The sequence below is a fragment of the Magallana gigas genome, chromosome 9 (genome assembly GCF_963853765.1).
Source record: "Magallana gigas chromosome 9, xbMagGiga1.1, whole genome shotgun sequence".
Lineage (NCBI taxonomy): Eukaryota > Metazoa > Mollusca > Bivalvia > Ostreida > Ostreidae > Magallana > Magallana gigas.
This window is the reverse complement of record NC_088861.1, coordinates 46,054,191-46,184,224: the sequence shown is the minus strand read 5'-3', so window position 1 is coordinate 46,184,224 and position 130,034 is coordinate 46,054,191. Positions and strand designations below refer to the sequence as shown.

Sequence of the window (130,034 nt, the reverse complement as noted above, 5' to 3'; positions counted from 1 at the left end):
ATCACAATATGCAGGTGACCTGCACCACCTTAAAGCTGTTATTTACCTAATAAAATAGTGCAAGTGGATTTGAAGAATAGGTCATAAAAATACATGCATGTTACAAATGAATGATCTTTGTCTGAAGTTACGTACACAACACAGGTATGCATGTCTCATTAGCGGGTACTAGTTTTACCCAGCTCTTCGATTAGATGGGTTCACGTGTATACATACATGGGTGTTGCTAAAACGCGGAACGGAAAACGGAACGGAAAGCGGAACGGAAGGGAAAACGGAAAATCTTATCTAATGTTATTTACCTCATAGATTTGTTAATCATGCTAAAACGATATACTTTATGTACCTTTTTATTTTTTTTTTTTAAAGATTAGCAATATTTGATTATTTATTCAAGAATATATATTTCCTCAAAATTAACAGTACATGCATTGACCACTATATTCTGTCCCAAAATATCCTCGATTCACTTTTTGCTGTATATTTATATATACCTCAGGGTTCAAGCGATTCTCTTTTAGAAGCATTACACATTCTTATTATTCTTTCTTTAAAACGTCCTCTCTAGCTTATCAGCTGGTATAAATACACGGCTAAAAACAAAGAAGTCTACGGGGTTTTGCATTTCAACAGACCCGGATTATAGTGTTGAAAAATTGTGCAAGGTCTTCTGAGTGACTTCCAAATGGAGAAAAGATGTCAACATTTTCCATTATAAATCGTCCAAATGTGCTGCATGAATATTTTGGGATCGACATACTATAGTCCCAATATATAATCGTAAAATCAAATTAGGCAACGTCTAGAGCTCTCTATTCGGATCATATGTATATAGCTGCTGGAATAAACAACTGCTTAGTAATGCAAACGTAAACAAAATTGCATTGCTAAAAATACTAGTTTCACAAATTGCTAGTTTCACAAATTACCGGGTATATTTTAATGTTTTCTGTATTTTAATTTTTAATGTCGTCAGTCCTACGGGTTTTTTTTCTTCCATCTCAATGATACTGTATCGTCTGTATGATAAAAGATCGTCTAGAACACCGGGTTTCAATTATGATGTAAGTATATACATGTACATCATCATATTTGAAATATAAAAATACTCAAAACACGCATAAAACGCTTTCACTAACTGCGTACGTTACGCTGATATGCCAGCAATACCAAATAAGAAAAATAAGTAAAAAGTTATAGCTAATTTACTCGTTTAATCATGTAAATGTTTCACAATTCGTATACATTTGATTTTTCCGTTTCGTACTCAACTAAAGCCGAATGAATACAATGCTATAATTGATAGACATTTATATGAATTTTAATAAGATAACAACATGTTGAATGATAATCATTTATTAGATATAAATAAAAGATACAAAGTTAATCGTTTCTGGCCAGTCTATACCTTTTTTAAGCGATAAACGTGATGCTATTTTCCATTCCGTTCCGCTTTCCGTTCCGTTTTTCGTTCCGCGTTTTAGCAACACCCATACATACATGTCTGTGTTTTCCGTATGCAGAAAAGGATTAGGCCCCTAGTTAAGATCAGCTAAAGGAATTCATTATTGTGTTTTAATTGGATTATCATTATGATGTTGACCAATTTAGGTAAGCATAATACATGTAGTAGCAGTAGCGCAATATAATGAGATGCCAGCATGCATATATAAGTTCTACTTTCACTTTCTAAATGTGATCTCCCTTTGACAGCATACTGTATCATCATCTTTTAATATTTAAATAAGCTTATCATCGTTACCTATCCTATCGCATTTGTAAAGTTTCTGTCATTTTAGTTGCAAAAGTTATTCTTTTATTTGTCAGACTGCATGATCATGCACTATTGAGTTGACCCCATTTTGACCATGTATAAACAATTTCTTATTAAATTTGTGTATTACATGTAAGTAGGTGTAGACACTTATCATTTTTATATGAGTTATAATAGGAAGGAAAGAGTATTTCTTTCCTAATGTATTATAATGCATCAAATACAATGTAGGTCATGACCTTATGGGACTGTTCTGACCCCACGAAACAGGAAAATACAAAATATCTTCTAATGTCATTATGCATGCATGATGCATCAAATGGTGTAAAGTACATTAATGACCCCCATGTGTTGTCTTTAACCCCCCAACCCCCATAATAATGTATTTTATCTTATTCATATGTTATACAGTAGTGTTTGATCCATATGGGTAATTCCTAGCCTAATGATATGTCACTGCTTTGTTTAGGAGACTTTACAATTGCCCCAAATAGGCGAATACACATGGAAGTGATGCATATAACATTTTGTTTATAAATCTTAAAAATTCCAAAATGTTAATCACAAGAGAAAAAGCAATCAAGAAATGATTTAAAATGTGCTACTGTACACATGTAAGAATGTATTAAGAAGACTGAATCTTTTTAACCAGATTAGATGGGGGGAGGGGGGGGGGGTGAATTTTGAATAATTTATTGTTATAAATTTTAACTGGTCAATGAATACTACTTATTGATCCCAAGGTAGAAATATGACCTCTGATCATATCTCAATAGATCATTTGTCAATTATGCAAGGTGTAATATAATTTTTTTAAGAATAACATTTTTTACCAGTTTATGTAAGTTTTTAGACACCCAAATTATATTTTGATTTTAATAGATCATTCGACAAGGGAGGGGGGGGGGGGGGGGGAGAACAGTTTATATTTGAGTTTGTTTGGGAGTGGGGGTTCCAAGTCATATATTTGACAATTTTTTAATGTAATTTAAAATAAGACTAAGCCATACTACAGTCATGAACATGAATAGTATAGAAAAAAACAATACTAACATATACATGTATATACACATAGGAAGTATTACAAAACAGATATGATTGATCTATATCTGTGTTCTTAAAATTGATCGATCATATATCATGTACATATTATATTATTGTTTCTTTGTTCAAGGCATTTAAGATGGTATGTAGGTCATGATCCCAGGTGCTCTTCCTGAAATTATTAAATATCATAAAAACCATCCCCACCTTAATCCAAAGATATTATTCCTCCTTAGGTCATGCAGGCGCATCAGATCATTATGGCATGTAAGTCATGACCCTAAGGGGTCATCCTGACCCCCTTAGAATCAGAAATTGTCAATTATCTTTAAATTATTGATGTTTGATGATCCTATCTCTATTTAATCTTTATTATTAAGTCTCCCGAATGAAATTTGAAGACTTTATATTGTTTTTGTACGGTTCTTAATACATGTATTATTATTCTTCATCTTCTTTTTCTTCTTTCTTGCTCTGAACTTGTTTCTTAGAGATGGCTGAACAGAATTGTACAAAACTCTAGGATATGATAGGCCTGCATATCTAGTTGTGCACCCTGGTTTGATTTTTCTCATTTTGGGTTAGACAACCACTTTTCGGGGGAGGGGGGTGTCAAAAGGGTGTGGGGTCTAACATTGAACCTTGTAGGAAGAATCGTAGACTCTATTGTAAATGGTAACTTGAAAACGGACAAAGATAATAATATAGGGTTTTCATAATCATATATTGGCTGTTACTGGCAATATATAGGGTTTATTAGATCTGACCCCTGGGGTCATCCCCACCCCCCAGGAATTTGAAATTACTATATATCTCAGAAACTGTTATAATCATGACCCCTAAACCATATATATTCATGTTTCTGATGTCAAGGGGCATCAAATGTTATGTAGGTCATGGGCCCTGTGGGTGGTCCTGACCCCCTCAAACAGCAAGTCCCTTAATATCTTCAAAACAGTTGAGATCCCCACCCTTAAACCATATATATTCTTGTTCCTTGTGTCAAGGGGCATCAAACGGTATGTAGGTCATGGGCCCTGGGGGTGGTCGTGACCCTCCTTGAACAGGAAGTGCACGAATATCTCGAAAACGGTTGAGATCCCCACCCCTTAACCATATATATTCTTGATCCTTAAAGGGCATCAAAAGGTATGTACTGGTAGGTAATGGGCCTCAGGGTTAAATTTAATTTTTCAAAACCGTAATGCACATCTATGGAACAGTTCCTATCATATCCCAAGATATGATGTGTCTATCCATTAAATCATGAAAGGATTTCTAGGATCTATGTTTTTTTGAAGTGATAAACGTCAATTTTCTGCTACTTTTTGACTCCCTGGATGAAATTTAAATTTTTAAAACCTTACTGCACATCTATATAACAGTCCCTATCATATCCCAAGATATGATTGTCTATCCATTAAATCATAAGAGGAGCTCTTGGATCAATGCTTTGTTTTTTAGTAATAAACGTCAATTTTCTGCTACTATTTGACTCCCTGGATGAAATTTAAATTTTTAAAACCTTATTGCACATCTATAGGACAGCCCCAATTATATCCCAAGAGATGACGTAGCTACTCCAAAAGTTGTAAGAAGAGTTCTGGGAACTATATTTTTTTGGCCAAAAAACGTCATTTTTTGTTGCCCACTGATCCCCTTAATAAAAAAAAAAATTCTGGAACCTGATCACGCCTCAATATGACACCCCCAATCATATTCTAGAAGATCATTTGGCTACTGCCAAAAAAAAGTGACGTTTTTGAAACCAGTTTTTTTGTAAAAAAAACGTCATTTTTCAGCCATTAAATGCCCCCCAGGACAAAATTGAAAATTCCGAAACCTTATTGCGCATCTATAGGATACCCTAAAACATATTCCAAAAGATGATTTGTCTACTGTTGAAAATGTAGGAGGAGTTCGAGGAAGAAGGTTTTTTGTGGAAAAACGTCATTTTTTACCAATTATTTGACCCCCAGGACTAACAGAGAATTTTTGAAACCTTTTTACAAAACAACATGATACCCCAAATCAAACTCCAAGAGTTCAGTTTGCTGGTTTATAAGATGTAAGAGCAGTTTGAGAAAGTAAAACGTGACAGACGGACGGACGGACGGACGGACGGACAGACGGACGGACGGAACAGGGTAACAACAATATACCCGAACTTTCTTTAGAAAGTGCGGGTATAAAAACCACAATAATACATGCATTATTACTTAAACATTTTTATTCTAAGATACAAAATACATATGCCAATATCTATAACTTTTCAGACAGCCATTCAATTAAATTGAAATACTTATTAACTTGGACTGTCATCACACGTTTAGGTATAAAGACCTTCTATAGCAGGAGTATCTAGGTTCAAGTTGAAACACATGCTTATATCAGTTAATAGTAAACTGGCAAAGCAAGTCTTAATTAAATATTTGGATTTCTAATCATGATATTGGAGCTGATTGTTGTAGAGATGAAAAATTAAAATGAAATTAGAAATAACTAGAAAATAACAAGTAAAACAAATAAGTATTAAGAATTAATAAATAACCAGTAAATAATAAGTAATAACAATTAAGAAATAAAATTTAACAATTAACAAACAAGTATTAAGTAATAGGTAGTAAGTATTAAGAATTAATAAATAACTAGTAAGTATTAAAAAACAATAAGTAAGTAATAAGTACAAGCAAGAAACAAGAAGTATATAGCTTGAGTCCTGATTGACTTTAAATAAATTTGATATAACATCCATTTAATTTATTTTGACAATTACTGTATTAGTTCTTTATTATTTTCAGAAAGAGGAATCTGATAACAATTTTTTCATAAATATCACAGAACAATGAATAAATCAAGATATATCGCTTGGTTAATTCAAATTTGCGCCATTATGAGAGCTATGACAAGATGTATAATTTTTGGCATGAAACAGCTCAATTTCATTTGATTTGTTTGCTCCGATTTGAATACAGCTTTTGCTATTCGTCATCAAAGTTTAGTACAATTATTTTTATTTTTAATATAATTTCCTGATATTTTAATTACTTCATTTCATTTTTTATTTTTTAGATTATTATCTTTTTTTATCATCTGAGATGTACTCTTGAGGTTAAACTTTAGAATGTGTAGATGATGTCTTGACCATGATAATTCCTGTGATTCGCTATTCTCTCCAAATCAGTTTGCAAGACGTCCATGACGTAAATTGCAGGCACTCTTTCACAACTGGATTGTCTAAGTCGAACATCTCAGTATCCACGATATCTTCAAATAAATTAATCCACCATTGAATCCCAAGCTTCTTAAGAACTCCACACCACGCCTCTATTCTTTGGTCGAACGTACTTTTTCCATGCATAAAACGTTTAACACCATGCAGCAATAGAATCATTTGAATGGAATTAAAACAGAGGTTGCAAGCAACTAACACTTCTATTTTTTGTTCCCCTATCAACCTGTAAAACTCTTGGAACAAATTTTACATGATGTATACAATAAATATAAAATTTGACAATAACAGCCGGACTGTTATTGGTAAATGCAGCTTAATTCTAACTACATAATTCGTCTACTGTATTACTGTATTATAATGTATATCCTCATATATTATTATAGCTCTGTAATTCACAAATAATATACGTAATATGTTATTATTTAAATACATGATTACAGTTATATAAGTATAGTGTCCTATATAATTCTAAAAATTTATGTAACATGACCTATTATACAAGAAGAGGGTATACATAGGCTATGCCTGTTGTCCAATCCTATTGAATTTATTAAATAAAATATGTTTAAATTTAAAATTTCGTCTACTGTACCTAAAAAGTAACAAATAAATAAAAATTAATACTGATTAGGAAGTAAGTCAAAATGTCCTTCCTGGGCTCATAACAATTAAGAAGTAAGTCGATGTCCTCCCAGGGCTTCCGTAGTTTATAGTCTCATCATCTGGTAGATATTGAATTTATACCTTAACCAGACAATATTTATGTGCATAGAATTAATGTAACGTCAAGCAATTGTTCTTTATGTCCTTATTTTAATGATATTTCTGAAGAAAAATGAACCACGCAGTGAACTTCGACACAACCCCTAAAAAAATTTAGGTCGATGACCTACATTTTTCTTACGTTCATTGGTCAGCTAATTGACTTCTTAATCACACAATTTGATTAGAGTTAAAAATTCTTTGCAGAATTTTTAAAATATCAGTTTTTACACCACACCCCAGAAATGTAATTTTTTTTTATTGATTTTCTTTTACCATTAATTGATTAACAGTATATAAAACTTTGGATAAAAAATCTATTGTAGAAATGAATTGGGTCCGCCGTCCTTAAATGCGTTTGTTTTGACAAAATGATGGATGGCAAGAAGAACTGATAATAGATATTAGTAGTAAAAGTAGAGAAAAGGCATGATAAGAAATTCCAGTCACTTCGACCTGCAAGCGTGCCAAGATAGAATCATATATTTTCGAAGTAAGGAGAGGAAAACTGAAAAATTATACGCGCAGAACGATATTCTTAACTAATATCATTCCAACTACACAAAATGTTCCAGTACATCCTTCTGGAGGAAGTTGTTGTTTTCGTGAGTATTGTAATTTTTGTTTGTAAACATATCAGAAAAGAATTGTATAAAGTGTAAATGATGTCACCCATTTAATAATAAAATTTGTAAAAGCAAAGTAATTCGATGTGGGTTTTTTTTTTGCTGTCAAAGTGTTTTTTCGAAGATATTATAAAGTTCATCCAATAGTTAACAAAATTGTAAAATCATTTAAAGTTATTAAAATGGCCAGAACAATTATCAGTTGATAATCAATTAGCTTAAATTAGATTTTAGCATAGACTGTCTTATAGATTTAAGAGGAGTTTGGTATTAGATACGAAAAATAAAATATGTTTGAAAAACATTTTTCAGTTATGTCAAACAGTTTAGTTAGTCTTATCCCCAAAACAGCAATTACAGACTACAATTACAGTCTTCTTTTTCCGCGAGTTCTTTTGACGTTTCAATGTTAACTTGCTTACAGAAGATATTTTTCAGTTCATGTCTAGAAAAAAAAATGTGTTTTAATTGTCCGTGCAGCTGTCGTGGGGCACAGAAAGACGTCTGGATGATTGGATTGCGGATGACCTACAACGCGTATGTTATTACTGCCGTTTGCAAGACAAAAGTACGTTACCGTACGGACATCGCACGTTGCAAGTGGCAACTCGTCTTTAAAGAAACCTGAAGGTGCCACCTACGACTGGCACTCAAACGTCCGTTTGTCTTACGTTGCATTCGCAATCACTCAATTCGATTTTTAACACTACGATGAGCCACGGGAGCCACGACTGGCAAAACCTGTACCACACGCACGCTCACCAAACACGTACGGTCAGTTATGACTGAGGATTTAGCGAAAAATTGTATGTGCTGACAAGGCTGTTTTATCGACCACAGATCCTCCGAAATTATGACTTCAATCGACACTATTGATAATCTTGTTTTATCAACTTGTTTTTATTTATAGAGATATTGAAACAGTTTTATTTATGTAAGGCCGCTCAAAATTAATTTTATGTTTTTAACGTCACTTCAAAATACAAAACCCATAAGGGAGGGCAAAAAAATTTAAACAAACAAAATTTTCAAACAAATGATCTTATTCATATACATTAATATAAAGACAATGAGTATTCAAACTACTTGTAGGTTATCCCTTTAATAGTGATCTTCCCTGTATTAGTATTAACAAATTAACTTTGGACAGCCTAATTGACGATTAAAAGTTATGGTACCAACTGACCCTTTGCTTATTGCCTTTGTGTATGAGAAGCTTGTTATAGCTACTCCCACTGTTAATAATGTGTTAAGTTCACTTAGAGGCTTCTTCAATCTATTCAGACCAAAAGGGTCAAGACCTCCTTCTAGCAGTTATTGCCCCTGCAAGTTTTTAACATTCAATAAAATTACTTTTTACCATACCTCGTAGAGATATCGAACCACCTGGAATTGAAGTGTCTACCTTGGCCGATCAGAATGACATACAAGTCAAAGGTCAAGGTCATTTGAAAACTGTGTATTGATGAGTTTTTATATATCTTTTGTTAATGAAAGTATAGAGAAACTTTATCTTTGATGTAGTAGAACTTCATAAGATATTTCAAAATATAACCCTTCAGCCCCTACACTGACACAATTATAGAGTTATTGCCCATTTTGTACATAATGCTTCTTATTGCTACTCCTAATAAACCGTTTGAGGTAGAGACTTGAAACTTTTACTAATGTATTCAGTACATTTAGAGGCTCCTTCAATCTATTCATTCCGAAAGGGTCCAAGGTCCCTTTCTAGCAGTTATTGCCCCTGAAAGTTTCGAACATTCAATAAAAAAATGAACAACTCTAACACTGTTGTAGGTATAAATGACAACTCTAACGTAGGGTTCTCAATAATATATCTATTACTTTATAAGCTCTGAAATTTTTAACATTAATGCATGTACCACAATAGGTAATTTATCAATATCACATCATCATAAAAATGAAATAGATCACACATAATACATCATTGCATGGTATAAGATTCAAAATAACCAGTTCATGACTTTGCCAAAGATAGTTTACAAACAAGAGTTACTCCCCTTATCGCAGTGCTAACTTAGATATCTAAAGAGTTAAACAATATTTATCCTGTGTAATTATGAGTTACATGTAATTTTTAGTTTAAACAATATTTATTGATATTTTTACAGATACAGGTACAGATAGTTGACATAATGTACAATAAGATTGGGAAACAAGCAAAAAGGCTTAAATACAAATCCCTCTCTTAGATAAGAAAAAATATGAGGTGCAAATTACATGTACGTATGATGGAAAAAAAAATCAAAAAACTTACAAAAGAGAAAGAAAGAAAACATCCAATATATATTAATCAAGAGTAGTGCGCATACCTATATGTATTTATCCACATCTGCATGATTCTTAGAACCATTTTAAGAAGACCTAGCTTGGACTTTTGGTTGGACTTAGCTAAAATGATTTATTTCTTATGTCAATTGTGGTATTGGGTTGTCCCAAAAATAAACAAGTCCACTAAGGGCCGAGTTCTTTATTTATTCGGATGATTAAGGAATTTAAGGATTAAACCCTGTAATATAATTAATAGATACATTGTATCATGCAGCATAACAATGATCAATGTTTACAATAAGTTTCAGCATACTCACTAATCAAACTATTTGTACAGAAGGATAACTCTGATTATAATGTATCATACTTTCAGGGTCAATTAGAGTTACTGCCCTTGAACACACTTTACCAAAATATAGAAATATGTTCTATATCATTATCAATATCAATATTTAATTAAATGAAAAAAATAAACTTTCAATGTAACTCCTTTGAAGATAACATTATTTCAAGATACATATAACAAACATAAAAATATAACTTTGCAACGATCACCTAGCTGTTTATGGAACAACTGGTTTCACATGCATGTGTAGTATAGCTGCTGATATTGGCAGCATATTGATATTATAATGGTACTCTCTAACTACAAGTATTAAATATGTAACAATAAATAACCTTTCACATATAATAGAAATAAAATATAGCTTAGATATCAAAACTATGAATTACTGGCCAGAGATACTTTATAAAATACATTCTTTCAGAAATAATAGAGAGGTTAAAAATAGCAAATCAACGTCTACGCGTACGTGTACACATGAACAAAACATGTGCATTACGTCATCAGTTTGTGTAATGACGAATTTCTACACTATGTACCCGAATAAACATACGTGTAAATTGCAAAGTACCCGTAAGTTAGAACTTGTGGCTTCTGTTTCCTTGTTGGCTATGTATTTTAACAAATATGCTTAATATTTATCTTAAGGCTGAATATCTAATGCGAATACTGATCTCAACAAACATAAATTTTTATTAAAATCTAACATGTTATTGGAAATTTAATTCCTCCAAAATGCAATATATGGCTCTGTTATTTTATTCATCTGTGATAAATAAAAATATACATAATATATAAACAATGATGTATAATAAAATTAACACATGCAGAATTCTCAATTTTCGATAGTGACTAAAATTCTAAGCTTAGTAGAAGAGGATATCCAGAATTACATTAAAACATTTACACGTACAGGTACACGTTACAATTAACTGCTAAACAAGAAAAGTAATGTGAACTGGAACTTGTAACCTACACGTACAAGTACGCGTACCCATTGGTCTGCTAAACCTCTCTATTGTAACCTCAAAAAGTAGAATTAGCCAAATGTAACAATTAACAGAAAATATCATTATTACTTGATCAAATCATTTATCAAAATTCAAGAATACCAAAAAAAGAACACTTACTATAAATGACCACTTCCAAAATGTTGATCAAATAAATAAATAGGTTAAATTATCTCTTGAAGAAAACAGGTCTTTCTCCTAAGAATACTTGGTCAGTTAGAGCGGGAAAATTATAAAAACAAGTAAACTAACTGATCATATCCACGTGTCCGTAAGTGACCATACAGGTGAAATGACTTAAGGCTATAAAATATCAGAAGCCACTAGAATAGGTAACAAGAGTTCCTCCGCTACATTGACAACTGTCATTTACAGTATCCATCGGGTTTATGTGTGGACACCAGAGACAACCTCTTTGTGGCTGAGTACGACACAGGTAAAGTGCAGAAAATACAATATCTGATGTAAACAAACTGTGTGTGTATTATATGTAAACATACTGTGTGTGTATTATATGTAAACAAACTGTGCATGTATTATATGTAAACAAACTGTGCATGTATTATATGTAAACAAACTGTGTGTGTGTGTATTATATGTAAACAAACTGTGTGTGTATTATATGTAAACATACTGTGTGTGTATTATATGTAAACAAACTGTGTGTGTGTATTATATGTAAACAAACTGTGTGTGTGTACTATATGTAAACAAACTGTGTTGATATTATATATTGCAAGTACAAGTATATTAAACCAATTAACATGTAATCAAACTGTGATTTCTGACTATAATTATATATTTGTTGCATGTAAACAAACAGACAGTTGATATGATGTTTTACATAAAAAGAATATATTCACTGCATGAGGAGCATAGTTACAATTACAATTAATTGTATATAATTAATTACCATGTACATGTAATAAATAATAAGTATCTGAATATGAAGTGGTTTTTCACCACACAGATCAAGGTTTTCATGAGTTTAAATATTGTCATAGCTATCTTGGTATATTGTTTGATTGGAATATAATGAGGCAGTGTACCGTTTTCTCCGGTAAAACATTGTTATTTCCAGTAGGTGAGGATAATTACATACTTTGTATATTTTGATCAATATGTAAATACATATAGTGTGTACATGCTGTTAGGTTTAACTGGTATATGTGACTTGTTTTTAATTAATATGTATAAATAAACACACTGATAGAATGAATAAAATTATTAAATTAAACATGTTTTATTCATTGCCAAATCATGACAAATTACTTGTGCGTAAAATTCGTTATAATTTGGATATATTAAATTACATAACAGAGTAACAATTTAAAAAAAATACCACATGTATCGACTATCAATCCTTGTTTAAAACATTTTCTCAACCAATCACATTTAAGTATTTTACTTGTATGGAAAGCAAAGTAAAATAGAACAAGAGATGTTTGTGAAACACTTATGCCCCCCTCCCTTGGAAACATCCACAAAGAAAATGAATGTAAACTTCCAATAACTGAAATTTTTCTAAGTCCAAGGGCCATAACTCTGTCGAAAATTGCTCTCTCATACCAAAAATCAAAATTGACATAGATATTATCATGATAAACCTGTATACCAAATTTCATTTCAATACGTTCATCCTCTGCGAAGAAAATGAGCGGAAACTGCAAAAAACTAGAATTTTTCTACATCCAAGGGCCATAACTCTGTCGAAAAATTGCTTGATCGTACCCAATATCGAACTTGACTAGATATTATCATGATAAACCTGTATACCAAATTTCCTTTCAATATGTTCATCCCTCTGCGAAGAAAATGAACAGAAACTGTTGGTGGACCGACCGACCGACAGACAGCAGCAAAGCAATATGCCCTCCCTTCTTCGAAAGGGGGGCATAAGTAAATAATGATTACTTGATAGGTGCATAAAAGGCAGGGATAGTAGTCTGTTTCTAAAGATGAACATGTAAAGTATAGATGAACTGTAGGATGATGATGCTGTTGATGATGCTATATAAATAATATCCATGAATGTTATGTCACATGCTGTTTGTCACAACTACCCAAAGTCCAAGCTCTTGTTAAAAATGTTCTACCAGGTATATTGAACTCATCTGGTATGGTATCTATAAACATACAACAATGCTCTTAAAACTACATTTAGGTGATCTGGCTAAAAGCTGGTAAAATAACTGTAATGAGTAGGGGTTGACAAGCAAAGTTAAAAAAAAAATGAATTCCAAAATCATGAAAATCCTAGTGGGGGGGGGGGGGGGGGGGGGACCGGTTTACCTTCAACTTCAATTTCACTCTTAATTTCCTTATCTTCAATTCAATTCTTTACATATTTCCCGAAAAGGGGGGGGGGGGGACTCCATTATAATTCAATTAATATGTAAATTTAAGAAAAATGTCTGCTCTGAGAAAAACTGAAAGGGGGGGGGGGGGGGCTGGCTCCCCCCTGATGCTACGTGCCTGTACATGTATCAATAATGAATGTTTATGCTGATGATGGGATTTGAACCCACTCTTCATTCTCAATAGAATGTGTGCACCATTACACCACACCAGCTTTTTTGTACAGATGAAATTACTACATGGTTATAAATTGATTTTTTAATGTTCAAGTTCTTCAAAAGATTCTTTTAATCCTTTACAGAACTCAAAGCCATTAATACAGTAGCAGGTATTTGAATCTTAAGACCTTAGATGGGTCTTCTTCAACAGAAATTTATAATGCATGCCCTTGACCTTTAAAAATTTGACCTTGGAAAACATTTTTAAAATCTTAACACATTATGATATAAAAAGTTACCTAGAGCAACTTTTAGCAATTAAATACAAAATGGTGTTTCTAAAAACAGATGGATCAGTCTGATGCCTATATTCCTATATACACCCCCCCCCCCCTCCCACCAACACACAAAGTTAAAGAATTTTTTTTAAAAGAGGGGTTATGTTCATATAAAAAAAATTCAAAACCTAAACCGAATGTTTTATACTGTTTTTCTGTAGAATTCTGTTTACATTTAAACCTTTAAAAAATGTGTGACCTAGATTCTAGAGTACTCAGATATCCAATTTATCTGTCCTTGTCATATTACAGGTTTCTACCTGACATTTACGTCTAAATCACGTGATCCTATACAGGTAGGTGGACCAGGAACAATAAACACCTGTGACCCGCCATGTTGGATTGAAGTTTTTCAATACTATAACATTATGGTTCTGAAGTTGTATGTAAAAGTAATCTCTGGAATCCTTTGAACATGCAGGTATGTCTTTTTTTTAGATCAACTGGAGTGATATAAATATATCTAACTCTCTTTCTATGACCGGTAATTATTGTCCAGGGGGAGGCTTGTGGCTAGTAAAAATATATATTGTATTAATGAATAAGGCCATACTCATATACATGTACATGTACCAGTAATTATTTTATTTTGGTTTTTATTTTCTTTGATTTTGAACAATATCTTAGAATTAACCACATTGTACTGACCAAGAACAACAATTTGTCATCTACATGTAGACTGTGGACAGAGAATGTTGCAACCTTTAAATCCCACGGGTAGCTGGGAGACCAGGGACAAAGATTAAACGCCCAGAACCCGCCATGTTGGATTGTGATGTTCTGTAGATGGATTAGAATTGAGTATGTTCTTCAAGTGACCTATTTATAATTAATTTGACAGTTTTATCAAATTTTAAAAAAACATTTACCGGTAAGTTAGTTAAAACTGTTGTTGATAGATAAGTTCCACCCACAAAAACAGAGCAATAGCATGTAATGGTATAAATTAATATATGAAATGTACTGCATAAAATATTGATTTGATGTATATTACATTTAATTTTATTCATGTAATTTTGATTATACATGTATTTCATGTTCCAAATTCTTTTCAGATAAATGCCTATCCCCCTAGATAGTAAAGAAAAGGATCCCTGACCATGGACCCCTGGAACAGTGCACAGGATGTTGTCCGCTGCACCCTGTGTCGGGACTCTGTGGCCCCCATGTATTGTGAAGTTTGTCATATACATCTGTGTAAAGACTGTGTAGAGGAACATTTCTCTGATTCCTCTAAAGTCCATAAAGTGGTGCCACTTAAACAATATTTAACCACCCTGAACTATCCCAAGTGTAGGAAACACCCCATCAAACAATGTGAACTCCACTGTGAACAATGTGACATTCCTATTTGTGTACAATGTATTTCTTCTAAAAAACATTTAGGACATATACAAGTTGACATTCTGAAAACCTTTGAAAGCAAAACCGAAAAGTTGCAAAAAGATTTGCAAGAATTGGAGAAATTCATTTATCCTAAATACAAAGAGATTGCCTCCAATATCCCAGTTCAGAAAGCTGATCTGAGTAAAAACTCCCAGAAATTGACAACAGCAATAGACAAACATGGAGAAGTCTGGCACAGAGAAATAGACACCATTATACAGAAACTGAAATCTGATCTTGATGAAATGGACACCAAACACCTGGCTGTCTTAGACAAACAGGAAGATGAAATCACACACACCATTTCTGAAATCACACAGAGCATTGCAGATCTGAAGAAGTTACTGGACTCCAATGATGTCAGCCGTGTCTCTGCCTACAAATCCAGGATTGCTGAATTCAGAAAATTGCCTCCTAAACTCACAGTTTCTCTACCAAACTTCACCCCTCAGAAAATTAACCCAGAACAACTTTATCAACAATTTGGTTCCCTGTCAGCATCCTCCATTACAACAGAGGAACATGGCTACACCATGGAAACCTCAGAAGCTGGATCCTCTCCTCTCACACCACTGCTTGATGAGCCACGGATCATCTCCACCATACAGACACAGTATGGAGGCCTTGTTAATTATCTAACCAGTGTTACTTGTCACAGTGATGAAGAAATCTGGACGCGTGGTAATAATAAGATGATGAGTCTCTACAACCTGCAGGGGGAACTAGTGAAGTCAGTCCAAACCAAGTCAGGATACGCTCCACAGGACATAGCAGTGACAAGGAGTGGGGATCTAGTTTATACTGATAACAGAGATAGAACTGTGAACATAGTGAAGAATACACAGATACAGACAGTGATCAGACTACGGGGGTGGAAACCTCTCGGTGTCTGTAGTACCTCCTCTGGTGACCTCCTGGTTGTCATGTACAGTGATGATAATAAACAAACAAAAGTTGTGTGTTACTCTGGCGCCACACAGAAACAAAGTATTCAGTACGACGACAAAGGACAACCTCTCTATTCCTCTGGTAGATACCTTAAATACATCAGTGAGAACAGGAACCTAGATATCTGTGTGTCAGACTATGACGCCCGTGCAGTAGTGGTGGTCAATCAGGCCGGGAAACTCCGGTTTACCTACACTGGTCCTCCCTCTACTACCAAGGAATCATTCTATCCACGCGGCATCACAACAGACAGCCAGGGTCGGATCCTGACAGCAGACTGGAGCAACCACCGTATCCACATCCTGGATCAGGACGGACAGTTCCTCCGCTACATTGACAACTGTAATTTACAGGAACCACAGGGTGTATGTGTGGACACCAGAGACAACCTCTTTGTGGCTGAACTACACACAGGTAAAGTGAAGAAAATACAATATTACATGTAAATCAATTAACTGCAATGAATAAAATGTAATGAGACAAACTAAGTATAATTATATACTGTGTAAATATTACCAGTAAAGAAACTGTTTTACATTGCGCCTGAACATACTGTGTATATAAGATGAGAATACATTGTGTGTTTGTATTGTATATAGGTATGTATCCTTACAGATAAAATATATATAATATGTGTTACGAGTCATGTCAGTTTTTTATACAACTATCACTATCTTCATATGTTGTATGTAACAATTGTATCACATGTAAACAACTTGACCATATCTATCAGAGGTAACCACACTGACTGTTGACTGTATTGTGTAAAACATGTAGGCTTTCATCACGAGTATAATCATTACATATGTCCTCAAACTATGTGTGTTTGAACGCCAATTTTTTTTATGAAACAAACAAATTGTGTATGTTATATTACCGGTACATGCATATTATGTTGTCAAACTATGTGCGTTTGAATGCCAAAACAATTTAAATTGTTTCTTTTATAAATATTACTAATACATGTAGCTGACTATTGTTGACAGTTTATCTATAACATGTGAAACAGTCTTTGTTTTTAACATAAAAAAAGGCAATGGTCTCTATATGTTTAATTTAAATGTGGTTATCATATCTGAGCAAACTTTTAGTTACATGTACATGTATTAATGGCGAAGGTTAATGGACGTATAGCACTCAATTCTTTACCAGCAATGGAGCGAGGCCACGAAGGGACTGAGGCCCATCACTTATAAAGAGGAGTGGTACAGGTATATTAACCCAATCAGAATTTACATTGTCAGACCATAATCATCATCTTTACTTACCTTTGATCTTAAGAATTAGAGTAGTCGTTAGTGATTTCTATCAACCTTGTTTTCTCTGCTGAATGTTCAAAACTTCAGAAAATCCACATCCAAAATGTTCAGGTCCTAATTTAATGTTCTGGTTTTTTCTTTGAGTGTTTTATTTCCTGTATGATCTAATCGGACTTTTTCCTGAAAATGTATTTAGACAATAAGAATATGTTTTTTATACATGATTATGCTATGTATGAAGTTTGTGGGCTTTAATCAATAAAACTTTTATCAGAGAAATAATGTTTTTTGAATCAAACAATATCATATATCTAAACGATTAAATTAATACATATTAATTATTAGTATCTAACAAGTTTTTCTCTCTTTCTAATTTCTCTCTCAGACATTTTTTCCATAAGACTATTATTATACAATTATATAAAGCTTAAGCAGTCAATAGACCCGAATGTTTTTCCCAAGGTGCAGGCAATAGATCATACTGAACTGTTCCCTGCACCAAGGGAAAAAAATCGGGTCTACTGACTGTTCAGGCATTAAATAAATGCTTTATTACCTAATTCCGTTTTTGAGTATTCTGTGTTTGCAAATTTTAATTACTGAAGGTTATACCATTGTGTATTCAGGTCATTGTTAATCAATACCAAGATGATCTAAAAGATAAATTTTCAGAACAGTAGTAAAATAACATAAAAAAGGCATTTTTTAATCTTGTAGCAATTAAACTTTTTTCCAAAATACGTTGTCGTTTCAATAGATCGCAGTCTATTGACCGGCGGTCCAATACATCATAATCTATTGAACGGCGGTCTAATAGATCATAGTCTATTGACCGGCGGTCCAATAGATCGCAGTCTATTGACCAACAGTTCAAAAGATCACTTTCAAATCTGAATACACATACAAAATAGACAAAAATATTTAATTTGTAATAAAACAACAAAATCCCTTTGATTAGGTAATAATTTCATTTATTATCTAATCAAAAGGATTTTGTTGTTTTATTAGATTAAATATGTTGGTCTATTTTGTTATTTTGTATGTGTATTCAGATTTAAAAGTGATCTTTTGAACTGCCAGTCAATAAACTGCGATCTATTAGACCAGCAGTCGATCAATAGACTTTGATCTATTGGACCGGCACTATATTTTGAAAAAAAGTTTAATTGCTACAAGATTATAAGATCACTTAATTATGTTTGTTTTACTGTTGTTCTTAAAATTTATCAAGTAGGTCATCTTGGTATTGATTAACAATGACCCGAATGCATAATGGTATGAAACCCTTCTGTAATTTATAACAGTGAACACAAAATACTAAAAATTAAATTAGGCAATGAAACAATTATTAATGCCTGAGCAGTCAATATACCAGAATTTCCCCCCTTGGTGCAGGAAACAGCTCAGTGTGTTCTATTGCCTTCGGCCGTTGGCCTCGGGCAATAGAACCCACTGAGCTGCCCCGAGCACCTCGGGGAAAATATTCTAGTCTATTGACTGCTCAGGCATTAAATAATTGTGTACTATTTTGCATGTGATTTTCTTAACCATTGAGACCAATCAATCAGACAACAGGTCAATAGACTGTAATCAATATTGGACCAGCAAGGTATTTGTTTCGGAAAAACCAATCAAGGATTCAAATTTATATGTAACGTCGCGCATCTATGTATTGATTTAGAACGCATAATGCAATGAAAACCTTCTGTAATATACATTTGTGAACACTAAATACTACAAATGTAATTAAGTAATAAAACACTTTTGTTTAATGCCTGACCAGTCAATAGACCAGAAAAATGTTCCCATGGTGCAGGAAAAGCTCACTTATATGTTTTATTGCCCTCTGCTGTTAAGCCGTTGGCCTCGGGCAATAGAACCCACTGAGCTGCCCCGTGCACCTCGGGGAAAATATTTTGGTCAATTGACTGATCAGGCAATAAATATTTGTATACTGATCTGATCCCCCCTGTGGGAGACTTGGGGGGGGGGGGGGTCCTAGCTCAGACTTTATACTTTCTAATTTAAAATTTGAACTTCTGAAATTCACATTGTAAAGTTACTTCCGCCTCGCACTCCCCATCCACTCTCCTCCCGGCAAACATATCTTTATCCCTCGGATCCCCTGGGAATTCTTTCTGGATCCGCGCATGCCATCAAACTGTTGATTCAAAGAAACTATTTATACATGTTGAGTTATCATCTTTTTCAAAACAAGTTTGCATGATTCAGTGAAAAAACTTATCTTTGAAGGACTGACATGTTTATTTTATATAGGCCTATATAGCTTCCTTCTTTATCAGAAAAATTCGGGGTTTTTTTACAAGGCATAACATGTTATTTATGTCTCTGAAGGCATGTAGACTTATTCTAACTGCTATGTCTAAGTACATGTATGACAACAACGGACGGTGGGATTTTTGTAAATGACATTATTGTTGAAATTAAAAATGAACCATAATCATATAAATATAGCCTAAAGTAGATCTACCAGTCTATAAATTGTCCATCTGCATCTTCCAGACGACTTTCTGTAATTGTACCCCGAACCCGATCTTGAAATATACGGTAGCCCCCCCCCCCCCCCCCCTGGTTTTTTTAATGTTCCTTTACAAAATTACCTAAAACTAACATTTATATATTAAAGTTGGTGTGGTTATCATATCTGATTTATAGGCAGTCAAATATAAGCTTTGAAAACATCAGAAATATATTTTAATTTGGAATGAATTAAAAATCACTGCTTGTGCAGATCTAGAGCCGGGAGGGTGGGTCAGACCATCTGGAACCAACACCCCCCCCCCCCCCTCCAACCAGGATAATGAAAACGATTTGTGTAAGATTCACAGTTAACTAAGATACCGTAAATACTGTAGGCATCGGAATCTCTGCCAAACAAATACATTTCTCGGACCACCAGTCCACTATACCTACACCTTTGGAAACACTGAGACATGCACGTAGCATGTTATATTACAAAAGCACATTAGGGCCGCAGCAGTATTTTTTATTATTTTTTTTATAACAAATTATAAATTTGTTTTAACAAATTATAAATTTGTTTTAACAAATTATTAATTTGTTATAACAAACTAATAATCTGTTAAAACGTGATGTAATATTCCATTACGCCAAGAGGCATAACTCGTATCTTCAAAATAGCTACAGATGGAGGATTACTCTTTTGAGTGGGGGGGGGGGGGGGTAAATATATTTAAATATATTAATATATCAAATCAAATATGTATACATATTTGATTTGATTTTCTACAAAAGTGTATTGGTGCCAGATTGTGATTTTCCCTTAAGGTGGCTCTATACACCCACAGTTTATTCCAATTTTCAATAGAAGACCACAAAACATATACTTTAACAAATATTAAAATGATGATAAGGATACTAATGGTATTTTTAAAGAAATTTTTAATGTTTTTTCGTGTTTTTGTAAAATAATTTTTAAAAAATTAACAATGAACAAATTTAGAGAATTTTTTTTGTCCTTCAGACACCTAAAAAAATATAACACTTCTTAACATTCAAAAGTGTTCTTATTGCAATTTCTTTAGCATTTCCTCAAAACATAATTTTTCATATTTTCTTACTCTGTTCACAAATCATCTAAAAAAGCTGCTTGATGTTATAAGAAAATGTGTTTTAATAAATGTGAAATAAAACAAATTGACTGAAAATCATTGCAAATAAACACAAAAAAATATTTTAAATTTTATTTGGTATGAAAGTTCCTCACGTGAGAGTTATTGTTCCTAAGTCGAAAGGCCCAAACACCTTGGGGACTGTTCATTTCTGATCATGATCGAGTTGAAGAAAATTTCCTAAATATCATGTTGGGATTATAAATACATACATATTTCATTATAAGTAAATATGTTCGCTTTAATGCCAAACTAAGTCAAATAAATAAAGGGTATAATTAACTAATAGGATTTATGTATCCCAACCTAAGAGAAATTCCATCCCCTTAAGGTGGTAAGGAACATCTGTTGATATTAATGTAGTTTAAAGTATATTATAATTGAAATACTTTCACTGGTTTCGAATTTTCTTTCACAGTATTCAACCAAAAAATACGTTTTAGAAAATTTGGAAAAGTTAAAAAAATGTTCGTCTTCAACGGGATTCGAAATCATGACCAATAGGTTTGTAGGGAATCAACTAAACCACTGCACTACGCTGTAATATGTCGATGATGGGAAAGAAACTATTTAAAAAAAATATACTTGATTTTATTATTTCGATAAATAATATGACACAATATGAAGGTGTTATATACCACATTACTTGTAAGTAAAGAATTTTCCAATTATGAAATTAAATCTATTCATTTAACAAATTTTTCAAAAAGCGGTCACCCACACAACTCGCCTCGGTTTAAATCAGCCAGTACCGGAATTGCATGCTTCCAGATTTACTTTTTTGCGTACTGCGTCATCAAAAAGTGGTGTATAGAGCCACCTTAAATCCCCAACTTTAATATTGGAGTTTCCAACTTTTTTGCTTGAACAAATTTCTTGTACTAAATATATAACGGTATACATTATTCAGGCTAACTGTGTATAAACTTATAGTTGTATCTGTCTGAACTATAGAAGTTTTCATATTAATATTATAATGTAATAATATATATTTAAACGTATACAGTATCAGATATCAATTTAAATATCGAAATGATTTTGAATCAAACAAATATGTTATCTAATATGTAAAGCAAGAGGAAACGCCCGAGAAATTACATTTGAATGTTGTTCGTTTGATTTTTGTGCAATTTAGCCTTGTATCATTTAAAATTGAGCAACTTGTGTTCCGTTCATAGTGATATTAAGACTTGAAAATTTGAACACAACCATCACCATGCAGTGTTCAGATTTTATGCCTATCAAATTTCAAGGTCATATCAAAAGTTTTAAGGTCAAATGTGATTACATTATTTAGGATTTTTATCATTTTTCACATTCGTCAAATAAACAAATAATCTCAAACCAACGGTCAAATTTTCATCATTATTTTTAAAATAATTTAATTATCGGTCGGTCATGACAATCAGTCAATCACACTGCTAAATTTGATTCAAATTTGAACTATACAATTTCTTTTTAGATACCTTTAGGTGTTTCAATTTTTCGACTAAAAAGATGATTTACAAGTGCTATTCTAACATTATGTTACATCAGAAATTATACCTTAGTTACCAGTTAGAATTTATTTAAGTGTCTGTAAGTAAAAAAAAGGTCTCATGTATAAATACCAGTACAAACATTTGTCATATCTTAAAAAGTGACCTATTATGTAAGTACAATATCAGCGCTTTTCCCTGTTACGTATATTGAGTTTTTTTTAATATTTATCAATACTGAAATAAAGTTAAAATGTTGAAACAAGTGAAAAGCTGTCAATGTGACAGCAATCCGGGTTTTCTTTTATGTGAACTGTATCCATAATCCATGTCAAACCCTGAATTGATAAACACTACCTACCGTATCCAGTGAAATGGAGTACCCTATATGCAATATTTTGCCAAAAAATGGCCAAGTCAAAAGCTGGTAATTTTTTCATAAATTATCGGAAATCAAAATCCTAGCAATATGCACACCTCTAATATATGTACAATTGATCTGCAAAAGAACAACTTCCCATCTTGAAAACTGTAGGAGTTATCCGTACAATGAGGGTACCCTTTTTGGCAGCCGCCCACCCACCCACCATTTTAATAACCGGATTTTTCCGTTGGAAAACCCGGCTAAAAATGGTTACATCTTTAATAAAACGTTGTTCTAATATATGTGTTTGATTTAGTAAAAGTGTAAGAATATGCAAAATTTAGAATTTAATATTCTAATTTTAATATTTAAGTAAACGTCTTCACATATTTTTGTTTCGAGGAAATTTCCAAAATCGGTATACACACACAACTTTACTTATGTCTATGCAATGTTAAATAAACAAAAAATTTAGCTTTCTTTTTTCAAATATTGTACCCGCGAGATCTCAGAAACTGTAAGTGATCAAAAGAAAAAACGTTTGTGGATGATAGATATTTGGTTGAAGATATGTTCGACGGGTTTCATTTTGTCAACCGTCACTTCCAGTTCTCACCGGAACCGTTAAAACAAATCAAGTTTTAAATTAATTTGGCTGTTTCTTTTTTGACTGTTTTAGTTAGACAATCAACAATGATATACATTAAGTAAATGTACAAGAATTAAATTTTAATTTTCATTGAGCACTTCCGTTTGTCCGTTTCCGGACCCGAGACAAAGCCTTGTCTCAACGAGATCTCAGATTTGGCAGAGACTTAAACAACCAAACTTTGAGGAAAGATAGACCTACGTATGTAGATATCTTTAAACTATTTCTTTGTTTTTGATGAAAGTAGTTTCTATAAAAAAAAATTGAGCTCAATAATACATGTATTATGTAATACAAGAACGGAAGACCTTTTTGTTGCTATCATACACGGTTTTTTTTCCAAAAATATACGACACCTTGATGATTCACTGGTACCTGAAATGTTGAGAGAGACTGACTGACGGATGGGCCAAAAATCGTATCCCCCCCCCCCCACAACTTGTTGCATGGGGTAGAATGTGTTCTTTATCTCTTCTGGGTTTTCAAACATTGGTGACAATAAAACAAACATATGGTTATCAGGTACATTACTGATTCCAATTTATTGTCAACAAAATAGTGTGAACTTGTACAAAATTATGTAGGAATATAGTGTCTGTAATATATGTACTAGACTTCATTGTAACGTTTTAGAGATAGTCTTGGCACAATGTTCATCGACTGTAACTCCTGGAACAACAGTTTACAGGCGTACGGCATTTTGAGAGTGGAGACATGACGTGAGGATTTACAGAACTCGCACCAGCCCGAGTATCCCAGGAGTCCACATTCTCCGCATACGTCCACCTCAAAGGCGTCGCTAGATATCATCAGTCTCTCCAGTAGCAGCATGCTGTAAAGGAATCAACACTCACTTCATGGTTACTTCAATATTCCATGATATTTGATGAATATAAATCATTATGATTTTTAATACCACAAGTTCTTTTTTCTAAAATTCAGGGATACTTTTTTTATTATCAGAAATCATTATAATATTCCCCAAATTCTTAAGACTGTGATCATACAATAATCCATATTTCGCAAACATCGTAAAATTATGTTTGATAAACTTGCCTTGCACCATAACCAATGAGACAATCTCGTTCCATCTCGCCCAATCTCAGACCTCCATCTCGAGATCGCCCCTCTGTAGGTTGTCGAGTCAGTACCGCTCTCGGTCCCTTGGCTCGAGCATGCATCTTATCTAGAACCATGTGCTTCAGTTTCTGATAGTATATGGGGCCAAAGAATATGTAGGCCTCCAGCGGCTCCCTAAAGTTCAAACAACAGTATTATATAAGATAAAATACAAGTACTTGTGATACTACTTTTACCTATTATTGTAAGTATTCATGGTGAGTATTGCAGAACATTTGTACATAAAAACCAGGCAGCTTACCCAGTTATTCCTGAGGTTACAAAGTCCTTGCCGAGATAATTAAATCCATGTTTTACGAGATCCTCTGATAAATCACAGACTTTGTCTCCCCCAAATGCTAAAAGAACACAAAACTTAAGAATGAAAAACACAGGAGTTCAGAGTTTCTAACAAATCTCACTATAGTTAAAGACATCTAAACAATCTCTCCTCATAAATGATATTTAACAAATGTTTGTCACTGATTACAGATAGATGATCATTATACAATAAGCTTGTCTTGTGGCTGGCTGAGGTGCATGTTTATGTTTGTACCAAACAGTTTTTGAAAATTCTTTAAGCATTAAAATTTTCAATAATTTCTAAGCTGCACCTTAGTTTTTATTTCAAGATTCAAGAAACGCTTTAACAATTTTTATCCTGCATTGGTACATATAGCAAAGTTTTGTTTATCAATGCACAGATTCAGAAAATGTTTCCAGGAGGGCTTCTAGGAATAATTTGTTTGTAATGAGTAATGAGTTTTGTAGTAAATTTTCCAGGGAATCAACAGATGTCAATCATTATATTTTCTGTTATTTCCATTTCACAGAGAAATAATACTGTGAATTACCTGTTCCGTAGTGAAATTTCCCTTCCAGGACCCCGGCCTTACTTCCCAACAGTTCCATCAGCTTACCGACCGTCATTCTGGACGGGTAACCATGGGGATTCATTATCTACAGAATAAAACCGAAGAATCACCCTCATTCTGGATGGGTAACCATGGGGATTCATTATTTACAGAATAGAACAGAAGAATGTCATTCTTGACAGGTAACCTTAATCTACACAATAATTTTTGTGTAAAGGTAACATACCAATACAAATTCAAGAGTTAAATCTTTTTGTTTTAATGTACGCAGAAGACATGGTAATTTTCTCCGAAACTGCACATGAGCTTCAAGAAATGTTAAATACATTGTATTCTTATACATCTGTCTGGGATCTTACTGTAAATGTACAAAAAACCAAAATTGTCATTTTTAGAAATGGTGGTAAAATTCACAATAATGAAAGGTGGTATTTAAATGGCGAGCCAATTGAGGTTGTCGATAGCTTTACATATCTGGGCCTTTTGTTACAATATAATGGAAAGTTTAACAATACACAGAAACAGTTGGTGAGCCAAGGGAGAAAAGCCATGTTTTCTTTAAAGTCAAAAACAAGTCAATTGTATCTGAACACAGAAACAATGCTGTCAATTTTTGATACTTATATTGCTAGTATATTAAATTATGGCTGTGAGATATGGGGCATGCATGCTGCAAATGATATAGAAAAAGTGCATTTAGAATATATTAAATTTGTGTTAAGTGTGAAGAAGAATACAAACACTGCACTTGTATATTTTGAAACTGGGAGGCTACCTATGAAAACTATACGAATGTTTAGAATTTTCAAATTTTGGTTCAAATTGTTACAAAGTCAGAATTGTATTTTGCAGTCCTGTTACAAAATGCTGTATAATGAGTGTGAATCGTCTTTAGCACCTGCTGAAAATTGGGTTACTGTAATTAAAAATAAACTTTTTGAAATAGGTCTAGGACATATATGGTATGAACAGGAGTATATACATTGTGCAACCTATTTTCCTTTGATTAAAGCTGCTTGGTCCGATTTTTTTGTAATTACAGTATCAAATTTTTTTTTCATACAAATCATTTATCTTAGAAAGTTATGGACTTTCTCCTATTTTCACCAGCAGAATCAGTCTCCTTTCAAAGCTAGAAATATTCAAAGTAAATAAAAATAATTTCTCTTTGGGCAAACGAAAAAACAAACCAAAATGCATCACGGGAATGTTTAGAAAAGGAAACCGCTTGGTTTCGTCCCCCGAAATATTGGGGTTATTCCATCTGCATGCTATGCATCGATTGTAAAGAAAGCAGACTTTAGAAATATTAGAAATATTAGCGAACAAAACATGCACATGTTTATTTGTAATTTGTCTGATTATTTCGACCTTTATTTAAAGCGATGTCAAATTCGTAATACAACTATACCCGTCTCGTCGTCAGGGGTGAAATTTAACATGAGGCGAAATAACGAGGTACCTTTTAATGTCGTTTGTTTTGTTAGCAAATTTTGTACGTATTTTTCTTCATTGAAATTTGGTATAATTGACGGGTAAAACTACTGCAATGTCTATTATTATACATATACTAAGCATAGCCATCGTTTAAAAGCGTGCATAAAATTTGATATAAAATCGGACCAAGCAGCTTTAAGCAAAGAATCATTGATCACTTTATTCAACAACTTGTAGAACAGATTAATTCCTCATCTCGATGTTATTTTTATAAGCATATTATTCACCAGTTTTCATTACAATATTATTTAACAAAATCAATACCTTCTACATATAAGAAACAAATTACAAGAATTAGATTGTCATCTCATAGACTTGCAATTGAAAGTGGACGACACACTAATGTACCAAAAGAAAGACGCTTATGTAAATTTTGTTCAGATATTGAAGATGAATTCCATTTTGTTTTGAAATGTCAGCAGTATAGAGAAATCCGAGTAAAATATATTAAGAAATATTATTGGAAAAAACCTTCTGTATACAAATTTATACAATTATTAAGTGTTCAAAATTTTAAAGAACTGTGTAATTTGGGGAAGTATCTCCATCTAGCTTTCAATATTCATGATAATTAAGAAAAATTCTCTGGGGTTTTTTCGTCTGTTAGTAAAATTTTATTTTATATACATTGTCAATGTACTTTACATGTACATGTACCATACCATTGTTTCAATATTTTTTATTTATATGTAATAACCTATGCCAAAAGATGTATGTCTTGTGCAAATAAAGAATGACTAAGATGTGTATCGGCCCCTAACCGTAAAAAAAAAACAACAAAAAAAACAAAAAAAAACAGAAAGGGGATTAAACATTGACATTATCACGTGCTAATGTGAAGAGATGGTCAACAAACTACCTTTTAGATTTATATGTACTTTAAAATATTGAATCTGATGTTTTTTGTTATACATGTAGTTATTTAATAAAAATACATGTAATATCTGATTTTTTAAGCTTTTATGTTTAAATATGTTCCTATATCTTAAATCAATATAATATAAAGTTTAAAATTAGCCACAACAATCCAACACTTTTATGTAACCTACTCATATAAAAATGATAAGTCTCTATACTTACTTATACATGTAATACACAAATTTAATACAAAATTGTTACGGGGTCAGGTTAACTCAATAGTGCAAGTCTGACAAATAAAAAAATAACTTTTGCAATTAAAATGACAGAAACTTTACAAATGCCATAGGATATGTAACAATGATAAGCTTATGTAAATATTAAAAGATGATGATACAATATGCTAGCAAAGGGATTGTACTTATTTATAAAGAGAAAGTAATACCGGTGTCTTATAATATTGTGCTACTATAATACACACTATACATGTATTATGCTTACCTATACTAGTATTTGAAACAACTCAATCTAATTCATACTTACAATGTCTGGACAAATACCCTAAAAGGAAAAGTGAAAAAATAATAATCATCTCAAAAGATACCTTTTGAATGCAAATAGAGATTAAAGAGAAAATAATTCTTCTTTGACACTGTTCTCAATTAATTTTACAAGTTATTTCTTTATGTTATATTAATCAGATCTATATAATTTTACAAGTCATTTCTACATGTTATATTTACCAGATCAGTGAATGGCATATCTTCTTGTGGGACAATTAATCCACAAACCCTGCAGAAAATTGATAGAACAGAAAATAAAGCTAACATCCCTAAAATGCAACAAAAAGTAAAACAGCTAATAAAAGAAGTTTGAGTATGAAGCTATTTCAAAAACTTGTTCAATAGAGAAATTCATATCAATAATATTAATCAACTAATTTACATTTTACACAATACCGTACATTACCTATGAATAACTTAGGTAAAATGAAGTAAAAAATTACAGAGTAAACCTTTGAAATATAAATCAAAAACACTGATATGTCTAGTGTCTAATGAATTGCATTTGTGCCTGTAACCTGTATAAGGTCTGTACTCAGTTTCTAGTCAGTAGATATTCTGTTGTGTTGGTAAGAATCCCACTCACCCTTTCTGACCATGTCTGCTACTGAATTTGTCTCCAATCTCTGGCCGACACGTCTGTCGCTGTAATATCTTGATTAAGAAAGCCTCCTCCGGATTGGACGAAATCGGCACCTTCTCTATGTAACAGGCCTCGGCTCCTTTATATCTACATGTTAAAACAACAACAATCTTTATAAAAGATCATTATTATATTCTGGTATTTAGTTTTATTTATTGAGAAGTTAAGAGCTCCAAACACTGTCATGATGAAAACTTCTCTAATTACAACTCCTGAGATCAGATATTGAAGAGATTTGATAACTAACTAAATAAAAATGTGATGTACTAGACCGCTCTATATGATGTCCTCTAGGGTTATACAATTTATAAATATATAGATGGGATTGATGTTAGTATGTTTCATGGTGTGACCGCTAGGGCGAAGGCAGAAGGAACTACCGGAACACATTTCTCATCATTGTGAAATACAACCTGTGGACTTGCTCCAACCTTAATCTTTGGCTTGCTCTCATATACTTTTACACCCGCCAGGAACCATAAAACATTTATTCCAATTGTCCCGCCCTAGACTAATATACATAGTTAACCCAACTACCACTGATCATTTATCAAATATAAAACAGAGTTACTAAAATATTTTTATAAATACGAAGTCGTTTGATTTTTTTTAAGCAAATACAATCATGTACTATCATTCCTTTACTTTTTAATAATACTTGGGGAAAAATTGATCAATTAAATCAGTAAACAATAAATTGCTTGTCAGTGTTATTTCTCTTTTGTTCCTTGTTGTTATCTGAATTTTAATTAATTCCCTCTGTTACATCAATCTTTTTTTAATGTTTTTATTTTTGTATGCTATATATGCAATGAGACATGTGCCCTCCCCCTTTTAAATGTGTGATACCCTGTTCAACAAAGCTTTTGTTTACATTTTGAATGTTGAAGTGAAAATTCCCATTTAAGACCTCAAATGAATGTGTTAATCATTAGGAACTGTTTATTTATGCTTAAAATGAATAATAAGATAGACAAATAATCTTGAAAAAGATTTTTTACTGGTGTATTGAACCTATGTGAACATTAGAAATGCATTCCTAAAGCATTGTAAATAATAAAAACAGAAAAATAAAATTTGACCAAAATCGTGACCATGCCCCTTTAATGCTAGACGTACAGAATTCATTCGTTTTAAAAACCAGGATCAAACAATCGGCAGTTTTAAAGCTTCGTTTTAAGTAAAAGACTATTTATAAAGTAGTGGTTTGGAGACTCTCCCTGCTACATGTAAACAACTGAATGAAGAAATTTTAATGCATGTAAAAACCAGCTTGGTGCAGGTGAAAGATCAACACAATTTTAGATTATTTTGCTTAAAATTGGTAGAGAATATAAGTACCAATGTGAATCATGCTTGGGAAACCTACAAGTTTACCCCAATTATTTGTAAATCGCTTTTGATTAGTAAAAGTGTGCATTATTTTGATGATTTTGTAGAATGATTCAACAATATTTTCCATAAACGAAATACATGTAATACTATCTATTTCAAGCCCAAGCAAGAACTTTAAAGTATATGACATAACAAAGTATTTTTCTTTAAAATATTTAAGATTTAATGTCATTAATCACCTGCGCAGATGCGATTTAAATAGAACATTTGCAATATTAGGATTCGCTCGTCACATGATTACAAAGTACATATGACGTCACAAAAATGCATCAAATATAATGTTTAACATCGTTGTCAATAAATGTAACATCCATTTTAAGAAATACTCCCGGTCAAAGTATTTTTGTGATGATTCAAATATTTAAGCATCGGGACGCCTTAACATTGCTGTGTTGTCAATATTATTTTAAGGTTTGACCAAATGCAGCTTACATATAGAAATTTAAACTGTTAATTGTTTTCCTTTTTTTCATTATGTGGTTGTATGTAGATCTAATAAAAATAAGACATTTTTTATGCATTGGATCAATATAACTGAATTATCCTCTTTACCTTGCCGAAAAAATCAATCAAAACAAAACTATAGTCTGTCCCAAGATATCCTGGATTTACATTTTGCTTAATTGCATGATATTTAGAAATACCTCAAGGTTCAAACGATATTCATTCCGAATGGAGAAAAGGTGTAAACACTCCCCATAATAAATCTCCGTAAATAATCTTTTTTCGTTCCTGTGAATTTTTCCGACTGAAAGATGATAATGTGTCAATGAAATTATCTTTTAAATTATCCCTTTCAACTATTTCAATTGCTCTTCTTTCACAGGTATATGTATTTATTATTACAAATCATCCAAATGTGCTGCATAAATATATTGAGACAGACTATATTCAGCGGAGGAGTCGCCGCTAACACTGAAATAGCAAGTACTTACACCACTCAACACCATTGCAATACTTGATCCACCTCTAAATTTATCACCAGAAAAATAGCCTGAGATCACTATGACGTCATACCTAACTTTCTTTTGCTTCCGACAGTTCTCGTAAATTATTAGATAAATTCATGGAAGGAAATGATGTCATGTGTCAGCAAAAGATAGGTACAGGGTTTTTTTTATGTCAGCATATTTTTTGCTTACTTTAGTGTTTTAAAGGATTTTTTTTTATTGCTAAATGAAAAAGATGTATGTGATTTACAGGCAAGAATATTCCTTAGAAACGCTTCCTGTTCCACCATGTTGCTATGCACCGCAAAGGATTTTTAGGATATGTTGAATTTCCTCTGTTTGTACACATTGTCTATGGAGCTTGCTATGCGAGCGGCGCTTCGCGCCTCCTTGCTGCGCTCGCTATTACTTATGTGATGTGGACCTCACTATAATCCAGCCACTGGGGTTCTATATAGAAGTGATGTCTTTACTTATGTTATGTGGACCTCCCTATACTCCGGCCCCTGGGGTTATACATGTAGGTGTGGACCTACAATTAGGCAACATAATTTAAGGTGACTCAACAATTAGACTACCTGAGGTGTGTGTGTGGCAGAGCAGTGCTTACGAGTGCTCACCAAATCCCTACACCTGCAACACAAATTTTGGCAAGCACTCGCTTGCACTCGCTTTGCTGAACAAGCCTCTGATTTAGGTGTGGCTCTTCCTTTAGACTACATGATTTAGGTGAGGCCCTACTATTTGACTACATGATTAAGGTGTGACCCTACCATTAGACTACATTATTAAAAAGATTTAATAAGACCCTATCTTACCCTACCATTGGGTTGATCCTCCGTGGGTTCCAGCAGGCCGTCAAAACTGACGTTTACATGAATCTCCACCCCAACAAGCAGGGCCACCTTCATCAGGATACACTGTAATTGTCGGATACCTACAGCAAAATAAAATCGCTGTTACAAGTAAAACAAGCCTGAACATTATATAAAGTCTTAACTATAAAGACCCTGTGTACATACATTCAAACATTAGGATACCACAAATACTTGCTACACTTTCTGCAGTATTGTACACTGATTTTTTATTAATATGTAACTGTATTATGATAGAATTCTTCTGTTTCTTTCACAATTATGTTTTTGTTGATGCTCTTGAAAAAAAGAAAGCATCAAATTTTTATAGAATGAAGTCATCACCCTTACTTATATGATCTATGGCACCTGCGCAGAATTTGCCGAAAAACTTTTTGGCCCCAAGGTTTTTGAGGTCCGTGATGAGGAATGGCCACAGGTGGAGGACGTTGTTACGTGAGAAGCTGTCTCGTTTCTCCAGTAGCACCACCTTACAGCCCAGTAAGGCGGCCTCTATAGCGGTCCTCAGTCCGCAGGGCCCAGCCCCAATCACCAGCACCTGTACATGTATAACAGAAATAACTTATAACACCTGTACACATTGAAATAACTTATAACACCTGTACACATTGAAATAACTTATAACACCTGTACACATAGATGTACCTTATAACACTGTTACACCTGTACACACACAATAGAAATACCTTCTTACACTAACTCTTGTATTGTCACATGCCTCCCTTTTCTTATACTTAACCTGGTGTTGGCACATACCTTCCTTTTCTTACACTTACCCTTGTATTGGCACACGCCTCCCTTTTCTTACACTTACCCTAGTGTTGGCACATGCCTCCCTTTTCTTACACTTACCCTGGTGTTGGCACACGCCTCCCTTTTCTTACACTTACCCTTGTATTGGCACACGCCTCCCTTTTCTTACACTTACCCTTGTATTGGCACATGCCTTCCTTTTCTTACACTTACCCTTGTATTGGCACACGCCTCCCTTTTCATACACTTACCCTTGTATTGGCACATGCCTTCCTTTTCTTACACTTACCCTTGTATTGGCACATACCTTCCTTTTCTTACACTTACCCTAGTGTTGGCACATGCCTCCCTTTTCTTACACTTACCCTGGTGTTGGCACTTACCCTCCTTTTCATACACTTACCCTTGTATTGGCACATGCCTCCCCTTTGCGGTACTCCCGCTGTGCCATCCTTTTGTTGAGTTTGACCCACACAGTCTGAGCCTTCCATGACGTGAGTTGACTACTGAGGCGGCGGTAGAACAGGCGGTGATTGGTGTGCTTGAGTTCGAGCGCCTCACACAGCTGATGGAAGGAACTCAGGACAGTCTTACAAGTCCCCGCCTTCAGGAAGGCATCGAAGATGTAGTCCGCGGGGATGTCTCCGTGGGTCCCCATCACTCACACATCCCCCCGCTGTCACCAAACCATAACAGTTCCGTGCTTTATCTGCAGTAAACAGTTCTAACATTGTAGGGTTGTAACACATGATGTGTATTAAAGTGATACTATTAGTATTTTAAATAATATGGAACATTTTACTTTGAAGTTTATAGGCAATGCTTCAAGCTTTGTACTATGTTGTTGTCCAAGACAAATCATTGATTGATTAACATACTGAGGAACTCTCCATTTAAGGAGGTACAAGGAGAGCATTACAGAGCATACAAAATGAAAACTTTGATTTAAGCACATTGAACTGTAAAAATAAATGATGTTATTACATGTATAACATAAAATAATTATCAACAAGAGAGATATAACACTTGATATGTTACTGTAATAATGTGTATGACAAAAAATGTTAGTTTTTAAAATGAATTTTATAACATTAAATACCCTAAAACTGAAGGACTATATATTGAAAGAAAAATTGTGACACAATGAGTTATTTTTAAATGGCTCTAACTGGTAGGCAAAAGTCTGATTTCGTTATCTAATTAGGTTGAATGTCTGTTATCATACCAAATGTAAACAAACAACTTACACTAATAAAAGATATATGCCAATGCAATAACTGAAATGTATGTAATTTTGTGTTATCTTTCTTTTGAATTGAAACAGATTCAAATGATCTAAGAGATTATTCATGATATTCAGAGTTGTAGAAATTGGAAAACTCTTTAATAAATAGGTAACCAAACATTCTCCTTGTTCTATTATCAAAAATAAGAGGTCATAAATGATTCTTACAGCAAGACCATATGCATTTTGACAAAATGGATAACTAGATTATGCAGATCCACTAAATATGATAGTCATGGTAATTATAATATGACTTAATAAAAAATCGTTCAATAGAGTTGTTCCAAATCATCAAATGTATAATTATTAATAAAGGTGATCATTCTCTCTCCAAGTCTCTCTCTCTCTCTCTCTCTCTCTCTCTCTCATAATATTGTTACAAAGAATGTTAGAAACTTCGGCCCAACAACATCTTAATTCACCTATTGACATTTTGGCCTATAGTCTGTCCCAAGATATTTATGCTGCACATTTGGACGATTTTTAATCAAAATACACTTACCTTTGAAAGAAGTGCAATTGAAATAGTTGAAAGGGATATTTTCCAAGATAATTTCATTGACACATTATCATCTTTCACTCGAACGAAAACAGATTCCTTACAGAGATTTATAATGGGGAATGTTTACATCTTTTCACCATTCGGAATACATCGCGCAATATTTCAACGTTATCATCCGGGCTTGCTGCAATACAAAATCTTCGTAGACATCACATTTTTTAGCATTGTATTGAAACCTGATAAGCTAACAGGGGCGTTTTGACTGAGAAATCTTGGAAATTTTTCATACTTTTGAATGAACATCGTTTGAATCCTGAGGTATTTATGAATATCAAACAATTAAGCCAAACGTTAATCCAAAATATCTTGGGACAGAGTATAATGACCCTCAGCCCAAAACTAAAGACACTTTATCCCATACCTAAGATACCTTGGTCCAATCAAAATGTGTGACCTAATTAAATACTAAAAAGTATTTAATGAAGAATATGTTGGCGGTAATCAAAAAGAGAAGCTAGGAACCTTGCATGGGGTACTGATTTACATTAGCTTTATAATTTATACTCTGGGCCTGTATGAATAATGATGAAATTATCATTATTTAATTTGTAACAAACAATTTTTTGTGACTGACTCACATGGTAGTACCTTATTTGATGCAATAAGCCTGGGCGGTTTATGAATGCACATATTGCCCATAGCTAAATATTGTATGATTCATCCCAAATATATCAGTCCCTACACAAACTAAATGTAAACAAAGGTCACTTGTTGATGTCTCGTTTACATTACAGATAACGTAAATAGCAAATATTAAGCGAAAACCAACAGCACTTGAATTTTTCCAATGGTAAATAATGAGGAAACTTTACAAATATACATTAGATAATTAAGAACTCTACAGATTCTTCCGTGAGTCATAGTTCGGTCCATCAAATTCACTCGCCATCTCACAGGGGCTCGTCACGAAGTTTTTTCAACCTTTTATATATACCACCTCTATACTATAAAATACATTTTATAGTATTTTATAGTATAGAGGTGGTATATATAAAAGGTTGAAAAAACTTCGTGACGAGCCCCTGTGGCCATCTTATTGTATTTATTCACCAATCAAGGGCCCTCAGGGGGCATATACATTAAAAAAAAAAAAATAATAATAATAATATCATGATAATAACAAATAATGAATGAAATACTGCCCACAATGTCCAGGCAACAATATGCAAAATGTTTCATTAATACAATGAAATATATGTATGGGATTTACACATCAGTGAATACAACAGCTATACAGAAACAAAGTGGCCTGAAAACAGAGAGTACCAAGGGACGGTGCCTGCACAGTCGATTAGACTGGTCTACTTGTACTCAAAGTGTTCAAACCAGTATGCTTATACATAACATAACCCCCCCCCCCCCCCCAACCAAAGTAAATACACTGCATAATATATCTGTATATATAACTATAACCATTATATTCCATCTTTAAGAATCATTTCACTGAGTTGTACAAGTACTTGTAGATCTTCAGTTGTCATAAGCCAGTAAAATTTTTGGTTATTGTCCATATATTGAAAATTTTTTACAAGAGTCATTAGCTAATTTGTACAGAGTATCTCTTAATGCCTTATTATGATCACATGAGAATAAAAAATGTTTTTCATCATCCACTGATTTGACATTACATCTATTACAGTATCTTACTTGTCGTGGAATGTCTTGATATCGTCCTCTTTCAATATTAAGTCTATGAGCGGAAATGCGAAAACGAGTTAAACTTCTCCTCTGCTCAAAATTTTTAAGTAATCTTAGGTAGTTCTCTTGGCCAAAATTTTGCTTAAAAGTGCTGTAGCAACTTAGTTTTTTGTCAGCGTGTATAGTGAATTTAGAATTCCATTCTTTAATAAAATATTTAAATAGATAGTCTCTAAGTGCTCTTTTGAATTTTTGTTTTGTTACTGACTGTAAATTGTTTGTGCCATCAATGCTGTTAGTTAAAAAATGAATTGAGCCATACCAGGAGGGAGTATTTTGTTGAAACAACTGTTTTGATTCACAATAAGCATTATACAAAAGTGGAAATGATTGACTTTGATTCTCAAGTCTGTACCAATAACTTAACATAGATCTAATGATATCAAAATGTAAGGGAAATCTTCCCAATTCAGATAGAACAGCAAAGTTTGTTGCAGATTTATGTACACCAAGTATCGATTTGCAAAACTTAAGATGCAATTTGTCACAAAGTGTGCTGGAATAAATTTTGTCCATTGTACAACCAGGGTAAATTTTTTTAGCAAAAGGATTAAAATACCCCCAAATTTCTGCTCCGTACATTAAAATAGGTTTAATAGTATGATCAAAAATATGAATTGTGGTTTTGATGTCTGGATTCATAGAAATAAAGTCCTTTTTGAGTTTGAAAAATGATTTTAAGGCTTTTTGATAAAGCTGCTTTTGAGCAAAGGAGAATGAGCCTGAGGAACAAAATGACACACCTAAGTATTTGTATTCAGAGACACATTCAAGTTCAACATCAGCAAAGTTAAATTTGGATTTAGAGAGCCTGCCTGCTTTATTGAAAACTATTATCTTGGTTTTGGATGTATTAATATTGAGACACCAATCATTGCAGTATTTTTGCAAGATATTAAGCTTTTGTTGCAAACCATCTGCTGATGAAGATAATAAAATAATATCGTCCGCATACATCAAGCAATTGATTGGATTTGAGTTTAAAAACACAGGATCAGCAGACAAGTGCAAGTATTTCGGGAGATCATTAATGAAAATTTTAAATAAGTTGGGACTAAGATTGTCACCCTGTTTTACACCCATTTTTATTGGGAAAAAGTCTGTGATGTTATGTTCTAGTTTGATACAAGATTTGCTTGATGAATACATACTTTTGATAGTGTTATAAAAGTTTGTTCCTACACCAATTTTGAGGAGTTTAATTTTAATTCCTGTATGAATGACTGTGTCAAAAGCTTTTTGAAAATCAACAAAACAGGCATACACTCTACCATCCTTAGTACTACAATACTTATCAATAATAGTCTTAAGAATATACATATGATCTGACGTTCTTGCTTTTCTTGTAAATCCAATCTGACAGTCGTCAATAATGTGATACTTTTCCAAAAATTTATCTAGCCGAATATCCAATATTTTATTAAAGAGCTTCCCAATTGCATTTGTAACAGTAATGCCTCTATAATTATTTGGGTCAGAAATATCATTACTTTTGTGGATAGGTGTAATGTAACCTGAAGACCAAAGTTTGGGATAATATCCGAAAGTAAGACAGCCATTAAATAACTTGTGTAGAGATGGTAATAAAACAGTTTGACCGCATTTAATCATGTAGTTAGAGATATTGTCTAAACCAGGAGCTTTCCCACTTTTTAGTTTTGAAATAGCATTTGATATTTCAGCTATCGATATGTGACTGTCAAGTTCAGTGAAACATTTTTCTTTTTCCAGTTCTGTAAGGATATTTTCTAGTTGTATTAAGCGTTGGGTGAACTTGGGTTTTGGTATGTTTAAATTTTGGAAGTGGGAGACCCAAGTTGGTGGGTCAACTGCTTCTGAGACATTATCTCTTTCAATACCTCGTAGCTTGTCAATTAATTTCCAATAAGATCTAGGATTTTCTTCATGTAGTGTTTCCAACTTTTTAAGAATGGATTGCTTGTACTGACGACATTTGTATTTTCTTGACTTTGTATATTCTCTGTATAGTTTATAAAAGTGATTTTTCACGGAGGGGTCTTTAGGATATTTTGAGTAAATCTTTCCATAGTTAAGTAAATTTCTCCTCATGGAAATCAAATCAGAATCAAACCATTTTTGACCTTTTTTCTTTGTCTTGCGAGTAATTTTGCATTTTTTTAAAGATTTGTCAGCTGTATGAATAATAATATTTGATAGTTCGGCTGAAGCGTTATCAATTGACTCATAAGAATGAAGATTTTCCCCTTTTGTAAGATTTTGTAATCTTTTCTGAATGTCCTCAGAATTGAGGGCAGCTGCGAAACGAGCAGACGATTCCTCAGACCATATATATCTAGAGGGTACATGAGATGACTTAACACATTTGTTTTCAGGTTTAAAACAGAACCTAGCTGATAGTGACCATTGTAACAGACAGTGACAGTCAGACAATGTGGGCAAAAAATCAGATACCCCAAAATACAGTATTTGATTCAGAATGTTTTCTGATATCAGAACATAGTCAACTGTGCTACATCCATTAGGTGTAAAACAGGTATAGCTACCAATTGTGTCTCCAAAAGTACGACCATTAAGTATTCTCAGTTGATTTGATACACAAAGATCTAATAAATCTCTGCCTCGGTTATCTAATTTAGAGTCCATATTACGGCGACTGAGAATTTGTTTGTCAACAATGTAATTTGAATGAAGAGGAATGTAGCCATTGTCATCATTTACAATAAAATCTGGTTCTGTAGAGACTCTGGCATTAAAATCGCCACATATTAAAATATTGCCTAAATTTTGGTAATGAGTTATATCTTTTTCAATACAGTCAAGAATGTTATGGTCGATACCTTTGGAGTAAGATGAATTTTCTGGAGGGTCATATACCATGCAAATAAATAAATCTTGATCAAAATTGAAAAATTCTTTTTCTAACTTAATCCACTGAAAGTCAGATTTTGTATTTTTCAAAATCTTAATATGTGGTTTGAATTCAATTCTGCATAGCATTGCTAGACCTCCAAATGTTCTATTGTTATGCTTGGATGCAGATCTACAAACAAAATGACAATAGTAGTTTCCAATCTTATGAATGCATTGGTCATGACCTACATGTGTTTCTGCCAGAAAGATGATATCAAATTTTTCAATTTGTTTGAGAAAAATTGCATCGTTTAACTTGTTATATGACTTGCTCATAAGGCCCCCTACATTCCAGAAGCCCATTTTGATTGATGAGTAAACAAAAGATGAACTCATTGTCAATAGAACAAGAATTTAAACTACAGTCCTATTTAAAGGATGAGGGCAAAAGAAATTAAAAATAATAAATGAAAAAAAATAAAGGTGGGCTTGTCTTCTTTTACACTATAGAAGACAATGTTTTTCAGAACCAAAAAGATCTGCAATAATAACACTGCAATAATAACACTATCCCAGCCGTTTACAATAATGTATGCACAAACAAAAAAAAAACAAAAAAATGTGTGTGTTCAATATATGTGTAAACATGTACATATATATACACACAAATGCATGTATGTGCAATGTGTATTACTAGTAATGGTTTCAAAAAAATAATGTACTGAAAATAAAGATATTTAAGCTACTCTTAATTGAGAGTGCCATTAGTAGTACTGGTTGGTCAATACACCAGTATAGTGAACACAAGAGTTTAGAATGAGATTTACATACGTAAAGCTGTACGTCAAGTTCCTCAAATAATGAGTTCTTAGCTTTACCTGTTCTTTTATTAAGTTTTTTTGGTAAGCTGGACCTTGGATACTCTGATATAATTCTTGTCCACGAAGGATCCAACTTCGGCACGTCTGTCATATCCACCATTTTGGCGGGAAATAGGCCTCTTAGGAGATTGGAAAAAGTCCAAAGTAGGCGGTTTAACAGAAAATCTTCTTGTTTGACAGCGTGTAGGTAAATGTTGGAATCACAATGAAGATTTGAAACCGTTATTTACATTAAAATAAGGCTAGGACAGTGTTAAAAACAGAATTTTTAGCGCACATCATTTCCAGGGTGAGCCATATTAGCATCCCGAGCCCGATCTATATGTATTACGCATTCGCTCAAATAAAATAAATTAAATATTCACTGTAGATTTGCAAAGTTTTAAGTAAATGTTTTTACTCACTGCAATGACTGAAGATCGGACATATGTTCCTTCAGATTTGTTGAGTTATTTTATAAACAAGTTTGTTCTTTTTTGTGATATAACCGCCATTTTGCCTTTTCTGTCATTGTAGAATTTCGATCCCGACTTAAATATATTCCCAACACAGATACAATATATATTGGGATTTTTTGGATTATGGGGAAAGAGGGAGGAGGGAGAAACTGTGTAGGTGTCCGCTAATTTGAAATAACAATTTTTAATTTTTATTCAAAAAGATTTATAATTATAAATTCATTAGTTCATTAGAATATTAACACAAATTATTAAAAGTATGTGGAATTCAAAACCTCTTTCTGTTTTTAACACTCCTTTATAAGGAACCCCAAAAAGTTCTTTCTCTCACAGAATGGACAGTATTCGGATTACATAATATCTAATCATGATACATATATTGATATTTGGCACAGTTTGAATTACCATCTATGTGTTAATGAAATATTTAAAAAGACTTTCTGGATTAACCCCACAGAAATGCGACTTTTGTTCAGAAGGTTTTTTAAAAATTAGGCTAATTTTAATACATTTATATTAGTTGCTAGTCTATATTATATGTCGCTATGTAGAGCAGGGAAATTCAGTCATGAAAGAAAACGAAATTCTATCGTCGTTTTTGTAATTCTTTAATTATTTTATTAATTCTTACGAACCAAGCAAGAAATAGTGTCCTTTATTTACATATATGAAATATTAATAAAATATTCATATAAATGTGTGTAAACAATAAAGTAAATGACAGAGCGTGTCATATAACGTTTTTAAAAAAAATGAGAATTAAAAAACCGGGGGGGGGGGGGGGTATAGTTAATGTTTAAACAATGTTAAATGTTTAATCATTGGTAAAAGGATCTTACCCAAAATTTCATAAATGACACATCCGCATAGGCAGACACGGAGCATCGGGGTGGGTGGGGGGGGTAGGGGTGGGGGGAGGGGGCTGCCACACCCTATAATTTTCATCACAGCATGCAGGCATTTTTCTTTTTCATTAAGTAAATGGGATTGTGAATGAGCTGCAACCACCACCACCACCCCACTTACACACTTCAGAGCATGTAAATATTACAAAAATTGAGAAAATTAAATAACATTAAAATTTTCGCACTACCCCCCCCCCCCCCCCCCCCACACACACACAGATTAGGATTTTGGTCTTTTGTTTTGGTTCCTGAATAGTGAGGAGAGTTAGACCATTGTACACATTTCAGGAATTGCATTAATATGGAACCTTTTATTTTACAGTAAATTCTACCACACGTATGTTTTTTAGATACTTAGTCAAAGATTTTCATTTTTATACTATATATACGTGTACTGTTCTATGGATCAAAGGATCCTTTCTATTACACGATGTTGTGTTCAAAGAAGGATATATGCTCTCTTAATTATTTAATACTAATTTTTATAAGACATTGGAAAATTGTTAACGTTTTAGTTGCAAATTACACACTGTAGAGTTTAAAATATATCATGAATATTGTCATAATATCATGTATTTATTCACACCAAATGTTGAGAGTGTGTTACTTGCAACCAAAACATATTTTCAATTGTCTTATAAAATACAACAACAAAATAATTAAGAGCATATATATCCTTCTTTGAACAATAAAATCATATGTTTCATAAATGATACGTTAACATTCCATAAAATAAAATTTGGGTGAAGTTTTCCACCTTAAATCGTTTGAAACATATCTACCTACAATAGTACATTATGAAACTATTCCCCGATGTATATTCTGTGTACAGGCATTAATGCACCTAGTCCTTTTAATAAAGACTTCTTTGATAGTGATTGATATAAACTGGATTTTACAGCCATTATTGTTTAAGAAGAATGATAAGAACTATGACTATTATTTTTTCAATGTCCACTGAGTAACTGTTTGCAATAACATGGATTCATTCATCTTTATTTCTAGAGAAACATGCTGCTTTTCTCATATATTAAACCGTTGATCAAACATTGCGGTTTCAAAATGAGTAGAAATAATATTTATTACGATCTGCCGCGATCAAAATAATAATTCATACACAGATATATAATGGGTTAACTTTTACAACTTCGAAATGATACTTTAAAGCATGGTGCGAGCTTCTTTTGTTTCGTTTTTCAGGGAGTTGAAAAACAATTCTTATAACTCATGCAGAAATATTGCAGCTGGTACTCCATCACAACCAAGATCCGCCCCAGACTGTCGCTTAAATCTCCCCTCCTTTTTTTTTGATGGCGGATCCAAGTCCCACCGGGGAATAATAATACACGTCTATACATTGTGTTCATGTCTCTACAAAACTTCTAATAAAAAAAACCCTCGGTTATATTTTTTCAGACACTCATTTTTAGAAAATAAAATTTGCTTTTATAGCGCTGTAAATGAATATTTATTAAGGTCTTCCGTTTCCAACGGAAGACCTTGTACTGATTCTGTTGGAAATTCTTCATTATTATTTTTCTTCTTCTTTTTCTTCTAGACGTTTCTTTAAACTGTAATATCTCGCTTGTTTGTCATTAGATTTTATTCAAATTTTCAGGGTTTATTGGAAATGATAATAGCTTACCACAGCACAAAAATTTGTGAAATCGCTACTTCCGGTTTTGAGTTATTCTCCTTTGAATATTTTTTTAGTGGGTCTCGTGTACCTGCAAAGGCTCCGAGTTGATCCGTAGCAAGTAGTTTTAATTTACAAATCTTTAATGTAGACATCTTGAACGTTGTCCTCCTTGTTTTATATGTTTGACTAACCCACGCATACTCCTTAAAAAATTACATCGAAATTAATGTTTAAAAAAATGTTAAATTTTGCTTATATCTTTGCTCAATAACTTTTTAGTTGTAAATTTTTTCTAGACACATATAGAACAAAAGTTGTGCAGAATATTAAGAGCTTTCATTTGATACCATAAAAAAGGGGCTAGCCCCTAAAATGAGGGGTCTAGAGCCCTTAAAAGTCTTTGCTTCATAACTCTAAAACGGTAAATTTTTTGATATGGGCGTCGCTGCAAAAAATGTTGTTTGTGACTTTATTGATCTCATTAAACTGTTTTTGTGTTTGGGTATTGCATAATGTGAGGGAAAAAGTACTACGTGTTGACCATTACTCGCGGCAATTTGGCCAAGTTAACAAAACTCTCCATCACCCGCGGCCGAGAAAATCGGTCAACATGGTCGCGGCTGGGCTACCTAGCGGTCAGCGGTTATCTAATACATGAGAGTTGAGTCTCTCATATACGAGTTAATTTAGCCGCGAACTCAAGAATTGTTTTAGTTTTGATTACACATAAAAGTTTATGGACGAAACGATTCGGTGTCAATTAAGAAATTGTTCAGTTAATTAATAAAAGCAATGTCATTCTCATCTAAAGCAATATCAGACATAGATCAATTGTTGGGTTTAAGTTTAAAATAAAGAACTTTTATTTGATAGAAAATGGTCATTATACTGCAAACTTTACAAATCGTCCTGGGTTCCGAACTGTGCGTGTCTGCGCGTTGTACCTTTACGTAATCTATCCTTCGTCCACGGCTAAGGAGATCAGCCACGGCTGCACTACCTAGCGGTAAGCGGTTATCTCATACACAAGATTCGCACTCCGTGACGCATACTTAGATGAATATGAACGTGTTTGAGTTTATATAGTCGTAAATACAAGAACTGTTTTAATTTTATGTTATAAAAGTTTGTCAATCTTGTATTTATTTAATTAAACATTTGATTGAAAATGAATATTAATGAACGATATTACTCCAAATCGGAAACATCGTCAGAAATAAATTAATGGTTGGTTTGTATATCTAAAATTTTTAACCCCCCCCCCCCCCCCCCGAAATATCAAATGATGATCATCCCTCGCACATGGCCGAGGATATATAGCGCGAGTGGACGAGTGATCCGCGGTCGGCTCGTGTTCTTCTACATGTACCTTATCACGAATTCATGTTTCATATTTTGCACGGACAGAACTATATTTATTTTGTTTTAACTATTATTTAGGTTTAAGATGAAAAGATAAATTTATTTTACTTGTACAGCTGATTAAGCATTGATTTAATTATACGATAGAGTACAAGGTACTCAAATTATAATCAAATGTTACATGTTTGCGATAGGTGCTAGCACGATAAAAGAATGTTCTGAATTGTCCTACATTGAGGCATTTGATGATTATTTAAAAGAATATTCAATTGAGTTTTAAACAACTTAAGATTAGATTCTATCGGTCACATATTAATCACTCTGTAGTTTTTCTAATACATGGTTGTTCGTTTGAGTGTAGAAGCGAACTCATTGCTGCGTCCCCCTCCCCTCCTCCCGCCCCGCTGACAAGTGCTCGCGCTGTATATTTTTTAAATTGGCGAAAAGATATCCAGATTTGTCGAAAACAATTTTGGCGACTTCTTCTTATGTGTAACATTTTTTCCTCAACGTGTTTCACTTTCCCACCCGTTTGTTTATTCGGTCAGTCTGTGTTAATTCAATCGCCACGTGCGACCGAAAATCTTGTGTCGCTTTAGCGCACACAACTCAGAACATATGTAATTGAGTAACAGTTGGACGGAGCTTTTATTAACAATAAGACTATTATTCGAAGTCAATCATCTTCACATTAAAGATGTGAAATTCTTACCTGAGAATGTGGCTAATAAATCAACCTGTTGACCACGCTAAACTTCTGTATGAACAGAATAATTCATAATATATTATAATTGAAAGTTGGAAGTCAAACTTTGACACATTGAGGATAAAATGTTGCAACCTTTTAATTAAAATTGTGTATTATGAGGTTGTAATGCAACTTAATTTACTTACAAGGTTAGCTACAGCCAGCTAGTGGAATACTAATTTTAGGTGAACAATGAATACCCAATATATTAAAATACAAGATAAATAGTTTCCAGAACTATAAGACTATGCATGTGTATATGAAGGTTGCACCCTCATTTGTATAGCTGTAGGTGAGGAGGTAAAGGTGTATCGATATACAATACAATGTATCACTGCACATACGGACCGTGGCTACAGACGATACACATGATAGTATTTTAATACATCAATGCGCAGTTTGATCTAGAAACTGACCAGTTTCATAACTTCTTCGAATTTCTCTAACACGGACTGTCTAATTCCTTCCCAGAATTCCAATTTACGCAAGCGCAATTGAAGTTTTTTTTTTCAATTTTATAAATCAACCCACTGACATAAAAATAAGGATTTTGCATATTATTACATCGTTTAGAGATGTGATATTCATTTCTGTAAATAAGGTTATTTAATTCACATTACATAGCGGTGTCTCCATGAAACAGCACCATCTGGTGTAAAATTTAGATGCTCGCTTTTGCATAAATTCTCCCGCTGATCTTTTTTTTATATTAGCTGATTATATATTATTTTGAATGTCTATGTCTACTCGTTTCATTAAATAATATCAGACGACACACATTTCTCTATAGAAAAGTTCAGAGATGCCATCAATTTTGACTAATTACTAAATTTTGTCAGCACGTAACAATTCTAAACTTGCAAATAGTCTTCAAAAATTTAGAAAGATTTAAATAAAGAAGTTATCTTAGAGAAAAGGTTACGTGTTTTGTAGGCGTGTTCGGTTAAAAAAAAATACAATTCCTGACATGAATCATGCGTACATACTGTTTATAACAATGCTTGCTACCCTTTTAAAATTTTAACTCGCCATTTAACATCTCATTTTTTAAAGAATTTTTGAAACGATTATACAAACTGTGTTCGACAAATAGTTTTCCTAAACTATTTTCTTCCTTTTTTTTCAAAACATGTTTTATATACAGGCTTTCAATCACAACATGTTTTTATAACAAAAGCAGAACTGAAAGTTTAGTCATTATGATCGTTTGACCCCATATCACATATATTTTCAACCCGCAGCAACAACGGAAGACCTACTCGTGGCTTTGCCACGAGCTCTGCTCTAGTTAATCATACATTTATTCTTACTGTATTAACTTAGTATCTGTTCAATGGAAGAAATCACGTGATCTTTTACAAGTAGATTCACGAGAAGCCCTCAAAAGATAAAACACTTGATAACACATGGAATCGGCATGTTGGATATCAGAAGTTGGTTGTTTATTGATTAATACAAACGTATGCTGCTTGCATATATCGTGTGATCTGAGTAAGTACTTGAATTCATTCATATTTTCTTATATTTTCAATTCAAGACCCGTCTGTGAATTTGAAATAATAGAACTGCTATGTGATGACCGTAATTAATACATATGTCACAATAAAAATTTAAAACCCATCTATTGAAAACTTATTAACTATAAAAGTTAAAATTTCAAAATTAAAATATTTAAAGATAAATTTTGAACCGAAAATACGGAGGCGGGTGGGGGGGGGGGGGGTCTAAGTTTATGAATCAATGTGGGGGTTAGGGGAGGAGATGTTACAAATATACAGTCTATAGGCTTTAAACACAAAGGATAGTGGGGACAGAACTTTAACAGAAATTCAACCGAAAGAATTATTTGATTTGTGTGTCCGCACTCTCACTGAAAGAACTGTTTCAAAATTTAAAGGTCTTTAAAAAAATTGAAACATTACTAGTGGGTAAGCGGATACTAAGAACAAAAAATTTCTGGGTTTTTTTTAAATTAAATTTGGGAGAGTTATCACAAACATTTGTCTCTTGTTTTATCAGAAAGACACTGGGATTCCATGCAGAGTTGATTGAATATTTTTGTTCTTTAAATAATCAGAAATACAGGTGATAAAATTCTATTTTTATTTCTTTATCTTGCATAATCTTCACGATTCGACACCAAGTGCATATGCATGATTTGCTAAAATGAAACAGGTAGCAGGGTAGAAACTCTAATGTAATGAAACCATGGAAACATGCCTCATTATATTTTTTATTCAGAAAAATAAGACCCCGGAAAATGCATCATAACAATTAATCTTTCAGACCAGAAATTCACAGGTAACATTATATAAATAGTGCCTGTTTGGGAGGGTAACTGTTGAAATTGACACCCCGAGACAACCATTGTCAACCTCCGCTTCGCGTCGGTTGACAATGGTTTTCGAGGGGTGTCAATTTCAACAGTTACCCTCCCAAACAGACACTATTTATTTCATTATACTGAATGTCTTAATTTTAAAGAGAATTTTACTGCTTTTATAGAAATGAATTCAACAGCGAACCGTACGCGCATAATTTACGCGCATGTAACAATTCGTTGTGTTACCTGTTGCTAGGTGTGTTCCTAACGCTGAGGGTAATATAACGGATTACCAACTGCGTCTACACCAATCAGATTTCAGTATTTAACATGAAAGTATAATAAATAATTTTGTTATACTTTCATGTTAAATACTGAAATCTGATTGGTTAAGACGCAGTTAATAATATTTACTATTACCCTCAGCGTTAGCAACGCACTTGGCAACGGGTAACATAAAAAAATGTTACATGCGCGAAAATTATGCGCGTACGGTTCGCTGTAGAATTCACGTTATTCCTATATAAAAGCAGTAAAATTTTCTTAAAATTTTTAAAAAAGACATTCAGTATAACAAAATAAATAGTGCCTGTTTGGGAGGATAACAGTTGAAATTGACACCCCTCGAAAACCATTGTCAACCTCCGCTTCGCGTCGGTTGACAATGGTTTTCGAGGGGTGTCAATTTCAACTGTTACCCTCCCAAACAGGCACTATTTATATAATGTAACTCAGTAATTAAGACACAGAGCGTAGGCGTGGGTCTAGATCCTGGCTCAGTTGACCGAAGTCTAAGTTTCTCTGTACGGTCTTTTATTATAGATAGGGGTACATTTTATTATGAGAAAAAATACATAATGCATATTTGCAAAAACACCTGACGTTAATTTTTTTTTTTTCAAAATGAAAAATATTACCCTTTCCAAATATTTTAAATAAGTACGGGTGTATTTTGTTTTATCATGAGAAAATATATATAACATCAGGTGCCTTTGCAAATATAATACTTTTGTATGTAAAATCAGTGAGTTAAATACATGTATCAGACAGGCTTTTTTTTAAAATAAAATTTACTGAATTAAGTTCAACATGAATATTTTTTAACACCTGCCTGCTGAACTATTTGTCATCATTTACGCGTTCTAATATAGCACTCCAAGTGATAAATAAGAAAACGTCTCTTGCAAACATGAACTGCAATGTACTTTCCCACATGTTCATTAAGACGTTACCCGTAAAACAACTAGATTTAAAATTACGTTATGTGCACCTCTCTTATTGTTATTGTAAACTGTACTAAAATATCCCTTAAAAATGATCTAAAAAAAAAAAACCATAGTCAAGACAATGATTTGTGGAATTTAATCGAGATAAAATTGTAAATGTTAATTTTACTCTTCCACTGGGTCGCATGTTGACTGACGTTTTTCATACAAAATTTTAGACCATAATTAATCACCAAAGTGTCTACGGACTTTTCCCTTTTTCCCAATTACAACAAAGAACAGACATGTTTTTGAGTAAACTATATAATTATGATATATACAACATGTTCATGAAATCAATTAATGTTTTAGGTTCTCTTTTATTTCATACAGAAGGCATTTGATTATGGACCCTCGAAGCACTGCCCAGGATGTGGTGCGTTGTGATGTGTGTGATACTCCTGTCCCCCCACAACACTGTGACTTCTGTCAGATCTATCTCTGCAAAGCTTGTGTTGGGGATCATTTGTTGGATGAATCTAGAAAACATCAGGTTGTTCCGTTCAAACATCGAGCTTTAAATCATACTACATGCTCAAATCATGCCACAGAACGATGCGAACTTCAGTGTTTACAATGTGATTCTTCATTTTGTACGATTTGCGTTTTCTGTCATGAACATGAAGAACAAAACGTAATTCCAGTTCAATGTTCTTCTAAGAAAACCAACACAGATCAAAATACAGAATGTAGATCACTACCAGTGCTCCCTAATACAACAGCAGATCACAGCAAAACAGCGAAGACCTCTGGTGCTGGGTCCCATCATCTCAGACCCTTGCTCAGTGAGCCACGGATCATCACCACAATACAAACACAGTTTGGTGGTACTCTAAACAAGTTATGTAGTGTTGGCTGTCACAAGGATGCAGAAATCTGGACGTGTGGCTCTAGAAAAAATACCATCGAACGTTACACGCTCCTCGGAAAAAAGGTGAAAAAGGAATCAATCCTAACCAAGTCAGGGAACGGTCCATGGGACATAGCTGTGTCAAGGAGTGGGGATCTAGTTTATACTGATGACAATGATAGAACTGTGAACATAGTGAATAATACGCAGATACAGACAGTGATCAGACTACAGGGGTGGAAACCTCTTAATGTCTGTAGTACCTCCTCTGGTGACCTTCTGGTTGTCATGAACAGCGACGATCATAAACAAACAAAAGTTGTGCGATACTCTGACTCAAATTTGCGTTACACTGGTCCCAAAGAGGAACAAAGCATTCAGTACAATGACAGAGGACGACCTCTCTATTCAACAAGCTATAGCAATAAATACATCAGTGAGAACACGAATTTCGATATATGTGTTGCTGACTATGGGGGCTGCGCCGTGGTGGTGGTCAATCAGGCCGGGAAACTCCGGTTTACCTACACTGGTCCTCCCTCTACTACCAAGGGATCATTCTATCCACGCGGCATCACAACAGACAGCCAGGGTCGGATCCTGACAGCAGACTGTTACAACCAGCGTATCCACATCCTGGATCAGGACGGACAGTTCCTCCGCTACATTGAGAACTGTGATTTACATGAACTGTACAGCTTATGTGTGGACACCAAAGACAACTTGTTTGTAGTTGAGTCGATCACAGGTAAAGTGAAGAAAATACAGTACTGCATGCAAGGACATTAATTTAACCTTGAGGAGTAGAGGTGTGGTGTTTAGTACACAAATATATTTATTTCAATTGGCGACACACTTCACCGAGAAATTCAAAATTGAAACGAGTAACAAATTAAATACAAAGTTTTGTTGTGAATGGTTTGCAATCAGAAATATGTCTGTATCTTTGAGTTTATATGTCAATTTCAACCTGTGTATACATACTTTTTGTCGTAATCTGGACAACGGAAACATCCTTAGAAAATTCGGTGATTAATAAAGTATGAAAGACGTCAGTCAGCATATGCTTTAAGCCTTATTCACAACTGGTTGCACGTGCTTCTACGGGCGGATTTTAATTAAAATCTTGAGAGACACGCAAGTGCATCTTACAGTTTTGTAAGGACGTACGCACGTAAACACGCACGGTGGATGTTGGACATGCACAACAATCACCACGGTGTCCTGCGAGATCTGAAAACGTACGCTACACTTGCGCTTCACTCAAGGAACCCTGAAGATGTTCGTACGATCGGATTTGCACGAATGACGTAATTAAGGAAATCTCATTTCTCGATCCTTTATACGCGCGTTGACTGTAAGTATAGCATGTGTTCACCATTAACATATAAATTGAACACACAATAAACGTACGTCACACTTACGTAATTCGTACACCGCTTGTGACTCTTGCGAATTGTCCATTACCAAGATTTTTATTAAAAACTATCATTTAAAAAACCTTATAAGGAAAAGAGAATCAACAGTTGAAAATCAAATCAAAGATTCTAGCATTCAACCCACTTCTACAAACCAAAATCAAACAAACGACAGACCCTTTCTTTCGCACCTTTGCGTAGAAATCCGCGCATATGCTATGAATCTGACTGTCGTTATAAAGTACATCAAAATAAGAGAAAAATAATATTTTTTTACATTCTACTAAACATAATTTGTGATGTCGAAATATTTTAAGTGGAGAAAAATAAAGAAAAAAAATTAGTCCGAATTTCCTCTGTTTGCGACAAGTCCGTTGTACATGTATTTCCACGGTTAATAAGTCCTAAAACGCCCAAAGTCAGTTTATAGTCTCATCATCTGGTAGATATTGAATTTATACCTTAACCAAACAATATTTATGTGCATAGAAGTTAATGTAACGTCAGGCAATTTTTCATTATGTCCTTATTTTAATGATATTTCTAAAGAAAAATGAACCACGCAGTGAACTTCGACACAACCCCTAAATTTTTTTAGGTCAATGACCTACATTTCTCTTACGTTCATTGGTCAGCTAATTGACTTCTTAATCACAAAATTTGATTAGAGTTAAAAATTCTTTGCAGAATTTTTAAAATATCAGTTTTTACACCACACCCCAGAAAATTTCCATTACTTTTAATTATAGCTGAGGATTTTCGTACCCAAATTTTCAAAAGCCACCATAAAATAAGGAAGTCGATGATCATGTAATTTTTTTTTATTGATTTTCACTTACCATTAATTGATTAACAGTATATAAAACTTTGGATAAAAAATCTATGGTAGAAATGAATTGGGTCCGCCGTCCTTAAATGCGTTCGTTTTGACAAAATGATGGATGGCAAGAAGAACTGATAATAGATATTAGAAGTAAAAGTAGAGAAAAGGCATGATAAGAAATTCCAGTCACTTCGACCTGCAAGCGTGCCAAGATAGAATCATATATTTTCGGAGTAAGGAGAGGAAAAATGAAAAATTATACGCGCAGAACGATATTCTTAACGAATATCATTCCAATTACACAAAATGTTCCAGAACATCCTTCTGGAGGAAGTTTTTGTTTTCGTAAGTATTGTAATTTTTGTTTGTAAACATATCAGAAAAGAATAAGTAGATTTTGAAAAAAATGTATGAAGTGTAAATGATGTCACCCATTTAACAATAAAATTTGTAAAAGCAAAGTAATTCGATGTGACTTTTTTTCCTTTCGATTGAAAGTTTCGTCAAAGTGTTTTTTTCGAAGATAAAGTTCATCCAATAGTTAACAAAATTATAAAATCATTCAAAGATATTACAATATCCAGAAAAATTATCTGTTGATAATCAATTGGCTGAAATTAGAATTAGCATAGACTGTCTTCTAGATTTAAGAGGAGTTTTAAATATTTTATGGTATTAGATACGAAAAATAAATTATGTTTCAAAAACATTTTTCAGTTATGTCAAACAGTTTAGTTGGTCTTATCCCCAAAACAGCAATTACAGACTACAATTACAGTCTTCGTTTTCCGCGAGTTCTTTTGACGTTTCAATGTTAACTTGCATACAGTAGATATTTTTCAGTTCATTTCTAGAAAAAAATGTTTTTTAATTGTCCGTGCAGCTGTCGTAGGGCACAGTAAGACGTCTGGATGATTGGATTGCGGATGACCTACAACGCGTATGCTATTACTGCCGTTCGCAAGACAAAAGTACGTTACCGTACGGACATCGCACGTTGCAAGTGGCAACTCGTCTTTAAAGAAACCTGAAGGTGCCACCTACGACTGGCACTCAAACGTCCGTTTGTCTTACGTTGCATTCGCAATCACTTCAACTCGATTTTTAACACTACGATCAGCCACGGGAGCCACGTCTGGCAAAACCCGTAACACAGGCACGATCACCGAACACGTACATGTATATACGGTCAGTTATGACTGAGGATTTAGCGAAAAATTGTATGTGCTGACAAGGATGTTTTATCGACCACAGATCCTCCGAAATAATGACTTCAATCGACACTATTGATAATCTTGTTTTATCAATTTGTTTTTATTTATAGAGATATTGAAACAGTTTTATTTATGTAAGGCCGTTAAAAATTAATTCTATGTTTAACGTCACTTCAAAATACAAAACCCATACGGGAGGGCAAAAAAATTTAAACAAACAAAATTTTCAAACAAATGATCTTATTCATATACATTAATATAAAGACAATGAGTATTCAAACTACTTGTAGGTTATCCCTTTAATAGTGATCTTCCCTGTATTAGTATTAACAAATTAATTTTGGACAGCCTAATTGGCGATTAAAAGTTATGGTACCAACTGACCCTTTGCTTATTGCCTTTGTGTATGAAAAGCTTGTTCTAGCTACTCCTACTGTTAATAATGTGTTAAGTTTACTTAGAGGCTTCTTCAATCTATTCAGACCAAAAGGGTCAAGACCCCTTTCTAGCAGTTATTGCCCCTGCAAGTTTTTAACATTCAATAAAATTACTTTTTTACCATACCTCGTAGAGATATCAAACCACCTGGAATTGAAGTGTCTACCTTGGCCGATCAGAATGACATAAAAGTCAAAGGTCAAGGTCATTTGAAAACTGTGTATTGATGAGTTTTTATATATCTTTTGTTAATGAAAGTATAGAGAAACTTTATCTTTGATGTAGTAGAACTTCATAAGATATTTCAAAATATAACCCTTCAGCCCCTACACTGACACAATTATAGAGTTATTGCCCATTTTGTACATAATGCTTCTTATTGCTACTCCTAATAAACCGTTTGAGGTAGAGACTTGAAACTTTTACTAATGTATTCAGTACATTTAGAGGCTTCTTCAATCTATTCATTCCGAAAGGGTCCAAGGTCCCTTTCTAGCAGTTATTGCCCCTGAAAGTTTCGAACATTCAATAAAAACATGAACAACACTTACACTGTTGTAGGTATAAATGACAACACTAACGTAGGGTTCTCAATAATTTATCTATTACTTTATAAGCTCTCAAATATTTAACATTAATGCATGTACCACAATAGGTAATTTATCAATATCACATCATCATAAAAATAAAATAGATCACACATAATACATCATTGCATGGTATAAGATTCAAAATAACCATTTCATGACTTTGCCAAAGATAGTTTACAAATAAGAGTTATTCCCCTTATCGCAGTGCTAACTTAGATATCTAAAGAGTTAAACAATATTTATCCTGTGTAATTATGAGTTACATATAATTTTTAGTTTAAACAATATTTATTGATATTTTTACAGATACAGGTACAGATAGTTGACATAATGTACAATAAGATTGGGAAGCAAGCAAAAAGGCTTAAATACAAATCCCTCTCTTAGATAAGAAAAAATATGAGGTGCAAATTACATATACGTATGATGGAAAAAAGAATCAGAAAATAACATAAGAGAAAGAAAGAAAACATCCAATATATATTAATCAAGAGTAGACATTTCGACATGAGCATCAAGAGTAGACATGAGCATAATGAGTTTGAGAGTGGGAATTACGAGTGCATTATTGACTACATTGAGCTAATCGACCCACGAGCGTATTTAAGAAATAAACAGCAATTTAAAAAATTCATCGGGTTATGAAGTTAATTGGTCATGTGATCAAATCCCGTGAAGCCCAAAGGGCTTTTCAGTAGGTTTGATCACTTACCAACCAACTTCATATTCCAGTGAACTTTTTAACATTGCTATTTTGCGACAAGCGATTAACGCGTGCTATAAACATTGTGACGTCACGAAAAGGTTTGTACAGAATTGAACCTTTTCGCTATTCTATAGGTTCATATAAGGAAATGTATTTGCAAATGTTAATATATGTCTATACAGGTAATACTATAAAGAAAACAATACAATAATGCTTAGAACAAAAATTTCAAAGTAATGCGTACTCTAAAGGACATACATATATGTAAAACATCTCTATATAAATATATCCTAGATGCTTTTTATATTTTTAGAAAATATCATTAAGTAGAAAAAGTGTCGAGGTTACACTAGGTACCCTGAAATCGTTTACTGCCGATGATAAATTTTTGAACCATATAACAAAATATATTTATTATCATTATCGCTAATATTGGGAGACCCAAATAGTAAAAGTAGGTTGACATTTGTTAGATCTGGAAGTTTGTTAATTGTAAGTTTTGAATAGTATCAATGTTTGATAAATTAGACATATATTACACTTAATTTGACTCGGGCAAAAAGTATATATTCTGATAGATGTGTGTGTGTGTGTGTGTGTGTGTGTGTGTGTGTGTGTGTGTGTGTGTGTGTGTGTGTGTATGCGTGCGCATACCTATATGTATTTATCCACATCTGCATGATTCTTAGAACCATTTTAAGAAGACCTATAGCTTGGACTTTTGGTTGGACTTAGCTAAAATGATATTTTTCTTATGTCAATGTGGTATTGGGTTGTCCCAAAAATAAACAAGTCCACTTCGGGCCGGGTTCTTTATTTATTCGGTTACTTGATTAAGGAATCTAAGGATTAAACCCTGTAATATAATTGATAGATACATTGTATCATGCAGCATAACAATGATCAATGTTTACAATAAGTTTCAGCATAATCACTATCAAACTATTTGTAAAGAAGGATAACTCTGATTATAATGTATCATACTTTCAGGGTCAATTAGAGTTACTGCCCTTGAACACACTTTACCAAAATATAGAAATATGATCTATATCCTTATCAATATCAATATTTAATTAAATGAAAAACATAAACTTTCAATGTAACTCCTTTGAAGATTACATTATTTCAAGATACATATAACAAACATAAAAATATAACTTTGCAATGATCACCTGTTTATGGAACAAGGTTTCACATGCATGTGCAGTATAGCTGCTGCAATTAATATTGGCAGCATATTGATATTATAATGGTACTCTCTAACTACAAGTATTAAATATGTAACAATAAATAACCTTTCACATATAATAGAAATAAAATATAGCTTAGATATCAAAACTATGAATTACTGGCCAGGGAAACTTTATAAAATACATTCTTTCAGAAATAATAGAGAGGTTAAAAATAGTAAATCAACGTCTACGCGTACGTGTACACATGAACAAAACATGTGCATTACGTCATCAGTTTGTGTAATGACGAATTTCTACACTATGTACCCGAATAAACATACGTGTAAATTGCAAAGTACCCGTAAGTTAGAACTTGTCGCTTCTGTTTCCTTGTTGGCTATGTATTTTAACAAATATGCTTAATATTTATCTTAAGGCTGAATATCTAATGCGAATACTGATATCAACAAACATAAATTTTTATTAAAATTTAACATGTTATTGGAAATTTAATTCCTCCAAAATGCAATATATGGCTCTGTTATTTTATTCATCTGTGATAAATAAAAATATACATAATATATAAACAATGATGTATAATAAAATTAACACATGCAGAATTCTCAATTTTCGATTGTGACTAAAATTCTAAGCTTAGTAGAAGAGGATATCCAGAATTACATTAAAACATTTACACGTACAGGTACACGTTACAATTAACTGCTAAACAAGAAAAGTAATGTGAACTGGAACTTGTAACCTACACGTACAAGTACGCGTACCCATTGGTCTGCTAAACCTCTCTATTGTAACCTCAAAAAGTAGAATTAGCCAAATGTAACAATTAACAGAAAATATCATTATTACTTGATCAAATCATTTATCAAAATTCAAGAATACCAAATATAGAATACTTACTATAAATGACCACTTCCAAAATGTTGATCAAATAAATAAATAGGTTAAATTATCTCTTGAAGAAAACAGGTCTATCTCCTAAGAATACTTGGTCAGTTAGAGCGGGAAAATTATAAAAACAAGTAAACCAACTGATCATATCCACGTGTCCGTAAGTGACCATACAGATGAAATGACATAAGGCTATAAAATATCAGAAGCCACTAGAATAGGTAACAAGAGATGTTTGTGAAACACGTATGCCCCCCTCCCTTGGAAACATCCACAAAGAAAATGAATGTAAACTTCCAATAACTGAAATTTTTCTAAGTCCAAGGGCCATAACTCTGTCGAAAATTGCTCTCTCATACCCAAAATCAAAATTGACATAGATAGTATCATGATAAACCTGTATACCAAATTTCATTTCAATATGTTCATCCTCTGCAAAAAATGAGCGAAAACTGCAAAAAACTAGAATTTTTCTACGTCCAAGGGCCATAACTCTGTCGAAAATTGCTTGATCGTACCCAATATCGAACTTGACTAGATATTATCATGATAAACCTGTATACCAAATTTCATTTCAATATGTTCATCCCTCTGCGAAGAAAATGAACAGAAACTGTTGGTGGACCGACCGACCGACAGACAGCAGCAAAGCAATATGCCCTCCCTTCTTCGAAAGGGGGGCATAATTAAATAATGATTACTTGATAGGTGCATAAAAGGCAGGGATAGTAGTCTGTTTCTAAAGATGAACATGTAAAGTATAGATGAACTGTAGGATGATGATGCTGTTGATGATGATATATAAATAATATCCATGAATGTTATGTCACATGCTGTTTGTCACAACTACCCAAAGTCCAAGCTCTTGTTAAAAATGTTCTACCAGGTATATTGAACTCATCTGGTATGGTATCTATAAACATACAACAATGCTCTTAAAACTACATTTACGTGATCTGGCGTAAATCAGGTAAAATAATTGTAATGAGTAGGGGTTGACAAGCAAAGTTGAAAAAAAAATGAATCCCAAAATCATGAAAATCCTAGTGGGGGGGGGGGGGGGGTGGCGGTTTACCTTCAACTTCAATTTCACTCTTAATTACCTTACCTTCAACTTCAATTTTACTCTTAATTTCCTTATCTTCAATTCAATTCTTCACATATTTCCCGAAAAGGGGGGACTCCATTATAATTCAATTAATATGTAAATTTAAGAAAAATATCTGCTCCGAGAAAAACTGAAAGGGGGGGGGCAGGATCAGTCTGATGCCTACATTCCTATATACACATCCCCCCCCCCCCAACACACAAAGTTAAAGAATTTTTTTTTTTAAAGAGGAGTTATGTTCATAAAAAAAAATACAAAACCTAAACTGAATGTTTTATACTGTTTTTCTGTAAAATACTGTTTACATTTAAACCTTTTAACAATGTGTGACCTAGATTCTAGAGTACTCGGATATCTAATTTATCTGTCCTTGTCATATTACAGGTGTCTACCTGACATTTACGTCTGAATCACGTGATCCTATACAGGTAGGTGGACCAGGAACAATAAACACCTGTGACCCGCCATGTTGGATTGAAGTTTTTCAATACTATAACATTGTGGTTCTGAAGTTGTTTGTAAAAGTAATCTCTGGAATCCTTCGAACATGCAGGTATGTCTTTTTTTTAGATCAACTGGAGTGATATAAATATATCTAACTCTCTTTCTATGACCGGTAATTATTTTTCCAGGGGGAGGCTTGTAGCTAGTATATATATACATTATATTAATAAATAAGGCCTTACTCATATACATGTACATGTAACAGTAATTATTTTCCAGGGGGAGGCTTGTGGCTAGTAAAAATATATATTGTATTAATGAATAAGGCCATACTCATATACATGTACATGTACCAGTAATTATAAATTAATTAATATATTAATTTATTTTGGTTGTTATTTTCTTTGATTTTGAACAATATCTTAGAATTAACCACATTGTACTGACCAAGAATTTGTCATCTACATGTAGATTGTGGACAGAGAATGTTGCAACCTTTAAATCCCACGGGTAGCTGGGAGACCAGGGACAAAGATTAAACGCCCAGAACCCGCCATGTTGGATTGTGATGTTTTGTAAATGGATTAGAATTGAGTAAGTTCTTCAAGTGACTTATTTATAATTAATTTGACAGTTTCATCAAATTTTAAAAAACATTTACCGGTAAGTTAGTTAAAACTGTTGTTGATAGATAAGTTCCACCAACAAAAACAGTGCAATAGCATGTAATGGTATAAATTAATATATGAAATGTACTGCATAAAATATTGATTTGATGTATATTACCTTTCATTTTATTCATGTAATTTTGATAATACATGTATTCATATGTCCAAAATTCCTTTCAGATAAATGCCTATCCCCCTAGATAGTAAAGAAAAGTATCCCTGACCATGGACCCCAGGAACAGCGCCCAGGATGTTGTACGCTGCATCCTGTGTCAGGACTCTGTGGCCCCCATGTACTGTGAAGTTTGTCATATAAATTTGTGTAAAGACTGTGTAGAGGAACATTTCTCTGATTCCTCTAAAGTCCATAAAGTGGTGCCACTTAAACAGTATCTAACCACCCTGAACTATCCCAAGTGTAGGAAACACCCCACCAAACAATGTGAACTCCACTGTGAACAATGTGACATTCCTATCTGTGTACAATGTATTTCTTCTAAAAAACATTTAGGACATATACAAGTTGACATTCTTAAAACCTTTGAAAGCAAAACAGAAAAGTTGCAAAAAGATTTGCAAGAATTGGAGAAATTGATTTATCCTAAATACAAGGAGATTGCATCCAATATCCCAGTTCAGAAAGCTGATCTGAGTAAAAACTCCCAGAAATTAACATCAGCAATAGACAAACATGGAGAAGTCTGGCACAGAGAAATAAACACCATTATACAGAAAATGAAATCTGATCTTGATGAAATGGACGCCAAACACCTGGCTGTCTTAAACAAAGAGGAAGATGAAATCACACGCACCATTTCTGAAATCACACAGAGCATTGCTGATCTTAAGAAGATACTGGATTCCAATGATGTCAGCCGTGTCTCTGCCTACAAATCCAGGATTGCTGAATTCAGAAGATTGCCTCCTAAACTCACAGTTTCTCTACCAAACTTCACCCCTCAGAAAATTAACCCAGAACAACTTTACCAACAATTTGGTTCCCTGTCAGCATTCTCCATTACAACAGAGGAACATGGCTACACCATGGAAACCTCAGAAGTTGGATCCTCTCCTCTCAGACCACTGCTTGATGAGCCACGGGTCATCTCCACCATACAGACACAGTATGGAAGTCCTAAGTATCTAACCAGTGTTACTTGTGACAGTGATGAAGAAATCTGGGCGTGTAGTTATAATAATAAGATGATGAGTCTCTACAACCTGCAGGGGGAACTAGTGAAGTCAGTCCAAACCAAGTCAGGGAACAGTGTATACGACATAGCAGTGACAAAGAGTGGGGATCTAGTTTATACTGATTACAAAGATAGAACTGTGAACATAGTGAAGAATACACAGATACAGACAGTGATCAGACTACAGGGGTGGGAACCTCGCAGTGTCTGTAGTACCTCCTCTGGTGACCTCCTGGTTGTCATGAACAGTGATGATTATAAACAAACAAAAGTTGTGTGTTACTCTGGCTCCACAGAGAAACAAAGTATTCAGTACGACGACAAAGGACAACCTCTCTATTCATCTGGTGGCATTAAATACATCAGTGAGAACAGGAACCTAGATATCTGTGTGTCAGACTATGACGCCCGTGCAGTAGTGGTGGTCAATCAGGCCGGGAAACTCCGGTTTACCTACACTGGTCCTCCCTCTACTACCAAGGGATCATTCTATCCATGCGGCATCACAACAGACAGCCAGGGTCGGATCCTGACAGCAGACGATAACAACCACCGTATCCACATCCTGGATCAGGACGGACAGTTCCTCCGCTACATTGACAACTGTCATTTACAGTATCCACATGGTTTATGTGTGGACACCAGAGACAACCTCTTTGTGACTGAGTACCACACAGGTAAAGTGAAGAAAATACAATATAACATGTAAATCAATTAACTGCAATGAATAAAATGTAATCAAACAAACTAAGCTAGTATAATTATATACTGTGTAAATATTACCAGTATTAAAGAACTGTTTTACATTGCGCCTGAACATACTGTGTACATTAGATGAGAATACATTGTGTGTTTGTATTGTATATAGGTATGTGTCCTTACAGATAAAATATATATAATATGTGTTACGAGTCATGTCAGTTTTTGATACAACGATCACTATCTTCATATGTTGTATGTAACAATTGTATCACATGTAAACAACTTGACCATATCTATCAGATGTAACCACACTGACTGTTGACTGTATTGTGTAAAACATGTAGGCTTTCATCATGAGTATAATCATTACATTTGTCCTCAAACTATGTGTGTTTAAACGCCATTTTTTTTATGAAACAAACAAATTTTGTATGTTATATTACCAGTACATGCATATTATGTTCTCAAACTATGTGCGTTTGAATGCCAAAACAATTTAAATTGTTCCTTTTATATTACTAATACATACATGTAGCTGACTATTGTTGACAGTTTATCTATAACATGTGAAACAGTCTTTGTTTTTAACATAAAAAAAGGCAATGGTCTCTATATGTTTAATTTAAATGTGGTTATCATATCTGAGCAAACTTTTAGTTACATGAACATGTATTAATGACGAAGGTTAATGGACGTATAGCACTCAATTCTTTACCAGCAATGGAGCGAGCTAGGCCACAAAGGGACTGAGGCCCATTACTTATAAAGAGGAGTGGTACAGGTATATTAACCCAATCAGAATTAATATTGTCAGACCTTAATTATCATCATTACTTACCTTTGATCTTAAGAAATAGAGTAGTCGTTCGTGATTTCTATCAACCTTGTTTTCTCTGCTGAATGTTCAAAACTTCAGAAAATCCACATCCAAAATTTTCAGGTCCTAATTTAATGTTCTGGTTTTTTCTTTGAGTGTTTTATTTCGTGCATGGATCTAATCGGACTTTTTCCTGAAAATGTATTTAGACAATAAGAATAAGTTTTTTATACATGATTATGCTATGTATGAATTTTGTGAGCTATAATCAATAAAACTTTTATCAGAGAAATAATGTTTTGTGAATCAAACAATATCATATATCTAAACGATTAAATTAATACATATAGTATCTAACAAGTTTCTCTCTCTTTCTAATTTCGAAGGTTATACAATTATGCAGTCGGGTCATTGTTAATCAATACCAAGATGATCTAAAAGATAAATTTTAAGAACAATAGTAAAAAAACATAAAAAAGATATTTTTTAATCTTGTAGCAATTAAACTTTTTTTCCAAAATACGTTGTCGTTTCAACAGATCGCAGTCTATTAATTGACCGGCGGTCCAATAGATCATAGTCTATTGACCGGCGGTCTAATAGATCGCAGTCTATTGACCGGCAGTTCAATATATCACCTTCAAACCTGAATACACATACAAAATAGACGAGAATATTTAATTTGTAATAAAACAACAAAATCCCTTTGATTAGGTAATAATTTCATTTATTACCTAATCAAAAGGATTTTGTTGTTTTATTACAGATTAAATATGTTCGTATATTTTGTTATTTTGTATGTGTATTTAGGTTTGAAAGTGATCTATTGAACTGCCGGTCAATAGACTGCAATCTATTGGACCGGCACTGTATTTTGAAAAAAAAAGTTTAATTGCTACAAGATTATAAGATCACTTAATTATGTTTAAGTTGACCTCGGGCAATAGAACACACTGAGCTGGCCCGTCCACCTCGGGGAAAATATTCTGGTCTATTGACGGCTCAGGCATTAAATAATTGTGTACTATTTTGCATGTGTATTAAGTTTTTCTTAACCATTTAAACTGATCAATCATACAACTGGTCAATAGACTGTAATCTACATTGGAGCAGCAAGGTATTTGCTTCGGAAAAACCAATCGAGGATTCAAATTTATATGTAACGTCGCACATCTATGTATTGATCTAGAAAGCATAATGCAATGAAAACCAATGAAAACCTTCTGTAATATACATTTGTGAACCCTAAATACTAAAAATGTAATTAGGTAATAAAACACTTTTGGTTATATGCCTGCATGACTAGTCAATAGACCAGAAAATTTTTCCCTTGGTGCAGGGAACAGCTCTCACTATATCCTATATAATTGCCCTCTGCTGTTAGGCCATTGGCCTTGGGCAATAGAACACAATGAGCTGTTCCCTGCACCAAGGGAAAATATTTTGGTCTATTGACTGATCAGGCAATAAATATTTGTATACTGATCTGATCCCCCCTGTGGGAGACTGGGGGGGGGGGGGGTCCTAGCTCAGACTTTATACTTTCTAATTTAAAATTTGAACTTCTGAAATTCACATTGTGAAGTTACTTCCACCTTGCACTCCCCATCCACTCTCCTCCCGGCAAACATATCGTTATCCCTCGGATCCCCTGGGAATTCTTTCTGGATCCGCGCATGCCATCAAACTGTTGATTCAAAGAAACTATTTATACATGTTGAGTTATCATCTTTTTCAAAACAAGTTTGCATGATTCAGTGAAGAAACTTTGGAGGACTGACATGTTTATTTTATATAGGCCTATATAGCTTTCATCTTTATCAGAAACATTCGGGGTTTTTTTATAAGGCATAACACGGGCCCTTGAAGTTATTGTAAATATATTGCATGTGCATGTGCATGTATAAAAAAGTACATGCACACGCAATATATTTACAATAACTTCCAGGGCCCGTGAAGCATAACATGTTATTTATGTCTCTGAAGGCATGTAGACTTATTCTGACTGCTATGTCTAAGTACAGGTATGACAACAACGGACGGTAATTTTTTGTAAATGACATTATTGTTGAAATTAAAAATGAACCATAATCATATAAATATAAAGTAGATCTACCAGTTTTTAAATTGTCCATCTGCAGCTGCATCTTCCAGACGACTTTTTGTAATTGTACCCCGAGCCCGATCTTGAAATATACGGTAGCCCCCCCCCCTCCCCCCATTGGTTTTTTAATGTTCCTTTACAAAATTGCCTAAAACTAACATTTATATTAAAGTTGGTGTGGTTATCATATCTGATTTATAGGCAGTCAACTATAATTAAGCTTTGAAAACATCAGAAACAGACCTAGAGCCGGGAGGGTGGGTCAGACCATCCGGACCCCACCCAATCAATCAGGATAATGAAAACGATTTGTGTAAGATTCACAGTTAATTAAGTTACCGTAAATACTGTATAAGCGTCGGAATCCCTGCCAAACAAATACATTTCTCAGACCACCAGTCGACCATACCCACCCGGCCTTTGGTAACACTGTGTTATATACATACGTATATTTTATTGATAAAGACAACATTTTTATATATTTCATTCATATTGAATTAATTTCCTTTTGTAGACCGAGTGGTATTTTATGTTTGAAATTTAATTTGTTTGATCATTTTAGAAATACATTGCCGCATCTGTTTGTGATCTCTCATGTTGACATCTCCCTCCTCTCCCTTATCCATTTCTCACAGTGATCCCCTGTTTATTGCCATTTGTTTATTTTCGTTTATCTGATTGATGGTCAGATCTTAAGACTTGCGTGTCTTTGAATTTATTATAGTAATTCCCTCCTGTATCCTGTTTTGAGAATTTATGTCTTTGAGCGTTCCCCAAATTTTGGTTCCATCTTGGAGTTATTTCATTGGTCCTTTATAGAAAAAGGGGAGGAGTTGTCAAAGATGAGACATGCGGGATTGATAATTATTTGTCACTCTCACTTTGGATTTCTTTTTAAAATGATGTTTCTTTAATTGTGATTTTGAACTTTAATAAATTCTAAATTTTAAAACTGGATATTTTTATTTACGTTACATTACGTAACCAATATTACGTAATCAAAACATGGTGGAGAATCTAAATTCGTATTGTGCTTCTTTTGGACTATTTTTGCGTTAATTTATTGAGTTAAAAAAAAAACAAAACAATGTTTACGCCTGTACGAGGACTAAACAGTGATTTTAGTACACCTCCAACTGTTATCAATATGGAAGCAGGGCTAGATGACACTCCTGTCTTCAATCCTCGAAGTTCACTAAATTATTCACGAGGAAACAATGTTTCATCAATTTCGGACAAAGTATCTTTGAAAAAATTCAGTGGATTTAGTTCCGAAAATGGCAAAAACTTTCTTATGGAATTCGAATCATTTTGTATATACCAAAATCTTACAACTGATGATAGACGTGTTGCAGCTTTCCATCTCCATCTATCTGGACCGGCATTGATTTGGTTTAATTCGTTAGGACTTGAGTTTTGTGTTTTTATATGGTGAGTAATGTTTATTTTTTTAATGTTTTTGCAGTATGATTTTATTGTCTTTATCAATTTTTTTTTATATCTAAAATTGAATGTCAATTTTTTTTTCGGGGCGGATGTTATATACATACGTATATTTTATTGATAAAGACAACATTTTTATATATTTCATTCATATTGAATTAATTTCCTTTTGTAGACCGAGTGGTATTTTATGTTTGAAATTTAATTTGTTTGATCATTTTAGAAATACATTGCCGCATCTGTTTGTGATCTCTCATGTTGACATCTCCCTCCTCTCCCTTATCCATTTCTCACAGTGATCCCCTGTTTATTTTACTTACTTACTTAGGCCTCTTCATGCCAGGTGGCACATAAGGCAGCCACACAGTCTCTCCACCCAGTCCGATTCTTTGCTTTTGCCACCACTGTTTTCCATGTTAGCTCTATCTTTTTCAGCTCACTCTCTGCTGTTCTTCGCCATGTTGTTTTAGGCCTACCCCTTTTCCTTTTCCCATCAGCTGTCCAGAAGATGCTTTCTCTGGTAATGTCGTGCTGGTCTTTTCTGAGCACATGGCCGATCCATCTCCACTTCCTTCTAGCGATTTCCACGGATATGTCTTCTTGACCTGCCATATCTCTGAGTTCGTTATTAGATACTACTTTTGGCCATCTGATCTTGAATATGGACCGTAAGCATCGGTTTACGAATACTCTCAGTTTCTTTGTGAGGTCTTTCCGGAGCTTCCAGCATTCTGAGCCATATAGCAATACTGATTTTACATTGCTGTTGAAAATCCTGAGTTTTGTTCTTGTGGTCATATAGGAGGATGTCCATACTGGTTTTAAGATGGCAAACACATGACGGGCTTTATTAATTCTTGATGTAATATCCTCGTCCGTACCTCCTGATGTTGTTATAATGCTGCCCAGGTATGTAAAGGTGTCTACATCTTCCAAAGGCTCTCCATTTACTTGTACGGAGTTCTTGTTCCGTGCATTTATTCTCATTATTTTGGTCTTCTTTAAATTGATGTTAAGTCCTAGGCTTGTAGATGTTGTGTGCAGTTTGGTTGTTTTTTCCTGAATATGCTGATGAGTGGAAGAGATAAGGCATAGGTCATCGGCATAATCTAGGTCATCCAGTTTGTTTCCCATATTCCATCTAATGCCGTTATTCTGGTCTCTGGTGGATTCTCTCATGACCCAGTCTATGGCCACTAAAAAGAGTAGAGGTGATAGCATACAGCCTTGTTTCAGCCCTGATGTTACTGGGAACCACTCGGTTTGGCCTTTGTCAACCATCACACTACACTGAAATCCTTCATGTAGTATTCTAATGATGTTAATGATCTTCAGTGGTAGTCCGTACAGTCTTAGGAGTTTCCATAAACTTTCCCGATGTACACTGTCGAAGGCCTTCTCGAAGTCAACAAAGTTGAGGTATAAAGAGGACTGCCACTCTATTGACTGTTCTATGATGTTTCGTAATACAAAGATTTGGTCACAGCATGATCTACCTGGTCTGAATCCTGCTTGCTCCTTTCTAAGTTGTGCATCAACTTGGTGTTTTACTCTGTCCAAGAGAACTCTGGTAAAAACTTTACTTATTGTTGGTAAAAGTGTGATTCCCCTCCAGTTGTTGCATTCTGTTTTATCTCCTTTTTTTGGAAGTTTTATAATAATTCCACTTTTCCAATCTGATGGTATCTTGGTGGTTCTCCAAATATCTTGGAAAAGGTTGTGCATAACAATAGATGTTGCTTCAATGTCTGCTTTTAGTAATTCTGCTGGGATGTCATCTACTCCTGCAGCCTTGTTGTCTTTCATTTTCCTGATTGCTTTCTGTATTTCCATTAGGCTTATTTCCTCCACACTAATGTCAAGTTCTGTTACATTTTCGTTGTCAATGTCTGGTGGTTGGCATGGGTCTCCTCTGTTCAAAACTGATCTAAAATGTTCTGCCCACCTTTTCATGATGTCGCTGTCCTTGGAAAGAATGTTGCCATGATGGTCTTTCACAACACTTGAATTGTTGGTAAATTTTCCAGACATCATTTTTGTAATTTTATAGAGTTCTTGGATATTTCCAGTCCTTGCTGCTTCCTCAGCTCTACAGGCACTGTCTTCTATGCGTTTTCGTTTGTCACGTCTTGCACTCCTCTTGACCTCTCTGTCCTTGTCTCTGTAAGACTTTGACAAGGATTCCATCTCTGTGTTGTCTTTACAGTCTAATATTTTAGATCTGATCTTCTTTCTCTCTGATATTAGAGTCCATGTATCTGATGTTATCCATTCTTCTTTCACACTTTTCCTATATCCCAATGTGTCAGTTGCAGCGGAAGTAAAACAGTCCTTGATATTATCCCACTTTCCGTCTATGTTGTTTTCATCATTCATGGTCTCTAGTGCAGAGAATCTGTTCCTCAGTTCCAGTTTAAAGGCTTCCTTTACCTCTAGCTGTTTAAGTTTATTCACTGCAAACTTCCTACGTCCTTGCACTTTCCTCGTTGCCTTTAACTTAAGTTGTATTTTGGCACGTAAGAGTATGTGATCGCTGTTAATATCTGCACCTCTGTACGTCCGAGCATCTATAACTGATCTCCTCCACCTCTTATTGATCATGATGTAGTCTATTTGGTTCTTTGTTCTCTTATCTGGCGAAACCCATGTGTACTTGTGAATGTCCTTGTGTGCAAAGATTGTGTTGCAGACCACTAGTCCATTTATCTCGCAGAAGTCTAGTAGACGTTCTCCATTTTCATTTAATTGTCCAATGCCATGTGCTCCCATACATGCCTCCTTGCCGGTGTTATCCTTTCCCACTTTAGCATTAAGGTCTCCCATAACTATCACCATATCGTGTTTCGGTGTTCGATGTAGCACGCTCTGAAGTTGATTGTAGAAAGTGTCCTTTTCATCATCATTAGCATCGTTGGTTGGCGAGTAACACTGAATCACACTGAGCTTGATGTGTTTGGAATCGAACCTAGCGTACAGTATTCTGTCGTTCACAGGGTACCATTCTATCAGTGTCTTTGATGTTTCTTTACTCATCATTATTGCTACGCCACTCTGGTGATCTTGATCCTTGCCTGAGTAGATGATGGTCTCACTATTACAAGTTATTTTTCCAGAGCCTGTCCAACGTGCTTCACTTATGCCAAGAATGCTGATATCATATTGCTTCATCTCTTTGGCGATCTGTGCTGATCTGCTAGTTTCAAACATAGTCCGCACGTTCCATGCTGCTATGTTGATGTTGCGGTTTGGTCTCAGAAGGTAGCTTCTCAGTCTAGTAGTTCTCTGATGATTTTCCTGACTAGACGTCATGCTTTCATTTCTGATGTTACCTACTGGTGAACCAGGTAATACTTTTCTCTGTGTGTCTGTTTCTGTAGTCAGTGTTCACCGCAGAAGGGGTGACTGGCCCCATGCTGCAGGCATAGCCCCGTTAGCCGGCATAACCCGTTTCCACCTCCTACGACAGGGACGTGGGGCATAGACTTTATTGCCATTTGTTTATTTTCGTTTATCTGATTGATGGTCAGATCTTAAGACTTGCGTGTCTTTGAATTTATTATAGTAATTCCCTCCTGTATCCTGTTTTGAGAATTTATGTCTTTGAGCGTTCCCCAAATTTTGGTTCCATCTTGGAGTTATTTCATTGGTCCTTTATAGAAAAAGGGGAGGAGTTGTCAAAGATGAGACATGCGGGATTGATAATTATTTGTCACTCTCACTTTGGATTTCTTTTTAAAATGATGTTTCTTTAATTGTGATTTTGAACTTTAATAAATTCTAAATTTTAAAACTGGATATTTTTATTTACGTTACATTACGTAACCAATATTACGTAATCACAACAACTGATACATGCACGTAGCATGTTATATTACAGGCCGCAGCAGTATTTTTTATTGATTTTTTTTATTACAAGTTATCAATTTGTTTTAACAAATTTTTAATTTGTTCTAACAAACTAATAATCTGTTATAAAGTAATGTAATATTCCATTACGCCAAGAGGCATAACTCGTATCTTCAAAATAGCTACTTTTTTTTGGGGGGGGGGGGGGGGGTAAATATATTTAAATATATTTATATTTCAAATCAAATATGTATACATATTTGATTTGATTTTCTACAAACGTGTATTGGTGCCAGGTTGTGATTTTCCCCTTAAATCCCCAACTTTAATATTGGAGTTTCTAACTTTTCTTGTACTAAATATATAACGGTATTCATTATTCAGGCTAACTGTGCATTAACTTATAGTTGTATCTGTCTGAACTATAGAGGTTTTCATATTAATATTATAATATATTTAAATGTATACAGTAACAGATATCAAATATCGAAATGATTTTGAATCAAATAAATGTTATCTTGTAAAACAAGAGGAAACGCCCATGAAACTACATTTGAATGGTGTTCGTTTGATTTTTGTGCAATTTAGCCTTGTATCATTTAAAATTGAGCAACTTGTGTTCCGTTCATATAGTGATAGTAAAGACTTACAAATTTGAACACAACCATCACCATGCAGTGTTCAGATTTTATGCCTATCAAATTTCAAGGTCATATCAAAAGGTTTAAGGTCAAATGTGATTACATTATTTAGGATTTTTATCAATTTTCACATCCGTCATATATACTAATAATCTCAAACCCACGGTCAAATTTTCATCATTATTTTAAAATAATTTAATTACTGGCCGGTCATGACAATCAGTCAATCATACTGCTAAATTTTTATTCAAATTTGAACAATGCAATTTCTTTTTAGAGACCGTTAAGTGTTGCAATTTTTCGTCTAAAAAGATGATTTACAAGTGCTATATTCTAACATTATGTTACATCAGAAATTATACCTAATTAGCTACCAGTTAGAATTTAATTAAGTGTCTGTAAGTAAAAAAAGGTGTCATGTACAACAAGAGGCCCATGGGCCACATCGCTCACCTGAGGAACAATAGGTATGATAAAGTCAGCTACAGGGAGTCATAAAACAAACAATCTGGACAATGTACAATAATACATGTAGATCCTGTATAAATAAAATCCATTTTTCCCCCTTGGAACTCGGATAGCCCTGATTGCTGCCAATATTTACAAGAGCAGACTTTAATCACCGCTCCTGCACATATATAGGGACTCAAAGTTACGCAGGCAGGGATGACCGCACACCTACGCAACTCAACAGGTACCAACGTTTACGCAAGCAGGGATGACCGCACACTTGCACCAACAGCTCAACTTAACGCAAGCAGGGAGTGCCGCAAGTGGCTAGAAAGGCCTGAACACCAGCATGGATGACCATACATTAGTGCTCCGCCACTACCACCACCAATACAAGCAGATATGACTGCACAATTGTATTAATGCGATACAGGGCAGGAATGACCGCACACTTTGTACCGAAGGTTAGAAAACACATAGATTAGATAGAGCAAGGATGTGTACACACTCAATCTATCCATACCTGTTCAAGTTTAACCCCAAACAGTCGCTCATCAAAATGCAATAGACACTGTCCCTATATATGTGCCAACCTAAAATAATTCCTAGTATCTAAAAATTGGAAATCAAAAATAAACAAAATAATCTGGCCTTACCCAAAACTTCTTATGCAGAACAACTTATATACATTGAATATTTATTATTGTATAAAAATAATCATCACAATAATTGGTTAACAGTGGATGCATTAATTAAAATAATCAAGAATCAATAAATCAAGGGCAATAACTCAATACAGTAATACAAAAAGATTCTAATGAAAAAATAGCTGCCTGCTTCAATTCTATAGTCATATCACATGTTGAGTATTGCAGTTCTCAAAAAGATCCTTTACAATTGTTTATATATGGGATATTTAGCTACATCAAACTCTGAACCTTCTTGTGAGGCCGAAGAATTGTCCTGGAGCCAAAGTTTTAACAATGATAAAGAATCATCTTGCTGATTAGTTTCTGAGAAGAAGATTTTTAAAGATTTACTCTATATATTCCTATGTAAAACTTCGACCCCCCATTGTGCCCCACCCTACCCCCAGGGATCATGATTTTCACAACTTTGAATCTACACTACCTGAGGATGCTTCCACACAAGTTTCAGCTTTCCTGGCAGTTTTTTCTGAGCAGATGATTTTTAAAGATTTACTCTATATATTCCTATGTAAAACTTCGACCCCCCCATTGTGGGCCCACCATACCCCGGGGGTCATGAATTTCACAACTTTGAATCTACACTACCTGAGGATGCTTCCACACAAGTTTCAGCTTTCCTGGCTGTTTAGTTTATGAGAAGAAGATTTTTAAAGATTTACTCTATATATTCCTATGTAAAACTTCGACCCCCCATTGTGGCCCCACCCTACCCCTGGGGGTCATGAATTTCACAACTTTGAATCTAGACTACCTGAGGATGCTTCCACACAAGTTTCAGCTTTCCTGGCTGTTTAGTTTCTGAGAAGAAGATTTACTCTATATATACCTATGTAAAACTTCGATCCCCCATTGTGGCCCCACCCTACCCCTGGGGGTCATGAATTTCACAACTTTGAATCTAGACTACCTGAGGATGCTTCCACACAAGTTTCAGCTTTCCTGGCAGTTTTTTCTGAGCAGATGATTTTTAAAGATTTACTCTATATATATACCTATGTAAAACTTCGACCCCCCATTGTGGCCCCACCCTACCCCTGGGGGTCATGAATTTCACAACTTTGAATCTACACTACCTGAGGATGCTTCCACACAAGTTTCAACTTTCCTGGCTGTTTAGTTTCTGAGAAGAAGATTTTTAAAGATTTACTCTATATATACCTATGTAAAACTTCGACCCCCCATTGTGGCCCCACCCTACCCCCGGGGGTCATGAATTTCACAACTTTGAATCTAGACTACCTGAGGATGCTTCCACACAAGTTTCAGCTTTCCTGGCTGTTTAGTTTCTGAGAAGAAGATTTTTAAAGATTTACTCTATATATTCCTATGTAAAACTTCGACCCCCCATTGTGGCCCCACCCTACCCCTGGGGGTCATGAATTTCACAACTTTGAATCTACACTACCTGAGGATGCTTCCACACAAGTTTCAGCTTTCCTGGCTGTTTAGTTTCTGAGAAGAAGATTTTTAAAGATTTACTCTATATATTCCTATGTAAAACTTCGACCCCCCATTGTGGCCCCACCCTACCCCTGGGGGTCATGAATTTCACAACTTTGAATCTAGACTACCTGAGGATGCTTCCACACAAGTTTCAGCTTTCCTGGCTTTCTGGTTCTTGAGAAGAAGATTTTTGAAAATTTCTCGAAATTTTTCATTAATTTCTAATTATCTCCCCTTGAAAGCGGGTATGGCCCTTAATTTTCACAACTTTGAATCCCCTTTGCCTAAGGATGATTTGTGCCAAGTTTGGTTGAAATTGGCCTAGTAGTTCTTGAGAAGATGTTGAAAATGTGAAAAGTTTACGGACGGACGGACAGACGGACAGACGGACAGACAGACGACAGACAAAATGTGATCAGAATAGCTCACTTGAGCTTTCAGCTCAGGTGAGCTAAAAACCAGTACAAACATTTGTCATATCTTAAAAGGTTACTTATTATGCAAGTACGATATCAGCGCTTTTCCCTGTTTCGTATATTGGGTTCTTTTAATATTTATCAATACTGAAATAAAGTTAAAATGTTGAAACAAGTGAAAAGCTGTCAATGTGACAGCAAACCGGGTTTTCTTTTATAAAAACTGTATCCATATGATAATCCATGTCAACCCGTATCCAGTGAAATGGAGTACCCTATATGCAATATTTTGCCAAAAAATGACTAAGTTCAAAAGCTGGTATTTTTTTCATAAATTATCGGAAATCAAAATCCTAGCAATATGCACACCTCTAATATAAGTACAATTGATCTGCAAAAGAACAACTTCATATCTTGAAAACTGTAGGAGGAGTTATCCGTACAATTAGGGTACCCTATATGCAATATTTTGCCAAAAAATGACCAAGTTCAAAAGCTGGTATTTTTTCATAAATTATCGGAAATCAAAATCTTAGCAATATGCACACCTCTGATATATGTACAATTGATCTGCAAAAGGACAACTTCCTATCTTGAAAACTGTAGGAGGAGTTATCCGTACAATTAGGGTACCCTATATGCAATATTTTGCCAAAAAATGACCAAGTTCAAAAGCTGGTATTTTTTCATAAATTATCGGAAATCAAAATCTTAGCAATATGCACACCTCTGATATATGTACAATTGATCTGCAAAAGGACAACTTCCTATCTTGAAAACTGTAGGAGGAGTTATCCGTACAATGAGGGTACCCTTTCGGCAGCCGCTCACCATTTTAATAACCGGATTTTTTCGTTGGAAAAAAAATGGTTTCATCTTTAATAAAACGTTGTTCTAATATATTTATGGGTTTGATTTAGTAAAAGTGTAATATGTGTAAAATTTATAATTCAGTATTCTAATTTTAATATATAGGTAAACGTCTTCTTCACATAATTTTGTTTCGGGGAAATTTCCAAAATCGGGATATATATATATATATATATATATAGAAGATAAACTAAACAAAAATATTTTTGGATTCTAAACTGTGAAGAATTAGATATATTAAACTCTGTTGATAAATTTTTACAAAAGGCATTGCCTTAATCTGTATTTCCTATTCAAATATTGGTTTTTTATTTTTTCAATCATATGATAAACTATTTCAAATTTGTATGTGCATTTGTATCTTGACATATTTATGTATGGTGTTTAACATAAATATATAGAAGACACTGTATTGAATGTATGGAAACATACATAATTATACATATATATATATATATATATATATATATATATATACATATATACTATTTAATTGTTCATGTCTGTCTTAGCTCTTTCAATCATCCAGCTCTTTCCCTCTTGTATATGTTTATTGAATGTTTTATGTTCATTGGATGTTGTATGTCAACAGTCTTCATGTTGCCCCTTGAGGGCCCTTAATTGGTTAATAAAGAAATTGAATTGAATTGAATTGAATTGAATACACACACACACACACACACACACAACTTTACTTAATATGTCTATGCAATGTTAAATAAACAACAAATTCTACTTCCGGTGAGATATCTCAAATATTTCAGGTAGCTTTCTTTTTTCAAATATTGTATCCGCAAGATCTCAAAAACTGTAAGTGATCAAAAGGAAAAACGTTTGTGGATGATAGATATTTGGTTGAAGATATGTTCGACGGTTTTCATTTTGTCAACCGTCACTTCCAGTTCTCACCGGAACCGTTAAAACAAATCAAGTTTTAAATTAATTTGGCTGTTTCTTTTTTGACTGTTTTAGTTAGACAATCAACAATGATATACATTAAGTAAATGTACAAGAATTAAATTTTAATTTTCATTGAGCACTTCCGTTTGTCCGTTTCCGGACCCGAGACAAAGCCTTGTCTCAACGAGATCTCAGATTTGGCAGAGACTTAAACAACCAAACTTTGAGGAAAGATAGACCTACGTATGTAGATATCTTTAAACCATTTCTTTGTATTTGATGAAAGTAGTTTCTATAAAAAAAAATTGAGATCAATAATACATGTATTATGTAATACAAGAACGGAAGACCTTTTTGTTGCTATCATACACGGGTTTTTTTTCAAAAATATATGACACCTTGATGATTCACTGGTACCTGAAATGTTGAGAGAGACTGACTGACGGATGGGCCAAAAATCTTATCCCCCCCCCCCACAACTTGTTGCATGGGGTAGAATGTGTTCTTTATCTCTTCTAGGTTTTCAAACATTGGTGACAATAAAACAAACATATGGTTATCAGGTACATTACTGATTCCAATTTATTGCCAACAAAATAGTGTGAACTTGTACAAAATTATGTAGGAATATAGGGTCTGTATTACATGTACTAGACTTCATTGTAACGTTTTAGAGATAGTCTTGGCACAATGTTCATCGACTGTAACTCCTGGAACAACAGTTTACAGGCGTACGGCATTTTGAGAGTGGAGACATGACGTGAGGATTTACAGAACTCGCACCAGCCTGAGTATCCCAGGAGACCACATTCTCCGCATACGTCCACCTCAAAGGCGTCGCTAGATATCATCAGTCTCTCCAGTAGGAGCATGCTGTAAAGGAATCAACACTCACTTCATATTTACTTCGATATTCCATGATCATGATTATTTGATGAATATTCATTATGATTTTCAATACCACAAGTTCTTTTTTTCTAAAACTCAGGGATAAATTTTTTATCATTAGAAATCATTATCATTTCCCCCAAAGTTCTTAAGACTGTGATCATACAATAATTTATATTTAGCAAACATCGTAAAATTATGTTTGATAAACTTGCCTTGCTCCATAACCAATGAGACAATCTCGTTCCATCTCTCCCAATCTCAGACCTCCATCTCGAGATCGCCCCTCTGTAGGTTGTCGAGTCAGTACCGCTCTCGGTCCCTTGGCTCGGGCATGCATCTTATCTAGAACCATGTGCTTCAGTTTCTGATAGTATATGGGGCCAAAGAATATGTAGGCCTCCAGCGGCTCCCTAAAGTTCAGACAACAGAATTATTAAAGATAAAATACAAGAACTTGTGATACTACTTTTACCTATTATTATAAGTATTCATGGTGAGTATTGCAGAATATTTGTACATAAAAACCAGGCAGCTTACCCAGTTATTCCTGAGGTTACAAAGTCCTTGCCGAGATAATTAAATCCATGTTTTACGAGATCCTCTGATAAATCACAGACTTTGTCTCCCCCAAATGCTAAAAAAACCACAAAACTTAAGAATGAAAAACACAGGAGTTCAGAGTTTCTAACAAATCTCACTATAGTTACAGACATCCAAATAATCTCTCCTTATAAATGATATTTAACTAATGTTTGTCACTGATTACAGATAGATGATTATCGTACAATAAGCCTGTCTTGTGGCTGGCTGAGGTGCATGTTTATGTTTGTACCAAACATTTTTTAAAAATTCTTTAAGCATTAAAATTTTCAATCATTTCTAAGCTGCACCTTAGTTTTTATTTCAAGATTCAAGAAACGCTTTAACAATTTTTATCCTGCATTGGTACATAATGCACAGTTTTGTTTATCATTGCACAGATTCAGAAAATGTTTCCAGGAGGGCTTCTAGGAATAATTTGTTTGTAATGAGTAATGAGTTTTGTAGTAAATTTTCCAGGGAATCCACAGATGTCAATCATTATATTTTCTGTTATTTCCATGTCACAGAGAAATAATACTGTCAGTTACCTGTTCCGTAGTGGAATTTCCCTTCCAGGACCCCGGCCTTACTTCCCAACAGTTCCATCAGCTTACCGACCGTCATTCTGGACGGGTAACCATGGGGATTCATTATCTACAGAATAAAACCAAAGAATCACCCTCATTTTGGATGGGTAACCATGGGGATTCATTATTTACAGAATAGAACAGAAGAATGTCATTCTTGACGGGTAACTTTAATCTACAGAATAAAACAGAAAGGGGATTAAACATTGACATTATCACTTGCTAATGTGAAGAGATGGTCAACAAACTACCTATTAGATTTATATGTACTTTAAAATATTGAATCTGATGTTTTTTGTTATACATGTAGTTAATTAATAAAAATACATGTAATATCTGATTATTTAAGCTTTTATGTTTGAATATGTTCCTATATCTTAAATCAATATAATATAAAGTTTAAAATTAGCAACAACAATCCAACACTTTTATGTAACCTACTCATATAAAAATGATAAGTCTCTACACTTACTTATAAATGTAATACACAAATTTAATACAAAATTGTTACAGGGTCAGGTTAACTCAATAGTGCAAGTCTGACAAATAAAAAAATAAATTTTGCAATTAAAATGACAGAAACTTTACAAATGCCATAGGATATGTAACAATGATAAGCTTATATAAATATTAAAAGATGATGATACAATATGCTAGCAAAGGGATTGTACTTATTTATAAAGAGAAAGTAATACCGGTGTCTCATAATATTGTGCTACTATAATACTCACTATACATGTATTATGCTTACCTATACTAGTATTTGAAACGACTCAATCTAATTCATACTTACAATGTCTGGACAAATACCCTAAAAGGAAAAGTAAAAAAATAATAATCATCTCAAAAGTTCACTTTTGAATGCAAATAGAGATTAAAGAGAAAACAATTCTTCTTTGACACTGTTCTCAATTAATTTTACAAGTTATTTCTTTATGTTATATTAATCAGATCTATATACCGTTAATTTTACAAGTCATTTCTACATGTTATATTTACCAGATCAGTGAATGGCATATCTTCTTGTGGGACAATTAATCCACAAACCCTGCAGAAAATTAATAGAATAGAAAATAAAGCTAACATCCCTAAAATGCAACAAAAAGTAAAACAGCTAATAAAAGAAGTTTGAGTATGTAGCTATTTCAAAAACTTGTTCAATAGAGAAATTCATATCAATAATTTTAATCAACTAAATTACATTTTACATAACACCGTACATTACCTATGAATAACTTAGGTAAAATGAAGTAAAAAAATTACAAAGTAAACCTTTAAAATATAAATCAAAAACACTGATATGTCTAGTGTCTAGTGAATTGCATTTGTGCCTGTAACCTGTATAAGGTCTGTACTCAGTTTCTAGTCAGTAGATATTCTGTTGTGTTGGTAAGAATCCCACTCACCCTTTCTGACCGTGTCTGCTGCTGAATTTGTCTCCAATCTCTGGCCGACGCGTCTGTCGCTGTAATATCTTGATTAAGAAAGCCTCCTCAGGATTGGACGAAATCAGCACCTTCTCAATGTAACAGGCCTCCGCTCCTTTATATCTACATGTGAAAACAACAACAATCTTTATACATGATCATTAGTATATTCTGGTATTTAGTTTTATCTATTGAGAAGTTAAGAGCTCCAAACACTGTCATGATGAAAACTTCTCTAATTACAACTCCTGAGATCATATATTGAAAAGATCTGATAATTAACTAAATAAATTATGTGATATACTAGACCGCTCAATATGATGTCCTCTAGGGTTATACAATGTATAAATATATAGATGGGATTGATGTTAATATGTTTCATGGTGTGACCGCTGGGGCAAAAGCAGAAGGAACTACACATCTCTCATCATTGTGAAATACAACCTGTGGACTTGCTCCAACCTTAATCTTTGGCTTGCTCTATAATACTTTTACACCCTCCAGGAACCATAAAACATTTATTCCAATTGTCCCGCCCTAGACTAAAATACATAGTTAACCCAACTACCACTGATCATTTATCAAATATAAAACAGACTTATTAAAATATTTTTAAAAATAAGTATTTGTTTGATTTTTTTTAAAAGCAAAACAATCATGTACTATCATTCCTTTATTTTTTAATGCTTGGGGAATAACTGATTAATAAAATCAGTAGACAATAAATTGCTTTTCAGTGTTATTTCTCTTTTGTTCCTTGTTGTTATCTGAATTTTAATTAATTCTCTGTTACATCAATTTTTTTTTTAATGTTTTTATTTTTGTATGCTATATATGCGTTTAGACATGTGCCCTCCCCTATCTGTGTGATATCCCATTGGCAATATTATTTTAAGGTTTGACCGAATGCAACCAACATATAGAAATTGTAAATGTTTACTGTTTTTTTTTTACTTACCAAATGACGTGGTTGTATGTAGGTCTAATAAAAATAAGACGTTTTTTTATGCAATTAATTTAACTTGGATCTTGGATGCGTATCATCCTTTTTACTAAGTCAAAAAATCTATCAAAACAAAACTAATCAGCCGAAGAGTCGCCGTTAACACTGAAATAGCGAGTACTTACACCACCTGACACCATTGCAATACTTGATCCACCTCTAAATTTATCACCAGAAAAATAGCCTGAGATCACTGTGACATCATACCTAACTTTCTTTTGCTCCCGACAGTTCTCGTAAATTATTGGATAAATTCAGGGAAGGAAATGACCTCATATGTCAGCAAAAGTTCAGATAGGTACAGGTTTTTTTTACGTCAGCATATGTGTTGCTCACTAAAGTGTTTTAAAAGATTTTTTTAATTGCTAAATGAAAAAGATGTATGTGATTTACAGGCAAGAATATTCCTTAGAAATGCTTCCTGTTCCACCATGTTGCTATATGGGCCACAAAGGATTATTGGGATATGTAAAACTTTTTCAAGTGGCCTCATAAAAATTTCTTTGAACAATGTGCAGATCTCAACTCAAATTTCCTCAGTTTGTACACACTGTCTATGGAGCTTGCTTCATGAGCGGCGCATTGCCCCTCATCGCTGCACTCGCTATTACTTACTTGATGGGGACCTCTGTAACTCCGGCCCCTGGGGTTATATATAGAAGTGATGTTATTACTTACGTTATGGGGACCTCCCTATACTCAGGCCCCTGTGGAGGTCCCTGAGTTGTAGGTGACTGTTGAATTGGATTCATTGTCACAGTGGGCATCCATTTGTTGACAAGCACCTGCCGGTTTTCCATTCTCTCCCCTGGTCAAACAATCCCATAACATTTTTTAGTGATCTATTTGCATTCCATACAATCAACAAGAGATGTTTGTAAAACACTTATGCCCCCCTCCCTTGGAAACATCCACAAAGAAAATGAATGTAAACTGCAAATAACTGGAATTTTTCTAAGTCCAAGGGGTATAACTCTGTCAAAAATTGCTCTATCATACCCAAAATCAAACTTGACCTAGATATTATTTTGATAAACCTGTATACCCAATTTCATATCTGCGAAGAAAATGAGCAGAAACTGCAAATAACTGGAATTTTTCTATGTCCAAGGGCCATAACTCTGTCGAAAATTGCTCGATCATACCTAATATCAAACTTGACCTAGATATTATCATCATGATAAATCTGTATATTAAATTTCATTTCAATACGTTCATCCTCTGCGAAGTAAATAAGCGGAAACTGCAAATAACAGGAAGTTTTCTACGTCCAAGGGCCATAATTCTGTCAAAAATTGCTTGATCGTACCAAATATCGAACTTGACCTAGATATTATCATCCTGATAAATCTGTATATCAAATTTCATTTCAATATGTTCATCCTCTGCGAAGTAAATAAGTGGAAACTGCAAATAACAGGAATTTTTCTACATCCAAGGGCTATAACTCTGTCAAAAATTGCTCAATCGTATCCAATATTGAACTTGACATAGACATTATCATGATAAACCTGTATACCGAATTTCATTTCAATAAGTTCATCCTTAGCGAAGAAAATGAACGGAAACTGTTGGTGGACCGACAGACTGACCAACCGACAGACAGCAGCAAAGCAATATGCCCTCCCTTCTTCGAAGGGGGGCATAAATATTATATTATCATATGTTATCTTATAAGGTATCAATTTACATTTGGTTCCTTTTCTTACAGTACTGTAAATCCAGACATAATTTCAGAATTTGATATTTAATAAAGATGTGGAAGTAACTGTGAAAAAAAACCCCCAAAAATCAGATCATCATAAAATTAACCGAATTTATACAATATAAATCCCAACCTGGCGAGCAGATACCATCGGAGTCGAGAGACTCGTGTTTCCAGATAGGTTTGTGGGTGCTGGCGTCCACCATCGGTCCCATCACCTTGTCAAAGCTCTGGTTGGTGTAGCGTTTTAGGGTGCAGGCTTGCTTCCTGTACACTAGACACCGCCCAAAACCTGAAACAGAAACCACATATATGCCTCAAGAAACTGCCGCATATCAAAACATCAATGCACTGGTACCCAGCCCCCACCCCCCCAAAAAAACAGACTGAAATGAGACCATTTTCTGTTCACCAGACACTGCCCAAACAGCAGACACAGAAGCCATATGTAAAGTAACCACTACATTTCTTCACATCAACAAAATGATACACCACAAGTAACCGCTACATTTCTTAACATCAAAACAAAGATACATATTTTACTATATTGCTAAGGTCTGAAAAAAATAACAAGAGACAAGATCACATTTCCTGCCAGTATCTGAGTTAGCACAGGAGTGATTGATAAACTGACCTCTATCAAGAGAAGCTTTGTTCAGGACAAGGGCGTCCTCAATGTCGTACCCACTGAAACTCATCACTGCGACAGTGGCATTTTGTCCGGCTGGTAACTTGTCAAAGTGGATAAGCTCAATCGTCTGAAAACCATGAGAAGGAGTGACAAACTGTGGTTTATAAGAATCAGTAAACTCAGTAATCAAAACAATAAGAAATAATCCTCTTTTAGGGCATAAAATGTTGTTTCATTTAGTACTGGTACTGTTCTGATGACCTCTGACCAAACATCAGTAAAGGTCAAACATGTTGAAGTCTGACCATTGTCAAGAAATTACATATATGGTGACTTGACTTTTCGACTTTCAAGATCATTTGTCATGACTAACCTACATTCTTTCACGAAATAAGTTTTCTACTTTTTTATTGGTTTGATATAATAAATTGTATTTTACTGAGATCTACACAACTACATTTGCAGAGCAATAGCATATCCTGTCCATTGAAGAGACACATGTAAATCAGCTGTTTTGGATAATTTGAAACTTACCTTAGATTTAACTAGAGGTGCCTGTGGGTAGCACAACAAGTACATCAAGGTGTCTATACGATTCCTCTGGTTATATCCAATGGTACCTGTATATATATATATATATACTAGATATATAAAACAACAAGTACATCATGTGTGTCTATACGATTCCTCTGGTTATATCCAATGGTACATGTACCTGTGTATCAATTTACATGTATGTACATACATGTACTTATTAGATAACATAAAACAACAAATACCTGTACGTCAAAGTGTCTATATCATTGCAACAGTACATGTGTACCTCTATGTCCATATACTTAACACAAGCTCATATTTGGAAGACTGAATCTCCTTGCACAATGGATTAAAGTTTAATTTAAACGATAAGTAATGTGTTTTTTTAAATTAATTTTCTTTCATGCAAATATTTCGAAAGAAATGAAGACATCCTTTTTGGAAAAATATTATAGATGAAACAAAAAGTTGAAGGGAAAACAAAGATCAAGGGTTGTACAGTATTAATAAGATATCATTATATAGAAAGGAAGGTGGGGGCTGCCATGAGTATTTCTAGAATTATTTTAATGATGAAAGACTTCATGGGGCCAATGAGAGTGTCTGGACGACTAGTATAAATAAAAGAAGGAGCTATAGACTCCTGTTTGACCCCTCACCCATCGCTTGCTTGCCCATGGCACACTGGTAGGTGTTCCTGGGGGACTGGTTGTGGTGGGGGTAGGGAATCAATCCTGCACAGACTCCCAGAATGGTGAACGGCTCGATCTCCAGATGAGTTGTTTCCCTTTATAAAAGAAAGACAGAATATATGTGAGCTTTCATAATCAATTAGAGGCTTACGTTGAAAAGATCTTTGGGATATTTTTTAACTTTCAATAAGGATTTCATGAGTTAGAGAATAGATGTCATGAGTTTGAAAATGTTTGATGATTTCGCTACCCACTAAATGTTTGATGATATATCATTAGTTGAAGGATGTCATGATTTTAATAATGTTTTAGGTTGTAGGATATCATAAAAATTTTAGGATGTCATGAGTTGTAGGGTTTTTAATAGTTGTAGGATGTAATGGGTTTGTGAATTTCATAAATTGTAAGATCTTATATTACTACTTGTAGGATGAACTGGGTTTGTAAATGTCATGAGATTTTGCTGTTATAAGTTTGTAAGATGTCAAGAGTTTGTAGGATGTTATGAGTTTTAGGACGTCATGAGTTGTATGATCTCATTAGTTGTATGATGTAATGGGTTTGTGGATGTCCTGAGTTGTAGGATGTCATGGGTTTGTGGATGTCCTAAGTTGTAGCATAAAAAGGTTTTGTAGGATGTCATGAGTTGTAGGATGTCCTGAGTGTGAGGATGTCATGAGTTGTAGGATGACTGTTTGAGGTTGTCCTGAGTTGTAGAATGACTGTTTGAGGATGTCATGAGTAGTAAGATGACTGTTTGAGGATGTCATGTGTTGTAGGATGACTGTTTGAGGATGTCATGAGTTGTAGGATGACTGTTTGAGGATGTCATGAGTTGTAGGATGACTGTTTGAGGATGTCATGAGTTGTAGGATGTCCTAAGTTTGAGGATGTCATGAGTTGTAGGATGACGGAGTTTGAGGATGTCATGAGTTGTAGGATGACTGTTTGAGGTTGTCCTGAGTTGTAGAATGACTGTTTGAGGATGTCATGAGTTGTAGGATGTCCAAAGTTTGAAGATGTCATGAGTTGTAGGATGACTGTTTGAGGTTGTCATGAGTTGTAGGATGTCCTAAGTTTGAGGATGTCATGAGTTGTAGGATGACTGTTTGAGGATGTCATGTGTTGTAGGATGACTGTTTGAGGATGTCATGAGTTGTAGGATGACTGTTTGAGGTTGTCATGAGTTGTAGGATGTCCTAAGTTTGAGGATGTCATGAGTTGTAGGATGACTGTTTGAGGTTGTCATGAGTTGTAGGATGTCCTGAGTGTGAGGATGTCATGAGTTGTAGGATGACTGTTTGAGGATGTCATGAGTTGTAGGATGACTGTTTGAAGTTGTCATGAGTTGTAGGATGTCCTGAGTTTGAGGATGTCATGATTTGTAGGATGTCCTGAGTTTGAGGATGTCATGAGTTGTAGGATGTCCTGAGTTTGAGGATGTCATGAGTTGTAGGATGTCCTGAGTTTGAGGATGTCATGAGTTGTAGGATGACGGAGTTTGAGGACTCCCTGTCTTACCTGGTGATTCCCGATTCGTACAGTGAGATCATACAGTCGTTCTCCTCATTCACGTCCAGGTATTCCACCAGTCCCTCCTTCAGGAAGTCATCAAAACTTCTGCAATCCAAGAAAAGAGAACATTATAAAGCAAGCCATCCTGTGAATCCTGAATTTAAAATTTACTGTTTGACAATATATAAATATGTGGACAAAGGTCATCTCAATAACATCAAAAGTCACGTCATGCACGTACCAGTACTTCAATACCCAAAAAATCATTGCTGAACCCATTTTTGATGAAATCAAAATAGTTCTTTATGCAAAGTATATCATTATGATGATAATCAAATCTAAATCCTTCCTAGTGTAATAGTGTGTATATACTGTGGTTTCATAAATATTCGTTGAATACCAATTTTCATGGATTTTGTTATTAAGTTGATCCACAAAATAAAGTGTTCATTGAAGTGCAATTTCTATTAACATTTTGTATTGATAGGGTCATTGGCCACGAATTTACGTATCCTTGAAACTGTGATTTTCACTTTATCCACGAAAATTGATACCCTTGAATATTAATGAAACCACAGTAAAGGCTCAGTACTGCCATGCTCCTACTAGCACTAGCTAGTGGGTTAACCCTTTAGCTCAGTCGGTAGTAGTGCTGAAACGAATACCATAAATCAATATTCGAATATTCGTTCGTGTTATTTGATTCGTATTCGAATATTCGTAGACGTCATCTACGAGGTATTAAGTATGTTTGATAGTTTATATTACTGTGTGATTGTATGTGTAAACTGCTTAAACAAGTCAGTTTGAAGTTGACATTATGAGTATCCATAGAATTATAGGTACATGCATTTACTTTGTATGCAAATAATGTTTATATTATATAATTTTTCATTATTCTCCATCAACTACAATCAAAAGTTTTTTTTACTTCAATCTTTTAATAAAATACTGCAGCCCTGACTCCTGTATGAGACCGATTGATAACTTCGTGAGTCAGTCCAAATATTTCCGCCATGTTCGATATCATAGTATTTAAAAAACCCAATAACAACCTTAATTCCGGAAAATGTCCTGAATATTTAAAATTAAAGAACAAATTATATCGTACATCTTTTTAAAAAATCTTACAATGTACCTTTCAATCTTAATTAACACTCGCACTTGTTCAAACATTTTAGCAAAATATTTCTTCATCACCTAATATGAATCGAAAAATCCAGAATGTTTGTCTCTGTACAATGTAAACCGTACGTGCTTTTACTTTCAATGTAAACAAGTATGGCAGTCATAGATCAGAGTTTGCAAATGGCTTTGTCTTTACTTTCATTTAGACTAAAATGCTCCCAAATCTAACTTCTTTTCCATCGTAACGAAATGACACGAATATTAGAAATTTACTATTCATTCGCGAATATTCAAAACATTCGTTTCAGCACTAGTCGGTAGAGCGTTGGTTTTTAAACTGAGGGGTCCCGAGTTGGAGCCTAGTTGTGGACTTCCTCCTCTTTTTTTACACTAGCAGTACATATAACTCAGTCCTACATTAGTCTATTACACTAGCAGTACATATAACTCAGTACTACATTAGTCTTGATAAACATGTACCTAATCAAGCACAAATTAAATGTCCTATGAAAATCCAGCCTCACCTGAACCCCTGAGTCAGCTCCTCTATGTGTCTCTGTTTAACAAGAGGCTGTCCCTTCTGTACAATGATATAAGGCCTACAAAATATTGTAAATTGTATTTTAATTGATCATGATTTCATTCTACTCTCAATAGATAGTGAATAAATAAATTCAATTAGTATTTAAAACATTTAATGATAACCACCATTCATTCTTCTTTAAAGAAAAGAAATTCAATGCAAACATATCTTGTGTTTGACATATTTAATAAAAATCACTTATTGTGAGCTAATATATTATGTCTGTCTCTTTCAAACAAATTTCAAAGAATGAATGAACATATTAATGTAAATATCCATAAAAAATTAGCAGCTTTAGAAAACTTGATCTGACTTGCTTTGACACTTGTTCACTAATTTGAAAGCTTTGTCTACATACTTCACACACCTGTGTAACTTACCTGCACAATCTTCCTCCATCATTGGAGATGTAGACACACCTGTGTAACTTACATGTGCCTACACAATCTTCCTTCATCATTTGAGATGTAGACACACCTGTGTAACTTACCTACACAATCTTCCTCTGTCTGTAGAGATGTAGACACACCTGTGTAACTTACCTACACAATCTTCCTTCATCAGTTGAGATGTATACACACCTGTGTAACTTACCTACACAATCTTCCTCCGTCTGTGGAGATGTAGACACACCTGTGTAACTTACCTACATTATCTTCCTCCATCAGTGGAGATATAGAAACACCTGTGTAACTTAGTTACCTACATAATCTTCCTGTCTGTAGAGATGTATACACACCTGGGTAACTTACCTACACAATCTTCCTCCGTCTGTAGAGATGTAGACACATTTGTGGGTGTGGTTGGTGCACACAGACACAAACTCACTGATGTACCCCGACCGTCGCATCAACCGGAAAGTCCGTACAAGTTTCTTGTGGTCACGGATCACCCCCAAAATGTTACCTGTCCAATTGTGAATAGGTGCAATTACAATACCAAACCCCAAACGGCAGAATAATTCCTTTACTGGTAATTATACTTTGTCTTAGTTTTAATCTTGGCCAGAATTTTAACTGAATAAACTTAAATTCATTTAGCTAACATGCATGTATTGTATCCTTAGAAAATTTTGAATAGTGTTAAAAAATAGCAACCTTTTGAAGCCCCCTTACTTACCATTAAGGAAGACCAGATAGACCCTGGAGCTGGTCATCTCCTCCCCACTGAGCAGCTGGATGTCTTCCACCCCCAGATTGAAGGCCAGGCGGATGATGGGGTCCTCCTCCATGTCTGTGGTGATGTGAGTCATCAGAGCCAGGTTTTTAACCAATCCACATGCCTAGAAAGTCAATCAATCAAATCAGCTCAGTCAACCAATCAAATCTCTTATTAGCTAAACAATGAACTGCCAAGCAACACACTATGATCACCAGTACACAATAAATTCAATTAATTTTATATGATGTTGAATATGAATTGTAAAAATAAAAATATTATCTGACTAACAGATAACCTATCATTCTCAGAGTACTACAGCGAATTACAGAATACCGGTAGAGTTTTCAATAGCTTGTTGGATTGCTCAATAGGGTATTCAATTTGGTCAGCAAGGTATCACATCAGGTTTAAATCTAGGTCCTGTGGTTACCCAAGTGTAGATTGTTATTTTGCACTCAACCAATTCATTTGGCACAAAGTAAACCTCTAGAACACTCTCTCCTATTGTTAGCTATTCTATTTATAGACCTTTAAAAAGGATGTTCACCTGAACAGCACTGGATTCTATAGAGCATCAATTCTGCTTGGAGTAATTTGAATTTTGTTTTTTCAAAAAATGTAATTCAAAAGACATTTCTGAAGAAACAAACAAAAGAGAAAAGCATAACTTTAAGAATTACGGAGATATTTTTTTCCTGCAAAAAATCATTAGACATTTTGGTTCCCCAATTCCTGGTGCAACATACAGCGCTAGCACTAAGAGTATTTTTGTGCTGTGACTGCTAATTAGTTCAGACTTTTATAGCAGTAATGTAGGACAACAGGGAGAAACAAAAAAGGCCCAATTGTGCAAATGCAGGGTTGTCTCTAAAAATTGAAGTAGAAGGAGGAAATGAAAAAGTAGCAGGGTGTCTGGGGGTCTTGCCTATAGCTACATTGTGTTTGAAATGCAATAATAGCCGGGTAATTAAGGCATTATTGGCGGGGAAATTCCCCGCCTCCCGGGTCTTAGAGACTACCCTGTTTAATGTTTACTAGATTAACTCACTTTATCGCTGTCATACCTGAATAATCACATGACCTAGATTTAAACCTAATGTGATACCTTGCTGACCAAATTGAATACCCTATTGAGCAATCCAACAAGCTATTGAAAACTCTACCGGTATTCTGTAATTCGCTGTAAAATATACATGTCAGAACTTTTTCCTGAAATATTTACAATATTGATTTAAGGCAATTTCAATTATGTTGCTCCGATTTCTTTAATGTTAGAAATTTCATATTTCATATATGAATCAGAATAAGACCAATTCAAAGATGCCTCAAAATATTTGCATTTACCTTATTTTTCATTAAAAATGTTTAATACTGTCTACTGTTAATGATCAGTTGATTTCTTACTGATTGAAATCCGAAAACAATACTAAAACGCAGTTACCTCCCCTTCTGGTGTATCTGAGGGACACAGCATCCCCCACTGTGACGGTTGTAGAGACCTGGGACCACTCACTTTCCTTGTCTTCTCAAACTGTCACATAAAAATAGATCAATATCAACAACTGCATCAAGATGGAACCAAGATAACATGGGATACTCTTACTATCTAATGCTGAGATGAGATGAGCCATACTAACCTGGCTGGATATGCGAGTCATCATCCCCAGGGCCGAGATAAAGGAGAGACGAGACAGCACCTGAGTCACTCCAGCTCTCTCCATCTTGAATCTCTTGATGGACCAGTTCCCCTACAACAGAATTAGCAAAGCAATGTACATAGCTTAAACATTGCATATACTGTAGTCATTTAGCACAGCATATGTACCTTTACATGGTGTATAACATTCAATACCGTAATATAATACTATGACTAGGTCATAAAACAAAGCAATGAGGTTAATCAATAATCGTTAATCAATTACAAGTGTTAGCAAGGTGTTATTACTTCCTAAAAGTAAAAGTAATAATAACTTTATGAAATCAACCACTTTACCATTCTTTTAGTGACTCACCACAACCACTTACTGTAGATTAAAGTTATAACATTACTGCCTCCCTGACTAAATTGATCACTGCAGAGATGGCATAAACATTCATTCAGTTTACTTTAAGTGAATTAGTGTAGAGATGTCACTGATCCTAAATAATCACTTACTGTCGAAATGGCATTGACATTACTAAGTATGTGACTTGATTCACACTTACTGTGGAGATGGCATTGATCTTATTAAGTTCCTGGCTTCACTGACACTGACAGTGGAGATGGTGGTGACATTAGTATTGACATTACTCTCATCGCAGCCAACTGTAGAGATTGGGTCAACAATACTTCTCCCAACAATGATTGACACTTACAGTAGAGATAGTGTTAACATTAATACATCTCTATCTTTATTAGTGACTCACTGTAGAAATGGCATTGACCAGGCCGTTAGTGATCTGGTCCTGTCGCATGTGTTTGATGATGTCAAACTGAGCCACTCGGGGTTTGGGGATCGTCATGTCTGCTATCCTCTTCAGCTGGTCATAACAGAACAACAAGATGAAATGTATGGAATAAAGTCTACTACACTGATAATTAACATCAAAACATAGAGGAGGAAAGAGTTAGAAACTAACATCATGACCTACAGAGATGTATTCAAAGCATTACCAAACTGACTAAGTAGGAGTACAATATTGTACAACGTTTCGATTCATTTCCATTAAATTCAATTTATTAACCAATTAATAGGGGCACTCACAGGGCATTAAGATAATTGTATATTTACATAAATAAACCAATATGTATTCAAACAAGATGGAAAGAGTTGGATGATTGTAAGGAGTCAGACAAAAACATCTATACAATTCATACATACCGGTACATGTACAATCTATGTATCATAAATTTGAAACAGAATATATTTTATTTGTCTTCACCTCTGAGTTAAATTTCTTGAAGAGATCTTCAAACAGCAGCGAGAGGAGCTGTCCGGCCAACTCCAGCCTCTTGTTGCCATAGTAATCTCTGTCGTCACCTTTGACCTGTTCACCTTTCGCCAGGATGACCCTTCGGACCATCAGTGCAAGGTATGCAGCCTTCAGCTTAAAGTTCCACTCTACAACCTGTTTACAAGGCAGAGAAATCTTTAAGTAACATGTTGTACCTCGTGATCAATATAAGCTGTGGAATAATGTTTATGAACTCCGACTTAATTTGACACTAATTTCTGGCTTATAATGGTGTACATGTGGGCATAATTGTGGAACTCTTTTTTGTTTTCTCACGAGAATGTGTGATGGGAACCAGTCTATGTTTCAGTTTACGCCAGCACATAAGCATAGTTTATAATGGAAGGCAAGTCATTGTTCTTATTTATATGCATGTACCGACATAGATTTAAAATCTCAACACACATATATAAAACTATGTACATGCTAGCTATAGGACATGTAGTCACTAAAGGAGTACATTTGCTATTGATTGAGGCCATACAGGACTCCTCTAGACTTATCTACTCACTGGTACATGTGCCAGGACAATGTCATGCAGAGCCTCTCTGGCTTCATCCACTTTGGTTTTCTTGGATCCTCCCCATACCCGTCTCTGCCTTACTCTCTGTCCAATGTACTTCAGAGCCTGAAAAACAGTGTGTCATTTAATCTATAAGTTTAAACTTTTTATAACTTTTACATGGATCTCATATATACTGTAGCTGTAACCTGGATCTCACTTGTAGCTGTTACCTGGATCTCACCTGTAGCTGTTACCTGGATCTCACCTGTAGCTGTTACCTGGATCTCACCTGTAGCTGTTACCTGGATCTCACTTGTCACTAGTACCTAAATCTCACCTTTCACTGTTACCTTGATCTCACCTTTCACTGTTACCTTGATCTCACCTGTAGCTGTTACCTAAATCTCACCTGTCACTGTTACCTAAATCTCACCTGTCATTGTTACCTAAATCTCACCTTTCACTGTTACCTAAATCTCACCTTTCACTGTTACCTAAATCTCACCTGTCACTGTTACCTAAATCTCACCTGTCATTGTTACCTAAATCTCACCTGTAGCTGTTACCTAAATCTCACCTGTAGCTGTTACCTAAATCTCACCTGTCACTGTTACCTAAATCTCACCTGTAGCTGTTACCTGGATCTCACCTGTCACTGTTACCTGGATCTTACCTGTAGCTGAGTGAACACCTGAGCGCGGTGACACTCCTCCAGACAGGGTGCCACGGATGTCAGGATCTCCTCCTCACTCCCAATCATCTGGACAATCTCCTGGTCACACTCCATCCCCATCGCCTTGAAGGCTATCGCTACAGGAATGTCCTAAAAATAAACAAATAAATCAAACTCCTGAAAAACATTCAATACAGGGGTGTTGTTACAAAAGACATTTACTGTAAAATATTTAATCTCTTTGAAAACCATCAACATAGAAATGTTTTTAATAAAGGGAATAAAGTTTTCAACCAAAAAAAACCCCAACACACCAAACATACAAAAAACAAGCATGCAGACTTCATAATCCTTGCAATATATACAATCATGTAAATGTACATGTAGCTTGGAAATTAGTGTCTTTACTAAAAAAAAATAGGATGCATTTTGACTTTTCAATCCCAGAAAGATAATCAATTGAAAGTAAATATAATTTCAATGATTAAAAAATAAAAAATTAAGTCAGTGTGTAAACTGGACACTATATGACTCTGAATCATATCAAATCTCAAACAAGCATCCAAATTAAGGACATCACCGACAGGATCGACAACCAGCTTAACTTCTTACCTCGGTGAACGTGTTGTGCCTTAGATAGAATTTCTCGTGTTTTGTAGAGACGTACGTTTTACTCTTGCGTTCATGAGTGGAACTGTAACACCAAAATTCATTCATAGACATGATACTTATAATGTATATTTTATACCAGATTAAAACATGTAGCGGTGAAGAAAACAAGAGGCCCATGGGCCACATTGCTCACCTGAGCAACAATAGACCTTAAAAATTCAACTTTACGAGTCATATACAAAAAAAAATATGAACAATGTGGTCTAACAGATCCTGTATTTTCCCTGGATATTCTGTTAATCATTGATCCCTTTTTGTCACAGTATAGTCATTTTACATATTGAGCATTACAGTTTTCAAGAAGATCTAAATCAGATGGGATATAACCCTACATCAAACTTGTAAAGCCCAAGAATTGTCCAGGGGCTAAAGTCTAAACAATTTTTCAGAATCAACAATATATATGCATGTCAAAATGCTCGCATATAAGTAAAACCATATATTAAAACATTTGAGTCTTGGTGAATTTAAAATGTTTTCCTTTGTAAAATTGGACCCCCCCCCCCCAATGTGGCTCCACCCTACTCCTGAAAATATGATTTTGATGAATTTGGAGCTACACTATCTAAGGTTGCTTTCACTAATGTTGCACCTTTTCTAAGTTCTGAAATGTGTTTTTTTAGAAAAAGATTTTTCTCAATATATTTCTTTAAAGAGATTTAACCCCTCCCCATTGTGCCCCTACCCTACACCCGAGGATCATAATTTGACCAAACTTGAATCTATACTACCTGATGATATTTCACATAAATTACAGCTTTTCTGACCAGTCATGTTCTGAGTAGAAGATTTAAAATAAAATTTCTCCTTATATTCCTATGTAAAACTTTGACCTCCTATTGTGGCCGACCTTACCCCCCGGGGACCATGATTTGAAAAAAATTGAATCTACACTATCTGAGGATGCTTCCACGTTAGTTTCAGTTTTTCTGGCAGAATGGTATTTGACTAGAAGATTTTTAAAGATTAACTCAATATATTTCTTTGTGACAATTCAACCCCCCCCCCCATTGTGGCCCCACTTTACCCCCAAGGACCCTGATTTTATCATGATATTTGAATCTACACTACCTGAGAATGCTTCCACACAAGTTTCAGCTTTTTTAACCGAATGGTTTTTGAGAAGAAGATTTTTGAAAAATAACTCCAAAATTTTCAATAAATCCTAATTATTTCCCCTTAAAATAGGGCGTGGCCCTTTGTTTTAATAAACTTGACTTCCCTGTACCAAATGATACTTTGTGCCAAGTTTGGTTGAAATTTGCCCAGTGGTTTAGGAGAAGAATTCGAAAATGTAAAAAGTTTACAGACAGAAAGATGGATGGACAGATAGACGCCGGACAAAAAGTGATCAGAAAAGCTCACTGGAGCTTTCAACTCAGGTGAGCTAAAAACATATTTTTATTGAAAAAGGATTTTTATCAGCATGATCAGTATTCCAATTTTTTTTAGGGGAGATTGTATACAAGATAAAAAGTTTTTATATTTGAAATTACTAAAATCAGACTACTTTTTCCCAAAAATTATTGACCTAGACTAGTCTGCTATGCAAATTGGACAGACATTGATCTATAAAGAGAAAATTCTACAAATAAGCTAGCTTCACTAACCCAGTTTTGGTTAATGCTATGGATCAAACACTGACCTAGTTACAGAGCACTCTATAGAGCGGTTCCGTCCGGTATCTGTGTCCACTATCATTCTATTTTTAGATAGCTGCTCCTGGATAAGGATGACTTTTTCTGTCCCCCGGGTGATGAAGTAACCCCCTGGGTCCATGGGACATTCATTTAGTTTCGCCATTTCCGCTGGACTTTTCCCATTCAGGACACAGTTTGAGCTGCGTAACATGATGGGCATCCTAAAAAAAGATTCTCCGACGCTGTTTCTTTGAGCACATTATACAAGTAATATAGTTATATATAGTTATACATGTGTACAAATTCATTTCAGCGTGACGATATCTTTGTTTTGTTTTTAATTGTTTCGGAGGGGGAAGGGGTGTCACTGTGTTTGTAAAATTTCAAGAAAGTAGTACGGTATTTGACAAAACTAAACCTTAGAACAACAAGATAATTCTTATCATTGTGATACACATATCATTTCATTTGTTTTAGTTAGTTTATTCATTTCAGTGAACAATAATTGTACTTTGAAAAGAATTTCCTTGTATTATATTTTTCAATTTGTATTTTAGAGTATGTTAATTTCATTTGATTAAAATTACCCCTTATATGTTTAAATGTAAAGACAGAGCATATGCAAAATAAAAATTCTTAAACTTCTGTTCATCATATATTACACTGGATATTTCTGTTTGATTTATACAACCTTCCAATTGGCAGATTATTGCGGACGATTCTCTGGTTTCCGCGAGTGTACTCAATATCCACGGTAATAGGTGCTGAGTAGGTCATGTCTCGTAAACGACACTGAAATATACAGAACGCTGGGCTCTTGATACTGAACATCAACTTAAAAGATTTTCAATAAGGAAACACAAAAGGCTTGTTTTACATACTGTTATAAAAAACTTAATTCAATTTCTATTCCTCCTCATAAGCAATTGATCAGCTCAAAATGGCATATGTTTAATTTAATTTGTTTTTTTAACTTACAAATTTGAAATGAAGGTATTCATTTAATGCAATGTCAGAAAACATACGGTACATAAAATGGGTGGTGAAATACTAGACTGGATACAAAGAGAAATATGATAAATAATGCAAAGAAAAATTAACAATCTGGGTATGATTTTACGACGTTATCATCAACAATGGTTACAGAGCAAGAGACTTACTTCATGAGGAGAGATAGGCTTCGTTATATTAAACCCTTCCTCTACATCGGGCATTCCAACATAGATGTTCAAATATCTACAAGCAAAAACACAATTTTATCACAGTAAATATTGTAGATGAGTATAACACTTCACAACGCCATGTTTACCAGTGTTTACTCAAAATTTTTTTTTACTTAATATGTTAATTTAACTTTTAAAACATTTTCAACTTTTGATAGATGCAACTGCATTTCTAAAATTATGAATGCAACTAATTGAAAGTTTACAAGGTGAAATATATATACAAACATTTATCAGAGTTTTTGTACTAATTATCCAACTTACTTCATATAAAAGTTAGGGTCTGCATCACTGAGGATCTTGTCGTTAGCTTTCATGATATTTTTAATCTGTTGAGTACAAAAATGTTTAAAAACTTATTGCAGAAATATTACAACATGCATTAAATGATAAAAAATCACTCAATAAATCAGAACAACAAACATTCATCAACAAAAACATTATTACTACTCCACATCACTGCGTTCAAGGGAGATAATTTTTCAATTCATTTCAAGAGTTGTCCCCCTTAAAAGCAACATGGCAATAAGACAAACTTTAGAGTTTTAAACCATACCTCTACGTTGATAAAGAAATTGAAGGAGTCAATGTGCTGCTTGACGAGTCCTTTCACCTTCAGAAAAGCTGGCAGCAATTTCCATTTCTCCTGTGCACATTGATCAAATATTATTTTTATAAATTGATATTTTATGAAAGAAGGGCAATAACAGACCAATTAAAATCATGAAAATGAACTTTATTATAAAAAACAAAAATATTGTGATATTTCAGAAATCATGACAAAATGATGCAATGTAATAATTATCGATACAGAAAACAGTGTCTCGTCCCAGTCCTATTCCTCACTTTAAGATATCATGGATATGTATTAACATCTAAGTTTGATTATATAATCTGGTACAAACAGGTACATTATATTAATATCAAAATATATCGCGTTTCAAATCAAATTTGCAAAGCACAGGAACTGAAACAGATTTCATACAGAAATTTACGATAGGAAATGTTGACGTCTTGTCTCTATTCAGAGGCACTAATGGGACTACTCGCACAATTGTTTAATGTTATTATCTGGGGTTCTTTTATGTACTTTGCAATGCAAATTGCTGTAGACTTATTATTTTTAAGCATCATCACTGACAGTTTTGAAACCTGACATGTAAGAAGGAGTCACGTTTCAAAATAGAAATCTTATAATTTTCCATATTATTTAATGAACATCATTTGAACCCTGAGGTATTTATAGATATCAAATAAATGAAATAATTGAAGAAAAAATGTTCTGCATAAATAATTTGGGGCGGAGTATATTATGTTTTATAATACAGGCCTGTAATATAAAAACTGGCACCTGTATGGACTAATGGTAGCACCAGGTCTGCAAAAATTTGGATGGACGACCTGGGAGCTACAGACAGTGCCACCCATTGAAAACTTTTAAATATTTTGCATGCAAATCTGCGCTTTTGGACTGATTAACCTTATTTATACGCAAATTCTGTGAAAACAATTAGTACCATTAAATTCTTCATGGAATTTTCTACTGATATCGTCTCTTTAATTGTCTCAGACACTCTCCAGAACAAGCTACCGTCCTCGGAAATCAAAAGTTTGTTAAATTTACATTGAGATCGAGAGTCACCATTTTAACATGTAAACAAACAGCACCACTTCAATTTACCAGGCTGATAATGGTGTTTAAAAGAATATCAGAGGAAAGTAAAGAGATGATATTAGTAGTAAATTTTAAGATAAATTTTATGGTATTAATTTAGACAGACCAGCTGCCATCAAGAACTTGCTACCAGCAAGTAAAGACAAAACATTACAAACACATGCCATATCACTGAATCGGTTTTTAAATATATTGTCCTATATGCAGTTGTTATACGTGTTATAGGCTAGTGCCAAGATAAGTTCCCCCCAAACTATCATAACAGATATAAGATTGTACCTCAATAGTTTTTATTGGCGCTGCCAGCTTTTCTTTATCCATTCGCATTATATCTTCTATATCATCCATGTTGATTATGCAGCTTTCATTTCTCCCAAAAAAGAGACTCCCTTGTTCTATAAACTAGATTACATTTTTATTTCGTCAGTTCTTTTGGTTTGCACGCACCATGCTGAAATCAGCATTTCGAACCCGATTATTATTATTTCTTATGCGAAAAAATCATAAATTGTCTTCAATAATATTTTATAAAGTATCTATCAATTTTAAAAATGTGAGTATGTTTCATTCATTTTTCGTTTAAATCCCGTTATAAGAGACTCCTCTAAATGGTTTGTTATAGTCGGGTTTGTTCTTCAATTTATTTTCAATTTCCGCCACATGGTTTGGACGTAAATAAAAAAAAAAAGTCGTCTTTCTGTTTATTCTGGTATTTCTGCTGTCAAATGTATCAGTTTTAATAAATTAGCTTGGAGACTTTAATTTCCTGGTTGTATAGTTACCCGTGACTTTTGAAGTCTAACGAGCTGTAACACTGTTGACTGATTCATCTGCTCATAACTGATCACACAGAAAATGATGGAGGACGAGGAGGATCTTATAAATGCTCCTAGCGCCAGCGAGGACGAGGTATTTAATATTTATATTTAGATTTATACATATAAATCTACATTATACACACCATCACATATACGCCCTTTTTGTTTGATATTTCTATCCCTTGGAGATCACTTGCATGACACCGACTTCAAACCATTTGCAAATTAATATGTTTTACGGTGCGACCGTTGGGGCGAGCACAGCATATGATCAAACAATGAATTATAATAAATTAATAAAATAAAATTAACAACGTGAAATTTGAATGCCAAAAAATAAAACATACCTATTTTTCAGTAAATTTTCATTATTCATAGTTTATAAGATTTGTTATAATTTATTTATTTATATGTAGAACAATAGTTTAATCTCAGATACAATGTTGTTAAATACCGTATTTTCCCGACGACTCGTCGATGCGGACGACTCGTCGAATTGCTCATTTTTAGCCAAAATTTTAACAAAATCCTACGATACGTCGATTCAGACGACACGTCGAACTTATCGCTTCAAAATGGTGTATAAAACTGCAGTAACATTATCAGTGTATGATGCCACGATGTCCTCGATATTGCTACCAATTATTATTAATGATTAACATTTAAACAATTACTCTTTATACTTATGAATCATATTTTCAAATACTGACAACATCTACAAAGTCGCTTGCATTGTAAACAATTCCCGATATCGCGTGTTATGCAAAATTAAACTTACTTTGACAGAAATATTTTATTCCCATGCATTAAAATAATCACCCACTCTGACCATCGCCAGTGTATTCGCCATTACGTAACCAGCCACCTGTTGACTCGGCGCGTGGTCAATGTTTGTTTAACAATTTCCGGTGTCAGAGGCATGCACCTGTCTCGTGTCGGACTTCAAAGGGGGATCTCAAGTGCAGAAAGCTTAGCAATTACTATGATTTGATGAAACTTGTTTACTTTGTATCCAGTAATACAGTTACATGCTATTATTTTAAAGAGACACTGTTAGAATAGATCGATCCTTTGTACAACTTGATAATGACGATATACGACATACATACGTTTCCTAAATTTTTTATTTAACAATAATCAAAGAATTGGACAATAATTAATTAATGAACTATAATCACTCTTATAACGGTACTCTTTATGTACACAGTGAGTGAAATTGCCGTATAGATTTCAGCCTTAGCAAGATTATTAACACAACCGGGATCAGTAAAGACTACCGTATAAACAATAGAGTTGATAATTGCCGATTACGTTTTTTAAGATTGATTTTGACCATGAAATATTTCTTATTTATACTTTCCACTAACAACTCTTTACTACTAAAATAATAAAACTTCAAAACATTCCCCGGACCTACTGCAATATGTTTTTCCATCCAAGTCTGGTTTCAATTTTACTGCGCAATATTATCTTCCCACTATAGTGATATATGGAATCATGTGACAATGTGTTTATAAAAACGGAACGGTAAAACTTTTAATTGATTAAAGACACTTGCACCATTGTTCAATAACTGTTATTAATATGTATTCTAGTGTTAACAGATGAGTGAAAATGATAATAATTAAAGATGAACATTGAATTCAACAACGTAATTTTCAATAACACAGCCAGCTCAAGATGATTAAAACCAAGATTTTAAAATTTTTTTCCCCACAATTTACTGACCTCAAGCCTTAGACAAGTCGATCAGGACGATAAGTCGAGTGCTCTGCTTCATAGAAAAAAAATACCGACTTATCGTCGGGAAAATACGGTAATAAAGATTTTAATATATAAATATTCATTGCACTGCATCTCCTCTTTTAAAGTGATTGTGATTATGATTGATTGATTGATTTCCCCCTTTTTTTTGCAGTAGACATTTTTTCTTAAACTTACATATAAAACTTGACTCATCATAGAGCTCCCCCCATGCTAAATTTTTTTTCATTTTTGTCAATTTATACATGCTTAAAAATATTTGCTTATCATGTTAAAAGAACATGGTATAATCCCCCCCCCCCCCCCCCCCCCCCCCGCATGTAATAAATGGAAGTGAAAATAAAGAAACCATTGAACTCCTAAAGAGCTAAAGGATTAGAATTTTCATGATTTATTTTTCTTTTTGCTTGCAAAGATTTTTTGGATGAGGCTGCCATCCACCCACCCACCCCCTTTAAAAAAAAAGGCGCTGCTACGTATAACGTTACGTTTCAGGAAATTACCGTAATTTTTCAGGAAATTACCGTAATTATAGTGAATAAAATATTTGTGAGCATTCATCCAAATAAGTGCAATTTACAACTGTTTCCTGTATCTGAAGAAATGTCCTTATTCGTCAGCTGTTCTTTATCTTAGCCTTTGCAAGATTTTGAGAGGATTTTGGTCATTTCAGCAGATTTACAATAACTTCAATTAGAGTAATTTCCCCTTATCAGTGCTTATTGTGACGTCAAAGCTGACGTTGGTTAAGTGTCGTCGTACTCTTTAAAATTCCCTTGAGAAATAAAAGTATGCGAAGTATACTGCTTTATTTACTTAAAAAGCATGATGTTCTTAAAATTACACATCTTATAAGCTTTTCAAAGTTTTTACTTTGATTCTCGGGAGAACGTGATGTTGGAACGTGAGGTTGGAAACCATTGGTACTATGAATTGTTGGTCAAAATTTACTGACTCCTAAAAAATATATCGGATCAATGTGTAAACGTTTGTGACGTCACACGATTATTTTTGATTGAAAGTGTACTGAGGTGAACTTTAGAGGTAACATTGACTGTATGTCGCTTACATCGTTATTGTTTTTACTGTCTAAATTTGTCTTGCTGATTCTCGTGAGAGTGTGAAGTGATAAAAATTGCCATGATTACAGGGAACTACTGGGACGATTAAAACGATGCATTACTGGTCCGATTTACTGACGCCAAAAAAATCCGTTGAATGAATGTGCAACTAGTCCGAATTTTCTATTCACACACGCCTTGCCGGTAGAGCTCGCTGCGCCGGCGAGCTGCGCTCGCTATTAATGCCTGATTTACTGACATTGTATATATCTTGTGTACTATATGTGTGCACTTAGACAATGAAAATCTACTGGAACCATTCTTCAGTCTAAATGTTGCCTTTTTTCACAGGATGATGACAAAAGACATGCCAAGTTGTTGGATGCCATCTCTGGGCTTGGCGGAAAGAAAGTGTCAGTAACTATAAATTCTACATCTTACTTTGACATGTGTCAGTAACTATAAATTATACATCTTACTTTGACATGTGTCAGTAACTATAAATTATACATCTTACTTTGACATGTGTCAGTAACTATAAATTATACATCTTACTTTGACATGTGTCAGTAACTATAACATTTATTATACATCACAAATTGACATGTGTCAGTAACTATGAATTATACATCACACATTGACGTGTGACAGTAATTACTATAACATATTATACATCACACATTGATGTGTGTCAGTAACATGAGTAACTATAACATAAACTATACATTGAAAAGGAACCATCAGCGTTTTGTGCAAAAACAAAACATAATTATAAACATTTGCAAGTATTCAGAGCAAAAAAAATCACTATTTTGTTTGTCTGCATGAATGTACTATTAACTACATACTGAATATTGAACTTAAATAAATTCATTTATAAATCTAAATTCATGTACTACATTGTATTTTAAACTGATGGGGGAAGTATTTTTTACACGTTCTGTTTTGCATTTTGTTGATACAGAAACAAGAGAAGCCAGCGAACAGTGCCAACCAATCAGGTGTCAGAGTTCAACTTCACAGCGGCCACAGGTGATTGTAATGTATTGTATAACAGATTGAAAATTAAGAGAAAAGATGTGATGCACTAGAGACTTTTCCAGGGAAAACAAATATTTTGCTTACTTTATGCACTAATGAAGACTTTGCATTTGCTTACATTTGTGAATATTTACGGCATGCATTTAGTACTACTTACTGTTTTTCTTCTCAGATGACACTAAGGTGAAGCTACATGAGTTGGTGGGGACTCTGAAGACCTCTGCCAAACATGGTTCTCTCAAGAACCAGCTAAACCGGGTCCAGAACCAGAAAGTTCTGTCAGTCCCTCTACCCAAGCACCAAAAAGAAAAGGTAAAGGAATAGATTCTGATATAAATAGATCTGCAACATATGTCAAACCAAGTCATAGCTTAAAAATGGTCATTCTAAGAGCTCATATTATTCTAGGAACAAATATAACTGTACAGTTTAAACCAAAGATAAATCCTATTAAGGTGGAAGGCTACATCGTCACAAACATGTCTGACTTCCGTTCGAAACGCCATTGTGTTCCGGATTGATAACATTATGTCGTGGTACAAAATAGCTATACACCGTTTAATTGAACTCTTCTAACTAAGGAGACGAGATAGGACTGAAATCACCAAAACGCTTAGAAAATAAGTCAATTTTCTTCCTGATTAAAGCTTTTAACTAACATTGATTATCAGCTGTTTTGTACGGAAAACGTGGACTCTAAATAATATACCGTTTCCCTGCTCTGCTGCTATTGGCAATACATTTTTGTCATGTCATCTGCAACAGACGATCATACATATGTGGCGGATTATCGATATAGGTAAGCAGATGTCAAATTTTCATTTAAACTATATATGTATGATGAATATAAAACGAAAGTACCGTAGTACGATCTCTTGAATTGATCCTAACTTCCCAAATTAAAAAAAAATTGCAGTAAAAGACTTTCACTGAAACTTTGACATTAAACTAATGTATTTTGATTTAAATAGATACATCTAGGTAGCAATAGCAGTGGAAGCCCGGATTTGCAAGCAAAATGAGGGAAAGACAGGATTCTGAAAAGGAGCATGTTTTTCATTTCCACACATGCATGTGTATCACTATGGACATCTAATGTATGTATTAATATGCGTATGGTTGTTGTTTATAATTGCTATTGTATATAAAAAAAGTAAAAGGCAATTTATAATATAATTAACTACTAATATTTTGTTCTGAAGAGTTAAATATATATAATGCATTCATCAATAATATAATTTTTCAGCTTCAAACATTATCATAAGCACTACTTATCTTATATCTACATATTTAGCATAGACTTGTTCCTTTTTTAATTTTTCTTCGTGATTTTTGTTAATTAAAAAACTGATCCCAAGATATTTGAGACCATGTAAAATAAAGAAAGACAACTCTTAAACAGGATCTTTCATACCAAGATTTTTGCAATAATTAAGTATTTCCTTTAATTTTTCAATTTCATTCAATTTCTTTTCTTTATCCCATTCACCAACAAATATTGTTTATATTTTCAGGTTTTTGTGGGATTTTGTCCAGCAGTTTGCCTTAACAGAATTTTTTTATATTTTAGTTTCATATTTATGTGGATTCCAATAAAAATCATACAAACTTCATTCATGATTTTTTTGTTTTTCATTTCTAAACTTAATAACATTTCACTTTCATAAGAATTTTAAAACAGAAATGTTTAAAAATTTGATAAATAAGGGGTTATCTGGAACCAGACTGATATTTTAAAAATTCTCTAGAAAATAGTGTATTGTATTTTGAGGTATATTATTGTTGAATACTGTGCCTAGTATTGGTAACAAATGCATGCAACAAAAATCTCCTACACTTATTTGGTGTAGAGATCCACCTTAATGTAACATAAAAGAACAAATCTTGTTGTCATGTGCTTGTAGAAACGAAATAATCACTGGGCTATCTCATTAATTACAGATTGAGAGAGAAGTGGCATACAAAAATACAAGCAAGGAGGTTTCTAAGTGGGACTCTGTTGTCAATAGCAACAGACAGGTAACCATAGTAATAGGCATCAAACACATTTGAGGGTCTGAAAAATTTGCATTTTAAAAATTTTTGATAAAAAATATTTAAATAAATTTAAATAATATTGAGTAAAGAGTAGAACACATTTTGTGGACATACCTTCATTGTCAGTTTGAGTTTGAGAATACAACATATAGCTCTTGTACCATGTAATCAAGGTTGTATTCTTGGACCGATGTATTTTTTATACAGGCAGAACAGCTGCAGTTTCCTCTCCAGAAATCTGAGGTCCACCTACTGAACACAACAGGGAAGTTCAAACAGCTAAAGGTGAGTGACAAGCTATAGAATCTAGAGGCTGTGAAGCCTTCAGTATCAGTCGTCATCACTACATAAACTGATTTTCTATTTAGTAACCCTCCCACCTTGTGTCGGAGTCTCTTCACTATGTAAACTGATTTTCTATTTAATAACCCTCCCACCTTATGTCGGAGTCCCTTCTCTACGTAAACTGATTTTCTGTTTAATAACCCTCCAAACTTGTGTTGGCAGCCACGCACACCCCTGGAGCTGGAGATCGCGGCCGTATTGAGCGGGAATAGTGATGTTCTCCCCACTGAGAACAATGAGCTCACCCCCGCAGAGGAGAGGGCACTGGCAGCCATGGATCTAGAGGAGGTAGGTCATTACCTTGGTGATGACCTTGCAAGGTCATTTGAAATCTTTTAATAGCTACAGTGAATTCTTAGTTGAAGGCAAAATTTCACATTAACATATGCTTAAAATTGTGGCAAGCATTTATTGCAGATTTTGAAATCTCTCAAGTTGATAATTGTTTTGACTTGTGAGTTATATGACATTACAACAAGTTTGGTACTCATCTCAACTGGAAATTGATACAGAAATGCAACATTGCAGAATTAAGTAATTGAGTTAAATAAGGAATGTACAGTTTATGAAATGATGCAAATAGAACTTGCGGTAACTCTCGAGCTAACTGAATTTATTGTATCACACAGGCTAAAGAGCGTCGAGCAGAACTACAGAAGTTCCGAGCTCTGATGTCATACAAAGAAGCGAAGGCTAAAAGACAGAAAAGAATCAAGAGCAAAAAGTAGGTCAACTCTTTAGAATTTTATCATGATTGTTTGCTACAAATAGCCACATCATAGTTGATCTTAGCACAAAGTATTTACGTATTCTGGCTCATTATTTTAAAAAATTGACAGATATCACATACAGGAGGTTGTTTTTATGATATTTACAGATATCACTTGGTGTCATTTTCATGATGTTGACAGATATTACCGGTAACAGATGTTGTTTTAATGATGTTGACAGATATCACAAGATATTTTTTATGATGTTGATAGATATTACTCGATATTGTTTGATATTGACAGATATCACTTGTTATTTTCATGACGATGACAGATATCACATATATGTTTTATGATGTTGACAGATACTACTGGATATTGTGTATGATATTGACAGATATCACTCGTTGTTTTCATGATGTTGACAGATACTACTGGATATTGTGTATGATATTGACAGATATCACTCGTTGTTTTCATGATGTTGACAGATACTACTGGATATTGTGTATGATATTGACAGATATCACTTGTTGTTTTCATGATGTTGACAGATACTACTGGATATTGTGTATGATATTGATAGATATCACTTGTTGTTTTCATGATGTTGACGGATACTACTGGATAGTGTGTATGATATTGACAGATATCACTCGTTGTTTTCATGATATTGACAGATATCACTCGTTGTTTTCATGATGTTGACAGATACTACTAAATATTGTTGTATGATATGGACAGATATCACTTGTTGTTTTCATGATGTTGACAGATATCACTTGTTGTTTTCATGATGTTGACAGATACTACTGGATATTGTTGTATGATATGGACAGATATCACTTGTTGTTTTCATAATGTTGACAGATATCAGGATTTTGTTTTTGTAATGTTGACAGATATCACCGGGTGTTAAAGAAAGAGAAGCTAAAACATGAGAAGAAGGCTCTAGAGGAGTTAGAGAAGAACGACCCAGCGGCCTACCAGGAGAAAGTGGAGGATGTGGAGAGGCAGCGCATAGAGGTGATCTTACACGCAATGGATAACTAGTGAAATTAGGAAGGGTGAAATAAGGGGAGGGCTTTCACATGGCATAAACAAAGCAAAGAAAGATGGAGTTTACATCTGTTCAAAAAATAAAAGCCAGATTTTGAAAAAGTCTGCATGATGTTCTTCTTGTGATTTTACACGGATATTAATTCCTCATCTCTAGTATTTCACAGTTTACATTAATCATACTGTAGAAGAAGAAATATTCGTTGAGGATCTAGTTTTGTTATTTTCATTGGCAGTATTTATCAATGAAACTATATCCATGACGTATTTTCAACCCAAGTATTCATAAACACAGTGTTGATGTGAAATACATTTTAGAGATTACGTTATGACGAAATTAAATCCCAACATAATTTTATTTGATTTAAAAACAACGAAATTTTAACCCAACGAAAATATGTGCTTTTACAGTATTCAATGAGAACTCTTAACATCATTACCTAATCTCAAAGCTTTGAATATACATGACTGTATAAGATACTATACCATAGTGTATACTATAGTGTATTGCTGTTAGTGGGAACATTTTAGCATTAAGTATAATGATACCGGTTTTACTCTGGTTATCTAATTCTTGTGATATCAAATAAGTTTTCCAAACTGCAACTTTTACAAGGTTATAAATATTAGATATTGCTGACAGTATTTTGATACCTTTGTAGGAGCGAATGAGTTTGAAACACAGAGGAGGCAGTAAATATTCCAAGAAACAAATGCTGTATGCCAAGTACGACGACCAGGTAGGCAGTCACAGTAGCTGAACAATTTAATTGCAGAGAACCGCTTATATTGTCAAAAATGTTTAAAGATCAGAGGAATCATACCTTTTGAAAAAAAAGAGCAAAAACATGCACCTGGTACAAATAAGACTGATATGGTACATGGATGTCATGCAAATCATGTTTTGTTTAAGCTTTTTTTTTTAACATCCTCGTCCATAGAGATTATTTTACCAATGAAAATTAATCTTTCCTTTTTTTTAAAACCAAAATGCAAAATGTTCTTTCACACAAAAAAATGCAAATTGAGCTTTGTGTTTCTTTACATCCCTTCCCAAAGATATTGATATGTATACCAGTAATGAAATGATTTCTGATTGAACAGGCCAGGCAGAGAGTCCAAGATATGCTGCACACAAGTAGGCAACTAACACAAAAGTCCGTCGCAGTGAGCGACAGTGAAGATGATGAAGAAGAGGCGATGGACTCAGAAGATGAAATGATAGAGAGAGAGTTATCTTCCCTGTCTTCCAACCCCTGGATGAAGGTGGCAGCACAGCCAGTGGCAAAGTCTGAGTTTTCTCGCCCTGAGGTCGTGCTGAACAGTGAAGGAAAAGAGGAGGAAGAAAGTGAAAGTGAGTCTGATGAAGATGAAGATGTGCTGATGAAGATGGGGAGGGAACTAGAGAAGAGACAAAAGAAACCTGTACATGCTCATCTTGTGGAGGAAGAAATGGAAAAAATCATTCAAAAGCAAGGAGATCAAAGGCAGGAAAAGGAAAAGTTAGTTAAAGCTTCGGGGGAAGGTGTCAAAAACTCACAAAATAAAAAAAATAAAACACAGAAAACGAAAAAGGCAGCTCCAAAAGTGGGAGAAAACATTGATGAGATCTTCCAAAAGCTGGAAGATAAAGCTCCGGATGACAGGAAGAAAATGGAGGAAGATGTGAAGAGAGATTCTGAAAGTAAGAAGAAAAAGAAAAGGCGAAGGGGGAAAAAGAAGATGGAAGACCAGGATAATGAAGCAGAGAAGGCAGAGGACATGAATGATGCTCCTTTAATCAGTGAAGGATTGAAAAGGAAGAAAACCCTTGACGATTTGGAGGAAGATGAAGAAGAAGAAGAGTCTATTTCTGGCAGATCTTCCATGATGGCAAAGAGAGAGACTGAAATAACAAACAATGGTTCATTTACTGAGGACAGTCCAAATACCAAAGAAGAAGTGTTTGTGGACCCCAAAAAACTCTTCACTCTGGAGACAAAGATATCGGACATTGCTAACCCTGAGGTCACAGGCAGAGATGGGGAGGAGGAGGAGTCTGACGGAGAAGAGGCCCAGCGCTCTATCATCGCTCAGGCCTTCGCTGACGATGATGTCATCGACGAATTTGTGAAGGAGAAGAATGCAATCGTGGATAGGGACAAGCCGACAGACATTGACCTTTTTCTGCCAGGCTGGGGGGCGTGGGGAGGGGAGAGTGTGAAGGTGTCCAAGAAGAAACGCAAGAAGTAAGTGCTGTGTTGTAGTAGTTATTTGAAGGAGCCTCAGCTGTTTTGCTAAGACCCATTCATGATAAATGCGGTACTGCTCTCTGACAGGGCAAATTGATACACTTTGTCGAAGTTTAAGCAGGTAGATAATGAAATGACGTGAATAAAACAATTGATGTTATGTCATATTTTACCAAACTATGTCATTTTGACCTGCATATAAGTAGTTACAAATAGGCCCTATCGGAGAAAACTTTATTTTCTTTCATTGTTAATCCATTTCCATATGCGTGAACATTTTTTCACGCATGATGTAATGAAACTAGCATCTTGCCAATTTATATGAAGTCTTTAATTATGAAAGTTACTCACATAGTTATGATCAGCTATTCCTAAAATTATGTTTTCTGGAAAAAAAATTAAATAACAGTATATAGCAAACAAATAAGATCCCAGAAATAAAAGTGATCTACAGTAAGACATCTGGTACAGTAGTAAATGTACCTAAAATTATCTCTTTTGGAATAGTTATTATAAACAACATTCTTACGTGTATAACTAGGACCTACTGAAATAAATGTGATCTACAGAATGATATCTAGATCAGCAATATAAGTACCCTAACCAGTGATAATTGATTGAGCTATTTAATAGAATGGCTTTATTATTAAAGTGTTCATCATATACCAGTAATAATCGGGTTTAGCTCCCTTGCATTATACAAATGGCAGATGGACTCCACTAAATATTAGCTGCATTGGAGAATTGACATCTCAGCCAATATGCAGGCTAGACATAATCTGGATTGCACAATGTATATCAGACCAAAATTATAAGTTCAATTTTATGGACTCAATTAATTTTGCTTGATTGAACAACATGCAAAAATAAAAATTTTGATTTGACAAATTTTACTTTAAGGGTATACATGTAGGTGAACTCTCATCAAAATTGCATCAATCATTTTGATGTTTCTTTTGAATTGCAGTTCATGACTCATTGTTAATTTCGACAAAATATTATTTCATAAGACTGTGGTCTTCTGTTTGCAAAGTCAGTTGGTAGACGCGTTGTGAACATTTTGTAAAGTCTCCAACTAAAATTATACATGTACATGATTGTCGTACATGAAGAGCTGCTGATCATTATGATAGGAGGTTTCCTAATTTGTCACAGTTTCAACATTTTTTAAAGTCATATAATATTACCAAGATTTCTGTTAAGTACTACGAATCAAGTATCTCTGATAAAGACCAGGTACTTGTGATAGTTTGAGCCGGGGCTGAAGTGGACCCTTCAGGTTGTTCTCATATCTCAGTACATCCACTCCAGGATAAAAAATTATCTGGTGAAACAATTAAAACTCTCCTCCTGACCCTGATTTGGTCAGTTTTTGTTAAGATATATACCGAGATTGAAGGTTAACATTGCTTGTTGGAGTAAATGTTGATAGCATTTGAAAAAACCACATATTAATTGTCCAAAATTTTGATAGAAAACTCATTAGAATAAGAGAATTTAGATTTGACATTATAACAGGAAATGGTTTCTCTATTGAGCCTGTTGTTTTCAGAGCCATCAATAGATCTGTTCTCATAAAATGACTATGTTTATGTTTCCATGGTAACAGGTTCATTATTAAAGCCCCGGAGGGTCCCCCGCGCAAGGACAAACGCCTTGGTAACGTGATCATCAGTGAGAAAAAGGACAAGGCCATCAGTAAACATCAGGTTAGTCTCTACAGGAAGGCATCAGGTTTGCTTATCACTTTTATGTTCTATCCTTTTAATTTTTGAAGACAAAACTGAGCACAAACTTTAGATAGTTTGTAATTAAACATGCTCAATGACCCTAAGCAAAGGTTATATGAACAAGGTCAAGGAAATATCCTGAACAATACAAGAAAAAGAACATAATTTGATCCCACGGTTATAGTTATAGCCGTTCACTAAGCTACAAAATACATAGTCATAAGTTAGAATATACAATGTATTTCAGTCTTGTATAGTAATGTCAGTATCAGTTTGAGCACATCGTTCCTTGTAGGTCAATGATCTCCCTTTTCCGTACGTGACGGTGGAGCAGTACGAGCAGGCTATCCGCGCTCCGATCGGAAAGACCTGGAACCCGGAGACAGCTGTGAAGGAACTGGTTAAACCAAAAATCGTCACCAAGCTCGGAGGAATCATCCAACCAATCAGCAAGGCTGACGTTTTTAAAAAAGACAGTAAAAAGCGCAAACCTGACATGGGTTTTCAAAATAAGTCTGCTGATACAAAGCATAAGAAGCGGAAGCACTGATAGGATAGTTTTATGTTTTGTCAGTGTCTTGAAATGATGTTTTTTGACAGCTTTGTTTATACAATGTATGAAATAGTAATGAAGATTAAAATGACAGTCTCACTTATATAAGTAGTTATTTTGATCCATTTTGTATATTAATTGTTCTTTGTTTTTGTTTAATATTATTGATGTCCAGATAAGTTTGATTTACAGGATCAATATATCAAAATATTTACATCTACTGAGTATGATTCCCTCTATTTTCTATGGAAACTTACTGTACAGTAATTCATAGCTCTGAAACTGACAGGACTTAAATCTACATGCCCAATTTTATTGATTGGTCGAAACCTACAGCTGCCTAAGAAAAATCACAGACTACACGAAATAATCCTGATGATGTCAGACTCAAATTACGATATTAAGAGACAATTTGTCTGTTTCTTTTAGCTAACGTACTAATGTACGTGAAAGTAATTTAATGAATTTTTCATACTTAATATAATCAATTTTTTAATTTGTTAAAAGAAAGATATAAATATAAACAATAAAATGTTTTCTTTGATGATTCATGCGGGTTACAAAGATAGCAATTATTGCAGAAAAATTACAGTGGGCTATGTATTTTTACCACAGGTTGTCTTGATGGTTTAAAAAAAATGACACATAAAAAGCAATTTTTTTTAGATTATAACCAATTAAACTTATGCAATATTATTTTATTTAAAAAAAAAAAAATGTGATAATACACATGAAGGTGATAAGGTGACATTTATAAAAAAAAATATACAGGAGAGGTAAAAATATACTAATAATTATCTTGATTTATCTGACATATTGAAAACATATGGGAGGAATGTCCTTTAAGATAGAATGTAATCGGTTATTTCCGTGAAAAACTATTCCGGCCATATTTGGTTTAGATTTTATACCGACTATTTACAAAACCGCGTTATAACGCAACTTTTGATTGGTTGTCGCTATGTCACGTGATGTCAACAAAATGGGAAAATTTGTTCGCGAGATGGGTGCAATAGTTGATTTTAAAGTTTCTTTGGTGTTAAATGGGACCATCGCAATATATAGGTAGGTTGAACATTGACTTTTTTATTCTAGATTTATTCACGAGACAAAGAAACAAATTTGCAATAATCTTAAAGCTGCGATCGGGACAGGTGTAGAGCGGGTGTGAAATTAGTGTGGCTATCGCATGATATGTATCGTTTTGTGTAGGTCATTTAAAAATCGGAGCAGTGGGTGATTGATACTCTACATTGTGTTAATCTCTTGAGACCTGTATTTAAATAACGGAATTGTATAGCGCCATCGCGTCACTAGAGTGTGAATCTTTCAATTATAACGTCCTAATTCTACATACTTAAAGCACCCATATTTCACGACTGCTAGCCCATCAAATTTCAAGGATGTATTTTTTAATGGCGGGCCAATAAATTTTATTTGACAGCAATGTGATGTTATCTATAGGAAGTGAGAATTATACCTGTCTGTCGCAGTGCGGTTTAAATTTCTTTGGAGTGTTCCTTTAAAATATATATATATATATATGCATGATCATTCTGACTCATGAATGTATCTTAGTGAAAATTTCCTGGAATCACATTTTGGCTTAACTTATAATATAAGAGGACTTTCCATTAAAAACTTTGAGGTAATGGCCAAATATAGGTCTGACAACCTGGATTAGTACAGATCAACATATATATGATATATAAAATTTGCTTAGATTGTGTAATTGTTATCGCATATACACAGGTATATTGAGAATGTGACACTTCTAAAATTATTCTATGAAGAGAAGCTTTAGGAAAAGATAGTCAGTTTTTTATGTTCAGAAATTATGTTAATTATTTTAATTGTCTTTAAATTATAAAAAAAAAAAATATTTTATTCACTTTCAGATTAAAAAGTTCTGGGATATGTGCTGTTCTTCAGTAGTGGTGGAAATATTTGGATAAAAAGAATGTCAGAGAGGCCTAAGGCAATAGTGTTTAGAATAAATGACCATGGCCAGGGTCCGGAGGTTCTTCGTCAGGTTTTCTTAGAACGCGGGTGGATTGAGTTTGATGAGGATTTGCAGGAAGATTACGACTGGAATATTTGGTGGAGAACATCCAGGTTCCGTAACTGCGATTACGACAGCATCCAAAAATGGCAGAGGTTAAATCACTATCCAAAATCTACGGGTATTACAAAGAAGGATTGCCTGGCGCGGAACTTGAAGCGAATGAAAGGTGTCCACGGGGCTGGGGTGTACAACTTCTGTCCAATGACGTTTAATCTTCCAAATGATTACACCCGATTTGTCGCTGAGTACAGCAAGCTGAAACAGAAACAAGGCGAAAACAAAATGATGTACTGGATTTGTAAGCCGGCTGACATGTCAAGAGGAAGGGGCATCTTCATCTTCAGTGATATGTCAGATCTTCAATATGACTGCAATGCTGTTCTCCAGAGGTACATTTCTAATCCTCTTTTGATTGGAGGGTATAAATTTGATGTTCGAATCTATGTAGCTGTACCATCATTTCATCCCCTGACAGTTTATATATACGAAGAAGGAATCGCTAGATTTGGAACTGAAAAATTTGATCTTTCTTCTTTAAAGAATGTCTTCTCCCATCTCACTAACACATCTATAAATAAACATAGTCCGGCTTATACAACTGATAAGGAACGAATCGGACCGGGCTGCAAGTGGACACTGACCCAGTTACGGTATTACTTCCATCAAAATAACATTGACGACAGCGTGCTGTGGATCCGGGTCATGAATCTCATTATTCTGACCGTCCTAGTCCAGGCTCCTCAAGTCCCTAAGATGGAGAACTGTTTTGAGCTGTATGGATTCGACGTCCTGATTGATGAGAATCTGAAGCCATGGCTGCTGGAGGTCAATTTCAGTCCTTCACTGAGCTCAGATTGTCAGACAGATATATTAGTCAAAAAGCCTCTGCTTCATGATCTGATGGATCTCATGCATTTCAAAGACCAAGACAAGGAAAGAGGGGGTGATGTGTACAGGCAGTTGACCAATCGATCCAAGGCCCTGGAGACGGATCGGTACTCCTCTGTCAGCCGAACTGGAAGAAGTTCCGCTATCAACAGAAGTTCATCCAATTTCCAGAAAAGTCTCAGTGCTCTCAGCAAGCAACAGTCCACAGTCAAAGAGAGTACGTCCTACATCGAACAAGACAACGAAGTGGAGAAGAAGAAAGAGGCAGAAAAGATGTGCTATGGGTTGCCATTGGTCAATCCTGCAGACGATGACAAGCGGCCAGATAGTGCGAGTTCTGGTGTGTCCAGTGCCGGGAGTGAGAAGTTGGATGAAGTCACAGCGGAGCACAAGCCGATTATCCACAAGAGTGCCAGCGCTGGTCAGTTGACACGAGAAAAAAGCCGAACATCTGTGACATTCAGTATAGGTCCGCCTAGCTCTAGGTCCATCGTAAAAGCTCCTAGTCTGACGGACATGAATAACAATCAGCCCACTAGTCAATCTGTGATCCACACGACCATCGGTCCGGTTCAGACCGTGTTTGTACGCAGGTCCAGTACTCTGTCCTCAAATTCCAAATCTCATAAGGCTGAGAAGGGATCCTTAAAGAGTTGTGCTACCTCCGACAGTGCAATATCCAGTCTTTACTCGGGATCAGGGAGCGAGAACTCGGATCTTGTGTCGCTTCCCGAGGAGTCTCGAAGACGGTCCAGTAATCTTGTCACTGGACAACGTAGGCCCAGTTACACATATGGTCAGACCAGTGACAACACATCAAACCTCAAGAATAGCAGTGACCAACCAAAGAGCTCCTTAACTAAATCCTCATCATCTAGTCAACTATCATCAAAAATCAAATCTCTCAGACCTAGTGGAAACTCTAGTGCTTTGAGGAAAATTTCCTCCTCTGGAACAGTGACCCCAAAGCCAAATTTGTACCCCCAGAGGGCAGCAAGTCGAGCCCAGCAGATGAACTACGAAGCTCCATCATCACAACGAGAAGTTCGTTCCTTGTCCCACCAAAGCAATACACAACGAAGCCAGCCCAGGCGCTTCACGCCAGCCAACGAATCTCAGGCACCCTTTACAAAGGTCTCGTTACGGAAATCTCAGGGCAGTAGGTTGGGTGACCAGGAGGGTGCTCACCAAACTCGACGAAGCATCAATGGATCTCGCATGAACATTCGTAATCGAGCTCAACTCAACAGCCAGCAGGGAAAGTCAAAGGTCAAAGGTCCTCCGTCAAGGGTCGGTAGTTTCTACCTTGCTTTTCCTTTTAGTGAGGTCTCCTACAAGACGGCCAATGGATCGCTAGATGCCCATGTAGTTATTCGAGAGTCGCAGAAGAATTTGCGAGAAGTTCTTCATAACATTGACAAGAGTAAGGGAGAGAAGAAGACGGGCGGCTTCCTTCCATTTGGTGCCAAAGAAGACGTCGATGGAGAGAGACTATGGCCGCCCGTCAAGCCTCCTCCGGAAGTCACATGACCATAGAACGTAAGTTTAATTTTAATTATTATCAAACTACCTCCCTTTGTGATTAGAAGTTCAGCTGACACTAAAACAATGACTGATTTGTATGAGTGTATGTTTATAGCAGATCTGTTTACCTTAGCTTTAAGAATAATGCAGGCTTATTGTCTATTATTCTAATTTATAGAAATATCTGCAATAATCAAAGGAAAGTGGTTTAAATATACAACTTTTCTGCAAGTTTTATTGTATAGCCCATTGAGACTGACTTACTAAAGATCTTTGTCAGGCTTTTAAGATTTTAGTTTTCATGTGCATTCAACAATGTTCAAAGAATCAAGTTGCGTACATGGGGATCTGAATTTGTGAAGTATCTCTGTAAGCTTTAAGTATATTAGTCAGCAATAGTTGGTGCAGGTTCATAAAAGAACCATTTATCTTCAATGTAGAGATTTTTTGCCGTGAAGGTACACAATATAGATCGATGCATACAGAACAAAATCAAACTTTCCAGATGGCCATTGTGCTCTCTGATGTTTAAAATCCACTTAGAGATGGAAAAGTTAAAGCCTGAACTAAAGTAGTGGCTTTATTTATCCATTCCTGTTATGCAATCTTTTTTTTCTAGGGTAATAAATGGTGTTTGAAATAGTGTAGCCATGTTACCTTTTGAAGATCAATGGCTTATTTAGCAGTTATGACTCATGAATCATCGTGTCTGGTCTAGATTCTACTGCTTTATTTTGTGACTGATCCAATTTTGCACTAAATTTAGTTTGTTTTCTCAAAAACTTACTAAGTGTACTTTAACATGACTATGCTGCTTTATAATATTGAGCTAGCTAGATGTCTGGAATTAAACTGACAGTAATTATTATAAAGCTATATCTTTTTACTTGACCATTTATACTGCTTTATTTTGAGCTGAAACTTAAGTCTTATGCAAATAGAACAGTTTGAAACTTATTTTTCTAACTTGACTATACTGCTTCATTTTGAGCTATACTGTGCTAATTAAAGTCTAGAATAGAACAAGTTTTCTGAAAAATCTGCTGTTTTAATCTGACTCTACTATTGGCACTTCATTTTGTGCTAAAGCTTGATTTAAGTCTAGTCAGAAAAGAACAGCTCTCCCAAGGATATTCTGCTTTAACTTTACGTTTAATTTGCCAAAATGTTTATAAAGTCAGGGATCGAGTTATAGAATTGCAAAGTTTCAGAGAAGCATTGAAGAACAAGTTTTATGGATTGGCAGGAATTTTGCACATTTTTAACTGTTGCTTGACATTGAAAGTACAGGTGAATCTCGATAACTCGAACTTTAGGGGACAATGATTTAACTTCGAGAGATCGAAAGTTTAAAATAATCCGGAAATTTTTGTTCGTGTATTTTGGTTCTAAAATTATAGTAGCTGGAAATTTATATTTATAACATGGAAGGATAGTCTGACATGATTTCAGTCGTATTTTCTGCTGCATTACTTCAATTTAAACAATACAGAACTTACTTGTGTGGTTATTAAGTGTATTTTTCACGTTAAAACATTTTTAAGCATAATATGTTTTCATCATTTTAAATAAAGAGCATTTACCGTAACATTCACAAGTTGTTGAAATTATAATCACTTACAAACTACCTATCTACCCTTTGAAGGAAGAAAGGAGTAGTGTCACGTAATCAACCAATTAACACTACCAGGCTAGCCCCCAGGAGTTCACTCAACCATCCAGATAAGGTCCACGCGGAACTATAATTATATGCTTGATCGGCTGCGTGTGTACATAGCAACCACTTCGAGTTATCAAGCGTGAAAAACAATTAAATATGTATAACGGGACCCAGGTTTTACTTTGAGAGATCAAGAACTTCGAGAGATCGGAGTTTGAGAGATCAGAAGTAAATTTGCTTAGTTATATAGAGAAAAAAATTGGTACCTTGAGTTCACTTCGAGAGATCAAGAACTTCGAGAGATCGAAGTTCGAGCCATCGAGTGTCACCTGTACTCTAAACTATATCTGGTTAAGCTTAAAACAAGTTTTATTGAACTACTGTAAACGTATTATACATATTTAGCAAGTAGGATATTTAGCGGAAAATTATTTTCAACAAATTATCATGGATTTGAAATAGCATATTTGTGAATGTGCCTATTCTGATATACGGTACATAGGAATGGCATTTAGTGATGAACTTGATTTGGCGAAAGCAGCTTTTTGCGAAAAATGCCAAAAAGAATATTAATATACACAGCCAATTGAAATGTAATACGTTTACAGTATTTTCTCTGCTATTGGAGTAAATTTCTTTAAGTTACTATGAGAAGCAATTACTGAACAAAAAGTTACTTGACGTGTTGATCAATCTGCATGGACATTATACTCTCAAGTTCTTAACTAATGTCATTGTGTGTAAGCAAGAGAATTAAGCTAGTATAAAACATAAGTTTAGTATGTTAAACAATATCTATATACTGCTTAATCTTTATTTCCAAGAAAGTTACTGAATTGAAGGATATCTATGCACACCCTCAGTGCAGCCTCTAACTTTAACATTGTACCATATGAGCAAAGAACATTCAATTAACAAGGACCTGTTTAGTCTATACTGTGCATGCATCTGTATAATTATATTATTATCAGCTATTATTATGCCTCCTGTCAGTTTGTTGCTATATATTCAATACTGATCTATTTTCGCATAGTATACATAGGATTTATATAGCGTAAGCATACTATGCCGAAATAGAGCTATATATTCAATACTCATCTATTTTCGCATAGTATACATAGGATTTATATAGCGTAAGCATACTATGCCGAAATAGAGCACGGCAAATGTTTTCAATGAAAATCTTACAAGCGCCGACAGCGGGTTTCAAACTCACGATGCTAAAATCATTCCAGCATGAAGTGAACACTTCATTATTGACGACGATTTTAAAGTTAAAGTTTCTGATAAACTATTGAACAAATTGATTGAACATTTTTCAAAGGAATTCTACATGAGAATCACAAAAATGCTTTTTTAAATGACGTTGATAAAGAATGTACAAGAAAAGAATTCAATGAGATTTCGTTTGCTAAACATTTTGAGTTTTCTCTGTAAGGCCAAACGTCTCTCATTTCTTGAAAAGAACATAAACCTTTGTTGACTTTTTATTGTACAACAACTTGTTGATTAAATAAACAATCAAATCAATTGATTAATTTGGAAAAAAAAACAAACGCTTGCTTTTCCGGTGATTATTTTTAGAGACTAGTCAACACTCAAATGTCACAGCTACTTATAGCAAAGCAAGTCAGTATGTTCAACAGTCGGCATAATAATAACAATAGTGTTGTGTTGTGCATGTACTATGCCTAAATAGTAGTCAGGGTTTGATACATAGTGCACTCGCCTCCGGCTCGTGCAGTATGTATCAAACCCTGACTACTATTCAGGTATAGTACATGCACAACACAACACTATTATATAAGTATATGTACTTAGCAGAGTACCCCATTTTATTTTTTATCCTTAGCATATATAGGTTATTTTTCTATTGCTAGGATACATTTTTTTCTTTGTCATTGTAAAAAATATTGAACTTTTACACAGTTACAGTTAAGTAATCATGGAATGATTACATATGTTAAATCATTAACTTTGATTTAGTCCATATGTCAGTATTTAGGGCGATGCATGTTGGCAAGTGACTCTAACTTAGGTTAATGCTGAAGTTTAAAGTTCTTAACGGTTGTAGTCTGTAATGGGTGATTGTGCCAAAGATAAAGTCACATTCTACAGCTTACCAATCACCGTCACAGCAAATCTACTGACCAGTTGCCAGAGAGGCAAGGCTCTAGTAAACCTTGGTGATCCCAACCAGAGAAACAAGGCTCTAGTAAACTTAAGTGCTCCCAACCAGAGTGGCAAGGCTCTAGTAAACTTAAGTGCTCCCAACCAGAGTGGCAAGGCTCTAGTAAACTTAAGTGCTCCCAACCAGAGAGACAAGGCTCTAGTAAACTTAAGTGCTCCCAACCAGAGTGGCAAGTCTCTAGTAAACCTTAGTGCTCCCAATCAGAGAGGCAAGGCTCTAGTAAACCTTGTTGCTCCCAACTAGAGAGGCTAGGCTATAGTAAACCTTGTTGCTCCCAACTAGAGAGGCTAGGCTATAGTAAACCTTGTTGCTCCCAATCAGAGTGGCAAGGCTATAGTAAACCTTGTTGCTCCCAACCAGAGTGGCATGACTCTAGTAAACTTAAGTGCTCCCAACCAGAGTGGCATGACTCTAGTAAACTTAAGTGCTCCCAACCAGAGAGACAAGGCTCTAGTAAACTTAGGTGCTTCAAACAGAGAGGCTAGGCTATAGTAAACCTTAGTGCTTCAAACAGAGAGACAAGGCTCTAGTAAACCTTAGTGCTCCCAATCAGATAGGCAATGCTCTAGTAAACCTAAGTGCTCCCAATCAGAGAGGCAAGACTCTAGTAAACCTTGGTGCTCCCAACTAGAGAGGCTAGGTTATAGTAAACCTTGTTGCTCCCAATCAGATAGGCAAGGCTCTAGTAAACCTTGGTGCTACCAATCAGAAAGCTAAGCATCTAGTAAAACGTGTTGCTCCCAATCAGAGAGGCAAGGCTGTAGTAAACTAAGCTCTAGTAAAGTTTTGTGCTCCCAATCAGAGAGGCAAGGCTCTGGCAGACTTTGGTGCTTTCATGCAATCAGAGCTCTTTGGGCTAAGACTTCAGTAATATTATTGTGTAAGTCACCCAATTTTGTAAAATAAATTAATGATGTGAAAGAGCCAAGTTTACAACTTCAGTTATACACATTTATTGAAACTTATTACATTTATTTATTACATTATTTTTATTATTTATTACATTTAAGTTTACATGTACATTGTAATTAATAGGGTATATATCATATTTAGGTTTGATGGGATAATAAAGATTCTATCATCAGATATACTATATATTATGCAATAAATAAATGTCACACAGCATTATTATTTTGTTACCCCAGGTATCTATGGCATATGCTACTCAATATTTACTAAAGTGTTAAATAACTATTGAAAACAGAACAACATATTGTGCCTCAAATTGAAAAATTAGATAGTTCAGAACATTATAGTCACTGTTCATTCTGAGATATTGTGATATGTTGATGGTCCAATAAAATCCTTGTAGCTTGTAGCCCCCCCCCCCCCCCCCAACTTACTGGGAACTCGCCCCACAAAATAGGCTGTCTGACAGAACTTGACCAACATATATACATGTTCAAATTCTAGGACAACTTATCTTTATAATGCACTCAAGGTCATACCCAACAAAAAGAAATGTAGGGTTTATAGATGACTTAATAAGTCTTGGAGCATGGATGTATTATGCTGTTTGTGAAATGAATGGCTTGGCTGTACAGGTTATTTAAGTCCCCACAGATCAGGGTAATCCTCTAGCCATCATTAATCCCCACAGGACGCATTATAAGGGACCAAGTACTTTCCTCTTTACCTATATACATGTACGGTATATTAATTCGATCTATTGTTCTCCGGCCAGTCTGTGGATTCTTAAGTATTGGTATGCATAACAATAATCCATTAAGTTGTAAGGTGTTTTGTTTTCATACACTTGTCTTTTAGCCGTTACAATGTACTATAATGTTCTATTAGGTGGCCTGCCTCTATTTATGATTTATTCCAATTTTGCGCGCATTTTACAGTCAGGTACTGGTATATAGAAGAAAGTTGTGCTAGTAATATATAGCCATCTTTAATTTTTTTTTCTGACACTTCATAAAAATTAAACTTACTGAAACAGTTATTAAGATGCTGTTTTCTCTATGCTTGTTAACAGGAGAAGTAGCTTCCATAAAGTACAAAATAAGTAGTTGACCCCCCCCCCCCCCCCAAAAAAAAAAAAATTAATAAGAATACATAAATTTCAATTCATATTGAGTTGTTTTACTCAGACGAGGAAGAGCTGATTAAACTGTGTTTGATAAGGATGCATTGACTCTGGTTTTTGTTTTGATGAAACAAGTAGGAATTATGTTATTGTTAATACACATACCATATACAGTTGAACTTTGATATTTCGAACACTGATATTTTGAATACAATGGATATGTCGAAGTGATTTGTAAGTCCCAACTACTTATTTTTAAGGTATTTTACTCTCTATATCTCGAATACTCGGATATCTTGAAGTTAAAAACAGTCCCATCTAGTTCGACTGTATATCAAATCTTCCTCTTCATACTCCTTTTTATCATAATGATTTTAAATCAATATTGAACAGCAAAATATAGAATACCGGTACTTGTACATTTTGTATACATCTATTCAAGCACTATAAAAAAAATTTTAAAAGTTAAAGTGAGCATCAAAACAAATGGCAAATGGAACATTAAATTTTATAACTTCAGATTTAAATTTTGTAATTACAGATTTACATATTTTTCAAAACATTTGCAACACAAGATAAAACTACATTGACATTATAAGGGCAACACTGTAAAGCACCAAATTTCTGGAACAAGTACTGCAATTAAAACTAGGAAATCAATGAATTCTAAAGTAGAAAATGGGTGGAAAAAGTAGGGACCAAATACACCGCCTGTGTTGGAGACAAAAGGCGATCGCTGAATTATTTAGTAGATAATGTGAAGTAACCATATATGCACCTGATTTTTGGACAGTTAAATATCTTGGTGAAGCTATTGGTGTGTACAAGACTGTGTGCACATAGAAAACACGGAGAACACCGATAGTCCTCTCTTCACACCCTAGTGTATAAATTGTATAGTCTGCTGTATAAGCATGTCTCCAAAACACACATTGCAGGCAACTCTCTGAGTTCTATAGATCCGGATTTCATTCCAACAAGTGGTCAGGGTCGTTTGAACTCTTTATTTGGTCAGGATCGTTTGAACTCTTTATTTCGAATAAAGAAAAAAAAATATGTTTGAATGTATGGGATTGATTCAAGGCTCTGAATTTGTCCTTATCTCTTGTGATGACGGGTAAAACCACGGCCTGCATATTTTGTGTTTAATGCCGCACATTCAATCTCATTATTCTGTATTGTAAAACTTTTATATTCTGACAGAGTAATCTAAAGAAAACAGGAAAATTGCTTGTACATGATAGTAAGCAAACACTTACGGCAAAGAAAAAATATATATTAGGGGCGTTTGAGTGCATGAGACGGACCTTGAGATTCTGAAATCACCTAGCTCTGCCAACAGCTATGAGTTAATACAAGATTTACAGTGAATAGGTTTACATAAACCCGGGAGTTTTACAGGGTGCATATATATATTTCTTGGTAAAAAAGAATTAATTTTTTTAAATGTCGAATAAAATTAAGGATGTTTCAGTAAATCTCTTAATAGTCAGACTATTTCATAATACATGTACTGTATTATAATAGTTGACAGTTAAACTGCAATTCATTATACCAGGACTTGTTCTTCAGTACCATATTGGGTTTTTTTAAGAAGTATTTATTACCATATTCCTTTGTTGATTAATATTATAGATATCAAAGGGGAGAAATTGTTATGAATAAAAAAGTGAAAAACTGTTTAAGATATGAATTGATTTTTATTTTACCCAAATTTAAATGTAAAAAAAGACTGCAATTATAATATTATGTTGGCTTCAAATGATTATAATTAAAATGTTTCTACGGAAGGTATTTTTTGCATTCAAAATAAATATAAATGAAGATCTTGCTTTAAATTAATTGATAATTATCACTTATATGGAACATTTTAAATATTAATTAATGTTTAATGATATTTTAACCTTTATTATAGTTGGTGTAAACTGTATAGAACTAACGAAATTTCTTACGCAACAGAAAAAAAAAACCTGATAGAAATTGGCCTTCAGTAGCCGGGGAGATCAGTCGAAGATTATATGCACATTGATAATAAGCGTTTAGAGTGAGTGACATGTAGCCAGACAGTAGCTCTACCCCGGCTATACCCTAGCACTGCCACCGTAGACCCTCGACAAAGCAGCTATTATCTACGGGGGCTTTAACAACTTGTTCAAACACTGATAGGGCTGACCTGAAGCATTCATTCCTAGCCCAATTTTTGGATACATAGACCGTTTAATTTGTAGTGCTTGATAACTTGACTATCATTTACACAGATTTAGGAAAAGCCTTTACTTAGCAGTTTGACTGCACCAAACTCTTAGGTTACATATGCATTGTCAGAGACTTTGATTTATATATATTATTTGAACATTAGTGAATTTAGTTTCAGATGAACAAAATTAATATTTTTAAGTCATTTGGTGTTATAAAAACAAAACAAAATTAACTTATAAAATATTTGTCACCGTGATGAAAAATACAGTTTTATGTTTTAGACATGAAGTAACGTTGGAGAGAATTCTGATGCTATAGTCTGTTTTTCAGAAATTTATCTTCTTAACTGCCACATTGACAAGTTATTTAAAATTGGGAAAACATAAAATTAAAATTATAAAACACACATATTTTGTTTTATTTTAATTATATTCAGTTTTCAGGGTACCAGTTAAATACATGTACATGTATGGTATAGATTAGGAGGAACTTTGCTGTGAAAACTGAATTGATCAATTTATTGAAAATTTCAACTCATTTCTTAATTATTGTCTGTTTGATATTTGCCAAAGAGCCGTTATAATTTGCAGCATTAAAAAATTACCTCTTGGTAAAAGTGATATGTATATTGTGTGCTGTTGCATGACCATGCATGAATAATATCAATAAATTATAAACCTTGGCGCAAAAAAAATGTCTATATTGTTTAGATTTGTCTTGTACCTTTAAATATACTCATGCTAAGATCTTATTCTGATAATTCATGCAAACACTTAAAATGATAAAGCTGATGATATGTAAGTACATGTATCACAAACATACATGTAAGGTTAAGTAAATACACTCAGTTCATGCAATTCTTTAAGGTTGAAGGCCAGAATTTTACATAAATACTTCATCACACACCTTTTATTTATTTGAGGACTTGAACTTCTGATTGATTTTAATTTTCTGTTTCGCCCGATTCTCTTTTTTATGACATGAACTTTCAATCCCTTTTAAGATCTTAATTGAAATTTACTGATTTTTTTTTTCTTATAACCATAAATTTCTAACTTGGGGCGTTTTGAATTTATATATAGCTCAATTACTTAAACTTTCAAATAAAACTGATAAAAAAAGGACGGGTGTTAAAAATCAATACTGCATTATCGATTTCTGCTGAGATTGGCCATAAATTGTTTCTCTTTACACTTTAGAGTTTGTTTTTGGTGTTTATTCTATAGACAATATGTCAGTGAAATTAAGGAAATAAATCTTTGATTATGTAGAAAACCACACACTGTGTCTAATCTTTGATGGAATTTAACCCCAAGATACCAAACTTGAAATTTCTCTTTTTCAGATTGGATTTTTTTGTTGGAGAAAAATGTTTCATTCGAGATCTGGATGAGCCAATGGAGTCTGGCCAAAAACCCAAATCTCAGCACAGACCACAGATGATGAGGAAAAACCAAAACTACCATATCTTTCTAGTACCCAGTGTAAAATTTTATGTTGAGTTCATTAATATAGAACTTGCTCCTTTTATGTTTGAAAAATCAATCCCAGATTTCTATGGTTTGTTCCTTGTGTAATTATGTAAAATTAAACAAAAACTCATTTTAAAATATTAAAATTGTGCATTTTAAAATTTTAAAAGAGTAAAAAAAAAAAAAAAATTTTTTTTTGAAAATTCATATTGTGACAGCATTTATCACGTTACTGCCTCATGTATTTTCCTCCAAAAGAACTAAAAACACACAATTTATTGGGTCATTAAGACACTTTTGAAGTTTTGATGAAGATTACTATTTTCATGGTGTACAAGTTATCCCCCTTTTTAGGCATTATACACCTCAATTATTAATTTTAATACCAAAACAGCATGGTCGTTTTGTTTTTTGTACTCCATGTTTTGTTGCAGTGTTGCAGGAAATGTACATAATATATTATTTATTTATTTATTTATCTAATTTATGAAGTGCTGCTCTCTTTGTCACCATTTTTCTCTGTTATTTATTAAGTATTTTAGGAGTTACTGTAAATTCCTTATTTTACCTGAGTATTATTCATGATTCTGCTGTCTTTTGTATCAAATTGCGAGAATATAAAACCGCAAACACCTACCGGTATATTAAATTTTATTTTATTTATTTTTTAATTATTTAAATTAAACAGTTCAAAACTGTCTGAAAAAATAAAGCGAGACTCTAAAATCTTCGAGGGTTGCCTCTTGGATGTTAATTCCTCACGTTTAATAAGGAATCTACTGTATATATATATATATATATTTGTGTGTTTTTGGATCTGTAGATGTCAAAACCTTAAAATTCAGTTGTGTCAACATCATTTCAAAACCTGTAAAAAACCTGTAATCTATCCCCTGATCTATCCCCTGATGTTTGTTTGACGGCTTATGAATTTGTCTTGTTTGATCCAGAACACACCAAATACGAGGCCACATTTAAATAAATATTTAGATTCAAATTGGTTTGTGACCTTGCTTGCAGAAATTTTAATAACCCCCAAGAACGGATGACTAATATTTCATGGGAATATATTATGTTAATTATTACATTGCTCTTACTATTAGATTTTTGTTTTGCATATACAGTAAAACACGCTTTTAATGAAGTGCCTGCAGGGAACGGAGATTTTCCTTCGTTATAAGCGTAATTTGTTATATCCGTCAAGTTTACAACATGTAATTAAGTCATGGGGAATGGAAAGCACTTCGCTGTAAGTGTCAATTCATTGTAAGTGTGTTCGCTATAACCGTGTTTTACTGTGTATTAGGAATTATTTATAATGAACTGAAATAGATAAAAAAAAAGTTGAATTATAAAAGAGCATTGCATGTTTAACATTTTAGCTATCTTATTGATGTAAATAATTTCTAAATTCCAAATATATACAGTTCCAAATACATACATCTGCCATGGTAAATGTATTGATGAATGTACGTATATTTTTCTGTTAATGTGAGTTATATGTATTTAAAAGTCTAGATTATGGAATGGTTAATCATGACGTATTCTGTTCACTAATTCATGCATATACAGTATATGTATATGTTTATGTGTATATACCTGGTATATGATCCATTTCTAAAGGTGCTGTGTAACATTATCTATATCTATCTATGTTAATTGTGTGTTATCTATTTCTGTTCAGCTGTTTAACATTTTGTCTGCGTGTTATTTTATTTCTACATTCAGATATTTTAATGGACTGAAAATTACTACACTAACAGATTTATTTTTAAGCTTTGAAAAAATTATTTCAGCATCTCCAAACTCAAGTGAACACCTTTCACAATGGTCTTAATTATTGGTTAGACAGAAAATGTCAAGGTTGAAGGTTATTAAGGTCAAGAAATCTAAGGTTTACAAGGGGAGGCAACTATCGCCTTGAAGATTGATTTTTCAATTACCTTTTGTTCACCTTTTTTAAAAATAAAAATTCATCCTTGTTTGGAACTTGTAAAGATTTTATACATTTGTAGACTTTTTGTGCCAAGTCTCTGAAAAATTTTGAACCATGTCCGTTGATCTATTTTAATGGATGCTTCAAATGTCTGTAGTACCCCCAGTTTGTTAATCGACTGTGTTTATGATTATATGTAATATTCATGTGAATCTCCAGGGAATTCATTAGCCATATAATTATAGTTCTGGTCTTAAGGTGGAATAACACATCATCACAAAATGGCTGACTGCTGATCGAAATGACATTTCGTTTTATTAAAAGGATTTTATCGACTGAACCATGTAACTTACTCCATGGTCGAGTGGATAAAGTGTCTGTCTTGTAATCCGTACATCACGAGTTCAAATCCCACAGGGGCTTTTGTTGTTACTTACTGGAATAATTGTTTTAGATAGTAACAACAAAAGCCTCTTTTTTTTTTTTTTATCCCAAACTGCAAATTGTTTGCTTCTTTGACATACATACAGTTTATTTATCATTATATCTTTCATTATCAAATAATGTCCTGTTAATTTGAGTGACTTTTTCCAGGTGTGTTATTCCACCTTAAAGTTGTAATTCTAGATATTTTTTGTGTTTTGTATTTATTTTATTGATCAGTCATTTACAAAATGTATCTTAGTTCACCTTAAAAAGACAAAGGTCTCTGTAAGAGGTATGCTGTTAACATACTTTCAGGTGCCAGATAACATTAATTATCAGTAATTATAGCAAAGCCTTACTGTGATATATATCTGTAAATTATTACTTAGTGATAGATGTGATATAGTGCATGGGGCAACTAGCCTTGACCTTAAAGTGCAAGGTCATTTTCATTTGACCTTGAAGTGCAAAGGTCATGGAATGTTACTATGTAGGCATTGAAATGGCAGTTCACCAATTTGTAAATTGTGGCCATCAAAGCCAATCTGTGATATTTTCATCTGTTTGTTTTAATTGTGTGAATGGGATTTTTTTTCATGTTAGATATCTGTGTGCTTTCTTAAAATCTGTGAATCAGTTGATTATTCATAAAGTTTTTAGAACCCTCAACTTTCTTAAAAAAAAACATGTAAAATTAAACCAATCCTTTTTTTATAATTAAACAAATTTAAGTATCACTGGGTAATGTTTTGATATTGAATTGATTCAGGAAACGCAATGGCTATATATATGAATCCTTTGTGATTTTTAAAATACATAATTACATTATTCAATGTTTTTAAATTTTTTTATTATTATTTTAGCATTTAAAGCTATATCAATTTGTTTTATTTATTAAAAGTGGTTTAAGGGGGTGGGGGTGTCTTCATAGGCATGCATACATCTCTCAATCCAAATGGCTTCATTTAGAAGGGATTTTGTGAATGATTTGGACTTTTGTTTTGAAATGTTGACATCTTTTGTTGACTTTGTTTGGAATGGTTTGTGCTCTCACTTTGTCCCCCTCCACGTTGTTGACATTGGAGATTGTTTAAATAGGCGGCTATATGTAAACTGTGTCTGATTTGATGGTTACACACAGCTGTCTATAGTCAGTACATGTATACCTATGCATTCGCTAAAGTACAGGGGATAATGCCAGTACTAGAATGAAAACAGTATTGGACCATGCTTTTAAAATGTTTGAAGTGCTATTTTTGTTAGTATAGCGCTGTTTGATATTTAGACAGTTTATTGTAAAGGAGTGGCTAAGTTCCATCTGTATACCCCACTCCTGGTTTATAATGTGAGAACTTAAATCAAGATCAGGTTTATAAACCATTAGCACTTATGGCCAGAGGTTTAGGGTAATGCTTTTGTTTAAAGTGCTTCTGAACTTCACTTAATGTTTAAGGATTGTATGAGGTTGGTTATAATTTCTGTACTGTGTAAATTAAAGCAATATGTGTTGTCCCAATTGCTGTAAGTTAAATTTACTCTCCACAGTGGCATATAGATTTTTGGGAGAAAAATTTTAAAATCATGAAGTTTGAAAGACTTCTAGAAAGGCTAACTTTTTAAAAAGTAATTTGATGTATAAGTATTTTATTTTTTTACTGTGGTGTTTAACATTTTTTTCAATTTTTAATTATTTTTTTTGAGTGGATGGGAGTGTATGCAGTTTCTATGCAATATCCTATGTCTGCAATGCTACAATTTACCCATTGCATCTAATTATGTGTTCTGTGTTATTATTCGCGGCGTAGTTCTGGATTCTTTTTTACCATTGTTTGTGTGTTCTGTAGATGCATCATGAAATCATTCCTACAATTATAAATGCCCTTATTCATGGTTAGCTTTAAATCTTTAAATGATGTCTATATTTATATAGTCCTCTATATTTATATAGTCCTCTTTATTTATATAGTCCCAGTTGTTATATTGTTTATTTCTCATATGTTGTCTTCTGCTTGTTTGACAAATAAAACTATTTTCTGAAAAAATAATCTAGATTTGACTTTGTTTATATTAATGAATTTGATAGCAACTTATATAGGCGCTTATAGCATTGTTTTTTTAAAGTAAAGTGTCTAGACAAAGAGTGGAGAGGCCAGACAAAAGGGAGAGGGGTAAGACAAAAAGTGAAAGGACAAGATGAAAAGAAGAGGGGTAAAAGTATTAGAGGGACAAGACAAAAGATCTAGGGGCAAAACAAAAAGTAAAGGGGCAAGACAAAAAGTGAAGGGACCTACAGTAAAGGGGTAAACAAATTACAGGGTTAAGACAAAAGATGTAGGGGCAAAACAAAAGGTAATTGGGTTAGACAAGAGGTGGAGTCATAGACAAAAAGTAGAGGAATCAGACAAAAAAGGGAGTGGGTTAGAAAAATATTAAAGGGGCTAAACAAAAAGTGGAGTGTGGTGAAAAATGGAGGGTCCAGACAAAAAGTTAAGGGGTCAGGCAAAAGGTGGAGGGCGAGACTAAAAGTAATTATACTAGACAACAAATTGAGTGGTCAGGCAAACGGAGGAGGGACAGGGCAAAAGGAAGAGGGACTTGATAAAAAGTGAAAGGGCAAGACAAAAGTTGAAGTGCCTAGACAAAATATGAAGGGGCTAAACAATAAAGAGGGGTCAGACAAATTGGAGGAACTGAAAAAAGAATTAAAAGGCTAAAATAAAAATTTAAGGGACTAATAATATGTAAAAAATATGAAGGCGCTAAACAAAAAGTGGTGGGGTTCTGACGAAAAGTGGAGGGTCCAGACAAATAGTGGAGAGCCAGACAAAACGTGAAAGGGCATGACAAAATGTACAGGGGCTAAACAAAAGGAGTAGGACAAAAGTAAAAGGGCTGGACAAAAAGTTGAGTGATCAGATGAAAAGTTGAGGGTTCAGACAAATGGTTGAGAGGCCATATAAAAAGTTGAGAGGCCAGGTAAACAATGGAGGGTCAAACAAAAAGAGAAGGGGTCAAAAGGTAGAGGGGCAGACAAAAAGGTGGAAGGATAAGACAAAAGTAGAAAGTCCAGATCAAAAGTACTTAGTCAATAGTACTTAGTCAAAACAAAAAGTGGATGGACCAGACAAAAAGGAATTCGAAGGTCCAGAGAGAAATGTGAGGGTCAAAACAAAATCTAAAGAGGCCAGACAAAAAGTGGAGGGTATAAATGAAAAGTGGAAAGTTCAGACAAAAAGTGGAGAGGCCAGATAAAAAGTTGAGGGTTTTGACAAAAAGTAAAAGGTCCAGACAAAAAGTGGAGGGTCAAGACAAATACTGGAGAGGTCGGACAAAAAGTGAAGGGGCAAGAAAAAATTAAGGGTTAGACAAAAAGAGGAGGGGCAAGGTAAAAAATAGAGGATGTAGACAAAAAATGGAAGGGCCAGAG

General features: G+C 34.3%; 6 protein-coding genes and 1 long non-coding RNA gene across 10 annotated transcripts; 5 read left to right on the top strand and 2 right to left on the bottom strand.

The window, feature by feature from the left end:
- The first annotated feature begins 14,209 nt into the window (after window positions 1-14,209).
- On the top strand, window positions 14,210-17,825 carry LOC117691619 (tripartite motif-containing protein 2-like). 2 transcript variants are annotated; one of them, XM_034478081.2, is made up of 3 exons: window positions 14,210-14,364; window positions 14,622-14,744; window positions 14,999-17,825. In XM_034478081.2, the coding sequence occupies exon 3, from the start codon at window positions 15,044-15,046 to the stop codon at window positions 16,721-16,723; it is 1,680 nt and encodes a 559-aa protein (XP_034333972.2). In that variant the 5' UTR covers window positions 14,210-14,364; window positions 14,622-14,744; window positions 14,999-15,043; the 3' UTR covers window positions 16,724-17,825. The 2 variants fall into 2 exon arrangements, with proteins under 2 accessions (XP_034333972.2, XP_065926955.1); XM_066070883.1 differs by having other exon boundaries at window positions 14,213-14,364; window positions 14,571-14,744.
- Window positions 17,826-24,192: 6,367 nt separating this feature from the next.
- Window positions 24,193-97,334, bottom strand: LOC117691618 (DNA-directed RNA polymerase III subunit RPC2-like). Of its 2 annotated transcripts, none has more exons than XM_066070881.1 (29): window positions 97,145-97,333; window positions 95,747-95,836; window positions 95,455-95,519; window positions 95,128-95,203; window positions 94,659-94,759; window positions 93,973-94,188; window positions 92,268-92,349; window positions 91,656-91,805; window positions 90,989-91,105; window positions 90,406-90,591; window positions 89,890-90,003; window positions 89,121-89,231; window positions 88,925-89,014; window positions 87,442-87,604; window positions 87,075-87,228; window positions 86,264-86,338; window positions 84,618-84,716; window positions 83,064-83,191; window positions 82,402-82,487; window positions 81,871-81,994; window positions 81,370-81,528; window positions 80,210-80,339; window positions 78,508-78,651; window positions 78,101-78,149; window positions 77,895-77,912; window positions 77,063-77,168; window positions 76,470-76,566; window positions 76,145-76,342; window positions 24,193-24,512 (listed from the first exon to the last, which is right to left on the bottom strand). In XM_066070881.1, exons 1-29 carry the CDS (start codon window positions 97,211-97,213, stop codon window positions 24,290-24,292), a joined length of 3,420 nt encoding a protein of 1,139 aa, XP_065926953.1. In that variant the 5' UTR covers window positions 97,214-97,333; the 3' UTR covers window positions 24,193-24,289. The 2 variants fall into 2 exon arrangements, with proteins under 2 accessions (XP_065926953.1, XP_065926954.1); XM_066070882.1 differs by lacking the exon at window positions 24,193-24,512 and adding an exon at window positions 75,598-75,914 and having other exon boundaries at window positions 97,145-97,334.
- Window positions 28,805-40,990, bottom strand: LOC136271261 (F-actin-monooxygenase mical2-like). Its single transcript, XM_066070886.1, has 6 exons — window positions 40,871-40,990; window positions 33,612-33,917; window positions 32,786-32,993; window positions 32,404-32,517; window positions 29,179-29,322; window positions 28,805-28,821 (listed from the first exon to the last, which is right to left on the bottom strand). Exons 2-5 carry the CDS (start codon window positions 33,864-33,866, stop codon window positions 29,294-29,296), a joined length of 606 nt encoding a protein of 201 aa, XP_065926958.1. The 5' UTR covers window positions 33,867-33,917; window positions 40,871-40,990; the 3' UTR covers window positions 28,805-28,821; window positions 29,179-29,293.
- Window positions 58,797-61,800, top strand: LOC117691620 (tripartite motif-containing protein 2-like). The gene is made up of 3 exons (XM_066070884.1): window positions 58,797-58,947; window positions 59,310-59,432; window positions 59,687-61,800. Exon 3 carries the CDS (start codon window positions 59,732-59,734, stop codon window positions 61,406-61,408), a length of 1,677 nt encoding a protein of 558 aa, XP_065926956.1. The 5' UTR covers window positions 58,797-58,947; window positions 59,310-59,432; window positions 59,687-59,731; the 3' UTR covers window positions 61,409-61,800.
- A 186-nt stretch (window positions 97,335-97,520) lies between the features above and the next one.
- On the top strand, window positions 97,521-110,763 carry LOC136271156 (U3 small nucleolar RNA-associated protein 14 homolog A-like). The gene is made up of 13 exons (XM_066070538.1): window positions 97,521-97,774; window positions 100,860-100,921; window positions 101,473-101,540; window positions 101,722-101,861; window positions 103,491-103,568; window positions 103,794-103,871; window positions 104,094-104,219; window positions 104,561-104,655; window positions 105,544-105,667; window positions 106,363-106,440; window positions 106,805-107,928; window positions 109,541-109,640; window positions 109,957-110,763. Exons 1-13 carry the CDS (start codon window positions 97,721-97,723, stop codon window positions 110,209-110,211), a joined length of 2,382 nt encoding a protein of 793 aa, XP_065926610.1. The 5' UTR covers window positions 97,521-97,720; the 3' UTR covers window positions 110,212-110,763.
- Window positions 101,996-103,162, top strand: LOC136271157 (uncharacterized). Its single transcript, XR_010709005.1, has 3 exons — window positions 101,996-102,348; window positions 102,521-102,646; window positions 103,064-103,162. It is a non-coding gene; the product is annotated as an uncharacterized lncRNA (long non-coding RNA).
- A 389-nt stretch (window positions 110,764-111,152) lies between the features above and the next one.
- Window positions 111,153-124,686, top strand: LOC105329501 (tubulin polyglutamylase TTLL13). 2 transcript variants are annotated; one of them, XM_066070535.1, is made up of 3 exons: window positions 111,153-111,279; window positions 112,113-114,706; window positions 124,119-124,686. In XM_066070535.1, exon 2 carries the CDS (start codon window positions 112,175-112,177, stop codon window positions 114,695-114,697), a length of 2,523 nt encoding a protein of 840 aa, XP_065926607.1. In that variant the 5' UTR covers window positions 111,153-111,279; window positions 112,113-112,174; the 3' UTR covers window positions 114,698-114,706; window positions 124,119-124,686. The 2 variants fall into 2 exon arrangements, with proteins under 2 accessions (XP_065926607.1, XP_065926609.1); XM_066070537.1 differs by lacking the exon at window positions 111,153-111,279 and adding an exon at window positions 111,344-111,862.
- Window positions 124,687-130,034: the final 5,348 nt, after the last annotated feature.

Excerpts from the sequence above, each read along its gene's own strand:
- LOC117691619 (XM_034478081.2), top strand. The coding sequence starts at position 15,044 with ATGGACCCCTGGAACAGTGCACAGGATGTTGTCCGCTGCACCCTGTGT.
- LOC136271261 (XM_066070886.1), bottom strand. The coding sequence starts at position 33,866 with ATGGGGACCCACGGAGACATCCCCGCGGACTACATCTTCGATGCCTTC. Across the intron at positions 32,994-33,611 it reads AGGCATGTGCCAATACAAGG|GTGCTGGTGATTGGGGCTGG; the intron begins GTAAGTGTATGA and ends ATACATGTACAG. Across the intron at positions 29,323-32,403 it reads CACGGAGGATCAACCCAATG|ATATAAAGGAGCCGAGGCCT; the intron begins GTAGGGTAAGAT and ends TTTAACATGTAG.
- LOC117691620 (XM_066070884.1), top strand. The coding sequence starts at position 59,732 with ATGGACCCCAGGAACAGCGCCCAGGATGTTGTACGCTGCATCCTGTGT.
- LOC117691618 (XM_066070882.1), bottom strand. The coding sequence starts at position 97,213 with ATGGATGATATAGAAGATATAATGCGAATGGATAAAGAAAAGCTGGCA. Across the intron at positions 95,520-95,746 it reads ATTTCTTTATCAACGTAGAG|ATTAAAAATATCATGAAAGC; the intron begins GTATGGTTTAAA and ends TGTACTCAACAG. Across the intron at positions 90,592-90,988 it reads TTGTCCTGGCACATGTACCA|GTTGTAGAGTGGAACTTTAA; the intron begins GTGAGTAGATAA and ends CCTTGTAAACAG.
- LOC136271156 (XM_066070538.1), top strand. The coding sequence starts at position 97,721 with ATGATGGAGGACGAGGAGGATCTTATAAATGCTCCTAGCGCCAGCGAG. Across the intron at positions 97,775-100,859 it reads CTAGCGCCAGCGAGGACGAG|GATGATGACAAAAGACATGC; the intron begins GTATTTAATATT and ends CTTTTTTCACAG. Across the intron at positions 109,641-109,956 it reads AGGCCATCAGTAAACATCAG|GTCAATGATCTCCCTTTTCC; the intron begins GTTAGTCTCTAC and ends CGTTCCTTGTAG.
- LOC105329501 (XM_066070535.1), top strand. The coding sequence starts at position 112,175 with ATGTCAGAGAGGCCTAAGGCAATAGTGTTTAGAATAAATGACCATGGC.